At 35.9% G+C, this 141,284-nt stretch overlaps 11 protein-coding genes, 2 long non-coding RNA genes and 1 pseudogene across 24 annotated transcripts; 6 read left to right on the forward strand and 8 right to left on the reverse strand.

The window, feature by feature from the left end:
• Window positions 1–2,480: 2,480 nt before the first annotated feature.
• LOC108979154 (protein PSK SIMULATOR 1-like) lies at window positions 2,481–4,355 on the reverse strand. Its single transcript, XM_018949752.2, has one exon. The coding sequence runs from the start codon at window positions 4,090–4,092 to the stop codon at window positions 2,689–2,691; it is 1,404 nt and encodes a 467-aa protein (XP_018805297.1). The 5' UTR covers window positions 4,093–4,355; the 3' UTR covers window positions 2,481–2,688.
• Window positions 4,356–9,881: 5,526 nt separating this feature from the next.
• Window positions 9,882–36,612, reverse strand: LOC108979156 (cleavage and polyadenylation specificity factor subunit 1-like). Of its 3 annotated transcripts, XM_018949753.2 has the most exons (26): window positions 36,155–36,612; window positions 35,584–35,730; window positions 34,637–34,790; window positions 32,998–33,133; window positions 28,351–28,496; window positions 28,076–28,171; window positions 27,748–27,800; window positions 26,418–26,549; window positions 25,838–25,889; window positions 25,581–25,700; window positions 25,116–25,250; window positions 23,945–24,073; window positions 23,133–23,210; window positions 22,295–22,417; window positions 21,040–21,134; window positions 16,303–16,493; window positions 14,875–15,659; window positions 14,172–14,252; window positions 13,991–14,056; window positions 13,816–13,893; window positions 12,701–12,931; window positions 12,403–12,534; window positions 12,007–12,183; window positions 11,257–11,442; window positions 10,783–11,168; window positions 9,882–10,392 (listed from the first exon to the last, which is right to left on the reverse strand). In XM_018949753.2, exons 1-26 carry the CDS (start codon window positions 36,475–36,477, stop codon window positions 10,278–10,280), a joined length of 4,347 nt encoding a protein of 1,448 aa, XP_018805298.1. In that variant the 5' UTR covers window positions 36,478–36,612; the 3' UTR covers window positions 9,882–10,277. The 3 variants fall into 3 exon arrangements, with proteins under 3 accessions (XP_018805298.1, XP_018805301.1, XP_018805302.1); XM_018949756.2 differs by lacking the exons at window positions 32,998–33,133; window positions 34,637–34,790; window positions 35,584–35,730; window positions 36,155–36,612 and adding an exon at window positions 28,606–30,641; XM_018949757.2 differs by lacking the exons at window positions 32,998–33,133; window positions 34,637–34,790; window positions 35,584–35,730; window positions 36,155–36,612 and adding an exon at window positions 28,577–30,641.
• Window positions 36,613–37,117: 505 nt separating this feature from the next.
• LOC108979153 lies at window positions 37,118–39,393 on the forward strand. The gene is made up of 2 exons (XR_001994166.2): window positions 37,118–37,683; window positions 38,938–39,393. It is a non-coding gene; the product is annotated as an uncharacterized LOC108979153 (long non-coding RNA).
• Window positions 39,394–42,604: 3,211 nt separating this feature from the next.
• LOC108979160 (ATP-dependent Clp protease ATP-binding subunit CLPT1, chloroplastic) lies at window positions 42,605–45,654 on the reverse strand. Its single transcript, XM_018949762.2, has 6 exons — window positions 45,267–45,654; window positions 45,118–45,153; window positions 44,929–45,038; window positions 44,251–44,430; window positions 43,099–43,226; window positions 42,605–43,022 (listed from the first exon to the last, which is right to left on the reverse strand). Exons 1-6 carry the CDS (start codon window positions 45,515–45,517, stop codon window positions 42,990–42,992), a joined length of 738 nt encoding a protein of 245 aa, XP_018805307.1. The 5' UTR covers window positions 45,518–45,654; the 3' UTR covers window positions 42,605–42,989.
• Window positions 45,655–48,440: 2,786 nt separating this feature from the next.
• On the forward strand, window positions 48,441–49,442 carry LOC108979155. The gene is made up of 3 exons (XR_001994167.2): window positions 48,441–48,640; window positions 48,794–48,861; window positions 49,035–49,442. It is a non-coding gene; the product is annotated as an uncharacterized LOC108979155 (long non-coding RNA).
• Window positions 49,443–50,263: 821 nt separating this feature from the next.
• LOC108979152 lies at window positions 50,264–54,212 on the reverse strand (annotated as a pseudogene).
• A 251-nt stretch (window positions 54,213–54,463) lies between these two features.
• Window positions 54,464–59,325, forward strand: LOC108988946 (65-kDa microtubule-associated protein 3-like). Its single transcript, XM_018962369.2, has 13 exons — window positions 54,464–54,627; window positions 54,802–54,888; window positions 55,031–55,237; window positions 55,803–56,054; window positions 56,172–56,381; window positions 56,474–56,629; window positions 56,745–56,904; window positions 56,985–57,136; window positions 57,235–57,322; window positions 57,669–57,742; window positions 57,836–57,910; window positions 57,998–58,289; window positions 58,489–59,325. Exons 1-13 carry the CDS (start codon window positions 54,625–54,627, stop codon window positions 58,965–58,967), a joined length of 2,235 nt encoding a protein of 744 aa, XP_018817914.1. The 5' UTR covers window positions 54,464–54,624; the 3' UTR covers window positions 58,968–59,325.
• A 463-nt stretch (window positions 59,326–59,788) lies between these two features.
• Window positions 59,789–68,421, forward strand: LOC108988947 (AT-hook motif nuclear-localized protein 3-like). Of its 2 annotated transcripts, none has more exons than XM_035695005.1 (5): window positions 59,789–60,560; window positions 62,354–62,436; window positions 62,924–63,055; window positions 66,105–66,266; window positions 67,809–68,421. In XM_035695005.1, exons 1-5 carry the CDS (start codon window positions 60,209–60,211, stop codon window positions 68,022–68,024), a joined length of 945 nt encoding a protein of 314 aa, XP_035550898.1. In that variant the 5' UTR covers window positions 59,789–60,208; the 3' UTR covers window positions 68,025–68,421. The 2 variants fall into 2 exon arrangements, with proteins under 2 accessions (XP_035550898.1, XP_018817915.1); XM_018962370.2 differs by having other exon boundaries at window positions 62,369–62,436.
• Window positions 68,422–75,921: 7,500 nt separating this feature from the next.
• LOC108995369 (probable aminotransferase ACS12) lies at window positions 75,922–79,408 on the reverse strand. Its single transcript, XM_018970937.2, has 4 exons — window positions 78,882–79,408; window positions 78,636–78,770; window positions 77,442–77,602; window positions 75,922–77,302 (listed from the first exon to the last, which is right to left on the reverse strand). The coding sequence occupies exons 1-4, from the start codon at window positions 79,254–79,256 to the stop codon at window positions 76,447–76,449; spliced, it is 1,527 nt and encodes a 508-aa protein (XP_018826482.1). The 5' UTR covers window positions 79,257–79,408; the 3' UTR covers window positions 75,922–76,446.
• Window positions 79,409–87,634: 8,226 nt separating this feature from the next.
• Window positions 87,635–94,356, forward strand: LOC108988840 (protein TPX2-like). 9 transcript variants are annotated; one of them, XM_035694318.1, is made up of 19 exons: window positions 87,635–88,305; window positions 88,535–88,690; window positions 89,565–89,727; window positions 89,926–90,034; window positions 91,015–91,068; window positions 91,247–91,344; window positions 91,427–91,505; window positions 91,589–91,648; window positions 91,726–91,776; window positions 91,854–91,912; window positions 92,088–92,166; window positions 92,255–92,320; window positions 92,411–92,473; window positions 92,651–92,716; window positions 92,814–92,858; window positions 92,985–93,058; window positions 93,227–93,325; window positions 93,424–93,520; window positions 94,270–94,356. In XM_035694318.1, exons 1-16 carry the CDS (start codon window positions 88,131–88,133, stop codon window positions 93,036–93,038), a joined length of 1,377 nt encoding a protein of 458 aa, XP_035550211.1. In that variant the 5' UTR covers window positions 87,635–88,130; the 3' UTR covers window positions 93,039–93,058; window positions 93,227–93,325; window positions 93,424–93,520; window positions 94,270–94,356. The 9 variants fall into 9 exon arrangements, with proteins under 9 accessions (XP_035550211.1, XP_035550213.1, XP_035550216.1 ...); XM_035694320.1 differs by lacking the exon at window positions 94,270–94,356 and adding an exon at window positions 93,696–93,872; XM_035694323.1 differs by lacking the exon at window positions 94,270–94,356 and adding an exon at window positions 93,696–93,872 and having other exon boundaries at window positions 91,018–91,068.
• Window positions 93,929–101,385, reverse strand: LOC108988839 (LRR receptor-like serine/threonine-protein kinase ERL1). The gene is made up of 27 exons (XM_018962215.2): window positions 101,051–101,385; window positions 100,386–100,524; window positions 100,173–100,244; window positions 100,012–100,083; window positions 99,832–99,903; window positions 99,659–99,730; window positions 99,419–99,490; window positions 99,150–99,221; window positions 98,970–99,041; window positions 98,804–98,872; window positions 98,551–98,622; window positions 98,357–98,428; window positions 98,205–98,276; window positions 98,052–98,123; window positions 97,903–97,974; window positions 97,689–97,760; window positions 97,523–97,594; window positions 97,369–97,440; window positions 97,195–97,266; window positions 97,019–97,090; window positions 96,849–96,920; window positions 96,667–96,738; window positions 96,507–96,580; window positions 96,228–96,359; window positions 95,801–96,139; window positions 94,946–95,316; window positions 93,929–94,626 (listed from the first exon to the last, which is right to left on the reverse strand). The coding sequence occupies exons 1-27, from the start codon at window positions 101,157–101,159 to the stop codon at window positions 94,264–94,266; spliced, it is 2,964 nt and encodes a 987-aa protein (XP_018817760.1). The 5' UTR covers window positions 101,160–101,385; the 3' UTR covers window positions 93,929–94,263.
• A 4,806-nt stretch (window positions 101,386–106,191) lies between these two features.
• Window positions 106,192–118,426, reverse strand: LOC108988938 (K(+) efflux antiporter 5-like). Its single transcript, XM_018962356.2, has 20 exons — window positions 117,852–118,426; window positions 115,936–115,979; window positions 115,313–115,380; window positions 115,014–115,098; window positions 114,871–114,932; window positions 114,345–114,420; window positions 114,164–114,238; window positions 113,339–113,410; window positions 113,115–113,198; window positions 112,960–113,028; window positions 112,775–112,852; window positions 112,572–112,660; window positions 112,217–112,313; window positions 112,081–112,134; window positions 109,706–109,801; window positions 109,172–109,360; window positions 109,010–109,087; window positions 107,664–107,708; window positions 107,485–107,580; window positions 106,192–106,651 (listed from the first exon to the last, which is right to left on the reverse strand). Exons 1-20 carry the CDS (start codon window positions 118,081–118,083, stop codon window positions 106,610–106,612), a joined length of 1,731 nt encoding a protein of 576 aa, XP_018817901.1. The 5' UTR covers window positions 118,084–118,426; the 3' UTR covers window positions 106,192–106,609.
• Window positions 118,427–127,471: 9,045 nt separating this feature from the next.
• On the forward strand, window positions 127,472–133,408 carry LOC108988915 (DEAD-box ATP-dependent RNA helicase 7-like). Its single transcript, XM_018962312.2, has 14 exons — window positions 127,472–128,056; window positions 128,652–128,786; window positions 128,872–129,012; window positions 129,121–129,232; window positions 129,540–129,610; window positions 129,778–129,932; window positions 130,044–130,155; window positions 130,822–130,923; window positions 131,017–131,077; window positions 131,163–131,331; window positions 131,415–131,511; window positions 131,647–131,741; window positions 132,528–132,661; window positions 132,879–133,408. Exons 1-14 carry the CDS (start codon window positions 127,604–127,606, stop codon window positions 133,118–133,120), a joined length of 2,079 nt encoding a protein of 692 aa, XP_018817857.1. The 5' UTR covers window positions 127,472–127,603; the 3' UTR covers window positions 133,121–133,408.
• Window positions 133,409–135,394: 1,986 nt separating this feature from the next.
• LOC108988917 (alpha-L-fucosidase 1-like) lies at window positions 135,395–137,519 on the reverse strand. Its single transcript, XM_018962313.2, has 3 exons — window positions 136,769–137,519; window positions 136,407–136,646; window positions 135,395–136,157 (listed from the first exon to the last, which is right to left on the reverse strand). Exons 1-3 carry the CDS (start codon window positions 137,311–137,313, stop codon window positions 135,464–135,466), a joined length of 1,479 nt encoding a protein of 492 aa, XP_018817858.1. The 5' UTR covers window positions 137,314–137,519; the 3' UTR covers window positions 135,395–135,463.
• Window positions 137,520–141,284: the final 3,765 nt, after the last annotated feature.

Genomic DNA, 141,284 nt, shown 5'->3' on the forward strand with positions numbered 1-141,284 from the left:
GGTTTAGGAATGTATATGGTAAGTTTGTAAGATGGAAAGAATCTTTGAGTGAAGAGGGAATTTTGAATTTGAATTAAGATGATAAGTCAATAGTTGACTTAAAGAGATTGTAGGAAGAGTGATTTAAGAAATTGAAGAGGATTTGCAATTCCTTAAATTAAGGAATTTGAATTTGGGATTTAAATTTGAATATGGTAAGAGGATGTCAAGACTCCTAAAAGGAAATAATCACCTTAAGGAGCCTTGAGGTGGACGGCTAGGGCTTATGTGGATGATGGAGCTATTTATGATAAGTGACAAATATGGTAAGATGAGAATACTAGGGTTGGCGCCACTTGAGTTTAGAGTTTAGTGTTGGGAAGATGATGATAGACGGCTATGGTTTATGATTAGAGTTTTAGACTTAGGACAAGAGTGATGGGAGGCTAGGGCAAATTCAAATAAGACAAGGGTTGCCGAAATTTGAATTTGAATTCAAATTGGGAGTGTGTTTCGGCTATGACAAGTTTGATGAAGCAAACCAATTATGGAAAGTGACAAATTTATGGAAAGGATGACAAACAATAGGGTGGTCAAGTATGTGGTATGGAATGGATCAAATGAGCAATGGAATGGATGAACACTATGAAAACTTAAGAACAACTCAAGAACAATGCACATAAAATATAAGATCAAAGATAGAAAATGAAAGACAAGAGATGTAATGGAAAATACTCATAAGATTAATAGATCCTTAGGGATTCACGAATTGCACACCTATTCACGAATTGCAAGGTGTGATCCTCTCTTAGGGGATTCACGTATTGTACTCCAAAAAGTCCAAGTGCCTTAGCACCGAATGATGATCTCATGGACAAAATAGTTTACCCACTAGGGAATTTGCCAAAAGATGTAAATGCAAAGCCTAAGTGTTCTATCTATAAGGATTACAACTTGGAAACTTTCATTAAGTCCCTTGGAAAATAAATAATAAAAAATAACATAGTTGACATGGGTCAAGTTGACCAATGACATGCATGAGCCTATGGGTGGGCTAGGTTGGCCCATAGCATGGGTCATGAGCATGGCTAGCATGGCTGTTGGCATGTGGCTGACATGCCCATGAGGCTGTTTTGGGGCTGTCTAGCATTGTCTCCACATGGCTAGTGGCTTGGCTATGGGCCATAATACATGAGGTCCTACCACATATGCTATAGGGCAAGTACCCGGCTGAGTCGGACCACCCCACGGGTTCAATAAGCCTGGTTGGTTAAAACCACCAGAGAGATGAAGATTTCACCGTCTATTATTCCCAAGCAATTGCGTATAGAAGCAGATCCATTCACAATTAAATTAAAAGCATTAATAATGTAGAGAGGAACATAAGTTGCTACCGGAACTTGGTAAACTCATATCCAGTTCAAATCATTTGAGAGGCTACTGGGCATCATTTTTATCCAATGAGAAGAACAAATCCAAAGAACACGTGTTGTTGCCAAAATCAGAGGAGAAAAAAACAAAGCCGAGATCACAACAAAGCGAAGAGATCGGAGGCAGTACTTGTAACGATACTGAAATTCCAATTACTACAGCAAGTTCATCAAAGCATGTAGAAGAATAATTAAGAGCATAGCAACGACGATTTGTAGATGATCAAGCTACAAATCATGAAAGAACACGTCACATTTTACACTTTCCAGGGGTTTTACGTGCCCTGTGATGCTTTCAATTGATGCAAATAAAAGATTGACTTATATTGTTCAAGTACTTCAAGTTGTTCTAGTACAAAAACTGAAAAAAAAGTATCATTTATCCTGATAAATACTTATAGGAAAGAAAAATTCTTCTCATCAGTTATTATTCACCAACCCACACTTCACACCCTATGAAAAATATTCTCATACCTTATGAAAAATACCCCCACATCCTATGAAAAAACTATAAGTATGAAGTGTGAAAGTAAATAATGACTGATGTATAATAAATCTCTATAGAAAATGATATATATTTTAGATGAATGGAACAAACCCAGGTAGGGCCCTTTGGAACCACGTCAGGGGAGTTAACCATGTATCAAGTGATTCGGAAAAACTGCTAGTCATTCAAACAATGCAAAATGATGGAACTAATACAGAATAATTATTAATTAGTCATGATTCAAATGATAAGCATGAAAGAAAAGCCATTTGCATTTGAGGCATCTTTTGATTTCAATTATATCGATACACATCTTTTAGACAGCTTCATAATGACTGAATAACAATCATATGTCACATACAAATGCTACATATAACATGCTTCAACATTAATGCATAAGATCAGCATATAACATTGACTTTCGGGTTGTTATTTTGAATTATAGCATTCTAAGTTTAATGACTAAGATAGATAAACCATATTTGTTTTCTTTTCCATTTTCCTTTTGTTTTCTCATAAACCAAAAGGATTGTTATGAAGGAAAAGATGACTGAAGAGTAAAAACTCACATTCCTCGGCCTCCGGCTAGAGCTTCTTCTGATGTTGAAAGCCCTTGCGTTGTTTAGATTACACAAAATCATATGGTTTATTATCTTATACAGATCATGGTAAGAAGTAAAACAGACCCTCAAAGATCAAACTGAAACTCAGCTTAAAACTATAATGATCAATCATGCATGACGATCTTCGATTAGATGCACCATAGAAAAAAAAGAAAGCAAAACCATCCCCTTAGCTGGAAATTTTAACATTCAAAATCCCATTGAGGTTGGTACTGCATTGAAACAAGGCCTTGGCAGTCATCTCCCTCTCGAACCTCCAAATGTAATTTAATCCCACTAACAGCTCAGAAATGGCAGCCTCGGTCTTCTCCTTGTTGGCGAAATATAGCGTCTGCAGAAGCAGCACATTCGTTCTGGGCACCAAATTTTGCTGCTCAAAGCTCCTTTCGCTTTGCCATTTTATCATATTATATGCTAATGGTGACAACCACCCCAAAATCCTTCCCAAAGCTTCTCTCCACTCCCCAGCAAGCACCGGATCGCTGGCCGGAAACCCTGCGGATCCCTTCAACCTGGCCCTCAGCAACGATCTTATACTACTTGGTAGCATCGCATAAAGATCATCCCTTGCATCCACGCCGACCAATTGTGGCGACTTGATCATCTTCTCCATCACTATGATCAAATTCGCATAGTGCAGTGCTAATGCTGCAGCGCCTAGAGTAGTTTCTGGGGGTTTTATGAGCTTGGAATTGGACTCAAAAAACCCATCAGCCAAGTCTTTCTTTTCCTCAAGTCTTGAGCTTTTCATGGATTGCCCTGACACGAAGAGACAAGAACTGGGAATGTGATCCGGGTGGACAGCGGCCGAAGCTGAGAGGCTGCGAGTCAGAGACTGTGGACATGGTCCTCCTATGCCAAAAACAAGTTTAATTCTTGCCAGGATCGTGAAAGTAGACCGTGCGAGCATGGAAGCTACGGCATCAAAGCTTCGATTCCAGATTGATCTTTCTTTCAGATACTTAACTTCTTGTCTTTGCCAGAAAATCTTCTGCTGATGCTCGGAAACCGATGATTCATTTTCCTTGCACTTCAACGATTTACTTAGCCCACTTTCCATGACAGAAAGCTCTTCCATTTCTCGATATAGCGTGCACGTGACGGTGACGTATCTGTCCATCTTCTTGATTCTAGCTTCCATTTCTTTCAAGCTCAGAACCCAACCATGGGGGTCGCGACCCGAGTTGGCGAACTCATCGAACAAGCGCTCAAAGCACCAGACACTCGGGTCCTCGCATTTTGTGCATATTCTGGATACTGACTTCGCGACAAGTCTGAGATTCTCGGCCAACTCCGCGCACGCGAGGCCGAGGAGGAAAGCCTCGTCGTCAGAGACAATCTTGTAGACTCCTTCGAGTTCAGAGATAGTCTCGTTGCGGAGGCGGACTATGTTCTTGTCTGAGAGGGATTGCCAAAGGTGGAGTAGCTTGGACATGAGGCCAGCGATCTCGAAGGCTAACACGCCGACATTGGACTTCTTTATCAGTTTTGGGTTCGGGGCGGCGGGTCGCACCACGTCAAAACTGTGAGATATCGCCGTCTTTACCTTAACAAGCCAAGTTTCAAGAGCCATGATTATATTGTATATGTTATATATAGCGAATATTAAGAAGTGAAAAAAAGGAGAAAAATAAAACTTAATTTGCAAAGAAGAATAAGAAGAAAAAGTGGAAGCTGGTGTGGTTTTCTTTTGGCTTCGTGAGGGAGTAGAGAACAGATAATTCAAGAGTACTGAGAGTAGCAGAGCCAAGGATAAAAGAGGAGGTTGAAGATGAAGGTGTCAGGCTCGTGGCCAGGATGTTTTGCAGAGCATTAATACACATAATCTAAAGACTCTAAACTAATAATAAATAATAATAGAAGCCTAGAGATCAGAGAGAGAGAGAGAGAGAGAGAGAGAGAGGGGTGAGCAAGAAGTGCCACACCCACATGTATTGATGATCAGAGCGAGTGAAGAGGTTGTGATTCATATATTTAATGATAATTGTAGTATGTAAGCGTCGTCGCGTGATTACTTTAAAAAAAATTAAAAAATATATAATTCACATAAAAAAAATATTTTTTTAATAATATATTCTACTTTTTTTTAAAATGACTGTATGATACTTATGTATCCCATGACTATAGGTAACATTATTCATATATTTAATTAGGAGCTTTTGTGATTGGGGCTTCAAGCGCGTAAGAAAAGAGTAGAAGTAGAACCTTCAAATTAGCTGATCTATCTATGTCATGCTTTTCGGTAAATTATAATAATCTACTGTTTTTTTCTTCTTATTTTCTAGCAACAAATTAAGATCGCAGTTGGTGGGAGAAACTTTTTCTGGGGTGTTTGGATGTAGAAAAATACTTTTTCTTAGATGCTGTTTTTGTCTAAACGAAGGCGGGCCACATCATGCCCAAAAAAAGGAGGGCCACATCATCATTGGCATTTTCCCTTTTGATCTCATCTCTCTCTCTCTCTCTAAAGGATTGATTTTCTCTCGAAATTTTGTTTCTTTTGTTTGTATTATTAATTGGCATAAGAGTTCTTAACTCAAAGTACTCAAAAAAGAAGCTTTCGATGCAGTAAAAAAAAGTTAGAAACTAATATTGATTTCATAAAACTTCATTAATTTGAGAGATTAGCAGTACTGAATTTCTTAGAATTTAGGTCTGTCTTCATTGGTATGTATAAAGACCCTTCTTCAAAGTTCCATTTGACTTGATCCCTCTTGTGTCAACGATCCTCTTGACTCTCTAGTGAACTTATAAATTGTTCAAGTACGTGAAAATTCTCTCTCCCATGGCATCCTGAAGTTTGTAGAAATTGTAATTATTGCCTTCATTTGTGCAATTTATACAGACAATGAATCTTTGCCCTTTAGAAGCTACAAAAATCGACTCACAGCCTGTTTTTATGAGAATAATCTACTTTAATTCTAATCTCGAGCTAATTTAAGGTCCTGTAAATCCGAAATTGGAAATTAAGCAGATAGCAATTTGCTTGAAGTTGAGCAAAGCTAGCTCAGGGTTGACTATGCAAGACATATAATATATATGGGGGTAGCATGCCATACAGGAGAAGGACGATGCATTGTTTTTGGGTGGTGCATGGCTCTGGAATATAGAGAAAATCCCACTAGCTAGCTTGCTCATTCATACCACATGGTTAGTGGATTTTCGGGTCATGATCATCAATTGGTCAAGGGGATGGGGGGAAGAGAAAGATTAGAGAGATTGAAGACTAGTGATAAGATGTTAGAGAGAGAGAGAGAGAGAGAGAGGGTGAGGTTTTCACACTTTCACTTGATGATCTCCAAAGGTACTTTCTCTTTTTACTTTTGGCTTAGCTTTTGCCTACTAATGGAAGGGCAGCGGCCGATTAACTTGTTTACTTGTCGGAAAATGAATAGGCAGCCATGATCCCATCCTACATTCCCACATCTTGATAAGAGTGCCTAAAAAACAATTGATTTGTAATTGGTATCACCTTAATTATATATATGAAAGAAAATTACACTCAACTACTACTTGTATAAACTCGAGGGCTGAAGTATTTATTATGGTTCCTATGGATTATTCTAACAATATTAATAATTGTCAATAAATATTATAGGACCGCGTAACTACAAAAAAATTATTTATTTGTGATCAGTTATTTCCAGTAAAAATAATTATTTCTTGTTAAAATGAGTCTGTTTTTATCCCAACTAGTCGTTATTGTCACAAATAATTTGTCATAAATACTTATTTTTCTTGTAATGCGCACCTACTGGCCGGCCATTTCATATGCTTAACTCTTTTCTCTCCCTCAAAATTAGAATAAAGAACTAGAGAAAAACTTTATATATATATATATATATATATATTTAGGGAAAACCGGCCATGATAGTCATTAATTTTATTAAATGGAATTATGTATATGCATCATTAGTTTCTCTTGTAGTTGGTTAAATCTCAATAATCGAAACATAATTGAACTTAATTATATATAAAGTAACATCATATCATCACTCTTGATCGATTTTGTTATTGCCTCCGGAGGGGGTGGGATTTGCAGTGATTCTACAAGGAGTTCGACAGCAATATTGCTTTATCCGATGGAGAGAGATCGAGCTAGCTTTTCTTTCAAGAATCGTTGGGAAGGGAAACCTCCCTGCACTTGATGCTAAGTTGCTAACTGTGTTGACAGGCTCTCAAATGTGAACATTTGTCTTACAGTGAATGGCTAGATATCAAAATGAAGATCTGGCCTGCATGCATGCGAACTACTTTTTTTTTAATCAACCAGTTATTAATTTGGGTTAAAACACTGGAGTGGTGGAAAAAAGAACTTAATTATAGTACCTACAAATAATTTGGATATGAGTTAGTCTACATACAGTTTCCACATTTAGGGACTGCTCATGTAAGCCCGTATAGTTATGTTTAAAAAAATTTTAAAATTATAATATTATTTTTAAAATGATGTTTTTTTTTTCCTTTTTCTTTATTCATCAATGAGACTACACACTCAGTCTCTCACTCAAGACTGCAAATAGAATTTCCTCTTGTACTTAGCATGCTTATTCATGCAAATAGAGTTTCAGTTTGCTAACTTAAGTATATATGTATATGTATAGTAGTGTTGAAAAAGCTGCTGATCAAACCAAAAAGACAAATGATTAAAGATATATAATATTGAGTCGAACTGCCTAACTACTGTGGTACTGTTGATTCACATACATATATAGTTAGATACCATGCCACTTTGAATACAAGGTCTAGGGGCTGAGGTCAGCGATCGAGAAAGCTCAGTCAGGGGTTCCAAATTTCATGAAGCTGGGAAGCAAACAATGGGAAAAACAGCTTAGCTATATGTATGGACCAAAATTATAATCATTTGATTCCATAATTTCCATGCATGGGTGGCTAGCTCCCATGCATGCTGCCATGCTTGTTAAAATATCATCACTCGAGAAGGAAGAAATCATGGACAATATTAGGGCTTTGAATCTTTGATATATGGTCAAAGCATAATCAGAGTGACCTGATTACATTAATATTTATATCCAAAGTCTCCATAAAATGGGGCTGCTCGCATCATCCTTGTACGTGGGTGATGATGCCACTACTTTTCTAACACAGTCATCCACACTTTCCTCCACAATAAATGCCACCCTCATAGTGATGCAGTAGTCAGTCACCCTTGAGAAAGTGGTCTATACATAGTTAGAGGATAAGGGGAAGCAATTTAATTTTTTAGTTAGTTATTTACGTGTCACTTCTAATTCGATCTTAGATTTCAGAATCTGAATAGATCTTCAAGTTTGTAATTTGGAAAAGAAGTCACTTCTCTGAGGGAATGAATAGCTAGGATTCAAAGCCTTCACCAAAATATTTCATGGAACAGAGAAAATGAGACGGGGAGTTTTTTGTGGAACCACCAAAAAGATAAATCAAGACCCTCTCATGCATATTTTCTCTGGAATGACAAACGGAATAGTGCATTATGATCGACAATATCACCCTTTTCTTCAACCTCACATATCGTTATTACTGTGCTCTACGTCTCTTCAGAAAAGTTTTACAAGAAAATACATCCATCCACCTGCATGTGGGCTGCATTCGCAAGCGACATCGACCAAACTCCCTCTTCCTCATGCAAAAGACATGAAATCGACAAGACAAAAGATGACGAAAAAAACACTAAAAACTGTGAACTTTCATTTGGTAGGACAAGGCCTGGCTGCCACTTCTCCGAAATGGAATAATCTAGTCGATCCGAGTCACTCGAACATGGGCAAGTACGCCTAGCCGATAGAGTCGTTGACTCGGACCTCCATGGCAACTTCAATTGGGTACCCATATACATGCAAGAGATGCAATGCATTTGGAGAAATGACCAAAAGCTCTGTTTTCATGTCAAATTTGCAGGCACTAACTAGTTTGCATGATCTCTCTGTTCTTGATGGTGACCTGAGTGTGTTAAGTAAGAGTCCCCCGGTTTTGTAGGATTGTATATATAAAGTAGGTTTTTGTAGCAGAAGATATAATTACAAGTTTTAATAAAGAGCATCAAATAGTGAATAGACCAAAAATAAATAAATGAATAGGTTATGCATTTGCGCGCATGAAGGGCATTTTGAAGAAATGTGGAGAGTTGTGTTCCACTTTTGTTAGACATTCCCTAAAGAAAAATGGACCCAAAACGAATCACTTGAGAAACATTCCCCTAATGAAGATCATTGTCCTGTATCAACTTTGCCCTATTGATGAACTGTGCGCACGTGTGTCATCATCATCATTTGTACGTACGTGGTAGACCGAATTATTCTATCTCATGCACGTGCATGAGGCCCCCGGGACACGCAATGTTGGCCTGCAGGGAGGACGTACCATTTTATTCTTCATACAAAAAGCCCTTGATCCCTGCAAAACAAAACAAAATAAACATATTATGTGATAGAGAAAAGTCCATGTAAAAGCTAGGACGAACTTGGTTTGTTTGAGATTTGGAATTTGCAATTTATTATGAATTAACTACAATTTACTTTCACATTCTACACCTATAACTTTTTCATACAGTGTTAAGGTATTTTTCATATAGTGTGGGGTGTGAGATGATGAATAGTAATTGATAAGAAGAATTTTTTTTGAAATTTACGGTGGTGATCATGACAAAGATTAGAAGAATGTGACACGCTAAGAACTCAAGCTTTACATAGCCATTTAAATTGAAGTTGAATTATGCGACTTTTGACTTTGCATTGGATTCATGCAGTACTTGGGGACATGAAATAATTCATCCCTACTAAAAAATGGTAGACATAAAAGGGCAAAGTAATAATTATGGGCTTTCTTTTTGTTTTTTAATGATCTTCTTTTGGGAGGGTAGATAAATAGACGTCACCGTTAACTCAGGCAGTATATTAATTAGTTAACAATTTACTTGTTAATTTATTCATACAGAACCAAATGTTATAAGCCAGAAACTCTAGCACAACTACCATGGTAGCTTTTCTCTATTTGAATTAAGAAAATAGTTTATTTAAAGTATATAGCTCAGAATATTTCATTATTATTTATTATTTTATTATTACTTTTTACATACTTTTTACTATAATTCAATATTCTATCATTATTTTTTTTTATTACATTTTCATTACTATTCAATAAATACTTGAGAATACCTCACTACCCAAACGCAACCGAGACTTGACAAGAGTTTATAATATGCATCCATCAGCCTGGTAAAGTCAGCTAAGAGAAAAAAAAACGGTAATAGATTTTTTTTTTTTTTTTATAAGTGTAAATAGCAACATAAATTAGAAAGAGACCAAACGTGAAAATAGAAAATAAAAACTGGCTATCAAATCCATCAAGTGGGAGCAAAGATCGTGAAATGAAGTTTCAGACTAATGTACAACAATAAAGCAACAACTATCTTTTGCTTCTTTCACGCTTCTCCCTCTACAATGGTACATAACATATATTTAATGTACAGCATGTTTGATAATTTGATGATTCTCATTACATAAAAGAAATGCCCATTCATTGATTGGAGCACCTCTTCAATAGTGCATCACATTTGACCTGCAACAAAGAAGCAACAGCCTTTTCGGCTTCCTTCTGCCCACCTTTTTCTGTTGTTAGCTCATACAGATGATGGCTGATTCAACTGAGTCTTAAAACGCAACATCTTCGGCAGATTGCTCGATTCAGGCAGCCCATGCATTCAGCACCTCTCTATTGTGCTTTCCTCAACTCCTGTGACCTGCTATAGATTGGCTGAAATCACAAGAAGCTCGTTCCTAAAGAGAGGTCAGTCAAATTTGAGAGAATATGTGAACGAGTTGTTCCAATCTGATTGGCGATTTCAAGCTGTTCCTCCAATGGAAGCATCTCGTAACTGGCAAAAAAGAAAATATCACAAAGTTGCTAGGGCTTTCAATACAGTATCTGGATAACAAAACAGTATACTTTTATTTTTTTTTAATAAGTAATAAGGTATTTATTTATATACTTTTATTTTTTTTTAATAAGTAATAAGGTATTTATTTATCAAAAGGGTTAAGAGGATCTACAAAGAGAGCATGTGGGAGATTTGCAGAAATACAAACAAGGTTATAAGATTACGAATATATATTGCCATTTCACAAGACTTCTGATGTCTTCTGAAATTGAGAAGAGACTCAGATTTTCAGCGCCACTCAAGGGAAGATCTGAGCATGATCCTCATAACCAACATCAGATGATCCCACTCAAGACATCAAAACATTTAGCGGAAGATGAAACTTACTTGCATAGCAGCTCACAATCAACTATGCTGTCAGGGCCAGATCGATGGGCCTTTCCATTTGTGCGGAACTGGCGGAAAGATCTTGGATTTAGGCCAGCAACATGGGGAACAGCATCAACAAGCTTTCTTTGTAATGACTGCAGTCTACGAAATGTGAGTTCATCAAGAGGTGCAATGCAACCAATGCTGCCGTCCAAGGTACCAAACAACAAAGCAAATCGATTGATTTTATCAGAGCCTGGAGCTGCACCACTCCGGTCCGATGAAGTGGAAAGCATCTGCAACCTCAAGAACTTAGTCACATGGGCACCAACATGAAACTCAGCCCTCGAAAGAAGCTTCTGTCCCTTCCAACTCTCGGACATCTTTGGCGCATAATAAAATATCTGTTTCGGCACAAAATATTCAAACTGAGTCGATACTTTCAAACTAGCCGAGTATAAGCAAAAATGTAGACATCATGAAGGTGCTAACCTGAATGTTCTTTTGATCATCTGAAACTATGAGGCTGAGGGTACTTCCATCAATTAAAAACTCTGTTGCAAAACAATCAAGGGAGCCAAAATCCTTTGCTAATAAGCTAAGTTGAGATCCCTGCTCCTTCCAGCTAAGAAAGTAAATGCTTTTGTGAACGTCCCCAAGGAGGATAAAATTCTTGACCTGCAACAAGATTATAGCACAGAGAGAAAGAATAAGCTAAGTTGAGATCCCTGCTCCTTCCAGCTAAGAAAGTAAATGCTTTTGTGAACGTCACCAAGGAGGATAAAGAAATAACATATTAACGAGAACTTATATTGCTCGGGAAGAGAGCTGCAATAACCTAAGTTAAGATTCAGGGGGTGGGGGGCTTGTGTTCCCTTAACCGTTGATCTAATACACTTCATTCTCTTTTATTCTGATATATCTAGGTGGTTCTCTTTTGTACTTCCTATCTATGGTGATGATGCCTCTTTTTTGGGATCTTCATCTCAACGAATGTTTTAAGTTTAGGAATATGTATATGTATTTTTATTTGGTTCTTTTTTTCCTTGGGCACCATCAGATTTCTCTCTTCTTTTTTTTTCTTGTTTTCTTCTCACCAAAAGGTAATTCTCAAACATATGGGGAATATCTAAATAATACCAGTCTCGTACCATATCACCAACTCAAGCCATTAAAAATACTAAAATCAAGGATTGATATCCATGTACGATATGGATGTTGAGAAAAAAAAAGAACCCGTACGATATTTAAGCTCACGACGTATAATGGAGGAGCATCGAAAAATGCAATGCCATTCAACTCAGTACCAGTCCAGTTGTGTAAAATTATTTTAGGACCAGAAGCTATCAACAAATGGCCTTGAAGAGAGGCTAAAGCAGATATAGCACCCTTCAATTCCTTTGAGTAAACCTCTGAAACCTGAAAAGAAATGATGAAATTAACAAATAAGATATTTTTTGGAAGGTAATATTAACACGATACAATAGCAGGAATACAATAAAGGCCAAATGAAATGAAAGCTTAACACAGGTTGGATAATCTGGGGTAAAAATTGTAACATCACATAGAATTGAAGTCAATCAAATTCCAAAGAATATAGTCAACCAATCAAAGGTCTATAGCATCCAAACAAAATACCAAATTTTGGGGATTATCGGTGTTTTTTCCAACAGCAAATAAAAGCACACGTCCTCTTGCAGCAACATCTTCCCCTTGCACATAAGCAGTCCCAATAGCCAAAAGTGTTTCATTCTCTTTGGTAATGGTATTCTGCAATGAGGAGCTGAGTAAGTAAAAATCATACTCTAGGCCAAAAGAAAAGAGAAACGATTAAGGAGACACCAGTTAGTTTTTTCTAAATTCATATAATATCCTATCCACATCTTTCCCCCCAAAAAAAGGCAAAAAAATTCAGATGAAAAAGCAACAAACTAACCAACAATGTAACCACTCGCACAGTTAGAGCATTTTCAGAACTCTGCATTGGAATTGTAGCCATAGTTTGCCAAGGGCCACCAGACTTTTCTGGTTCCAAAATGCGGACCTCATATTCATCTACTGTATAAGTCCGATGCTGCTCATCGGAACCCAAATTATGATTTTCAACCTGATGGCCAACTTCTTGATCAACCAGAGATGAAAGAACTTGATTCAATGGCTTATGAACCTGATCAAATTAAATAGAAATTGCATAGATGCTTCAAGTAAGCTCCAGAAAAACAAACTCTTACAATTATATTAAGCAAAATATGCTCTGGAAATAATAAATCAACGCAATTGAATAAAGCTTCATAACAATGAACATAAGATTCTAGTTAGCCATGACTTTAAGAGGAAGACAGATCTAGCACACTATTATCCAGATGTCTCAGATAAACAAACTTCTCTACCTTTTTTTTGACAAGTAAAATTTTATTGATATAAAAGGCATCACCTAAGTAAGTACACGGGTAACAAACTTCTTTATCTTTCCAGTATGCATTATAAAAAATAAAATAAAAAACAGAAGACAAACTCAGCATCTAAATGGAACCTAAGAAACTCAAAAGACGTCAGATTTGACAGATGAGTACAATTACTTGGTAAATAAAATGAAAGAATAAGAAAGTAAAGGAAATGCTACTGTCTGTGGATCTCTAGATGCAATATATTCGGCGTGTCTGACATGATGCTTCTCTTCTCCCTTTTTCTTTCCAGTAAGTAATAGAATACATTTTTGTTTACTGATCATAAAAAAAGTAATATAACGCATTACCATTGGCAAACCAACAGAAGAAATCAAGAACACCACCTATCAATTTCTTAATCAAGCCATGAGCTGTGAGGGCAAAATAACTTTTCAGCAACTCATGGTATGAATAGGCAACAAAACACTTTATGGTGACAGCCAAGCTGATGGATCACGGGGGAAAAAGGACATGCTAATTGATAATGGAATACCAGAATCTAAAAAATTTAATCAAAGAATTTTTATGATAAGTATCACATAAAGAAATATAAAAGATAATCATGCACACACAGACACATATGAAAGGTGTAAAATGTACTCACAGGAACTGAAACTATAAGGGGGTATAAATTCTTCTCAGCAAAGTAGGTGACTTGATGTGGGGTGCCTTTCAGTGGAATCTAACCAAAAGATGAAAATTGTCAATTGCAAAATTATTGATGTTAATAAATGTGGCTTTGTATATGACAAATAAAATGAAAGAAAACATAAGCACACTTTTTGTACTGGCCAATAGTTGTCATAGCTTGATACAGATGGCAGTTGGCAAATTTTCAAAATGCCCTATAAAGATGAAACACAAACATAAAACATAAGAATGTGTCGAGCTGATTTTCAAAGAAGAAAGAAAAGGAAATAGAAAAATAATCTACAGCAGGGACCCATATTGTTCCCAAACCTGTGATGTAACATATATGAGCCCATGATTGCAATTAACATTGTGGAGAACAGTGAAGGCAACAATACATCCGTCGCATAGCTGCCAAAGAAAAAGTGGAGCTTAATAAAAGTAGCACAATAAACAACATACAAAATTTGCGAAACCAAAAATGAGAGATCCATTTTCTTTTAGGTCTGAAATCTAGGCAATGACCAAGGAGACATATACAAGCTACTTTTTTCGCGGTGTATAATCTTATAACAAAAATTAGACAAAATAGACTCAGAAAACATCAACTGCTAACAACTTTCTTTTCATATGTAATAAATGCTGAAAATTCTTAAATGCATTCTGTAATAAGGAGAGAGTACCATGTCATACTGCTTTCTACTTCTGAAATTCAGGTTTCATATTTGAAGTGATCAAAGTTTAACCCAAAGGCAAATAACAAACTTAAAATTGATGATTTCTATTGATATCAAAAAAATCTATAGACTTGCCCTAATCCTGATCTTGAAGTACCAAAGAATATCCAAAGGAGAACTTTTCAGATGGACCACATTGTGGACCATCTGAAAACTTCTGGATGCTTCTAATTAACAAGTCCAAACACTGAGTAGATAAAAACAAGGTCAAATACTGACCAACTATGATGAGTATAATACTTTAAGCTGGCCTCAACTATTCCCTCTCTAAGGATAAATAGAGCCAGATATCTGACCTGTGGATGAACTCGAAGCCGCTCCCTGAATACCATAAACCATGCTGGTCTTGATCCAGAAAGGAACAAGCCTTGGTGGCCACCAATATTCTTGAAAATGGTAATTCTTTGGCATGGCGACCCACTTGGTGTCTCCTCCCTTGCATACGTGTCCAAGGGGACACGGACAAATCTCAAATTTCTAAGTCTAGAAGCACTGATGCTACTTAAACCACCAGAATTCTGTACAGAAGCTGAATCTTCAACTCTAGAGTTACTCTCAGCACCTTCATATAAATATGCGTGGTAGCAAAGAATTGTTCCATCACTCAATATCCCAAAAAGGAAAGGGCGGCTATGCTGTCCTGCCCATCTCTGCATGGCCAACTCAACAACCTTCATGTTCTGTGTACTTTCTTTCCTGCCTTGGCCAGTAACTTCTTCGGAACTTCTCTTCGTCACTTCAATATCTTTGGCTGGTTCTGGCATAAATGCATCAACAAGGAGGGGATTCCCAGACATGAACTTTTCCGCAGAAAAAACACAATTGAAGTTAGGCACATCTAATATTTCGAGTGCACCACTTTCATAACAAACAACACAATATATATCACCCTGATCATGTGGTGCACCATCGGCACCATCAATTGCCTCACTTATTCCTGTAGAAAGCCATGCATCAGTACTTGTCTTCCGGAGCCATGGCTCAGGTCCTTTATCATGATACAGCGTACAGGCAGATACGAATTTCTTTGAGGTCTCAAAAGAAGATGGAGTGTACATGGAAACAGTGCAAGTTAAAGGATCTGCACGTACAGAAAAAAAAAAAATAGGTTAGCAGCAAAAGGAATGGGAAAAATATTGCACATGTATATCATCATGAGTAAAGTAGCACCTCCTTGAAGGCCATAGCATGCTTTAGCACATTATATTTCATCGACTGATTCCTACAGATACATACATCAAACTCTGCTATAGTAGACATCATGTCACGGTTACCATAATCATAATTATAAAACTTAGCTCATTGAGATGTTCAACTTTCCTACAGATAAGTCTGATACAGACATCTGATGATATAGATAATTCTCTATATACCAATATAGTCCCCCTAGCAAAGCCAGAACAGAAAGAAAAGAGTATGTTAAACAAAAGGTAGACCCATATCCTAAATTAATCAGGAATTTTAGCTGAGTTAGCTTGACCCAAAACATTCAGTTATTACTTTGATCTACATGAACCCATAATGAATAAAATCGTATCAATAAGCAAATAAAATAATATGACAATTTGAGAAAAAACATTGTCAAACATAACGCAAATGCCATGATAAATACTTTTAATAAATGACTTCATATGTTTCGCTACAAAGATTGAGCTAAACAAAGAATCATTAACATTTAGAAGTATTCATAACTACTGTTACTGAAGAGACATGACAAAGCATACCTCCAACAAGCAGCCGAATGCTTCCATCAGTCATTCTCAGTAACACATATGGATCAGCGATAGAGACAGACAATACAGTGGAACTCTCAGAACCAGATTCAGAGTTTGGTACTCCAACATTTAGATCTTGAGTCATAAAAGAACCATCTAAAATTCGAGCACCACGTTCAAAGACCTGGACAACTCGACGCCTGAAAGAGGAAAGTACTAGATAATTCAGATTTCTCTCTATATCAATCTTCACCTAAGATCATTTCCCTTACTGAAACAGGAAAACAATGCATAATATAATTACTACAGCAGACTACTGATGGAGCCGATAATAATGCATTAAGTTGATGTCAGTAAATTAAGAAAAAAAAGTCAAGCCCCTTGGCACTGGAGATTGATAGAGCAAAGGCTGGCTTGGCATGCCAAGGTTTCATTAACAATAACATCTCATATGCAAAGGCTTGACTGTATGCCATGAATAATATGTAAAGCTGATGGCTTTGTTACTTCAGCACTACAATCTACAATGGTCAGATGAATGGTTCCCACTTCTTGCCAATCTTTGTTTCTTTCCAAATTTCAGATTTTAGACCATTGTACCACCCAAATTTCATTTTTTAATAGTTTCTCTTCCTCTAAATAACTTGTCTTAAATTCCAGATTTGACAGATGGCCAATACTAAATTAAGTCCCAAACTTTAATAATCACAAAAGAGGTAATAAGTTTTATTGTATTCAGCATTATGTTGGCTAACTTGGCCAAGCCAACTCCTAATTTTTTCCACCTTTTTATATAGATCCCATCAAATATCACACGAACAAATTCCTCATACAAAGGACCATGGATACTGCACAGGTTCTCGCTAGTTTAATCATACAACAGAAAAATTATAAGGCCAATAGACAATAATGTGGCATATTGTAGGAAACCTATATATCTTAAGACCATTTTTAAGCCATGACACAATAAGGGGCAATTCAAAAATAATAATTTAAAAATCATGATGGGAGAATAGATTGAAGATTGAAATACAGTATAAATTGGAGATAACTGAACAATCATAAAAATAGAAGGAACTCATTTTTTTTTATAAGTAAAATGGAATTTTATTGAACAAATGTAATAGGTGAAACCCATGTACACAGGAAGTATACAAACGAAACACCTAGTTACATTCTATAAAGCAGAAGAAAAAGAAAACAGAAAATCATTAGCAGAAGCTCCATCAAGTCCTATAGCAGAAAACCATTGTAATAAAGTAAATACAAAGAATCTCCAGATTTCCTCCAAGGTGCACTCCTTATCGTTGAAGCATCGTTCGTTCCTTTTCCACCAAATACACCACATGAGGCACAAAGGAACCATCTTCCACACCGCAACCACTTGTTTAGAACTACGAAGCCACATCCAACACGCAAGCAAATCCACTACTGTCCTTGGCATCATCCAAACCAGATCAACTCTACTAAAAACTCCATCCCATAATGCCTTAGCCACCTCACAGTCCAAAAGTAAATGATCCACTGATTCCCCATGCTTCTTAAACATAAAACACCATTCCATAATCACAAAACCCCTCTTTCCCAAATTATCAATCGTCAAAATATTTCCAAGTGAAGCTGTCCAAATGAAGAATGCAATTTTGGAAGGCACATGAGACTTCCAAATGCACTTCCAAGGAAAAAAATCACACTGTTGAACAGTCATTGCCTTATAATACAACCGAACCGAGAATTTTTTGCAGCCCGAATGCTTCCATATCATTTTATCCCTCTCATCACCCCCAACTCACAGGGAATAAAGGAAGCAGAATAAATCAGACACCTCAACAAGTTCCCAATACTGAACAGCTCTGTAAAACCAACATCCCACTGCAAAATTCCATTCGAAATTACTGACAGATCAGGCAACAGATGCAAGCCGATTAGATGCTATATGAAACAAAGCAGGGAACACACTACAAAGAGCCTTATCACCACACCAAGTATCAAGCCAAAATCGGACCCTTGTACCCTCACCAACAACAAAAAAAGTTCTCCCATCCCTTTCTAATAAATTTCCAAAGACTCACTCCATTGGTCCCCCTAACCTCCTTAGAACACCCCCCCCCCCCAATTCACACCCATATTTCCAATCTAAAACCTCCCTCCATAACGACACCCCTTCCACTTAATACCTACACAATCATTTTCCCAACAAAGCCTTGTTAAAACTACTCAAATTCTGAATCCCCAAACCTCCATGAAATAGGAGAGCAAACTTTTTTCCAACCAACAAGATGAATCTTCGTCTCCTCACCCATACCACTCCACAAAAATGTACGAAATAATTTCTCAATCCGTTTTCCCACCTCTATTGGCAATGGAAATAAAAAAAGATAGTAAGTTGGAAGATCATAAATGGTACTTTTAATGAGAGTGATTCTACCCCCTTTTGTTAAATAAAGCCGCTTCCAACCCACCAACATTTTCTCAATCTTCTCCACAACCCCATCCCAAATAGACTTCGCCTTGAAAGACGCCCCCAATGGAAGACCAAGGTACTTCAAAGGTAAAGCAGCAACTTTACATCCCGACAACTCCTCCAAGCAATTAATGCTCCGCACCTCCCCCACAGGAGCCATCTCCAAATTACTCAAATTTACCTTCAAACCTAATACAACTTCAAAACATAATAAAATAGCCCTTAAGGCTTGAATCTATCCACAATCAGGATCACAAAAAATTATAGTGTCATCTACAAAAAAAGGTGAGAAATAGTAATAAAACCATTCTGGACATCTCCAACCTTAAACCTAGAAAGAAATTCCCCCAAACCCCACCCCACCCCACCCCACCCCAAGCAGCCTCCACCATTCGGCTCAAAGCTGTTGGGGAAAACACAAAACAGCGGAATAAATAAAAGTGGAAATAAAAGAGCACAAACACTCACACAATGACACCAAGAATTTAACGTGGTTTGGCAACTGCCTACATCCATAGAAAAGAGCTTCACTAATAATAGTGGAACGTAGAAAAAAATTACAGATGAGAGGAGGATCAAACTCCACTCAACTCAACTCTCTTATTTTTCTCTCAGAACTCTCCTGGCTCTCTCTCTATTTTCTTTCTTTTTTAATACACAACTGATGCATAAATGAGGCTCTCGCTAGGAGCCTCATTATATAGGACAATCACACTGGCATGAGCCTATGTGAATGCAAGGCAATGATAGCGGATATCAACGTGCTTGGTGCGGGAATGGTACATTGAATTCTTGCTCAAGTCTAGAGCACTTTGATTGTCACAATATACCTTGTAGTCTTCTTGACTAACCCCAGTTCTTGGAGAAAACACTTCATCCACAACATCTCTTTTCCAGCTTCTGCTGCGGCAATGTGCTCTGCCTTTGTTGTAGATAAAGCAATACACTTCTGCAATTTAGACTGCCAAGAGACAGTTCCTCCTGCAAAGGTGAAGAGAAATCCTTAAGTGGATTTCCTACCATCCAGATCTCTTGCCATATATGAATTTGTGTAGCCTTCCAAAACTGGTTCAGCTTCCCCAAAACACAAGCACATCTTCGATGTACCTTTCAGATACTTGATAATCCACTTGACTGCTTCTCAATGATCATTTCCTAGATTTGAAAGGAATCTGCTCACCATGCCTACAGCATGAGCAATATCTGGTCTGATACAAACCATTGCATACATCAGGCTACCTAATACTAAAGAGTAGGGGACTGATTTCATTTCTTCAATCTCTTTCTTTGAAGAAGGACACGAGCTTTTGCTCAATCATGGGGTAGGATGGCGTGCCCAACCCTACTTTTGGGTCAATACAAATTCTCTACAGCCACGCACGACCCTTTGCTAATGAAATCCCCATCCCACAAAACCTATTAAAGCATGAAACGTCTACCCATCTTGGGCACGGAGAAGCTCCCCCCGCAGCATGAATCATCCTTTCTCTTTGCAACTATCCACTGCCCTCAAGTGTGACTCCAGCCCCACCATTGCAACCCCTTCCCAACTCTGCCCCCCATGGCGTCATTACACCTAGCCATCCAAAACACCCCTCCAGCACTGCAAAACTTCACTCTGCCCTTTTTAACCTTCCTGTCACCATGATTTTCTTTTTCTTCCTTGAGAAGTTAGGTGATTCACTATACCCTTGGATGAATGTGTGGTGATGTATGCAAATAATTTTCATGCCAACCCAACACCCAAAAAGGTTTTCGACATCATCTTTCAAGTCTCCACCAAACAATACGAAACATGTGGTTCTCCACAATAATATTTTCAACTAAAATGCGACTACTAACAAATCAAAAGAAGGTACATCCTGAAATTCACCTCTTGCACCTACTTGCAAATTATTAACCAAGTGACTAAACCAATTAATAAGCGCAAAAATTTAATAAAATTAACTAACTTATCAAATATAATTACTACGCCCAAACACCACTACAATTACAAGAAACACACTAAAAATGCATGACACTTTTGTGCATTTTATAATATGTAGATGTATGCAGGTGCACGAGCACACAAATATATAAACAGACTTGAACCTCAAACCAGGAAGATATGAACAGGCTAGGCAAACTGATCAAATTCCAAGGGAAAGAGCAACCTAAAATAATTTTTGGTGGTTCAAGTAACGATCTTACTTGAAAAGAAACACCTAAAACAATTTTTTTAAGGTGATTCAAGGAACGAACTTAGTTGAACAGAACCACCAAAAACAAATTACAACACTTACCTTCCAAATAAATTCCCTGCAGCAAGTGTTCTCCCTTGCACAAAGTAGTCAACACTTTCAGTAACTTCAGTCAGAAGATCAGCCGTTTCAAGTACCTATGCATCGAATATTGCAGCATCATCAACAGCGAAACAAATCGTGACTTGGACAAACTTAACACAGTGCTTAACACACAAAATCACCACCCATTCCCCATAAAAAAGCATATACACACATTGCGAGGGAAAAGTGGTAAAACTGAGTATACACAACACAAGTGGGTCCAAGAAAGACTTCCACCCTCCCTCCCCCGCTGAAAAAAAAAGGGAAAAACACTTTAAGAGGGTTTTCCCATCATCCCATAACAGTTAGGCTTGTAAGAATAATTGTTCAATATGGTATCTAACCATAGGGTCTCTAGTTAACTCTTTGTGACATCCATTAAGGTAGACTCTTCTGTCCTATACACAGTTCAATATTGTATGTGCATAGACAAACATATGTAAATGCGTGTAGGCATATTTGCCTAATGTTTACAAGTAATGCAAATTTTATCATAAGAACAGTGGGATGTAACCCAAGTACATGGGAAGTATACAAAAGGATATACCCGACTAACGAAGAGAAGAAGTAAGCATATTTACTATATCAATTTATTGATGGTTCCCAAAATGATGAGACAGAAAATCAGTCATTCATATGATTAAATGCTTTCACATGCATTTAAAGATATAATACAGCATACACATGAGAGTTCATTTTTTTTTTTTTTTATAGGTAATCAAGAAGTTTTATTCATAGAAGTAGGCAAAGCCCAAGTACACAGGGAGTATACATGAGAACCACCTAATTAGAGTTTACAATCAAAAGGAGAAAGTCATGGCAATTTAACCCATTACACATGAGACTTTGCCAAGGTTTTTGTGAAAAAGAAACCTCAAAGAACCCACTTCACAACCACAATACAAAACTCATCTCAACAAATTTTTATCCAAACAGCTTCTCACTTTTCCTAACCACTTTCACAAAATCCAATTCAAAACACGTCTCAATTTGTTTTTCAAGAATTCTAAAAAAATCTCAATTTTTTCACAAAACCGAACATGCCCTGGAACTCTTTTATTCTCAAATACCAAGTATTTATGCCTTTGGAAAGAGGGAATTTATTTGGAAATAACAAAAAAATAAAGTAAGACATTTAGTTGGGAAACACGACAAATATATTTTGCAAAAACAGTTCAACTTCTGTTTAGGATGAAAAGGTAACCGGGTTTACCATTGTACGAGCCTCAAGACTTATTATCAGATAGGCATGATACTCATTATCGTCAGTGGCCAGTTGACCACGAGCGTTCTTGTGGTAGACAGTCCAAATTCCTGTGCAACCAGGTAGTTCAACCTGCATACAGGTATTGGGCATGTATCACTAGGTATGGACGTAAAAATGACTACCACAGCTTTTAAGCACATTAAAAATTGACATTTAATATAAGAAAATCTATAGGTGTCTTATGCTTATAAAAGTTAAACATTTTTTAGTAAATAAAGGAATTGTACCAAATTAGGATAGGATCAACTTGTTAACCACAAAAGTAAATTGAGTACTTGTAAAACAAGGTTAAAATATCTTATTAAAGAGAGTGCAGCAAGATTAAAGGTAGCTTTAAGTAAGTTTTGTTTGATTTACTGATGACAGACAACTATTGAAATCAAAATATGAAGTTAACTCATATGGGATCAATGACAACGTGACATCATCAAAAAGGTGCTTAATGCACCAACATCCTGGAAAAGGACACAGCTATATATAATAATCAAGGGATCCTTCCAAAAATGGGCCTACATCATTAATTTACTAAGTCTATGCTGAGTATTATACATTTACAAGGCCTGCTATATTAATGGCTGAGAGAGCTCATAATACATCAAATAATGTACACTTCACATTATCACATTGCAAAATAATAATATTACTCAAATCACTTTATTCTATCGATTTAGCTGGATTATGTTTTAAGGTACACTGATTCGAAGTCGTCTCATAGGGCTCCATAGGAATCATCAATAACAGAGGCAAGTAACACATCCTATCGAAAGTCAGAGAAAAGACAAACCTCAGTAATCATTTCTGGGCGAATCGACTGCCGAAGAACACATAGTGCACCATTCTTTCCATGACCAGAACAACATACCTGAGAAACACTCAAGCAATAAGATCAGGATGGTGCAAGTTTTATCCTTTTCCTATTCTTGTTTTTCTCATTAAGAATTCTACACAGACCTAACCCAACGCCACACTACCCATTACCACTTGAGCTGAAGCCTAACTGGATAAGGAGTTTAGCAAAACATGACAAAGTTGAAGCCTGAAGGCATGATTCTGCTTTTAATTTATATTTTTTAGGTAAAATAAAATTTTATTGAATAATACTGATTTATATTTTAATGAGCTTAATTCTTTCTGTAAGGCAGTGTACCACATAGGAGAGGTTTAAATTCAGAGATGAGTTGAGATGGGTTGAGATGATTTGTGAATAGTAGAATAAAAGTTGAATTATTTATTATATTTTGTATGGGAATTTGGGAAAGTTGTTTTGGGATTTGAAAAAATTGAATTGTTTATTATATTTTGTGTAGAAATTTGAAAAAGTTGAAATGATGAGATGAGTTAAGATGGGTTTTGAATCCAAACCTCTCCATAATCATGCAGAAGGGAACAAGTTGTACACCAAGTTACTAAACTAACCAGTTCATAGTTACTTTGTTTGGAAACTCCAGTTGCATTTGATTTATATTTTTTAGGTAAAATAAAATTTTATTGAATAATACTGATTTATATTTTAATGAGCTTAATGCTTTCTGTAAGGAAGTGTACCACATAATCATGCAGAAGGGAACAAGTTGTACACCAAGTTACCAAACTAACCAGTTCATAGTTACTTTGTTTGGAAACTCCAGTTGCATTTGCATCTGCATTTATCCTTAAACCATAAGAGAAGTCCTTCAAAGGACCAACATTAATCAATGAATCCCTCACAGCAAATGAGAAGGTTTTCTGCACAAAAGGACAGCAATATTTTATGTGTGTATATATATATAAATTCTATTATAGATAGAACATCGTAAGAATTAGAAACAATACCGTACATATGGATCACAAGTATGGCAGCCTGGTTAACAATGTAAAACAAAGACTCCAAGAAATAATTGTAATTGAATTATCAAAAGAAGACAGTTGCAAACAATGACTAGCAATTTGTCTAGCACAACAAGACAAACAAACTAGAATACATCAATTATTATTCACCGAATTTCTAAAATTACTTGAAAGTAGCTTAGACAATGTTTGTTTAAAAAATAAAAACATTACACCGTCAATCCAAACATCTTTTAAGCACCTAACAATTTTTCCTCTAAAAAAACCTATCGAATCATTTGCCTTGGTTTCCATGACAAAAACAAACACAAAATCCAACATGACTTTCATAAAAACCCAAAAAATCTTATTGGTGGATCCCACTACTTGTACAAATCCCAATAAATTTTTTTTGATTGGTAAACTACAAATCCCAATAAATATCTCAAAAACTTCTAAACATATTTTCTACAGGCCCAACCACTTCTACAAATGTCAAAACAAAATATCTCAAAATATCCCTCTAAGGATTTTAAAAGTTTTCAGGAAAATATTCAATCCAAACAAGGCCATGTCTATAACATAAACAGAGAACAGTAAATAGAAGTTCTACAACATTCGGATGGTGGCACAGAGTCAGATAGGTATACAAGGAAGTCAAAAGCACACATACATTACTTTATGGATCTGAATGATTGGGAAAAGTAGCACATTTTTCAAAGGTTCTAATTTGAAAGGGTAGGCAAATTATTTAGGAGGTTCCCATGTAGAGATGACCAGATCCTTTGATTGCAATATTCAGCCACCAGTTTTTAGATGCTTAAATAACCATGGAAGTGGGTCTTAAATTTGATGTTTTAGATAACCTTTCCAAACAACAAAGGGATTTGGCTCCCTCTTTGTGTTTTCATAAAAATTCTTCAAATGTAAAAAATTGCACGTTGACATAACGATAGACAACCTGTGTTGAATCTGCATTATTTGGAGCAGAGCCATACAAGGAAATCTCATCACCGCTAACCATATCTTGCAAAGCGTCCGAAGATGATCTTCGCAATCGCTTTACTGGAGGGGCATCACCTTCGATATCTCCAACCTGTAAAGATCATGTTTAAAAAGAAAACTACAATGAAAGCTATTGTACATCAGCACCCAGAAAGACAAAAACAAATCACAAAAAAAAAAAAAAAAGATAACATAGAACTTATTTGAAATTTTCAACGAACCATGACATCTGAAGTTAAAAAGAAAAATACAATGAAAGATATTGTACATCAGCACCCAAAGTATCAGCGTTCACTGGAGATAGGTTAAGACACAAAATTTAGCTAGCACAATCAGATTACGGTGGTCAAAAAATAAAACATCATTAGGTTGAACCTTCTTGCAAAGAGGTAGAAAAGTGAAGTTGATTTCCAATACAAACCTCTTCCTTTTGACCAGATGACAGTATCGCAGAACCCAATCCACAAGTAAATTGCACAAGCAAACTATCTCCCAACCGGCTGCCCAGAAAAAAAAAGGAGTTCCCAATTGTTGTAATCCCCTGTAAAAAAAATTGGTAGATATCCCCAAAACAACAATAATTAAACAGTGAAATTTAGAAAAAACAGAAACAAAATGCTAGATAGTTTAATGCTACTAAGCAATTAGCCTGAAAAGGTCTTAAAATATATAACCAACCGATGTAAGCACCGAAGCTTTAGATTTTGAAAGATCAAGTCTGTACACAACCCTGTGATTCAAAACAGAAACTTACTTCAGAATTATAGGCATAACACCATGTAATCCAAGAAGAAATTATTAATTGGCAGTCCATCTAGTTCACATGGGGAGGAAACTCTGGTTTTATACACATTATTTCAGAGCTGCAATTGCACTTATAACAGCATTAGTCATTTTATTTTTTATAATAAACAACCTAACCTAACAAGAGTGTCAAACACAAATATTATGGGCTGCAGACTAGATCGCATCATGGAAATTTGAGATTCTTTCACTTCAAGGGAAATCAATGCTTCACTTTTCAAGCAGCATATACTAAAATGATACAGATGACTGAAAACAAATTGCAATGATGATAACATGTCCCCTTGATGCAAACTGAAAAAGCTCTCAAAGAAATCAGATGCCGTACCACTTATCAAGACAGAATCTTACACAAGAGAAACAATGTGCTACCACTTGCATCAGGCCAATTGCAAAAGGCCAAAAAAAAAAACAGAAGAAAAAGGAGAGGAACAGAGAGAACGTGATGACCTACCGGCCATCATAAACCAGGGTCAGTAAAAGCAGTTCCCCAGTTTTTGTTGACACCAAGGCCACATCAGTCAATAACCAAGTTGCATTGGCAACATCAAGCTCTACACTAAAACTTGATCTCGGCATCTCCTGACTGAAATAAAATACAAAGAACTTCAAACATGAGAAAAATTCTTGCATCCAACTCAACTACGGGGGATTAAAATCAATGCCTTTTTTACAAGTAATTGCATGCATTTAAATAATCGCCACACAAAGGAAAATACATTTTGCACCCCAAAACTACCATCAGAAAAGCCCATTCACCTAGCAAGAGGTTATGTAATAAAAGACCAGCTAGAGATAATTAGTTAGAATCTATCCTAGCGTGCTCTAAACCTACAGTCAACTAGCTACTTGACTCAGTTGTCTCCTGAGAGAAGCATGTTTTTGGAAATGTACACCCTCAGGATCTAACCATTAAGATCAATAAAAAAACAGTACATGTGGTATAATCTTGACATTCAAATAGCGATTGATGATGCAAATTTCCAAAATGTGGTAGTTTGGGGTGCAAATCGATGGTTTTTGTAGGTTTGAGCACAAGATGAAAAGGCAGTGAAAGTCCGGGGATGCAAATTTTAGTTTCCTCTAGATATTCTAAGCGCACTTTTGGAGGGTCATATGAGAATTTTATGTTTTGTTTTGAAGTTTAAAATATTATGCTTTAATATTATTATTGTTTTGGGATTTGAAAAAGGTGTATTGAGATTTGAAAAAGCTGAATTGTTTATTATATTTTGTACGAGAATTTGAAAAATGTATAATGATAAGATGAGATAAGAATTTTGTGTGTTATCTTGTGCCCCAAACCTGCCATAAGTCTAGGACAAAGAAGAGAGAAGATTCAAAGAAAAGGAAAAATATAATTTATTTCAAAAGGAGAAAATAAATAGATAGATCAAATTTGCTACCAAACATATTCTGCATGTCTCTTAACAAGAGTATACAACACAAAGTATACAACTATCAATATGAACAACTATTATATACTTCCTACGAACTAGGACTGCTCCCTACATGCTTTTTAATATAATTGTACTACTTAAGAAAATAAAAACTCTCATTAGTAGAGGGGATGGAGAAGTAGGAAGAACAAACCGAAACCAACCATATATGAAACAGATAAATTATTCGACCACAACAAACCATTTAAGCATTAGGTCACATATTTCATATAGTTTCAATTTATACAGGAAACTTAAGACATACAAATATTAATGAAACAACAGAAAGACAGTTTCATTTTAAGGAAGTAGGTGGGATTGGGGGAGAGAAAAGAGAAAAGTCACCTGCTGTCAACAGGAACCGCATAATTGTTCAAAGCCAACGCACATGAGGCTGACTGCACAAAAAGGAGACTGATAAATTATTTTACTATTATATGAACGTTTTTATAAGTGAAATATGGATTTTTTAAAGTAATTGATAAGTAATATATGAAGTTATGGATATCAAAGAACTCATAAAACTCTATTAAAACCTTTTCTATCAATACACTCTATTAAAACCTACAAAAGAAATTAGTAGCAATAACAGTGATAATCTCAATGGCAATAGCACAGGTGATGATGGGGATCTCAACGCAGCTGGAAATTAGTTACTTCAGTGAAACAATACCTGACTATGATAGTGAATAGAATTTGCACCAATCACAAGAACACCACCAATAGGAGAAGGGACTGCAAGTAGCTTGTATGCATCATGAGGGAGATTCTAAAAGAAGAGAAAAGGTAAAAAAATAAACATAAGATTAGCTTCCAAATACTTAAAAATGCAGTAATCAGGGTATATATATTTTTATTCAGTTTTCAGCCTTGTCTGAGTGCTACAAATTCATGTCATAAACCATTATATTTGGACCAAAGACCATTGACTACCAAGCAAAAACTTACAACGGCTGACCATATAAGGGGATGCTGCTTCATAGATGTGCTGATACTGAGTGCAGAAATCATGCAAGTATGGTGCTTCCAAGACACACGCCCAGCCCAAGTCGGCTCCCGCTCATGAAGTATGACCATCACAGGCTCAATATAACCTATAAAGTATGTCATACCAAGTTTAGAAATGCATCAAGCTCATTTGAAGTCATTTAAAGGCAGCCAAAATCACTATTACATATCTGATATGACCACAGCGTTCTTTACCACTGCAAGCAAGATTCAGCTGTAAGTTTGGTGATGTATTTGCTGGAGAGAGGAAACCCTACAGAGAGAGAAAACCTGCCACCACCCTTCACCCACCCTAGACCGGCGAGTGACACCTCACAACCAGCACAGACAAGGCCAACGTGCCCCGACGACTTCGCTAAGGGCTGTCCGGCATAGGTCCTAGCTCCGGCGACGTGGATTTTTGCAAGATTCTCTCTGTCTTTCTCGGAGGCGACATTGACCATCGAACTTGTGCCTCCACCACCGCCACTGCCACAGACAAGATTGATGGACTTCCGCAACTCCTTTGAGGGCCCTCTGACGTCGATCCCCCTTCGATAATCGGGATTTTGATTTGCATTTTCGTCGGCACAGATCTGGTGTTTCTGATCTACGTTTTATTTTTGTATAATCCTTGAGATGACGAAGCAAGATTATCCTAGGAGATGATCTTGTGACTTGGGATCAGACGATTACGACACGCGACATGGATTCATCTCTGATGGAAGGTGAGCAGTGGCTGAAGGTGGAACCAAAAACTTTCATTTTTAAGAAAAAAAATGAGGAAATAGCTTTCGCATCTCTGAGTGTAGTAAAAGGATGGCTAAGTTCATGTGTCTAGGTGGGACGGTAGCTTCGTGGGTGGCTAAGGGGATAGAGGATTGTTTAAAACTCAATTGTCATGAAGGATTCTTCATGGAGCTAAGGACGGGTAATGGAGTTCTCATCATTCAACACCATATTAACACAAGGGGCAGCTTTCTGCAACTCTCAGAATTCCATAATGGAAGTAGGAAAGGTTAGTTGGTGATTTTGGAAGGCGAAAATGGCATGATGGAAAGGTTTTCTGCAGTCCATTCGAAGCGTTAATGGGTCAAAAGCCGTTATTCTGAAGCATGCAAACATAGGGGAGTTTGTTGATGGAAAGACAGTAGGAAGGCCTTCCTCGGTCAAAGGTGCCTTATACACTTCGGTGTTGAGGTCACTGGTGGGTAGTATAGCCGAGAATAGCTCCACGGCGAAAGGAAAGGGTAAGACACTTGTAGGAGACAAAGGCTATCAAGTAACGTTGGAGAAGTGGAGGGGGTCTTAAGGGTCATTGGACACCAACATCACTGTTCACACCGATGTCACTCAGGACATCGGTAGCTTGTCGTCTAACTGCCCTCAGTCACCAATTGCAAATAGGGTTGGTACTTTTTTCCAGGGTTCACTTTCAGTTGAAGATGGGGGTACTTCCAGGGTCTTGAGTACTTTGGAAGAAACTGACAAGCCTCTTTTAGAAGATAAAAATAGGGTAACAAAAGGTAGTGCTTTCCCTACCTATTACATGCTTCCTGAGGGAGCAGTAGGGTCTGACAAAGAGGCACAAAAGGATCTTCAGGGGGTGGAGCACATACAAGCAATGTCCTCGTCGATGGAGGGAAGGAACCTTTAATAGTGACAACAACAATGGACAGCAACCATATAGCTGTTGAGGAGGTTTGGGATTCGAATGCAAGATATGGCGGAAAGGAAATTATGGGTTTGTTATTGGTGCCTTGTGAGGAAGAATGTCTAGAGTCAGGAGTGCAGTTAGGTACTATGTCTGGAGATAATGTTGTTCCCCTGGTTTCTCTCTCTCCGATAAACAATATAGCGCGTTCGCCATCGGATTGGGTTCTGCATAAGGTTAACGAGATTCAACATATCGTGGGGCTCTCACAGGGAGGAAGTGAAGACCAATTTAAAGCACCACTCACTACGTTTGAGGCGAGCCACTCGCTTGAAACCAAATCAAGTTTTAAGAAAAGCAGGGAGCTAAAGCGTATTTCTTGGGCAATCAACTACGATGCTAAAGGTGGTAGCTCAAGTTGAGGAAAGATTAAAGGTAGGGCATCGTGAAGACGTTCTCGTAGAGGGAGTTTCAGGCGGAGTATTAGTCTTACAGGAAACAAGGAGTTGAGGTTTGGGAGGTGTGTTTTATTCCAATTTGTGCTTGGTGTATTTTGGGTAGTTTTTCACGGGCTTTTTGGGTCTTTAGGAGCTCTCTAGTATGGGTTAGGTGTTTTCTTATATATGTCTAGTGTACTTGGTTACTCCTATCAATATATATAATATTTTTACTTATAAAAAAAAAATGACCACAACTTTTCATATAAAAATGTAAACTGCACGAGTCAAGAACGTTATCCAACAAACTGATGAAAATCATGAATAAAAGAAATTAAATGTATAGAAAATTTTTTTTTTTTATTGGAACCAAGTTTCCGGTAACAGCGTCCTAACTAATCTAGGGGGTGCACAGGCCCTTGGCAATGAGTTTTCTGCAAGTGCACCTTAGGTAACTCAAGGGGAAAATCTCCCAATACGATGACCCTTAGATATTATTTGCACTCAAGGGGATTTGAACCTTTAGACCTAGGGAGAGCATACCCCCAAGCCCAAGGCTTTTACCACTTGAGCCAACCCTTAGGGGTTACATGTATAGGAAATATTGCAAGCAATCAATTAATGATAATATCTAACAGAGATTGATTTCTTTTTTATAAGTTAATCCTTTTTTCTTTTTGGAGAAGTGATAAGTAAGTTAAATCTTTATTAACGATCAAAGGGAATGTTGTCCAAGTAAATAGGGTGTATACATAAGATCACCTGACCTAACAAAAATAATAAAGAGCAAAACTCCTCGAGACTAGAAACAGAAAAAAAAAAAAAACACCAAAATAAGCCAACATCCAATGTAAAGGGTATAAAAAAATAAAGCTTTAAGTTCCTCCACCATCGTTTTGCCATCCTCAAAACTTCCAAACAAACAAGAAACTCACACTTTTGCCACTTGATGCAATTTAGAAAGCCGTAGATTCTAGACTATAATTGGATTGCTAAATTCCAAACAAACAAGCAGTCAAGAACTTGCTCAGAGATACAGTACTGCTACATTGTTTTTTTGATTGGCAAACAAAATTTTCTTGATCATAAAATAGACAAAGGCCCGAGTATACGGCACATATACAAGAGCATCACCTATGCATGCTAAATTGTGACATGTTGGTATGCAGGACCCACATTTTAAGGATTATATTTCATGTCAAGAAAAAATGTAACATGTACGATCAATTCCACATACACCATAAACCATGTCTGGCTATAATATAAGATATTTTTTCTCCTTCAGATGATAGGTACAAGGGGTTCAACAGTCCCAAGACACTTAAACACTCCATCAATCCTCTGCTATGTGCAATGTTCTCTTCAGAATCAGACCTCTCTATAAATGTGCAGTCAAATAAAACAAAATCAATCACCTTTTTTATACCCAGGCCATTAACTCTAATTTTCCCCTCAATTTCACTCCAAGTGGCACAAGAAAATGGCATTCCTGTTTACCATCACAGATGATTCAGTACAATGTGTTTCAGTTATTATTCTCCTAGTCCGGTATCTTTAACCCAAAATTTTATTGATAGGTAAGATAAATTATATAAAAACAAATGAAATAGGCATTGCCCAAGTACACCAGGCATAAACAAAATAAGACACAACCTAAGCCTACATTAATTTAATGTGTTTCAGGTTCCTAGAATATATTTAGGTGTTTTCTTTTGTATACTTCCTGTGTACATGGGCATCACCTATTTCATTCGTATTAATAAAGTTTCTTTTACTCATCAGGAAAAAGAAATATAGCTTTTTGACCCCCATAGGTACCAACACAGCCAATGACAACTTTTGCCAATTTCAAGATCTGTCTAAGTCACCTATGATTAGACAACCTGCTATGATTATGGATTGGCATACACACTTGCCAAAAAAATAAGGGATTGGCATGCACCCATCCGCATGTATCTAGGAGAACCACATGCAGCATCAGATGTCATTGAATAACACCAATTTGCATAAGATCACTTGTATCAAAACACTTTATTGAACGTGTTTTTTTTTTTTTTTTTTTTTGCGTTAAATAAATCTTATACTCCTGTCATGATAATCGATCAAGTTAAATTTCCCAGATGCAACCTATAAGATTGCCCCATAGCAAGTAGAGGGAGGCATTTTTTATAGATTTACAAGGAATAGAGGATAAACAACAATAATAATAACGATCATAATAATAGTCAGGATTATTAATGTGCATGACAATATACTAATAACATTGAATTGAATGACCAATTTAGCTAAACTAACCAATTAAAAAACAAGAACATTTTTTGATAAGAAAGTAAGGTGGCCAATGAAATTTCTACCAAGCAAATCTAAAAAATACTAATAACATTGAATTGAATGACCAATTTAGCTAAATTAACCAATTAAAAAACAAGAACATTTTTTGATAAGAAAGTAAGGTGGCCACTGAAATTTCTACCAGGCAAATCTAAAACAAAAGCATAGTTGCTCAGTAACACTTACCATGTACAAATATGAAGTCCTTAACATGCTTCATGTCTAAATCTCGTAAATTAATTAGGAAGGATGACTCAACTCGAGCAGAAACAGCAACCCCAGAACCAAAAGCGTCATCATCCCCAACCAAACCAGACCCATCCTGAGAATTTAAATATATCCAAACTTTAGAGAAGTTAAAGCTAGGATAAAATTTGAAAGTGCTTTCCAGAAAAACCATTTTCTTATTTAACAATGTCCATTTTAGATAATCCATCAAAAGGTCAAATGTTATATGTCATTATAGAGGATGTTAGGTTTTTGAATATTTATTGTCTGTCTTAACATTTACATTTTCAAGTAAGAAATCCATTAAAAGGCACCATAGGAGAACAGCCCTTGTCATCCTTACCTTAATTTTACCCAAGTTGTCAATATCAATACAGGGTGCCAACATAAATCAGATTCTATTAGAAGTTACAACACAATCAACAAAGCTGATGACTTATGTTATATCTCAATTCCCTATATCTTGCAAGATTACCTTGCAGTCTTCATAAAAATGTGATATATATATATACATACATATGAAAACAGAAGTTTACTATGTTTCTCTAATCTAGTGCATTTAAAATGCTCAAACAAAAATCACCTTTACTAAGTCGGAACGGTAAGGTACAATCCACTAACCAGAATAGAAGATACCTCAGCCTACTTGGGTGAAACATCTCAAACATTAATGGACCTACAGTCTCAATCGTACAAGCAGAGTATGTGTCATTCTCATGGCTAAGTAATCAGCAGAAAAAGTGATGCACCGCACAGCTACCAATATATCTGGATATTGACAAACTACCATTGCAAATATGCAGACCACAATAATATGCAGAAAACAAAGTGATCTTCTGGACTACGAGTCTCAAGGATCCAATATACCTAAACTTCAGTAGTTATGCCCAGTATCCATAGGATTTTGAAATCCAACCCCACCCAAAACCCAACCCCCTTCCCCAACAAATATATAGATTATGGGAATCCATAGAACTGAAAATGTAACTAATCATTATGGATCTCTCGTATACCAAGTATCACACAAATTGTTCAAAATAATAAACAAAACTCCTGAAGAGATGTGAAAGATAACATTTGTGCCCAGCATAAAGTCTGGCTGTTCCATGGGCCTAATTTCTATACAATGTGAGGACAGAAAAAAGGCAAATAATACGGCATAAGACACAGAAGATCACATTGACACAATGACAATCCAAATAATCTTTTCATCTATAAACCTAATAATATTTTTTAGTTTTATTACATTGTTTGAGTCTGTACGCATGGCTCATCCTCCAGACCAGTACTAGAGGGTCCCATGATACCATGACCAAGTCCAGCACTTGGACCTATGACACTTAAAATCACAAGCTAATGTCCTGTGTACTTGGGCTATGCCTAGTTCTCATTAATAAAATTCTTATATCCTGATCCAAAAACAAATCACAAGCTAATGGTCAGAGCATTTGCTAACTCAATAAGCTTCTCTTCACAAATTTCTTAAACAAAAAATGCAGAAATCAAAATTAATCTATAAATGTAATAAACCAACAAAAAATGATATAAGGATATGACTAAAATTTTTAAGTTACACAGTATAGGAGACAAAAGAGACCTGAGCAGCCTTAAGTATTATCATTTGCAAATCATAAACAAGAACACCGCCACACCTCCCCTGAGGATCAACCTTTACCAACGGGCCTCTAGCAAATGATTCTCTACCTCTTTTCAAATGAAGCCACTCTGGACCCTCAAAGCAGTGCATAGAGCTGAAAGCAGGATCAACATACATTACTTGGTAATTGCTTATTAAAAAAATTGAGTGAGAGAGAGCTGGTATGTGTCCAGCAAAGTAAAACTGACTTTAACTATACATATTAACACTCCAAAGTGTGCCCACATGCACACACACATGATTTATTTAAAGAATGAATCACTAATGTGCAGAAAACCTTTGTTCTTTGACTACAAAAGCATGATGTTCAATTGCGGGTAAGATAATGGACAGAAACTGTTAAGAGTGTCCAAACAAATTCTGGAGAGAATTTTATTTGAGTACGTGTAAACAAAACTAATGACACAAAATTAAGAAGATCAACATTTACAAGAAACTTTAAAAAGTTTTGGGTGGATAAATTAGTTCTAAAAAAATCCAATAGGTCACATCCAGCAAAAAAATTGAGGCATCTATTAACAGATTTGCTACATCATCTAGTGCCCTTGTTCAATGGTAGAACTTGCCCCATATAGCAACAAAATTTTAGTTATATATCCAAAAAAATGCAAATAACTGAATCAAAGCATAGCCCCAAAGGAACAAAATAAGGAAATAGAGATTTTTTCCTTTTTCTTTTTGATAGGTGAAGGCACATGGGATATTATATAAAAAAGACAACATTCAGATGCTCCCACTACTATGCATGTTTGCCTCATTCGTCACAGATATTACTCAATGACAATAGAAATGTTATTTTGTACATAAATTTTCTAATCTAACATAATCCTTTACAGAGAATAATTAACTAAAAGCACTTTGCTTATTTTCGTCAACATCCTTCCCACCTCGTACGAAGTCCATGGATTGAATCATCAAACTCCAGAACAGAAATTTTTGCATCTTGAAAGGTTAAAATAATAGAATCTCTCATCCTAGAACCATCACCAACTCCAAGGGGCAATACTGCCATTGATTCCACATTACCATGCAACCTGTAACAAAGCCCAAACTGAGATACAAAAATATTTAGATTGCAAGTAGGCATCGTACTTATAAAGAAGAGAAGAGAAAGGACAATTAAAATGTACAAGTAATGATATTCATCTACTTGATGAAGCCTACTAAAAATGGATGCTAAATGAGGGTGCATGTTACAGTGCAATGTAGTCAAATTGGATTATCGATTATTCATCTCATACTGTTCAATTGAGATAGCGTGTAAACTAAATGGCTACATGTAATAATGCAAGCTTTTAGTGTTTTAAGCCAACACATATCAAAATCAAACAAAATTGGCCATCTCTCGGAGTAAGTCTTATCACCCGAACAAAGTCAAAACTGCTCAAAAAAATAATAGAACAGAGCTACATTGCCCTCTAAATAAACAATTGCTTGGAGTTTAGATATAAAGGAAACCTATAATGGGAAACCAACTCGAGCGAGGACCCGGAGATTCCATCCATGACGCCACCGCGCTTGGTTTCCGAGGAAGACCTGGACTCTCTGCTGCCCTCTTCTTGTACTCTAACGACGTACAGCTCGAGGATATTAGCAGCAGTGACGACGAGGTTGGGGACCGGACCGATGCCGCGGCGGTGGGTCCAGTCGGACTCAAGGTCATCGGTCTGGATCGGAGGGATTCGGGGGACGAAATCAGCGCGGGAATGGGTGATGAACCCCGAAGCGCAGTTATCGATCCCGGTCGGCCACTGCATCATCTTGTATGCCGCGAAGCTCATCTTCGTCTACACTAGAGGGAGGGAAACGACGACGTAGAGGAAGTAGGAGGTGAATGGGGTATTAGGGTTTCTTTTTTTTCGAAATGGGTGAACGCGTGAGAGCTCTAACGCCTTAAACCCTTGTATAGTGTGATTGGCGGGAGGATAAATTCTTTCTTTTTTTTATCCCCTTGGAGAGTTGGGGCCGAGGGGATGGACCCGTGTTTAATGATTGGACAGAGCAGAAGACAGTTCTGTGTCGTTTTAACAGTAATTATCAAAAAAAAAATGAAAATTAAATAAAATATTATTTTTTAATATTAATCTTATTTAAAAATTACTAAATTATTTATTATATTTTATATAAAAATTTAAAAAAATTATAATGATAAAATGAGATAAAATATTTTCACTATCTAAATATAGCCCAAGTTAAATTCAAGACTCAGGATTTTATATTTTTTTCTCTTTAACCCTTTTTTTTAAGGGCCAATATTTTCTGTTAAATATCATCATACTATTGGCCTAATTGTTTCTTTATAAAGGGCCGAATTAATCTACCCAACCTCCGGTTCCCTAACCACACGCCACACTCCTGACGTGGCGAACCCGGTTCGTTGCCAAGTCACGGTTTATCATTCATCCCTCCCGAGCTCCTTCATTCTCCCTCTTCTCCCTCAGACCTCTCACTCGACGCAGTACTCTCGTATTCTCCCTCTCGAACCTCTCACTCGAAGCAGAACTCTCCATCTTCTCCCTCTCCATTATCTTGACTCTTCTCTCTCACCCTGACGCCCTCACCCCCTTCAATCCCAAACCCTAGAAAAATTCAACAACCTCTCACTCGACGCAGTACTCTCCCTCTCGAACCTCTCACTCGAAGCAGAACTGATCTCCCTCTTGTTCCTCTCCATTACCTCAAACTCTTTTCTCTCACCCCTTCTCTCTCACCCTGACGCCTTCACCTCCTTCAATCCCGAATCCTAGAAAAATTCAGCAAAACCTTTGAAGACCCATCTCCCTCACCCCCTTCAGTAGAAGAAATCGTCCTCAAATGTACGTTTTTTTTTTCCAATTTTTTTTAAATCTCTACCTTCCAAACGGCTCTTCAAATAGGCCCTACTAGTCCTAACTTTTCTTCCTAGAGAAGCATAGTCTTTTGAGAGAGAGAGAGAGAGAGAGGGGGGAGCTTTCTCTTACATCGCTCTATCACTACCAAATCTTCAAGTAAGCAATCTATGATTCTCTTCCTTGTCGTTTCTTTTCGATCATTTTCAGTTGCATGTCTAATGGTATTAGCTTGAAATGGGTTGAAATAATGGTAATAACAAACAATGCAGAAAATCTCTTTTTTCGACTCTCAAGTTTTTCATTCTTAACGCTTTAGGCAGTTGCATAACAAGATGTTACCATCTCTAGTTCTAGCTTTCAGGATTTCTTAGCCCCATTTCCTTTTTCATACTTTAACAGATTCTATGTATATGTCCTGCATACTAATGTATCATCCATTTTAATCATTAACAACATCCATATCTTACCTTTGAAAAACATTTCTCTCAATCTATGTGTCAGCAATGCAATATTCGAACTTTTATCAAGACATTTTTATTTTGTTGTATCCACTGCTCTGTTTGTGAGTCCATTAGTTTCCATTCTAAAGCTTTTTTTGTTCACTTTCTTGAACAAATAATCTGTTGATGTTGAAAAAAATTATTGGTAATTGGAATTCTTTGCTATTTATGCATTCAACGCTTTTTGTAATCACATCAAGCTAGTACATATCTTTAGCAGTTTGTTTGGTTAATAGAGATTGGGAAACAGAGTAGGAAAGGAAAGAAATGGAATGGGAGATTTAAATCTGTTGTTTCCTTTTGCTATGTGTTGTTCTTGGAAAATAAGAATCATTAAATTACTAAAAAGAAATTTATTAAAGACTGAAACTTATTCCGACTCTGGTCTGTCTCCTTTTTTGCTCACCCTTTTTCTTGTAAGTGTTTTTAGCAATGTGTTTTGTTTCCAGGGAATAGGAGGAATTTAAAAAAAAATTGAAAACCTAGGAGTTCTGATTTGTCTTTTTTTTTTTTTTCCTTGAAAACTTATGAAATCTCCATGTTAGTTTTAACAACATATGAGAAAATGGAGGAAGAGAATTAAATAAACTTTGTATAGGTTGCTCTATTTTATTACATCTCAAAGGAGAAACCCTGTTAGTTCTAGACAACTATCTTACTGGACTTTAAAAAACTGAGGGGAATGAGTAATGGTTGAAAATTCTCTTGAACGGTATGCATTTATCACTTTTTACCCTGAACTTCCATGACACCAAAATTATATGCTCACCTTTGCCTTCTGAATGTTTCAAAGTCACAGTTCCTTGAGCCATTGTAAGACTTTTTCACTTTATAGAAAATATTACTAATTTGTTGTTGTCATTTTCTCCTCTTATTAATTTGAACCTTGAAATTCTTGAATTGTATGCAGGGAAAAACAAGATTTCAATTCTTCATTTGGGCAGATATACTTCAATCAATACTACCAAAACAATTTTGACAAGAGAGAATGACCTTCAGAAGAGGGAGGATGCTTTATTGTTGCGTGAGTATGAAGCTCAACAAAAAAAAAAAAAAATGAACAAACTAATAGAGAGAGAATAAGCTTCACAAACAAGAGGACGAACTTCGAAGAAGGATAGCAGAGAATAGGAATGCACGTATATTGTTGTGTCTATATTGGATTGTATCTCTTGTAATAGTTTTTGGTCGGTTCTGAATGTAGATGCATCATGTTAGTTTTAAATGTAAATAGACTGATTGGATCCTAATGTGTATGATATATTCTCTAAGAATATAATTATGACAGCTTATTATGGATATTAAGTTCACTTTTCTGCATTGTAGTTGACATTATTTTTGAAGTAAATTTTGGAGTTGGCATGAATTTTGGAGTTGAAATGTGGCATGGAAATGCTAACATTTTTTTTTTTCCTGTATGCTGATCTAAAAGTTATAATCAACTTTTTATGGAATTGGTTTTCATGAGATGTATAGATAATTATTGAGACTGGGGAGTGTACTAGCTATTTGATATCAATGGTATTGATACAATAATAGATTACAGTTGTCGGTACCAAAGATGCATAATCAGTACAACATATTCTCAACTTCATATACAAATTTATTTACAAATTTCTTAACTAGGTTGTATCTATGGAAAGTTTAAAATTCTCAACAGGAAATACAAATTTCTTCACAAAAATCATTCTCCTTTCAACTTCTAGTGTCATTTTCATGTTGAACATTCCTTTCAACTTCTAATGCATAACAATCTGGGTAATGACCAGTGGCACAATCTGGCTCACTTTGTAGGCTCTACCATAACCTCCAAAATAAAGCCAAAACTTAGACACATTCTAGAGAGTTGATCAGGATCAAAAAAGCACCCATTCGCTTCTGCAAGATGATAAAGAAGATGGTAATTGCAAACAGAAACACGTACAAATTCCTACACATATATAATAATCTTTCACAAATATTAAATAATGACCCTTTGACTGACTCTTTACTAACATGTCTAGATTTTCCCATCAGCATGTTAAAAACAAACAATTCTTATGACTAGATAAATGTTAAATTGTCTCCACGTATCAAAGTAATATTCAACCCGAAACATCTACTCTCTTTCAATATCAGACAACACCATATTTGACAAGAAAATAACACAAATGGGCCATTGAGGAAGCATTTGGCACTGTTTCTACTGCACAATTTAGTTGGTAGTTTATCTACTTAAAATCAACACCATATTTGACATCTTGCAGACACATTGGCCTTTTGTCAATAGTGCTTAAGACATATCTTTTTTTGTCTGTTCTATATATCAAAGTAGAAAATGAAATAAGAGAAAAAGTGCTAAGTTTTAAAAGAAAAAAAAAATTGAAAGAACTTAACAGAGTATCTGTTTAAAGGAGCCCAATTTTCTGGAAAGTGCACAATTATACCAAAACATAAAAGAAAAAGGAGAAGCGTTTGTTTATAACCTTTAAGGCTTGGGGTCTAATACAATAAGAGGAAAAGCGATGAGTTTTTAAGTTCTATAGTGATTGTTTACTAAAAACAAAGCTTATATATGATGTCAAAGCAGTAAGAAAAAGAACCTGCTAACCACACAGACAAAAAAGAGTGCTGAAGATTCGCAAGAAAAAAAGAAGCAAATACTACAATAAATAAATATAATAGGCCCCCTTAAGGGAACAAAGCACAAATCTAAAGTGAGATGATCCCTTTTTGTATTGTGATTTGATTTTTCTGGGGGCCAAATTATTTGGTGCTGCATTCTCTCCATTACTGGAAGGACATGTTCTTGATTTACATAAGGGAGTTCTCTCTTCTCTCCATGATGCATTGGATTCAAGTTTGATAGTGATGGTCATGATCACAAATTATTGTATGCCCAATAAAAGAAAGAAATGGGTACAAAAAGGTAAAAGAATCATCATTGAAGATTAAGCTTCATATTTCATCAGGACAATGAAATTTTTTGGGTTTAGGATTCTGATGAAATTAGAATTAATCTTAGTTGAACAATCAATAATCATGAGAATGAAGTACTTTAGTTGTAATTAATATGCAAGTAATTCACAACTTGCCATTTGCAAAAGCTGCTTCCATCATTTCTAAGATATTTGCCATTTGCAAAAGCAAGATGCTCTCCATTCCCAAGAGAGCAACCTCCAATTTGGAGAATGAAGATGATACAAAGGGCCCAAGAAATGGATCTGCAATTGGTTTGGTGAGAATAACACCATTTTTTCTACCCTGATTTATTATTGCTTTGGTTTGTGTACCTTTAAAGAATTATTTCTTTGATGATGTGATTTTAAGTCATCTTGTCTTACATACTCGCCTATAGTTTTTCTGATTTATAAACTAGTTTTTCATTTATGAATATAGGAAAGAGTTGCAATGTCACCATACCTCTAAATAGTTATGAAAACAGTAGGGTCAAGCCACTTCTAGATCTTTTTGCTATCTTGGATGTATGGTTCTGTTTAGTTCTTCAAGAATTTGAGACCATGCTTATGAACCTTAAACCATGTTGTATATCAAGCCTGTGAAACTCTTTTTGGTATATTTCCTCTATGTTTTCCCCTTCCAACCAGTCCCAGCCAATAAATCTCGCTCATTGCAGATGTTATCAACAACCAAAAAAATCAATGGCATACATACAACATCAACAACCCAAAAACCCCACAAAACACAAATCAAACAAACATCAAATCGCAGATCCATAAACACACAATATGAGTAATACTAGAAATTGAGAGATGAAACGAAAATAGAAAAATAAAAACCCTTTTCTTTAATTTCTTACCCTTATAAGACGACATACGGTGGGTCTCGGTAGCTACAATACCAACGAAGGACTGAAGCCATGTAGCAATGGTGAAGCTGGAAAAGCCGTATGGAAATGGTGAACCTGTAGCGGAAAATATCCAAATGTTCCTTGACGACACAAAACTCCCTACTCACGAATTTGTTTTCTACAAAAAGAATCCAAAAGGCCAAAACACAGTGACATCTCCGTCTCTCACCATTTTTCTTTACAAAAGAACATGAATGGCTAACCTCTCTTTGAATCCACGTTTAAATCTGCACGTCCCAATCCAACGGGAGCTGGCTAATTTTTCTCCCACTGATTTGCTTTCGTTCGTAGTTGTAAGATCCTGGGTTTTTCGAGTTTTGCTTTCGTTAGTAGTATTTTCTCTCTTTTCTAAAGAAGCGAAGAAGAACGCCGAGGGGGAGGGGGGGTTTGGAATTCAAGTGAATGTTCTAGACCAAATAAACAATATCCCACATGTTTTTTTTTTTTTAAATGCCACATAGGCTGGAGTGCGGAAGTTGCGTGAATAGTGAGTGGTTGTGTAGTAGTTCTCAAATATCATCATACTATTGGCCTAATTGTTTCTTTATAAAGTGCAAAAAAACGACTAGAATGTTGGTCAAATTGACCGAAGAATTTGCAAATTGAGACGTGTGCGGCCAATTATACTAGTCTTCTTATGCAACTCTGGCTATGCGCAAACTGAGAGTGGTTTCAGCGAACGCAACAACAGAGTGAAAAAAAAAAAAAAAATCAATACAGAAGAATGTAAGACCATTTCAAAGGTTCTATGAATGTTTTGCCATCCGAAAGAGAAATTTCGTTACAACAGATATTGGAACATCGGTGAAGATTATGCCATTGAGACAGAGATGGGGAGAAAAATTAAACGTCAAGGAAAACATCTATCACTTAAAAGTTAACCAGCCCAAGATTTTGGATTCTACAAAATTCCTTGTTTGAAAATTTGCAAATGTTAAGTTTTAACCACCTTCGGGTAAGTTCAGAAAAACATTGGGTATAATAAAAAAATCCATCACCGGAACAACTTCCTCCATAACAAACTCCGCCTGGAAGCAATGTCTTCAGGAGATGTATGAAAGGTCCAAGCAACAAGCAAGTAGCACTCGGAAAGAAAACCTTTAAACATCCCTCTACTTATGGCTCAAAACAAAATCCTCATTGATCTGCATGAACAAAAATTTCATTAATAGTCGTACGAAGAAGGCTAGCAGCTCATCACCAAAGTTTTACTGCACTTACATTTTTGGCAAGCTCTTTGGCTTTCTCGTCATCAAAACCAAGAGAGGCCATGATCTTGTGACCTGCTGAATCTTTTTCGGACCAAATTCCAAGGAGCAGATATGAAGTTGTTATCTCGCCATCTTCTCCTGCATTCACCGTTAAAGAAAGAAACACAATTGTCACGGGCAGCAAGATACAGATCTCAAGGTGTGCTCCATAGTACAGAGGTTTGGTGTTTGATATAGTATGTGTGCATTACAACTGTAACTTCTATGCCACGCAGGATAGATTAAACGAGCCATTTATATGCCTCATAATGTGAACATATAAAGACCTGTTATTTAAAAACTCTCGACATATGTGACTAAGTATATGGCCCCAGATGGAGTGGGTTGGCAAAAAGGATTCTTGCAATCAAGCACTTTCGAAGAAAATTAAAGCGTGCCACAAAAATGCAGTGTTAATGAGTCAGTAAAACAAGGTTTAATGGGCCACTGCAATTAGGAAAGGTGTAGTGGCTATTGTGCAGTATACGGTCCTAAAAGGAGTGGTTTGGCTAAAGGATTCTTGCAACAAACCCTATGTACAAGTATGCTTTTTTTCTTCGTCCTTTTTATAGGTAACTTTGTTGTTGTTGGGATGGATAGTTTGGATATTTGAACAAAAAAATAATTGGCCTGAATATCACATATGACAATATTTTCTGCAATTACTTGACTATAAACTCTTAGGTTTTATAATCCCTCAACCTTACCAATGGCCCTTGGGCAGTAGTCCCTCAAAGAATTAATCCCTTAACCTTACCTGGTTACAGCTTAGTTGATATAGAAAATTGATGATTCCAACAAAATTAGATGGCAAGCAATAGTCTTGGTAAAACACGAATTAAGTCCATAATGTACACCTTGACTCTCTACTGTGATCATAGCAAGCTTGATTAAAGAACACCAAAAAATGAATGACATTTTTGACAATTCTTGAAATATGTAAACTATACTTGAAATAAAATCTTGAAATAAGCAAGCCATCATCGAACATTATCTGTTCTAAAAGAAAAAAGATCGTAAAAAATTGTAAGATATGTTCAAACTCATATTATCAGAAAAATTTAATACTATATGATCATGATATCCAGTCTATCCCAGCAATAAAAGAGAATCCCAGGACTACCTGACTTCAATTTCTCATCAACAGCCCAATCAAGGGCTCTCTGAGCTGGTTCAGTCAGTGGAGGATGCTCAGGGCTGAAATAGTACATATCAGATTTTCCTAGTAACTTTACTGTTTCTTCTCGCACCTTAAAAAGTGTAATTCCATTAGCCCTCAAAAACTTTGCAGCTATACTTGTTCCTGTGAGAAGATTATAAAAAAATTAGAAAACAAGAGCCAGGTAACGATCATCAAAGAACATTTCTAGTTCAGTAAAGCATACGCTAGCCAATGATAGAGGCACCAGGAAAGTTTATAAATGAAAGTAATCCCTGGATTTTAATTCAAGCTCAACCTCTAGCTTCAGCCCCTTTGACTATGTAGTTAGTACAGAGCTAAAATCAGAACTCTCCACAGCCACTAGCCAACCTCGGTCAACCTTTTCAATGCTAAACTCAGACCCAGCTAAGTGTTCTTCGAGTTAAACAAATCAAACTTGAGTATGGCACTCCTGAAACTACTCATTTATCTTTCATGAATGCAGATTATAAAACTAAGTTTTCCCTCAACTATGGCTACAATTCGACATTTAGCGAAGAAACTCATCCTCTGACCTCAATCCCGAAGCCAGCTAGTATCATAGCTTGAAAGCAAAATAAAAACTGAAAACAACCTTAAGAATAGGCCAAAATCACTAACCCTCGACCAAAATCCCCATTAGAAGCGCTTCCGTCCCAGTACTCGGATACTTGAGCTTTCTTGCCTCCAGTTTCCCCATAGCAAACGACTTTATAGCCCTCGCAGACCATCTAATCATTGGCCGAAGCCCAAACCGTTAAATCACAAACTACAGACACGCACGCAAATACAAATTTGAAGCTCACTCACTTTGGCGTTTTATCAGAAGACGCCCTTTCTGGTTTCCTGGAAAAAAACAGGCAAACAAATCAGTTCCACGTATCACTCCCACAAGGTCTATATGCAATACATCTAAACATACATAAATTTATATACATATTCAGGGCATTCGAACATACAGAGTAGGGAGACTAAGGAGCACCGTGGCGATGGCCGGGCGATGCTTCGAAACGAAACGTTGCGAACTCGAGGACCGAATCGAGAGCTTCCTTCCAGTGAAAGGGGTCGTTAAATTCTCATGTTTGGGACGCCAGAGAAGGGTGGAAGAAGAAGAAGAAGAAGAAGAATCGGTATCGGGAGCATTTCTGTGGCAGGATTGCGAGTTGCAGTATGAGATTATTGGGAGCCCTGAGAGCGTGTGGGAAGCCATTCTGCTTGCCACCCGATGCCAAAACCCTAGCGGATTGGAAGGCCGTTTGTTTCAGAGGAGATTGGGATTTGATTATCAATTATCCTTTGACTATTGGGATTGTTTTATTTGTTTGGAAAATGCTGCGCATCTCCTCAGGCCTGGTTTCTACTCTCGAGCTGATATGAAATTTTAATAAAAATATTATAAAATTAAAATATTATTTTTTAATATTATTTTATTTTAATATCTAAAAAAATTAAATTATTTATTATATTTATTTGAAAGTTTAGAAAAATTATAATAATCAGATGTTATTATATTAATTGAAATGATTTTTGAAAACAAATGAGGCTTTACTGTTCAAGTATATTAATTTTTTTGATTTAATGATCGTAGAAGTGACTATTAATAAAATTGTATAACCTTTTAATTTTTTTTAATGGTTAAAAATGTTTAAAAAATGAAAAAAAAAATATTTTCACTAGCATACACCCAAAGATTACACGCCTAGCTAGGGGTGTAAATTTAAATCGGAAAGTCGGTCCTGACCGGACTGCTTGGATTGGTTTTGAACCGGTCCGATCTGGGACCGATTCTTGTAATGTGCAAACCGGCCGGAACCGATCCCAAAGCATGTTGGCAACAAGCCATGCAATAAGAAATCAAAACTCTTCAAGACAAGTCACACTTCACTTGAGATCTCGTGACTTGTCCCTCTGGTGTCAAACATATTGGTTGTAAATGGGTGTACACAATCAAGTTTTGGTCAGATAGCTCACTGGACAGATATAAGGTCCATCTTATGGCTCTTGGGAACCGTCAGGAGTATGGTATTGATTATAAAGAGACATTTGCACATGTTGCCAAAATGACTACTGTACGGATTATCTTGGCACTTGTTGCGTCACAGGGGTGGTTTCTCCTGTAGATGGACGTGAATAATGTTTTTTCTACATGTCTCCACCTCCCAGCATGTTTGCTACACCTTCCTCAAAGGTTTGTCGGCTATGCCGATCCTTGTATGGACTGAAACAGGCTTCGCGTGCATAGTTTGATAAATTTCGCTCTACTCTGCTTACTTCTCACTTTACCCAAAGTCAGTTTAATTCAGCTCTATTTTTTCGCAAGACTTCTGTAGAAATTATATTGCTTATAGTATATGTTGACGACATTGTGATTACTAGCTTTGATACTGAGTTAATTAAGCAATTACAACAACATCTCAATACTTATTTTCACATGAAATATCTCGGTCTCCAGTAATACTTTCTTGGCCTTGAGATGCAGATTACTTCGACTGGTACATTGTTACACCAGATCAAATACACGCAAGAAGTGATTTCATTAGCTGGTCTCCAATCGGGTAATTATGTTCTTACTTCCTTAAAGGTAAATCTTAAGCTTCGTCAAGAGGAATACGAGTTTCTATCAGATCCATCATTGTATCGGCAACTCGTTGGGAGTCTGAACTACTTGACAATTACTCGTCCTGACATTTATTTTGTTATGCAGCAGATCAGTCAATTTATGTAGGCCCCTTGACATATTCACTTAGCTGCTATCTCCCGCATTATTCGATATCTGAATGTCACCTTTATACACGGGTTGTTCTTTCCTAAGGAATCTTTCTTATAGTTGGTGGGGTATAGTGACGCTAATTGGGCCGGATGTGTAGATACTCGTCACTCTGTTACTGGTTTGTGCATGTTTTTAGGTAATACACTCATTTCTTGGAAGAGTTAGAAACAAGACAGAGTTTTCAAGTTCTCCACTGAGTCTGAATATTGTTATGTCTTCTGCATGCTCTGAGATTATATGGCTTCGTGGGTTATTGAGTGAACTTGATTTTCCTTAGCTTCATTCCACTCATCTTCATGCTGATAATACCAGTGCTATTCAGATCGTCGCTAATTTTGTCTTCCATAAACATAGGAAACATATTGAAGTCGATTGTCATGCCATATGTGAATCCTTTAAGAGAGAGATCGAACTTAGGAAAAGAGAGTTGATCTAGATTTGGATTTGTTTTGATATAATCGCTCCTACCGTAATTATGCTAGGCTATATATGTTTCACCCTGTCATTGAAAGGTGTAAATCTGGTTTGGAGGGCCTCTCTTTATAAAAACACAGAGGTAAGCACCCTTCTTGCTGAATGATGCCCCTCCCTAAGAGAAGGTGAAGGCCTTCGCATCTCGAGAAAGCGGATGAGTTTGTCGTGATCTTTTCTTTATTATAACAATTAATTAAATTATAGCTAGATTATGTTTACAAATCTTAAAGTTTATTTAGAAAAATATAAGAATTTGAATTTTATTGTCACAAGATTTTCATTATTGAAATTGGACCAAATATTAATGGAAAGAAGTTAAAGAACGTCGACATAAAAACTCTTAGAATAGAGAGTAAAAAAAATACACACGTGAGGCAAATTTAATGTTTTCTTTATAAATGATTAAAGATGAGAATTACTAAATATAAGCCGCGCATACTCCACGCGAATTTTAAAAAAGTAATAACGAAACCTATTTAGGCTTCCTTAGCATTCGTAACCCATCTCAATTCATCTTATTTCATTGTTATAATTTTTTTAAATTTGTACATAAAATATAATAAATAATTCAACTTTTTTAAATTTCAAAATAACTTTTCTAAATTTTCACAAAAAATATAATAAATAATTTAACTTTTATTTTACTATTTACAAATCATCTCAACCTATCTCAATTCATCTCTAAATCTAAATCACTTCTTAAAAAATCATATTTTTTCATAATTTTTTTTATAAGGATTGTATAGCGTCCTGAATTTGTATATATTATTTTTTTAAATTTTATTTTTTTTAGTCTTATGTGATTTTGATTGTAACACGTAATTGGATAGCATGGCAAAACAATCAAATTATATCGCAAAAAGTTAACTTGGCTACCATATTGCACAAAACTTGGAACCATTTCGTCCTCTCTCTCTCTCATATCTTCTCTTACTTTCCACAATCGCCCTCTCTATCTCATCTCAAACCTGTAACTCTCTCCCCCCTCAAGCTCGAAACCATTTCGTCGTCGCGAAGCCTCTGGTAAGCCTATTTCGTCGCCTTTCTCTCATCTCAAATCGTGCCCGCAACATTCAAAATAAGTATGTTGTAAGTCTTTTGGATTGACTCTTCTTTCTTTCTATCTTTCATTCATTCTTTCTTATTTTTTTTCTGGTTTCTTTTCATCTTTGATAAATGCAAACAAAAAAATTTTTCGACAATAATGTGCCATGTATATAACTCCTTTTGTTTTATCATTAGAAAGGTCAAGAGAGATCTCATGTCGAATGAGATGCTAAAACTCGGTCAACAACTAGAGTATTTGCAAGGTGAGATTTATGCCTGTTTGGGAGGATATTCTTCTATGGAAGAATGGGTATTTCATAACTTATATATCTCTTTGTCGGTCATTATTACAACAAACTGAACATTTTTTACAAATAAATTCTTGAAGATAAGTTTAGTCATTGATGGAAGTTACTTGATAAAACTAATCATGCAGATTGTTAAGAAAAAGGGTCTCAATTCCAGCTTGAAGAGAGACAGAGAGAGAGAGAGGGGGAAGAAAGAGAGAGAGCGGGGCACAAAGGACTTGGGTTTCGACCTGCAGGAGAGAGAGAGAGGGAGAGAGAGAGACCAGACTAGGAAAATAGAGTTGATCTATATTTATTTTGATATAATCGCTCTGTAATTATGCTAGGCTACATACGTGTCACCCTCTCATTGGAAGTTGTAAATCTTATTTATGCACCGCGTCTGGTTTGTAGGGCCTCTCTTTATAAAAACACGGAGCGAGCGCCCTCTTTGCTGAATGTTGCCCCTTCCTTGGAGGAGGTGAAGGCCCTCTCGCATCTTGACAAAAATGGATGAGTTTATCGTGATCTTTTCTTTATTTTAAAAATTAATTAAATTATAGGTAGATTATGTTGACAAATCTTAAAGTTTATTTAGAAAAATATAAGAATTTGACTTTTTTATCACAAGATTTTCATTTTTGAAATTGGACCAAACATTGATGGAAAGAATGTCACATATAAAGGGCAAAAAGAAAAAAAAAAAACGCACATAAGGCTAATTTAATGGGTTTTTATTTTTTTTTATTTTTATAAATGATAAAAAGATGAGTATTGCTAAATATAGGCTACACATACTCCGAAAGAATCTTTAAAACAAAGAAGTAAAACCTACTTAGAAAAATAACTCTTGGCTACCATATTGCACAAAACTTAAATATGGAAGTTAATTTCCAACCAAAGATTTGATTCATGAAACTTATGAATAAGATTTGTCAATCATGCGTTTCTCCATAGTCTATCACACAATTGGATGACAATTTCTTATAACTTGTCACTCTTAAAAAGAGATATATATCACTCGGACTATATAGCATAAATATCTTAGATAATACAAATTCCAATATCAAATATTGTGGATTAACATATATTTATCTCTTCTAACTGCCCAAAATAGGGGTGGGCAGCAGGATCTCACCCCCGCTATCCTGCCCTTCATAGAGAGGGCCTAGCAAAGGCGAGGGGCGGGATGACCCCCTACTCTGGATCTCACACGTATTCAGAAGAAAAGAGTTTTGTCGGCTCTTCCTTTCTTTTACTGTTTCAGTTTTTCTTTCTTTTCTATAGTGGATCGAGCATATTTGTTAGAAGTCATATGTCCAAGCAGTCGGTTAAAATAGAATATAACCAAAACTATAGTGCTTTATACACGGGACAAGATAGTAACTGTAGAATGGCTTTCACAAACACTGCCGTAATGTCAACAATGAGATCAAAATATACATACTGTAATTTACTCCGTGAAATGCCTTGCAACCTTTCCAAACCAGATGGTCGTATATAACTCTTACAGAAGGAAAACATCTAGGTTGCACTTTCACTTTGAATTAGATGGGCGGATGCTTTTAAAAAGTTCCCTAAAATTTGAACAATTTTTTGTGAACCTTCAATACTAATCGACATGTCAATGAGATTCTGGTGGTAGTTCTATGGATGGTCCGAGGATTGAGTTCTGATTATTTCAACACCTCCCTCGGCGCCTAATTGTGGCTGATCTTCTATAGAATGTTTCAGAGCTTCAAATTCATTTACAGCCTGAAAGCAGAATGCTAGGACACAATCCAAAATGGACATGTCAGTTCATTCAGAAATAAGTTCAAGTTGAATCATAAATTGCATTTGAAAGCAAAATGTTACGTCTGTCTCATGCCATTTCTAATTTGACCGAGTCAAATCCACCCGTATCATAATCTTACCCCAGTATATTGTTGTACTTCACTATCTTTTATTCCGTGCAAGTAATCTGGAACCATTAGCACAATATTTTCAAAGTTTTAGTAATTAGGAAAAGCCCCTAAATAGACACAGGCAAAAGGCAACCAAAAACACTCACCTGAATATGACTCATCCTTGAATATCAGTAAACTGCGAGGCATCAATAGGACAGAAACTATGACGGAAGGACTACAAATTATTATAATTGAACCAAGGATGAAAATAAATTTTGAATGAATACTATAAATGAACTAATAGGGATTCTGTGCCAACCGTAATGCCTTGGTTAGGAAGGTATTCATTGATAAGCGCATGATTAATCGCTGAGGGGAACAGCCCTGATTCTTCATATATCTTTTCTGTAACCTTCGTTAGCCAGGGCGGCACTGCAAGAAAGAGTGAGAGAGAGGGTCATTTTTGCATCTCACTACCTTTATCAGTGATGAGCTTCAATAGTTTTCAACAGACGAAAAGCCAATATTAAGAAGAGTGATATGTGCATCATGTTTCAGTCCTCGCTATAACAATTTATCAAGCTTCTGCTTCTAATTATGCTTCTAGTTTTTTTTTCCTCTCTTTCTTTTCTGCATTCCATGGTATGTTTCTTAGAACAAAGAAAGCCATACACAAATCCACATATCATTTCCTTCATGTAAATTCTACTTTTTCCTAATCTGGTAAATCATGATTCATAAACCTCAGCACATAGTTTCCTTTCATGTGCCCAAGCTTTTATCATTTCTACAAACAAATCTAATAGGCGATAATTTCTTCTTGCCTCAATTGTATGTACTCACCTCAAAATGTGCAAATTATTCGATATTTTCCAAAACAACAGCAGGATTCCCACTCTTCTGTTCCATAAATTACCAACATAATCTTTTACATTTTCCCGAGTTAGTCGTGTAACAATTGGTTAACTAAACTTGGACCAATCAAGCAAAAATAACTACTTAATATAATTCACTACTTTCTAACAAAGTGGCCAGAGAAACATCATATACTTCAAACCAGGAGAAGGAATTTTACAATTACTTTAAACGCACAGGCCAAATGGAATATTTCAGGTTGTTTTGATGTCCCTAGAGGGTTGGAAAAGCAAGTTTGAAAGACGCACATTTGCATTGACACTTCTTAAGCATAAAACACAGATATTCCAAGTGCTACTAGTTATACTTGATGAACAGAACTCAAATCCTATGGAATGTCCAAACAACCCTGCGCATGCCTGAAGCCTCTGTAATGTGCACCATGCACTACAGTTTTTCACACCACACTCGAATTTCAGACAGAAAATATAATTGTCTGATGCAATACAGGCTAAGAAAACGCAATAAATCATAGTATTTTCCAACTTACGTTCTTGTGGCAGAAGACCCTTTTCATGGACAACACCACCTGGCACTGAGCATAGACCAGATAACAAACCTCAATCAATAAGAAAGAAATAAATAAGACGATTTTAATGTATGAAATGCCAACATACCCCAGTTTTGCAGCCTCCTATTCTTCAAAGACTTCCACTTTGACATAGAGGCGCCATAAACCTATGAAGCATTAGGTGAAGCAAGATGCAATAGTGAACTAACAAACCGAAACTAAGCGTTGGGAATGTAGAACATGGCAAATGTAAGATAAAGATGGGATTTTTACATTACTTAGGAGCATGGTTTGCTCCATTACTTAGGAGCATGGTTTGTCTCCATTACTTAGGAGCATGGTTTGTTCCGCCTCGGTGATGAAGTCCGGAATGTACATTATACGCTGGGCAGAGACCCAACTTTAAAGTTTTTCAGAGTCTCTTTTGCGTCCATTGCTCAGTGATTACCCACGTCCCAAATTTTACTGATGTGCAAAGAAACAAAACGAAAGATTAAAAAATCTATTGTGAAAGTTTTTTCTTTTTTCCTTTTAAGAAAAAATGGAGCAAGATCAAGTAAAAGCTGATGAAATATTGAAGGATGCATATCCTCGAAGAATCATGGACAGAAAATACAATGCTAATCAAGTGAGCTAAATCTTACATGGTCGAATGCTAAATCTTATAAAATTCAAGGGTTGGTGTTTCGCTTTCAATATGTAAAACTCCAATATGCAGAAAAGACCCAAATGATTTCAGTAGTAAAGATAATTGCTTTGTCTATGCAGTTCAATGCAGGGAGGCAAACTCAACGCATAAACAAAATCATGGCAAACCCAGCTCTTTTACATTGATACACAATTCTAGAGGGATTGAGGGCTTCGCGTCGAATGACTTAGGGACTGAGGGTGCTTGGGGACTGATTTGCTCGTAAGACCTGACGTGTGGTGGGGAGGGCTCTGATCGGTGGTTTGTTGCTTGGCTTGATTGCGCTGAGATCGAAGACGACGGAGGAGGTGCGAAATGAGAAGACTCTCGAACAAGAATTAGGGATGAGAGGAGAGAAGATTTCATCTACGTGTGAGGGCTGGAGCCTGCGAGCATGCGTGTAACTGAAACCGGTCCAGTGCATTTAGTGAATCCGGTCCACACGTTAGGTGTGTTGCGGCTGCCGCTAACAGTAGGCTGATGTAAAGATTTTTCCGCCCAGTCAAAAACAGCATTGTGATTTTCCTCAAGGATCGTGTAGTATTTAGTTAATTCTTTTTATAACTAATCTTGTTAAAAGCACAGAGGGGCACAACCCCAAGTACACAAGAGTAGAAAACAACCAACGAGAGCGAATATGTTTAGTAGTTAGTTAATTCTTCTTCACTGTATTTATACTGGATGAGTGGATGTGCAGTTTTGTCACCTTATTACAAGTGAATCTTTTATGTTGCTATATCCGTGTGAATCTTTTCCTAGGCTGAGTCCAATATCAAAAGAAAACAAAAATTTAGACTTGAAATCATTGCTACTGCTACTCAAACTGAAAAGAGAAGAAGAAACAAAAGGAAAACGAACAATCAAGAACCAAAAAAAACAGAGAGAGATGTTGTGTGGGTTGATTGCGTGTTGTGTATGGTTCCTGATAAATGTACAGGAGAAAGCGAGATTGTTCATGAATCTAAATCAGGTGCAATTTCAAATCTAAATCAAGTGCTATTTCGAATCTAAAACAATTTCGAAATCTCCCATTAGGGTTAGGGTTTCCAGAAATTCGAAATCAAACCCATACCGATTCGGTGATTTTGGGAACATCGAAATCTTGGGCTGAAAAAACACTACCAATGGGAGATTCGGTTTAGGGCATGCAAACAAGAAGATGAGAACAACCTGTACCTCCCTTCGTGTTTCGTCTTCTTGCACGTCGGTGGGGCAGCTTGTATGAGCAGAAGAAGTTGACCACCCATCATACCTCCCCGCGAGAATCGTCTTCGAGCTGGCTTGGGACGCTTGCTTGGGACGCTTGCTGTGTTCCATGCGAGGAGTTCTGTGGGGTGGGTTTCAAGTTTCAGAAACCAGAAATCAAAAGGGAGCAAACGCACCGTTTCACTGATGCATACGTGGAATCCCGGGTACGCGGGGGTTCCCCACTCCGGGTGAAAGTAGACTTTTTGGTTTCCTTTTATGACCCGGGATGCCAGGTTATATTCGTCATTACGCGAAATCGCCTATAATTTTTCGAAATTCAAATCTTTCTACGTTCCAAAATCTCATCGCATCGTTAAAGAGAAAAACAAAACAAAAAATCCCATTCAACGGTCTCTTTTGCTCAAACGGCTACTTCTCTCTCTCGCTCTGTGAAAAAACTTTCCATTCTCGACACACTTCCCAAGGAAACACGTTTTCTTCTCATCCAAACAATTTGATCATATCTAACGGCCGTTTCAATTGCAGTTATGGTAGGGGATAAAGAATTTATCTCTTTGGGTTTCAGTTTATCATTTAATTTCACTTTCCTTCTCGTTCCCTGGTTTTGTTGCGCGCTTTTCTTCTCCTAGATTGACCATGATGTTTTTATAGTATTTAGAATTGTAATTTCTAAACATTTTTGGGTATGTTACTTTTCTTGGCAGGCGCTGTTGCTTAATATGTCTAATCCTCGAACTGATCCACTTCTGCAAGTGGAAACAACATGTGGATCCCTTCTATATGAACTTCAGGTTCTTTGGGAGTCTTTTCAATATGCAATAAGTTTTTTTTTTCTTCTTTTCCTTCTGTTACAATTACCAACTCGTTTTGAAATTGTCTTGTGCATATAGTTCGCTAAAAATGATTTATCTTTCCCGTTTACTTTAACATCAGATTATTTGGGATGAAGTTGGTGAATCAGTTGCTGATAGGGATAAAATGCTGCTTGAGCTTGAAAAAGAATGTTTAGAAGTATACAGGAGAAAGGTAGATCTTGCAAATCGATCTAGAGCTCAGCTACGCCAGGCAATAGCTGATGCCGAAGCTGAATTGGCTGCCATCTGTTCTGCAACTGGGGAGCGACCTGTACATATTAGGCAGGTCTGCAATGATGAGTATACAATTGGATTCTGGCTCTGCTATTTTGTGAATGACTATATGTGTGGTTACTAGTGTTTGCTTGTTTTCTGACAAAAAATTACAAACTGTTTCTTTTTTTTTCAACTTTGATTAACCAAAAGGTGAAAGCAATGGGCATAAGTAATAAGTTAAATGAACTTCTTTAAAAGTTGTGAGAAACTATGAAAACATAAATTAGAATTGGATTTTAGCATGCTTGTACTCATTAAGATGACTATTACAACTATTGATATTGCAAATATAAGTTCAGAAGATGACAGGTGAAGTTGGTCATTGGGTTTGATAGTTTGGAACGTCACAATTTTTTGTACCAATTAGAAACTTAGAAAGAATAACATGCAAATTATTGTCAAGTATTACAACATGGAGGAAGAAAACTTGTACAATATGTGTGTGTGTGTATATATATATAAATATATATTTAATCTGACCCATTATTGGGAAATATGAATTTTCTTTCTCTACCTTTTCAAGTTGGGATTATAGCTCATCAATTTAATCCTCCCGGAGGGCCTTCTTTTTCCAGTCTGTTCAAAATACTGGAAGCTTGAAGGAAGAGCTCAGTAGAATTCTTCCACAATTGGAGGAGATGCGGAAAAGGAAATCTGAGAGAAGAAATCAATTCCTAGAAGTCCAAGAGCAGATACAGAAGATCTCAAACGAGATTTATGGATCCACAGAGTATATTTCATCCATGTTGGTAGTGGATGAAAGTGATTTGTCTTTGAGAAAGCTTGAGGAGTTGCACAGAGAGCTGCATGAACTTCAAAAGGAGAAGGTTGAATTATATTTCATTAATTTCTCATTCCCATTTCATTTATGTTGCTGCCTATCATTGCGCTAGTGGATGGTGCTCTTTACTTGCTGGCCGTACTTGATCTTTTCCTTTCTGTAGAGTGATCGCCTGAGGCAGGTTCAGGAACATGTGTGTGCCCTGAATTCGCTTTGCTCAGTGCTTGGTGTGGATTCTAAGAAGATACTAACTGAGGTTCATCCAAGTTTACGAGACTCTGAAAGGTCCAAGAATATAAGTAATGGTACGATTGAGCAGTTGGCTGCTGCGATACAAAAATTGCGAGAGGTTAAACTACAGAGAATGCAGAGGGTAAATAATAGTTCAAATTACTATGGAGTATATCTTATTTAAAACATTTATTTTTCCTTGACTGATAGGAGCATCTTTATATGGTTTGGCAGCTCCAAGATCTTGCAACTACCATGTTGGAGCTCTGGAATTTGATGGATACACCAATGGAAGAGCAACAAATGTTTCAGAATGTTACTTGTAACATAGCTGCTTCAGAACATGAAATAACTGAACCAAATTCTCTCTCCATGGACTTCATTAATCACGTGAGTAATATATATTTAAATGGCTTTGTATATGATTTTTGTTCCTCGGTTTGTCTGGTTCGAAAAAGAAGTAGATGAATTTGCTTCAGAATTTATAAACAAGCAAATCATGCAGGTTGAGGCTGAAGTATCTCGGTTGGAAGAATTCAAGTCGAGCAAAATGAAAGAGCTTGTTCTGAAGAAGAGGTCAGAGCTAGAGGAGTTCTGTAGAAAGACGCATATGGTTCCAGAAGTAGATAGCACAATGGAAGATGTCATTGACGCGATAGAATCTGGTATATGTCTTGATGATTGTTTTGATCACACTGATGCTAATACTGAGTATTTAATGTCTGTACCATCTGTCTTGATGCAGGAGTTGTGGACCCTGCTTGTCTCCTTGAGCAAATTGAGCTTCAGATTGCTAATGTTAAAGAGGAAGCTTTTAGCAGGAAAGAACTACTCGAAAAGGTTGAGAAATGGTTGGCTGCATGTGATGAGGAGAGTTGGCTTGAAGAGTATAATAGGGTGAACCACTTGAACTACTTTTACCATCTCTTTAGATTCAATATTCTTTCTCTGCATCTACATCCTTCTGCTTAATGTATCACTTTTTGGTGGTTCAGGATGAGAATCGATACAATGCTGGAAGAGGTGCTCATCTTACTCTCAAGCGTGCTGAGAAGGCTCGCTCTTTGGTTAACAAACTTCCAGGTATACACTGATCATATAGTTTGGCAGCCTTAATTTGGCTCTCTTAAAGAAGCAAACATGACAAGACCAAACCGAATCTTGAGTTCGCATTTGTGTCAGTTCAATTTGGCGGTTTTGATTCCTCAGGTTATTAGTTGGATCAAGAGGCAAAGATATTATATATATATATATATCATAATAGTTATAATCTTTCTGCTCATTTAATTTGTTATTTCTGTTGATTGTCTTGTTCAGCTTCCTTTTTGTGACCACCTATTGCTGCTGTTTCTTTACATACCCAGTTCCCGTTCCCCCAGCATATATTGCTGGTAACTAAAATTTTTTATCTGTCATGGTTTGCATACAGCAATGGTTGATGCGTTGGCTTCAAAAACCCTGGCATGGGAGAAGGAAAGAGGCATTGAGTTCACATATGATGGTGTAAGTACTATCTCTGAAGGTAATGAGTGTTTAATTAGTTAGTCTCACTTGACAACTTATTGAAATGGTTAGCTGTAATATGCTGCTGTCTAGATCCGTCTCTTATCTATGCTTGAAGAGTATACTTTAGTGCGGCAAGAGAAAGAACAAGAACGTCGTAGACAGCGGGTATGGATCTATGTCATCCCCTATCACATGCCTACTGAAATTTTATCTGACTGTTTGACTGTCTGTGGAATTAAATTTCTGTTTCAGGACCAGAAGAAACTTCAGGGACAACTGATCGCAGAACAAGAGGCACTTTATGGGTCAAAACCCAGCCCTTCAAAGACCCAGGGTGTAAAAAAAGCACCCAGGATGTCAACCGGAGGTGCAAGCAGTAAAAGACTTTCACTTGGAGGAACAATGCTTCACACTCCCAAACCTGATCCGCTTCAATCTGCGAAAGCTACTCCTCACTCGCGCCCCATTAGGAAAAATGACCGGATGCACCAAAATCCTGACCAACTCAATCCTCAATATGATGGCATTTCTGTTTTATCTGCAGGTAGGTTCTTATACTTCACTTTATGAGGAATAGATGCATAATTTTATTCTTCCCCAAGAACTTGGTAATGATGCTCTTTGTGTGTACGGATAATTTATGCTTATCCTTTGTTTGGGTATGTTTTATGGTACCATCGAAACTCAGTTAGATTGTTTGTTGGAGTGTTTGTCTTATTTCCTTTTTCATCATTACTGTGCAGGTAGGAGAGGCTTGGATGTTGCCGGTCTCCCTGTAAAAAAACACTCATTTGGAAATGGAAATGTTCGTGAAGGAGAGTCACCCATGATGCGGATACCATTTTCACCCATCATCTCGACAGCACCATCAAAGGCCAACGTGGCAAACTTGTTGGATGATCCAAACAGGACTCGTAGCGAGAAGATGCAGAAGACACTTCCAACCAAGAATCTGCAATTCAATACTCCCTCCAAGACAACTTCAATGGCAGATGAAGAGAACAAAACGCCAAAGTCACTTCCGATTCGTGTCCCCACAACACCTTCAACTGTGTCAGTTCCGATGCAGACAGCCCCGACTCCGGCTCCTGCACCACTGGTCTCTTTTGGAGCCAAGGTAGTCGAACTGATTCCAGAAGAAATTGAATATTCATTCGAGGAAAGGAGAGCTGGTTTTGTGCTTCCTAAAACACACACAAGGCCAATGATACTGCAAGTATGATAAGCTCTTAGGTGGACTTGAATGAATATGTTTTAGCATGCTTTTAGATCAGATGTCTACCATTCTTTTTGGTGTTTTGGGATGGGCCAAGTCAATTGTAATTGGCTTTACGGATTAATGTACATTGTTTACGAGTACTGAATGTTGAACTTGTCCTCTTCTGTTCGACGCGACCGCCGACCAGCTTGTCTGTTCAGGTGGTTTGTTGTGGTCCTGTGGACTTGGTCGCGTCGAGAGAGAGAGATGCATTAACCTCGTCCATGCAGTTCAGTTGTTTTGGGACACTAATATCTGAATTATTTTATAATTGAAAAAAATGAATGATGGGTGCAGGTGATCCTCTTGGAACAAAAATAAATTTCTTTGCTTGAGAAAGAAGAGGAAGGAAAATGAAAGTGAAGATCATGTAGTTACTGTGGCATTAGCAGTAGATTCCTCAAAAGGAGTGGGTATTTAGCTCCAAGTTAAATTTCTTTAGTCAAACTTTAATTTAACTGAAAGACAATGAAGTTGTCAGTAGGTGGAGAAATGCAATGGCTATAACGTTAGCTTTACAGCTTTGAAATATTTCTTTTTTAAGCTTTAAATATATAATTGAGAATTTCATATTTAAAATTAAAAAAAAAATTCTTCCCAAATTATTGAAATCATTCTTTTGTATATATTCAAAACGGACGTGAACCATTTTCTTAACCAAAATTTATACTTTGAATTTTGCAATTAAAATAATAATTATTAATTAAATTCACAGTATTAAATTACATATTTAATTTAATATGTTTAATTTTTCATTTTCAACTTTATTTATTTCTCCTCTTTTTGCCTGCAAAACTCTTAAATTCAACCATCACTTTTCAAGAATTTTTGTTCTTCAAGTTGGGATTTTTCCCTGTAATTCTCGCAATCTTTTTGTGAAATTCGGCGCCACCGTTGAATTCCTCTGCATTCTTTGCAATGGTGGAGAATTAAGCTACAGAGCTGTGTCTTTCACATAGAGCAAACCCAGCAGTGGAAACTGTAGTCTTGGACGTTGATCTCTTTGCACTTGAATGAGGGTTTTACGTTTTTGAGAAGGTTTTTAAAAGACCGAAGTTCATGCATTCGTTTTCCCATTTTTTGTTCTTTAAGTTAGGAAAGTTTGAGTCTTTAATGGGTAGGCTTCGGTGTGTTTAAGGTTTTTAGGGCTTTAAGCTTTTGGGAAGTTTCTGGGTTTGTTTTCTGTTTTTAATTATTATATATCTATGGAGGAGAAAGAGAGCTCTGGTTCTGGGGTTGGCGTGAAAGTTGATGAGGTCCCAGAGAGCTACCGGATAGGCCCAGGGACCGAAAATCCGACCCAATTAGGCGAGGGGCCCACAATGGCGGCTACGGCTGCCTCGCCGGTGAGTGTGGCGACGCCCGGTACGAGAATGAAGAAGAAGAGGGGCAGGCCAAGGAAGTATGGTCCCGACGGTGCCGTATCGCTGGCATTGTCTCCGATGCCGATTTCATCCTCGATACCACTTACCGGGGAGTTCTCAGCTTGGAAACGGGGTAGGGGGAGGCCCATCGAATCCGTCAAGAAGTCGCATAAGCACGAGTATCGCAGCTCAGGTAATTAACGGTTCATGTTCTCGCTATTTGAATGTTATTATTTTCGTTTTTAAGAATCATGAATTTAAAAAAAAAAGCCAATAGAAGGTAAAAAAAAAAGAATCTTGAATTCTAGAAACTGTTGGAGAATCTTGAATTCTAGAAACTGTTGGCTTTGTTTTTACTGTTACATTTGAGATCATGATCTGTTGTGATGGTTACTTGGTAGTTGGTCGGAAAGAGGCATAGCTGTCTGAAATTCCGTGACAAGGTTGTTAGTCACCCTTGATCAACATCAAGTGGAAAATCAACGCCAGTGGTAGCGGTTTGGTTTTGTGGTGAATGATTGATAGTCGGGTTGGAATCGAGTTGAGCTGTGTGGAATTTAGGAGGATATGTTTTAAATTTGGCGTCTGCGAGTGGACCCTCATCTCAGATTCCCCGTCAGATCTGGAATTAATGTTAGCGGTAAGAGGGGTTGGGTTTTGTTGGGGTTGCCGTAAAACAAGGGAAGTTTTATCCTTTGACTATAATATTACAGTTCTTGCCTTTTCTGAGGGGAAGATAGCATAGGTGAGAAAACAAGCTTCCAGGTTGTTGAGTAGGTGAATTCCAGTACTTAGCCAATGTGACCGAGATTGAACTGGTCTTCACTTAGTAATCAAATTTTAATGACCCACTGACTGAATTACAAGATGTATGAAAAATCACACTAACTTGTCTGAAATACGAAGGAAGAGGGGATTGATGAAAATCCCAGACAGATTAAATTTTGGGAAATAATATGGGATTGCCACGTAGCAGTTGGTGGAAAAGATGATGAATGGGAAATATTTATTTTTGAATAATTGCAATATATAATTTGCCTTTTCTGAACCATACTTCAAAGATTGGGTTATAATTCAACTGTAAACAATTAATATAATTTCTGGCCTAGTACTTATCAAAAGGAAAAATCAGTGCGATCTGAAATTAGCTTTTGAAAGGGTTAATTCAAAGTACTAACTTGAGTTTAAAGGTAAAACTGATTTGAAAGCCATAACTAATTGAAATGGAGACTACTATTTGTAAAATGACCAGTATACCCCCACAAAATTAAGTGAACAATTCTAAACTTCTTATTAATCATGAGTTTTATCATGCATATGTTATCTGGACCAGATTCTTCTTAGAAGCTATCATAATATCCTATTGGGTATTTCAACTGGAAACTAGAATTGATGGGACTCTAGGTAGAAAATCTTTGACAAATGACGGTCAATTTCAAAACCATTCTTATTTACCAAAAGAAAATTTTCAAAATTTTTCTGTCATGAAGTATAGAAGTACCAACTATAGCCAGCTGAATGATTAGGAAAGAGAGGTAGGAAATATTAAATCTTTTTTATCTTTATTTTTTCCTAGCTTATTTGTGGCTGGTCTTCTCATTTTCAATTTTTCATTGGATTAGTTTGTGAAACATTTATCCAGGCTTACTTATATCTTATACTGTGTTCCATTCATTAGACTTCTTAAATTGTGATCCTATCATTTTGCCAACTTCATTGGATTGATAACTAAATGAGAGACTCATTTGTTTGTTAATCAAATTGCTTCATCAGATTGATAACTAAATGAGATGCTCATTTGCTTTTTAATCAAATTGGAAATGAAATTGAAGAAGTAATTTTTGATGAGTAAAAATGGAAACATAATTTGGTTAGCTGCTATTTTTGGATTTTTTTTATGTGAATAATGATCCAGATCTGAAGAGCTAAGATCTATATTAATAGTAAAATGAGAGATCCATTGTGGTTTTACTGATTTTTTTTCAGCATTTTGTATTGTAGGTGAGAGAATTGCATACTCTGTTGGTGCAAATTTTACTCCCCATGTGATCACTGTTAATGCTGGTGAGGTATGCCCTGACAAATATATGTGAAATGAAACCTGGTGTTGGTCACTAAATTTCCAATTTCCAATTTCCAATTTCCAATGATTGATTTCATCATTAGGGATTTGTTGGACTGTGGTTCTAACTATTGTTTTGTGCCAGCTAGCATGTTTGAAATGGGAGGTCTTATCAATGGCATAAAGTTTCTTATTCCTAGACACATGAATATATAGCTTATGTAGAAACCGTTGCCAACACTGTTACAAAATACTTACGAAAATTTATGACATCAAGCTTGTGAAATCACTGTTATGTATGTGTGTGTGTGTGTGTGTGTGTGTGTGTGTGTGTATGTGTGTGTGTGTGTGTGTGTGAATGCTAGAAGTAAGATGATTGATAATTCCTTATTTGAAATATTTTTATGGTGACTTCATCTGCTACTTTGCAAGTATTTAGTGTTAATTTATCTTGGACTTCTCTACGTTTCTTATATTCCTTCTGGTTGTTACAGGATGTTACAATGAAGGTTATGTCCTTCTCCCAACAAGAATCCCGTGCTATATGTATTCTTTCTGCAAATGGTACAATTTCTAATGTTACACTTCGGCAACCTACTTCTCTAGGGGGTACCTTAACATATGAGGTATGGTCCCATATCCAACTTCCAAGTGATTTGGTATGAGTTGTATGCAACGTTTATAAGTACTAATGGATGCTTTTATATGCAGCTCCATTCGAGCACCTATTTTGTGAATGCTGATATAGCCTTAGATCTTGAATTTCAGTGTTTTTCCATGACTACTGTATTTTTGTTGATGTGCATGAGCACCACATTATTGATATATTTAAGCCACTAGGAATGACTTTCATAATGTTTGGCACTTACATTGTGAACTGGACGTGTCATTTGTGTGCCATGTGTAATTTGCTTGCCACCATATGCACAAGTCGTGGCTGTGTGATAATCATGACACGTACTGTCTCGTTTAGAACTAAACACAATTAAAAGCCAAACCCCAGACCATCTTATGTATACCTCACTGCTACAGTTTCAATATGTAATTAAAGAGTATCTAGTTGCTAGGGGTCCCCCTGTCCACTCCGCTCCCGAATGGGCGGACAGGTTACCCCGCACCGCCCATGCAGGGGCAGGGGCCCCCACCCCGCAGGGAGAATACCCAGCGGGGGCGGGGGGTGGGCTGACCCCAGCAGGGCCCCGCCCCACCCCCCGCTCTGCCTCCCCTAATATAAAAAATTAAATTTAAATTTTTATATAAAGATTTATTAAATAAATATATTGTATGTAGATATAATTTATTAATATCGAAATAGGCATAGGCTAAGTATACGAGAGAATACTTCTAGTTAGGAACTAGAAAAGGGTACAAGGAAACCAAGAAAATTGAGACCATTAAAATCTATAACAATGGCCCGCATAAATAAAGTCTTCAAGAAAAAAGTTCTTAGATTCTTCTAAAGAGTGCTCCCGATCCTTCAAAACTTCGGTCATTCATTTTCCTCTAAATGCACCAAAGTAGATAGATGAGAGCCTTTTTTTTTTTTTTTAAAAGTAAAAGTAAAATCTTATTGATAGGAAAAGGCATAGCCCAAGTATACAGGGAGTATATATCGAATATGCCTAATTACCACTAAGCACTAGTGAGAGATACAAGCAAATCATGAAAATTGTCCTCATTATAGGTAATGGCCAAAGCCGAAGAGAGTACAGTAATATAAAAAAAATCTCTTCAGCTCATCCAAAGAATGTTCCTTGTCTTCAAAGCACCTTTTGTTTCTCTCCATCCACAAACACCACATAATGCAATGAGGGATCATTCTCCACACAGCAGCAATGTGGACATTTCCCCTAATAATTTTCCAGCACTTAAATATGTCTATATCTCTTCCAGGCATAACCCATGCCACCCCAGTCCGATTAAGGCCTCGTTTGTATTCGTAACCCATCTCAACTCATCTCATCTCATCTCATCATTACAACTTTCTCAAATTTTCACACAAAATATAATAAACAATTCAATTTTTTCAAATCTCAAAACAACTTTCCCAAATTTCCACACAAAATATAATAAATAATTCAACTTTTATTCTACCATTCACAAACCATCTCAACCCATCTCAACTCATCTATGAATCCAAACCACTCCTTGGATCTCATTCCATAAACACCAGGCCACTTCACAATGTAACAAAAGATGATCCACTGATTTCCTATCTTTCTTGCACAAAAAGCACCAATCCACATTGGTAAAACCACGTTTCTTAGACATGTACTTATATCCTCACCTGTAATCTCCTGAAAATTTGATGCAAATTAGGTACTCTCACCCTTGTCTTCTTATGTCATTCAACCATGGGGATGCTCTTCAAGTTATCTCGATCACAGCTCATGGGTCAAATTTTGTTTATTGGTTGGGTTTAAAAATGTACTACTTCAAGACTTGGTTGACATGGATATGGGGAAAGAGTTGCCAAACCTATGCTGCTCTTGTGACTATTATCAACTCAATATAGTCATATTGACCATGCAGTTTGTCTCCATGGGTTTATGGGAAAATTATGAATTGACTTTCTGTAGTAAAGCAAAATCATAGTCTGGAAGGGTTTTCCATGTATATCCCAATCTTGTGAACTATTAATATATGATTGGAAATGGTTTATCTGATGATCCTTTTTGTCTATCGGTGGTTTATCTGATAATCCCCTGATAATCTTTGGTTTAGAATTCTTTTTTTTTTTTTTTTGGATAAGGTTTAGAACTCATTTAAAAGACACTGATCATCCATTGAGCTTGCTTATTTAAAGGCCACAAGCAGGGGGTGGAACTGTTTTGGCTTCCCAAAATTCCAAAAAAACCCTAAAAATTAACTTTTTTAAGATCTTTTTTATAAGATAGGCTTTATGAAAACTAATTTTGCCCCCATAAAAAAGATCGTTTTTATGTCTCTGCCCCCCACCCCAAAGTTATATATTCTAGTTCCACCCCTGGCCACAAGTGCACTGTATATGCCTGCCTGGTTTAATATGGGGGGGCTGCATTCGAAGTTATTAAATTTCTAGACCCAGCTTATAAAGTCTTTCCCGTTCTCTTTCAAAAATGAGAAAATCTCTCTCTCTCTCTCTCCCCAACTTAGCCATTCTCTACTTCTGCTCCAGCTCATTAAGGTCGGATTTGAACAATATCTTTTGTATAAAGAAGATTGCGACTGCCTCAAGGCTTTTCGTTTCATGTAATCTAGGCAATTCACTTGGGATTTATTTTTTTTTGGCAAAATTTTCCGTTTCATGAAGATGGTTGTCATATATATGATATGTGAGAACAATAACAAGGATAAGCTCCACCTGGAGATATTCTTCAACTGAAAGACTTATATATTCCCCCTATTGACTTAAGCTACTGCTATCTCTCGGCGAACTGAGTTGCATGCCTAAGCCTAAGTTTGTTGTCGATCAAAAGACTGGACACAGTACTCAAGTCATTATTCCACCCCCACCCTTCACTTTTTACTTTGGCTAGCTTATCAACAGCAATGTAGCCTAGTGGTATTTCACTGTCCTCCTTTTGAAGGTGGAGGTCTCATGTTCACATGTGATGGGGGCTGGATTAGTCGATTAGAGATTGTTATCGTATCTTATCTCGTCACACCATCAAGCTTTTCTGGTTATTTTTACAGGGTCGATTTGAGATACTTTCTTTGTCTGGATCATTTCTGCCTACCGAGAATGGAGGGACAAAAAGTAGATCTGGTGGGATGAGCGTCTCTTTGGCTGGACCAGATGGTCGAGTGGTTGGGGGAGGACTTGCTGGTTTATTAGTGGCTGCTGGCCCTGTGCAGGTACAATTGTTTCTTTTTTATGTGGCCCTATGACAGCCTATGAATTTGTCACTCATGCATGTGCATGCCTGTACATGCATGTACATAGTACATATGTATGTAGGTAGCTATGTTTACTTTTCCTTTTTTGAGCAAGATAACAGGGTATTAGTAGAAAATAAAACTACAAAAGGAGCAGGTGTGGGATGCTAACAAACACCCGAATCCAGTCAAAACAGTTCAAGAAATAAACACTAAACGGGATTGGATCCAAAATGCTCTAGTGCTATAATTTCTTGATGAAAAGGCCAAGAAGAGTTCCATCTTGATGGCAATTTATGAAGTCGTCTGAAAATTGGACTGCTGATAATTGTCTGCTGCAGATGAGATCTATAGTGAAAGAGGGTGCATTAACAAGGATTGCGATGAGGTGGTCGATAGAAATCATCTTTCCCCCACCCTTGGTTAAAGAAAAGAGAGAACCACTCCAACATTTATTAAGGACGTCAGAATGGACTCTTGAAGGGAGATTTGGACGTATGATGGGGCTGTGAGTGATCCTCTCACATCTGTTGAATGGCTGGTTGGCAGGCAACTCATAGTAGATCAGGTTGGTTGAGGGGCGCATGGGTGGCAGAGAGGGAAGGGCAGTGGTAGATCTACCTTCAAAACTCCCACTGAAAATGAGAAGAATAAAATTTAAGAGAGAGAGAGAGTGGTGAGAAGAGATAGCAGAGTAGAAGAGAAGGGGAAGGAAGGAAGGAAGGTAGGAGCTTCTCCCTCCTTATGTCAGATTCAACATGGAGGATGCTCAGTAGAGAGTTTATTTCAAAGAGTTTCGGGGGAGGGCACATATGAATGTGTTTGTGTGTATGTGAAATACTTTTCCTCCCATACCCCCAACCCCCTTAAAAAAAATTTTAAAAAAAGTATTGAAGGATGCATTTGGATGTTTAGGTGATCTTAGTTGATCTGAGTTGATCTGTGAATATTATTGTTTTGTGAGTTACATTGAGATGTGTTGTAGGAGATGTTTGGTAATAATTATCATATCATCTCATCTCATATCATCTCATTCCCAAATATCACTCAAATACAAATGCTTTCAAACTAATCATTACAACTTTTTCAAACTAATCATCACAACTTTTTCAAACAAAAAATAAAAAACAATTCAAATTTTTAAATCACAAAATAAAAATTATATTAAAAAATTATATTCTGATAATATTTTAACTTTATAATATTTTTTATTTAACTTTTTCTCTCTCATTTTTCAAAATCTAAAAAATATTTAACTCAAACTATCTCACTACTATTTACAAACTATCTTATTACTATTCACAAAATTCTCATCTCATCTCATTTTTCAAGCATCCCCTTAATGTAAATAAGTTAAGATATGTGTTTGAATGTATGAAATAGGTTTAGATGAGTTTAACTTTTTTATGGGAAGTTGAAAAAATATTTGGTCCCATCAATAATTGAGTTGAGATGCCATTGACAACCAAACATAGCTTTGAGTCGTGTTTTTTATTCTTACGTACTGTCTAAATGCATCAGGTTATTGTGGGCAGTTTTCTACCAGGGCACCAGCAAGAACAGAAGCCCAAGAAGCAAAGAATTGAGTCTACATCAACTATGACCCCTATTCATGCCAATCTTCTCTCTACTGAAGAAACAAACGGAGTCTATGGGAGAGAAAGGCCCGTTCTCACGTCTTCTACTGCCTTTCATGGAGACAATTCAGCTTCTCTTAACCCACATTCAGGGCTTTAGGAGCTTGGCTGATGACATGACTTCTACGCCAAAGGCCCCAGCTGAGTGATTTGCAAGGTTTCTTGTTGATCATGTTCACTCCTTGTACCCTAATTGTCTTGATTTTTTTCCTGAACCCTACAACATTTAGGCTCACTCAAATTTGTTTGACACCGGTATAAATTTGATCGCCATTTGCTGAGAACAAAGTACAGACTAGGATTCGATGTAATGTTGGTTTTAACCCCCACAAGTCTACTCTCTCTATAGGTATTAGGTAGAACTTCTAATGATTAGGCCTATCATGTGTCTGTTGTCATGATGTATTTTCTTCATAATGTATTTGCTAGTGTTGTCCACTCATTGGTGTAACATTTATAGATGTATGAAACCTGGTATCTCATTGTATTTTTCTGATTTAGTTCTTTGTATCTGAGATTGAATTTTGTTTTGTTTTGTTTTTCAGCGATCTGTATTATTAAAGTTAATTGTGTTGGGTTGAAATGTTATATCAGTTTTGGGCAAGTTCTGCAGAATTTCCGCTTTAAGGGGTATTCTGCTTTTAACACAAAAACGCATTTGCGCAAAATCCCTGCTGTGATAGAAGTTTCTCCTGCATAGTCATTATAACTTTTTTTTTTTTTTTTATGTCATACTCATCACTCTGATTTCAATCTCTCTCTCCTTAAATTCTCACACTTTTCTACCCCTCTCTCTCTCTCTCTCCTCAAGCGCTCTCTCTCTCTTTTACCTCTCTCTCTCCTCAAGCTCTTTCTCATTGAACCCCCACTCTCTTATCAAGCTCTCTCTTCTCAAGTTCTCCCTCACCGAACCCCCACCCCTTCACTCTCACATTGAGTTCACTTCTCTCTCTCTCATCAAGAGCTCTCTCACACACCAAGTATTCTCTCTCAATCTCTCTCTCTCTCTCTCTCTCTCTCTCTCTCTCTCTCTCTCTCTCTCCTCGATCTCAATTTTGGGTTGGTTTGATTTTCACTTTGATTTTCACCAAGGCCAATGATGTTTCAGTGGATGACTTTATGCACAGAGAGATGAACATTCACAAAGAAGAGGGGAGGAGAGGAGTCTTCGGGTGAGAGATGATTTGGCTGGTAGAATCGGTTTTATTTTTTATTTGTTAGTGAACCGAAATGCCACACAAGGTGTATGGTGTAAAACATTTAAACCGGTTGATGAGAAGATTTTCTCTAAAGGAAAAGAAGAAGGGAAGATAAAAAATAAAATAAAAGGTTCGAAATTGCACACGAACGATAATGACATGACCTAAACATTTATTGCGCTTCTATAAAAAGATGGGAAAGCAAAAGACACGCCCTTAAATTCCAAAACAGCATTGGAAATAAAATTCCAATTTTATGTTCTGATACAAAAAGCAAATAATAATTTGCATCCCATTCGACAGCAAAAGGTAGACTCACGCCATTGATCAATAGAAAGCAAAACTCAGTTGGGAAAGGGTTACCATTGTTACCGGCGATCAGAGTCGACCGACTGTGCTGTAGCCATTAGAAACCCCGGCACAAGCGACGTTCCTTTTGCTTAAAACTACGAAACTCAGTGTAAGGGAATTTTCCCTCCCATCAACCCGTATAGCAAGCCCACGAGCAACCACTAGAAAAGAAAGTCAGAGAGTCCGGCCAAGCTCAACCAAGCCTAACGACCCTCTTCTAAAATGAGCCTCTACAAATTACTCAACCCACGAGCAAAACTCACAACGAAGCAACCCATGCGTGGAGAAAGTAGACGGTAGGGGCAGATAGGGCCCTGACACCTCTACGATGACACCCTACCCTCGAGAATCTGCACAAGTAGGTGGGCAGGAAATATGGGGATTCCTTGATCTCCTAACAGCAAGCATGGATGAGCTTAACAATGAATGTCTACAGGATAAAAACAGTCAGGGAGCCACACCTCATTAATGACGCCACTCTCCAGACTCTATGTCGCATTAATGACGCCGCCCCATAAGTCACGCCGCATTAAATGATTCTGACTAAGCGAACAGTTGAAGGGACATGGGCTTCCCGAAGTCAGGTACGAGCTATCCCCACTCATAAACCTAGTATAAAAGCCGACCTCTAGGTACAAAGAACTCTCTCTGATTCTAAAATTCACACACAAACTACTAAGGAAATTTACTAACTTTAGAATCCGAGACTTCCTGACCTCCACCAAGGCCTTCCACTCTCCGTGTTTTATTAAGTGTGCAGGTGAAAAACTCAAGACCCAAATTACTGGAACCCGACTCAAAGGCATACGAAACACGACATTAACACTCAGGAAAAACAAGAAAAAACCAGAAGAACTACGAAAAATAAAGACATTCCAACAAACAAAAAGATATTGAAGAAGAATAACGTGCAGAAAAATGAGACGTCTCCTACCATAGAATAGATTCGTTGAGGACGTATTAAATGAAAAATGTCACTTTGCCCATTCAACTTGCCCCCTCATTTTGACACCTCATGTATTTTAATTTTTTTTATTTGTTTCTTTACTTAATATTTAATAATTAAGGAAGTGACTATTTGTGTATTGATTTTTTTTTATATTTTTTAAAAATGTTTTAAAATGATAAAAAAATGTGAATAAAAAAATTTAAAAAAAAATGAAAAGGCCAATTTGGCCTAACTGTCACTTGGAGCGGGCTACTCTAAGCGGTAGAGTAGCACCGTTCATAGATAAATATATATATCTACAATATATATAAGTGCGAATGAAGTATGAACAGTGTTTTCGTTTAACAATTTTTCTTTCCATTTTGCCCCTGCTTCTATTCCCAAATTTCCGTTCTGCCTAGCTGTATTTGTACATTTTTTCCCCTAGGCTCCTTTTTCCCGCATGCCAACCCCTCCTCCCCTCTCCCACGTCCATTTCTTCTTCCCCTTCGGTGCGTTGCCGCACGCCGGCGTGGCCAACACCACCCCGCCCATTCTCTTCCCCTCTGGTCGGCGTCCCTCCCCTTCCAATCTCAACCCCTATCGTGCTACCGTTAACCGCCAAGAGGGAATCCAAGGTGCGTCCCTTTTTTGTTCCAGGGCCACTATCTCTTCACCACACCACCATCGGCCCTCCAGCCACCTAAACCACCCAACCTTAGCTTCGATCCGCCACCGTTGAAGCCTCTCTAGCTCATTTTTTGATTTGGGTATTTTGGCCTCCAACCGCCACCCACGCCACCACCCTCAGCCAAACCACCACCATCATTTGTTTCACCAACACCTCTAAGCCCTTCCCTAGCCATCATAAGTCTTAGTTTGTTCATATTCAAAATTTGGCATTTTGAGACCCATAACCATAGTCCAAAATACATTGTTATGTTGTTGTACCGCCACCTCTTGCACCTCATTGATCCTCCGAAAATTATATTTCATCACTGTAAGTAATTTTCCAAAGAACTTTGTGAGATTTGAATATATTTTTGCACTAACAAATTTTATGCAGTCTGGTTGGTTGTGTCAGACTTTGAGTCCGATGAGTATGGGGTCGGTTGGATGTGAGGATGTGTTGTTTATTTAATTGAATTATGCTTGCGTGCATTTACGTTGTGTTTGGCATCATCGCATCATTTCATGCATACTCATGTGTTGTGAATGAAAACTGAGTTTTCATGTGAGAGATGATTTTTGGATATGTTTGAAATGAATGGATTGAAAGGAAAATGAATTGTAGGGATGGTGTTAAGCACTAAGCAGAGAAGGTGGTAGAGTCCAGCTTGTGATCTCCGCTTATGGTGCACGTGGTAGGGATGGTGATAAGTCCTGCCTCTGATTCCCGCCTACATTGTTAGCGGTAGGAATGGTGGTAAGCATGGATGGTGGTAGTCCCGCCTACAGTGATTGATAAATGAATATATTATGCCATTTTTTGGAAAAAATGGCAGTTTGTGATTTAATGGATACGAGTAGGGGTGTAAAACAGTCGGTCCGATCCGGTCCGGCGATTGATCGAATACTTTTGGTCCATCATTTTTCCGGATCAGACCAGACTGAACACCCCCATAGGGACCAGACCGGACCGGTAGTTATCGGTCCGACCTAGTTTTTTTTTTTTAAATCAATTAATAAAAAAAATTTATTTAAAATATTAAATTAAATTAATTGACTTATTAATGTGGATTATGTAACAAACTCAATAAAAAAAATAATTTATATGGTCAATGATAATAAATTAGATGAAAATCACATTATTAATTTATATAATTACTATATAATTAACTAATTGATATTATATATAAGTTAATTCATAGAATATTAACAAGTGTTAATAACATATTTAAAATTTTATATTGTTAATACTGATAGGTTAGATGAAGATATATAAAAAATATTATTAATTTATAGAATATTAACAAGTATTAATAACATATTTAAAATTTTATATTGTTAATTGTACAATTATTATATAAATAATATATATAAAATATTTTTTTATTTATTTTTAATTCGGTCGGTCCGGTCCGGTCCGGTCCAGTCCGAGAAATCTCCACCCCGAGACCGGACCGAAGACCAAAATTCCCCTACTTATTGGACTGAAACCGACCATGCATTTTTTCGATCCGGTCCAGTCCGGACCGAACCGATCGGTCTGGTCAGTTTCTCCAGTCCAGACCAACTATTTTACACCCTTAGATATGAGTACCATTTTCTGGGAAAATTATCAGTTTTTGCTTGGGTCGTTTTCTGGGAAAATGGCGAATGGTATTTAATGCATGTTTTGGGTCAAATGAGATTTTTGGCGTGCATTGGAAAATGGTCATTTTCGGGAAAATGATGGTTTTGGCCTCATGCATGTTTCATCATGTAAACGCATACCTGTTGGTTGTATTAATATATTTTTATCTCTTGGGGTTTTTGGTTGATTACTTACTGAGATTCGTATCTCACGTGGTATTCAACATCCTGCAGTTCTATTTTATGGAACCGTAGATTTTGATTTTGATGCAAATGAAGATGTTGAGCCTGAGAGATCGGCTCCACCCAAGGAGTGACATGTGGTCACTTTTTGGATCATGGGATTTGTTTCCCTTTTGTCTATGTATTTGGCTTTTTACTTTATTTTCATGGATAACTATATAATTTTCGGTAATATTTTTATTTTGGTAGTCTTGTATTTAACATTATGGTACTTAGTTGATTTATTTAATTTATTTGCTGTGGTTTTATTGTACACTTTCTGCATGTACACACACTTAGCACTTATCGTTAGGATGCGTGATCCGTGTTGTCACCATCTCGACATTAAGATTCTCGCATTTCCTTATGTTTCCGTCAAGGCGTCACATGTGGTATTTTTTATTTTTTTTAAAAAATGAAATATCTGCTCCAAATCTTATATTCTTCACTTTGATTTTAATTCAACCTAAATAATGCATGCCCACATTAATTATTTCCTGCACTTAATTCATTTCAACGCATAGTAGAAACTATTGTGATTTTGACCCCCACCAAGTGACGAAACAGTTAACTTAAATAACATCCTAACAAATTGAGGGAAAGTATTTCCAAATAATTTATAAATAATATATTTTTTATTTTTTATTTTAAAATAATAAATTTAACTTATTATATAAATTTATAAATTTATTTAAAAAAAACATTTATGTGGTTGTTCTTCTTCTCAAGAGCTATCATTTATATGGCATAATTCCACCTACTTTAAGCGATTATTTATTGCAAAAAATAAAAAATATACCAAATAATACAATAAATACCCTAAAATAAATTTGACGTATTAAAATATCCAATTAAAATCTGTAAAAATAATGAAATGTTATTTTCAATTTTTCAATACGTAGACATTGAAGAGAGAGGGACAAAATATCAATAGCAATTCATTTCTTTATTGAATTCTCTGATTTTTGAGTGATGGCGATAATTTTTTTTTAGCAATGAGCAGGATAGTGATAATTGATAAATTTACTTGTGTAAGTAAATAAATAAATAAAGTACGCAGGATTTAGGAGGGAGTGGAGCTTTGATATAAAAGCGATAACTCACAGGATCACCCACATCTGAAATTTACTATACACAATGAGCCACCGATGCATGCAGTTAATCTCAAGGGACGCCGGAGGCCTCCCGCAGCCTAGATCAGCAACATCTCCTTCACCTTGAAGTTCCACTACATGTCCCGTGCAAATTGTAACTACAACGAAAAATTTGTGTGCTATAATTGCAAAAACATGAGCATCTCATAGTCATAGCCACGGTAAATCATTTTATCTCATCATTTTAAATAATATTTCCTTACATGATAAATATAACATAATAATTGTTAAAATTACGTAATTACTAATATTCTCATTAATTCTAGCTGACGAGTCTATCTAGAAGTAGAGGAAGATACTAGATGTATAGCAGTTGTTATCTTTGGACTGATAACAAAAGAAATATTGAATTGTACAACTGTTAATCTCTTCGAACAAACAGACGAGGTAGAATATTTAATGCATTATGTCTTTATAATTTTTCATTATTACAGGAGCACTACCATATTTAGCAAATATTACAACTACAGTTCAGAAAATGAATGGATTATGTACTTGTGCGCATAAATGAATCAACATGAATGACTGGGCTAGAATAAATTTAACGTACTCTCTGCGCATCCTATAAATCAAACTACGTTATAAACACTCAAAATCTAATCTTCTTAAACTTCTCACTGTTGTAATTATATACTTAAATAATTAAGACACTAAATTATATATAAAGTCTATACTTCTTTCTTCACTTTATATGTTTTGTTCAATTTTTGTTTAAATTTCTTTTTTCACCTTCTCATTTACTATTTTGTACTTTTTCTTTTAGTTTTTCTTTATATTCTTTATCAACTGGTACGTTGCCCTTACTAGTGTGTGTATATAGATAGATATATATATATATATATATATATATATATCTTAGTTTAGAATATCCAAATCCAACTAGGAAAGTAAGCATTGCACGTCTTAGTTTGAATTCTGCATGTGTTGACAAGAAGAGGAGAGATGGAGAAGACGGATTTGCCGCTTTTGGATAAGTCGGGTGTTGGACATACGTGATCAGGAGGGTCGTGATGATCATCGATGTGCCATTTTCTGCAACTTCGATGTATTGGCCGTTGAGGTCTTTCGTGCGTTGCCATAGCTCAGACGCTGTGTAGGTTTCATGCTATTTATACGGCAACCTCCCCATCTTTATTTATTTTCTCATCCCCGTTTCCATAGCTATTAGCTTCGCTTTCTGCCATCGTTTTTAGCCTGTGCTCAAATAGCGGCGTCAAAGTCAAAGACGGACTTTTAAAAAAATAATCAAGCTTAGGAAAAAAAGCCTATCAGGAAGCCCAAGACTCTGGCTGAGAAATTAAGAGCTGTATAAGTCCATCTTTAACGCCGCTATTTGTGCACAGACCAGAAACAGTGGCAGAAACCGAAGCTAAAGAGACGAGGATGCTGTCAAGATTGAGAGATCGGGGAGCCAAAAAGGAAGGACAGCCAAGTTGAGTATGGGAAAAGCGCTTTAATTAATTCTCGTTGCAGAGAAAACCCGAAGCCGAAGAAGAACGTGATGGAAGGTCGATCCATGTATACTGGCCAGTGGCCACCCAACTTGCATCAATAGTTCAATGATGGATTCCATGCGGTACTGGTGATGGCAAAATCTCTATATCCGACAGGCTTTGCCATAAATTAGATCTAGCGGATTAATTCCAACTCTTGCTTCCATTCATGTGATTATCAATACTTACTTGAAACAATATCTGGGCATTAGCTCACTAATTGTCATCACTTCCTGAAACTACATCCGGGCATTAGCAAATTTATAGAACAACATTGGTCAGGAAGTTTTACCAATGACTGTCTAGCATTAATACTTGCATATCAAAAAAACATTAATTAAAATGCAGAAAAATGAGAGCAAAACTACACATGTAGCTGATTTCATTTGGCCCCACAATATACAAAATGTCAAAAACAAATATTCTTTATCTCTAGTTGCATAAGGAATGTGAAGACAAACTTCTATTCTCGTCTGAATACAACCAAGACAGGAATTGACGAAGAACAGTGCTTTCAGATGCTGCATTTTCAAATCTGGCAAGTTGATTTGAAGGATTGTATAAGAAAAGGAAGCACTTGCCAAGACTGAAACTGATATAGACAATAATTCAATCTGCCTCGTGGCCCAACATCTCTGCAGTTAGTTCCCTCCATTCAGTTTCTCTTCCAATTCATCATAGTTCCCATTTCTGGGACTAGACAGTATGAAAAAATTTACTAAATCTGCAATGTATTAAATTCTCAAACTCAATGAGAACTCGAAGGCAGCTGAACTCAAACTTGTAACCGACTTTGGTAAGAAGCTATCCATGTAAGAACTATTGAAAAAGCGATTTCTACCACGGCAGTCAGAATGAATATAAAATAATCTACAGCACATCAGCTTGAAGATTTACAAGTTTCAGCAACTTTCCGGATCCTTTCTATAACTATAGGAATATCCTCTTCAGATAAAGTAGTAAAACAACATCTGAACCATCCTGGTTCTATGCAGTGAAAAGCAGACCCAGGAGTTACATTGATCTTACCAATATTCAACAGCATTTCCCATAACTCAAGTTCCCCTTTCTCACTATAGGAGGGAATTAATTTACTCATGTTAGCCCAACAATAGAAACCAGCACTACTCATTGCACACTCGATCCCTAATTGTTTCAAACCTGCAACAAACAGATCGTGCATTTTCTGTATCCTCTTTTTGCTGGTATTAATATATGTCAGGGTGAATCTGGTATCTGAAAGCATTGAAGTAAGTAGCCTCTGGGTTGGAGCAGAAATTGAAGAAAACCTTGCTAACCTTTTAGCAGCAACCAAAACAGTGTCATTAAAAGAATAGATCACCCCAACTCTAAATCCAGGAAGAGAGAGATCTTTCGACAGACCATATACTATATGAATTCTTGTTTTATCAATATCATCTGAGTCGAGAAGTTCAGCCATGCTTATGTGCTCCTCAGTTCCATACACAGACCCAGCATATATTTCATCCGATATAATATGGATGTTCTTCTCTTGGGAAAAGTATAAAATATCGTCAAGTGTTTCCCGAGGTAGCAAGTTGCCAACAGGATTGCCAGGATTGGAGAGGAGAATCCCACGAACTTTTACTCCTCGTTTTCTTGCCTGATTATATGCTTGATCAAGAGATGTGATACTTATAATGAAGTTGTCAGTGTTGCGACAGTGAACTGGTATTAATTCCACTCCAGTGCGCCATCTTATATCCCTGTCAAAGCTGTAGATTATTTATTAATTAGCTTCCACAGTAGATTTGAGCATAGAAAACTCAGAGCAGGGGGGAGGGGTTTGGTTTATTTATTGATTCAAGAGTAGGTCTTATTCACCGATATCTGTTTTCATGAATGTGATATTACCCAGAATAATAAGGCGTGGGTACAAGAAATGCATTTCCCGGGTCTGCCAGACAGAAACAAAGTATCTCAATAGCAGGAGTAGCCCCACAGGTCAACACCATCTGCGAAGGGTCAAATGAGACTGCTGGTCCCATGACCTGAGACATGAAACCTGCCATTGCCTGCAACATACAGAAAAAATCATATTAATAAAAATAGCAACATCACAAACTTCAGAGAATTCATAAGATTAATTAAATATATTAATCACACCAGAAGCCATTATAAACAAGAAACTGGTTCTTTACTATTCAAAGCTACCTGGACTAAGATTCTAACTCTAAAATAAAACTTCACTCCTGGAGATGCCAGCTAGCTCGGTGGAAAGTCTTCCAGTGCTATTACCAGAGACCTGTGATCCAATCCCCCACTTTCACCTGTGGGGTTTAGGTTTATCGTAGGGAAAGGGTTTACCTCGTGCAGCACCGGCATTGGACCAAAACAAAATCACTCTCGTCTCAACCAGAATAATGGACTTCAATTTTCCGTTTCTTTCTTCCCTTTATTTTTTTTTTCTTTTGGCATGTGAAGGGCATAGGAATGGCTAAATCAGCAAAACAGGGAAATGATTTTCCATCCAAATACAAAACATGGATATTAATGGAGTGTCAAACCCATCTCAATCTATGTTTGGGTGTCAAACCCATCTCAATCTATCTCAAACCAATCATTAATGGACTCGCTACCTTTTCAACTTCCCATAAAAAGTTAAACATATATCAACCTACGTCATACATTCAAACACATCTCAATGGACCCACAAAACACTGTTATTCACCAATCAACTTAGATAATCCGAGATCACCTCAGCACCCAAACGCAAACTCAAATTCAATTCTGTAGGATCTACTCGTTTCTTTTTAAATCTTCTGTTACAAAATTCTAAACAGCTTTTAATCTTAGATTCAAACAAGACACTGGAGATGATAACGAGTGTACTACAAATTTAAAGAAAAAAAGGAATAGATAAAATGGCTTAAATTCACAATGAGCAAATCCAAGCTAATTAAATGCACCAATCATCACTTACAAAGAACACTTGAATGTCTCACACTCATTTACTACTGAAGCCAAAATAGCATCAGTTACAACAATCCCAAAAAGTAAAATCTTCACTTTTCTTTGTTTGAAATGAATAGAGGTATAAAATTTTACCACTTTTAACTCCATTAATCCATCGAAAGGTTGGTACGCCGCGATTCCACTAATACTCAAATCACCGCCGTCACTTCCTATTACTGAATCCTTCACGTTCTCCGAAAACCATTTCTCAATTAAATCAAAACAGAGCTACAATCATCCAAAAAAGGAAAAACACGTAATTAACATAAACCCAAACCACCAAGATATTAAAGTAGAAGGAGTTTTTTAAAAAATCAACTAAACGAGCAAAAAGCTCACTCTGTTTTCCGACAACCCTAACTGGATAACCCCATCCGGATTATCGAACCTGTTATAAGCATCCTCCGAAACCTTATCCAAACCGATATAATATGGCGAGTCGTTCGGTTTCGCAATCGAGCTCGCTCTAGATGAGACCTGGACCCGGCCTATGGACCCGCGGCTCGACAAATTGGACCTCGAAGAAGAGCGTTGGAGCTCAGCGAGGTTAGGAGAAGACTGAGACGGCGAAATATGGTTCGAACCGGACTTAGGAGAACGGTGCCGTTTAACGTAGAGCTGGAAGAAGTAGAACAGCGCGCAGGGGATAAGAGAGCCCAAGATAAGGCCGCCTCGGCCTTGAACTACGCCTTGTAAAGGCACTATGAGGCGCATGGCGGTGGACCCGGCGGATTCTGGATTCGTGGTCTGGTCGGCCCGCCGGAAATGGATGCTGTCTCGGGTGGTCCGTCGGAGTGGAAAGTTTGGTTGTATTTGGTAGATGAAACGTCGATGAGAGAGGTGTTTTAACGTTTAGACCGTATAATGGAATGAGATTGGATGAGGTGTTTTTAAATTAAAATTAAAAATTTAATAAAATATTTTTTTTAATATTATTATTATTTTAAAATTTAAAAAAATTATAATAATAAAATAAGATGTGATAAGATATAAAGAGATAAAATCATTTATGTATCTAAACAGGAACTTAAAGCATTGGTAATAGTCTAAGAAAAAGTCTATACTTAGTCCGGTTCTTTCACCAACACCACACACCGTGATATGGCGAATCCGGTTTGACCGCCATGTCACGGTTTTGCAACGAAACGGCTCGAATCCAAATCCACCCACGCCCTTCTCCTTAGCACAGAAACCAAACCCACCCACGCCCTTCGTCTTCTCCATCGTCTTCTCTTTTCTTCTCCTTTAGAGCATAAACCAAACCCACGACGAAGTTTCGTCTTCTCCTTTAGCGCAGAAACCAAAACCAAACCCAAATCCACGCCCTTCGTCTTCTCCATCGTCTTCTCCTTCAGCGCAGAAACCAAACCCACGACGAAAGTTCGTCTTCTCCTTTAGCGCAAAAACCAAACCCAAACCCACACCTTTCGTCTTCTCCTTTTGCGCAGAAACCAAACCCACGTCCTTCGTCTTCTCCTTAGCACAAAAACCCTAAACACCACGCAGAAACCCATGAGTCTTCCGAGTCCTCTCCGAAGCTCCGAATCATCTCAGACGGCACGGCAGTGAATCATTTCAGGTTGTGTAGATTTTTTAATGGCTTGTATTTTTTTTTCTGAGGGTATACAAAGTGGAGGAACTTGAGGTAATGGGGAAAGAGAACCCTGGCAATGGATGATTTGAATGAACAAAGTTGCAGAATTCGGTGACGGATGGACAGTTAATCTGGGGAATTTGATTAGCTGATTTAGATCTCTAATTAGTAGGGTGGATGATACTTTTGGACATTAGATCATCTGATAATTAGGGTGTAAAATGTTTTTGAAGATGAGTGTAATTGTTTTTCTTGTACAAATAGTAGTCAAATGATACGAACTCTGTTAAAAAAGTTGATTTTGCTGGAGTTTTATATCCTCCAATGGACATTTGCAAATGCTCATCTTCTCTTTTAGCTACACTCTGTTCAGCCACGCCATCCACTACAATGTTCAGTTAGTATTGGTAAAGAAACGGCGGAAGGGCGAATCCGAAGGGAAGATTTGGGCGAGAAGGTTGAAAACGTGAGGAGAAGGTCGAAAACGTGAAGTAGTCTTCCAAAACGAATCGTTTTGAAAAAAAAAAAACCAGCTCAGCTGGTGTGTGGTGTTGGAGATTTAAGTGGGCCTATGAGTAGAATTACTCATAGTCTAATCATTCACAAATCTAAAATTTGGTTAAAAGTTTAGGTTTTAGCTTAAGTCAAACCCATTGAAGATATTAATGTATATTAGATTATTTATTTTAAAATTAAAATAATAATATAATATAATATAATATTTTTAATAATAATATTTTTAAATAAATTCTTTTTATATTTTATAAATGCATTTTATATATTAATTAATAATTTAATTTTTATTTAAAATTATTATTTTTTAACTATTTTTTATATCAACCTAATTATCCAATATAATATAATCTCGTTTACATAAAATATTTCCTGAAAAATCTAGAAATAATATAGCATTGTTTACTAATAAAAGTTTTAAAAAAAATTTAATAAAGTCTTGTTGATTATTTGTGAGTAAAATATGGGTTTGATGGATAAATAGTGACTCTCCAACTTTAGAAATTCCTTTAGAGTTATTGTAAATCAAAGTCTAAGCTAAAGGTTTTTAGTTAGTCCAATGCAAGTTATTTATACAAAATTTAGCTATATTTTAAATTTCACTGACATTTGATTAGTCAAATGCCAGTGCTCTTAACCCCGTTTGAAATTTTCAATTACAACATTCTATCGTATATCTCATTTCAACGTTCAAATATTATAAATACAAATCATTTTTAATTTCAGATTTTTAATTTTTTTCATTTAATTATTATAATTTTTCCAAATCCTTAAATAAAACACAAAAAATAATTTAATTTTTTCAAATTTTAAAACAAAAATTATATTAAAAAAATTATATTCTAACAATATTTTAATTTTATAATTTTTTTATTCAACTTTTTCTCACTCATTTCCCAAATCTTATAAAATATCTTAACTCAAATAATTCATTACTATTCACAAATTTATCATCTCATCTCATCTTAACGTCCAAACGATGCCTAATAGTACCCACTTAGGGGTGTAATCGGTCCAGTCCAGTCTGGTCTGAGGTCAAGGATCAAAAATTCTGGTCCATTCATTACCCAGACCGGACCGTTAGCTATCAATCCAATCAGTCTGATTTGGTCCATATGAACTATGAAATTTTTTTTTTCTCTTTTCTTTTTTTGATAGATAATTTAATACAAAAAAATTAATTAAATTAATAAACTCAAAATTAAGTAAGTTCTGTAATGTGGATTATGTAACTAACTCATTAAAAAATAATTATTTATATTAATATTTATAATATAAATAGTTACTGACTTAGTACTTTAGTAAAATATGTATTTACATATAATAACATATATTATCATATAATTTATCGTATAATATATTAGTTAATTGATAACATATATTATTTTACATTTTATATTGTCAATGATGATAGATTAGAGAAAATTACATAATTAACTTATACAATTACTATATAAATAATATATTATATATAAAAAAAGATATTTAAAAAATTATATGTAAGTGATTCAGTCGATTTCAGTCCGATTCGGTCCAAAAAAACACACCCCGTGGTCGGACCGAAAATAAATTTTTTGAGGCACCATGGACTAGGGGTGATACCCATATGGTGCGAGGTGAAGTGGACCCTTCCCCACACCCCACCTTGCACCATGCAGCAGCAAGCTTTTCCACCCCACCCTTGGGAGGCTTGGGCGAGGCCCCCCGCCCTGGTGCCGAGGGGTGGGGTCAAAAACCTCATCCACCCCGCCCTCCACCCAAGCCAATATTATCCATGCCCCATTCGGTCTAAAAGTTATTTCTAGGTCCAAAAATATTTTTTAGACCCAAATTATAAGATAATTAAAATTTATAAATACAAAAAAATTAAAAACTAATAAAATAGTTTTTAAACTCATTAAAGTTGTATTTTAGATTGTCTTGGCCTCCTAAGCCAACTTTTATATAGGAGGCAAAGACGATACAATAGTCATACTTAAGTAATGTCGACTTGAATACAAATTCAAGTCTTCAACACATTGCATATATTTATATACAATATATTTATATAAATATTTCTATAAATATATTTAATTTTTTTTATATATATAACGGGGTAGAGCCATGTTGGGGTCAGCCCACCCCCATCCCCTGCTGAGCTTTCTCCCTGTAGGGCGGGGAGGACTGGGGCGGGGTAGCGGGCCCCCACTACCCACCTAGAATGGACTGAGATCGAGTAGGGGTAAATTCAGTCCGGTCCGAAAAAAATTTCACCCCTAAATACATTTACAATTCTTTTATAACTATTTTATTACCCACTTCAAATTAATTAATGTAATTATGCCATTTCTTTCAAAAGTATTTTCAATTTTACATAAATACCTTTCATTTTAAATAGAGTTATAAATAATTGTAAATTAGTTGTAGGTTTATCATTAGGATAGTTGGTTGTTGGTTTCTCTGGATCTTCTCCATTAATTTTTTTTTTTGTTGATTTTTAAATTGAGTTTTATCTATCTCTCATAAAATAGCAAGTTTAAACCTTATCTCTTACTTATTCATGTGATGTCTTAGATAAAAAGGTTCCCCGTTCATATTCATATGTCATGAAGGACTGAAAAGTTCTTACTATAGATGGTGATCCGACCAAGGACCAAGGTCTCCTTACAAGAGACCGAGGTTAGGTTAAAATGCCATTGCCATATATCCAAATGACTTAAATACCCCTAAAACAAATCAAATCAGACAAAAGCATCCCTAATCCAAACCAAACCAGCCGATGATAACTATAAATCTCCAAAATCAATTTCATCTTCATCTTCTTTTGTACTCCCCACTCTCCATTTACCTATTCTTGTTCTTTATTTTTTCTCTTCTCTTTCTACTTTAGTCTTATTCTCTAGAGAAATTGTAGAGCATGTTTGTTCGTCAACTATGGTGCAAACCATTGCAGAGATGGACAACTGCATCGACATGACTGAATTTGACTAGGGGTGTAAAAAAAACTAAAAAATCAGTTTAGATTGATCCGGACTGAACCGGTAGATTCAGTCCGGTTTGTAAGCAATCCGATGCAGTACCGGTTTTCATATTTTAAAAACCGGTTTAAAACGAACCAAACCAGTATATACATTTATAGTTTTTTTATATTATATTATATGCTAAATTATTGATTAATGTAACATTAAATTTTAATCTTATTATTCAAGTCTATTAATCTTAAATATAAAATTAATATAACATGTGATATAATATAAAATTAATCTTATAATTTTTAATACAACATTCAATATAACATATAAATTTTAGTCTTAAACATAAACATTAATACTTTTGATATATATATATACACACAAAGGATAAATACATTTTTAGCATAATAAATTATAATATATATTCTGTTTGTAAATATATTTTTACATATTTGATCATATATAGACTACAGTTAAATTCAATACTATGCTAGTATGTATTAATTATTATAAAATAATACATTTATACTATAATATAAATAGACTAATAGTTTAGTATATATAAATATTATATTATTACTAACATAAATAATTCGTAAAACTGGACCGGTATCAGTTCTTAGATTTTTAAAACCAGTATATACCGGTTCGGTTCTAAAAAATTAACAAAATCAGACCGGTTATACCTCTAAATTTGACCATGACACGACCTTAAGCTACGACAAAGATGAAAATATAGAGAAACGACCAGAAATATCTTCACTTTCGCACTAAAGACCCACAATATTTCTGTTGTCATGGGTCTGAGATGAAGATTTATGGTGGATATCTCTAATGTCAGTTTGATGGTTATGAGATGGAGACTTTTTTTTTTCTTGGTATTTTTGTCATCGGCTTGCTGGTTCTAATATGGAGATTTCTATCGTGGGTTTGATCACATACTATTGACGATCTGGTATGCTTTTCATGCTCGGGATTCGATCTCTTATGTAATCCGACCAACTTAATTGAAGGCTAGATATTTGTAGAGATCTGGTAAGCTTTACATGCTTGGGAATTGGGAGTCAAGCTCCCACGCAATCCGAGCTCCCATGTAGGCATTAGATCTAGTGGAGCTGGTACGATTTGCGGGAGCTCCCAAGGCCATCGTGAACTATTTGTGCTCGCCCTAGGGTTAGAGCAAATTTTGTTGAACAACAATGCTACAGCTCCCGCTGGAGCTCTAGTACGTGTTTTCATGTGTTTTTTTTAAATTATTTTTTATATAGATTTTTTTAATAATTTTAAAAGATAAAATAAATTTAGAACATCATTAAAAACACTTGCTTAATTAGAAAGTAAAAAATATATTTTAAAAAATACTTCCTTAATCATAAAGTAAAATAAAAAATTATAAAAAAAATTATTTTATTTTGTAATTAAGAAAATATTATTTAATAATATTATAATTTTTTTTAAATATTTAAAATTTTTAAAAAACTTATATAAAAAAAAAAATTATAATAAAATATATGCTAGAGCTCGACAGGAGCTCCAAGCGAGAGCCCCCAGCATTATTCATTTTTGTTTGCCAATGTACAGAGTCACAGACTCTTTGCTTTGCTCGTGTCAGTGTTTGGGAACTTCTTGGTCGCCTCTGGACTTGGGCATGGTTTACGTGCCCAAAGTGCGAACACACCCGTGCAAGCACTCCTTGCTGTCCTCGGGGTGTGAGCATTCTTCGATCCGAGCATTTACCTTCCATTGTATTTTAAAAACATTTCTTGTTTTGTTTTGCTTGAGACTTCAAATAATTTTTATAGAAAGGGACGGACGGGTGCCTTGTCCTGCTAGTAACTCATAAAAAATTGGAGTTTAATAGTTTATTATTTTATTAAATAGTACACAAATTGTTGCCTATTAAATAATGATGCTTCTATATTCATAATGCAAAATGTATATGAGTTATTTGTGTCTCTTTCAATATTTTAATGTAACTTCGCCAAAGGCACTTGTTGGCATAACTCTCAGTTCTAAAATAGAGGTAAGAGTTCGATCCCCCCCCCACCAAAAATTTAAAAAAAAAAAAAAAAACTTCACTTTCTTGAATAATTTTGAATATTTTATGCTGTACTTGTCAAATAACTTTAAGTTTATACAAGCTAAAGAGAAATGAGAATAAACTCATGATACCATTATTTTCTCATAAGTTTAAAAGCAGTTACAAAATCATTCGGATGGACTATGCAGAAGATCCAAAGAACCGACACATCTGTCCAAACATGCTAGTTATTTAGTCTGGTTGGCTGATGCTTGAATTGGCATCTTTCTATCTGCAGAAGTGTTAAAACTACTTGAATTTGAAACCCAATATGTCCAATTAATGTTACTTTTTTAGGAAGGAGGGAGGGGATCATGTACCCCATGTATTTATTATTTACCTTATTATTCAACCCAAAATCTACAGAAAAGTCCATGTAGTTTTGGACCAACTCTTTAAAAAAAACAACCACATATATTTTCCTCGTACTGGAGTGGCGCTTTTGTGAGAGGTTGTAGCTAGTCACCTTCCTCGGATTTTGAATTTGCAGGAGCGTATCCCCTTTCACGTCATTTACAAGAAGACAAACACGTCCTCCGGCTGTAACTTGGAAAGATTCGTTCACGGAGTCGTAAAGAAGATGGAACACCACGAAATAACTCACGTAGGCCCAATTTTCCCGAGAAAGAGAAAAAGAAAGACAAACAAGTTGGCTTTCTGGCCAAACTAGTCATCTCGTCTCTGTCTTTATAGTATTATATACTCTCCACTTTTGAATTTCAAAAAGCTTGAATTGCTGTGCTGTGTCATCTTCATGTTTACAATCACGCCAAGCTGGCAAACAAACGTAAAAACAAGCGTAAAAGCCAAATTGGATAAGATGTTGGATGATATTACGTGGTACCTTGGACCATCGGTGCACGAAATCCATCTGTTCTTGTGCTCCTGCTGGGACGATGGGAAACATTCAAACATCATAGGACGCAGTTCATAACGCATTATGACTTAATTAGCTTGGAAGCTCATAAGAGTGTAATAATTAGCTTAAAATATTCCAATTGACGTTAGTCCTGCTTAAAAATCTTATACAATAAATTTACATATCGAGGTATCTTAATATCAAATTTATTTTATTATAAAAATAACTTTACAATCTAATAAATCATATTAAATCATATCAATTTATAAACTCATTATATACATTTCTCGGGTAATGAATAGAGGAAGAATACAAATTTATAGCTCCAAAAAATAATAATCTTTACTTTTAAGATCACTACCTCTTCTTTTTCTTAAATTAGTTTATTGATCATGTGAATGATAAATTTAACTATTTAAAACGATTCACCCAAGTAGATGGTGTTACCCAAGGATTGTCTAGAGGATATAGTAGACCCAACAAGCTATTTCTCTTGCACTACAAAAACTAATAATTAGAAGGTTTTAATTTATAAAAGTCTCCGATTGAGTCCCGACATATAATTTGGAGAGAAATATTAGACATATTATTTAAATTAAATTATATTCAAAATATTAATTAGAGAGAACTAATACAACCACAAAGAAATATCATAAAAATGAATTTACAAATTTATATGGTTTCATATAATATATTAGATCATTTTTATAATAAAAATAATTTTACAAGCTAACGTGTTACATTTATTTTTTTGCAAAATTTCTTTGTGCATTTGTCTCATATAATCATAAAGAATATACAAAAGAATTCAAAGTGACTTGATTGTGGTTTGCCTCTAAAACTAAAGAAAGAAAACATAGCAATTAATCTACCGTCTAAATTATGTTTATAAATTCACATTTCTATTATTCAGTGAGTTTGTGTTGGTGCACAACTTTGTAGCGTGATGCATCTCAAGTCGATATTGACCCGTGGATTATTCAAACAGTCGGCGTCGGACCCCCGATAGTTTAAAATTCGGACCCATTCTCAAATTTGGGCGCTATAAAAAGCCCGCTCCGTCATCTTCCTCTGGTTCTCATCCGTTCACTTGCATGCCTCCTTAACGCCACCCGAAATTATCGCCGCTCACTCCGACACTGATTTTCCCTTCGAATATTAAGGGTTTTTCCTTATCAGAACGTTCCTCGAATAACTCTCTCTCTCCATCTCTATGTAGAAATTATTTCCCGGATAATAATACTCATGGCAGAGAGATTTGCCGGGAAAAGAGGGAGAGAAAGGCTTTGATGAAGGTTTGAAGGGAATGACACGGTACTTTCTTTGTCATTCTCTGGTAAAGAGGATAGACTGAAGGAAAATCGTTGAATCAATGTTGTTTGTTTGGTTCGTTCTCCTGAAGTTGTAACGCCAGACCTTTCTTTCTCATTTTTGGTGACGGTTACCGAGGAAAAGAGAAAAGAGAAAAATACAGGAGAAATCATCTACATTAGAAATCGAGTGTAATTTTACAGTATCAACGGCGTTCCTTGGCTGCTTTGCCTGACACGTAGTTCTGAGAGTGTGGAATTGTAGCGAAAGCGATAGAGAAATGGACGACGACATGGAGGGGTTTGTTATGGAACAGCTTGTGTCTTCTGCATTAATCGATCTTGATTACGAGTTCGATGCGTCCCGGTTTTATGATTTCACTCTGCCGGAGACTGATACGGAGGCCAGAGAAGCCGAGCGCTGGTTCGAATCAGCAAAAAGTTATCCGCCTTCGCGTAAGCATTTCCACAGCATTTCCATTGTTTATGGATGGTTATACTCCTTACACGTGATGTGGTTGATTTTCTTTTTTTATATAAATGATAAAGATATCTGATATCTCATTGCAATTTATATTTGTAGAACTTAGTACAAATTTTGCAAATTCAATGTCAGTTGTGTATCTGAATATCTCATACGGTCTAACTCCATTCGTTTCTAACCGTCTCAATGATTAATTTCCAGCTTTCGTTCTAAAGTTGAAGTGGGGAAAAGACCTTGCTGTAGAAAGTACAAACACCTCTGCTCAATTCAGAAATGACGAAAACATGAATTCCGCTGGAAATGGCTTTGATGGCTACATGGGTTCCGAAGTCTCTGCAACAGATGAGGTTAACAGAGGTAACATTTTACTGAATTATTTGACATTGTTTTTTCCTGCACTTATTTTTCGTTATAAATGAATCAATGATGGTATTAGTTTCATCCACTCATTTTCCGTCTTGGAGAGAAATTTGAGCAGTTTCTTGCTGAGCGTGGTTCTGAAATTCTGGGCTGCAATCATATGATAAATAAATGGACTATTTTGATATGTGTCTATTTGGTAATTATTTTTTTTATCTTGTCCCTTTGAATTGCCAATAATCTGAAAATATGTTTGATAAATAATTAGTGCTACAGAAAAATGCCGATAGGGGACTGCCGATAGTAACTGATAATGACGACTAATGGAGATTGGGTGCTATTAAGCCTCTGACACTGTCATACTTTTTTTGTATGAGCTTGACAAGGCAGCTATCAGTTAAGTAATAAAATAATAGTTGGCCGTATAAGGATAAACTTCCTCTCTGTTTCACCATTCCGAAATTTAGTCCTGATTTGGTCCCGGCATGTATATTTGTTTGGTTCATTTGTACGAGGTAGGACAATCAGCCGAGTGTTTTTCCTCCCGCACTGATAGCAATGACGATAACCAAATGGATCCCTTCGGTCTATCTGTCTCATTTGTTCAATTTTTTTATTATAGAATTTGTGCATTGTAATGAGTAAGCTTTTGTCGACAAATGATTGCAGAAATATATAATTAATTGATTCACCTTATATTTAACATTAACAGTATTGGCATTTCTGAATCTGGTTTGCCCTTGATGCTTTGCATAGACCAATATTTCCTGTTCTTCATTCATTTGTTGTGTTAACAACCCTTTCATGTTTCTTATTGTTGTTCCATATGTTTCTCCTTGTTGTGCAACTAATGACAAATTCATATCCTTAGGTTTTGTATTTTATCAGATGGCAGAAGCAGGTCCAAGAGCCAAAACAAAGTCCCCAGTCAAGTCAACTTTAGTAAGGAGTTCAACGCTAATGAAACCAACAGCAAGTCACTTGGCCAAGCAGAATACATCTCGAGAAGTTCATTCCACACAATTCTTGAGAAGGTACTAGTAATTTCTCAAATACCTTTTTGACTGGTGGTGTTTTTTCACTAGTTGGCAGCGTTACCCAATTGAACCTTTCACCAAAGATTAGTAAATCAGATTGTGTATATTCAATGTTATAGAAGACGTCAAAGTACTTATTCTCATGGTTTTAGCACTTTTAATATTTTGCATTTTTGTGAAATTATGACTGTATAGGTTCCAGAAGAAGTTAGAACACATTGATGGAAAGAGTTCGGGGACTTCTTGGGTAATTGACAGCCAAGCAACCAAAAGACAAAAGTTGGAAGCTGGTTACTTACAGAAGGTGCAGTAGAGTTTGTTAACTTGGTATTTGATGCCTTCTGATCTGTTTGTTACAGTTGTCATAGTCATGACTTCTGGAACGTTTGTATATATAAACTACGTCTTTCAACCTGAAAAGAAGGAACTCTTATTTTAGATGTCCTTTTTTCAGTCCAGAAAAGAAGAAACTAAATGTTGATAGTTATTAATATCGATACTGTTAAAACATACCAATCACAAGTTGATACTTCAGTTTGGATCGAGCTTGGGAGATTTGTCCACCTATCACTTCATAAAAGCAGGTCCTTTTCAAAATAAAAAATGTAAACAGTCTGTTTCAAGTGTATATTGAGAGTTACCCGCCAGGTGCAGCCTAGTGGTCAAACGGCAGACTTGGGATGGGCTGTGAGATCGTATATTTAGAGCTTACTCCCCAAAGGTGTGAGTCCGAAGTGTCCTGCCTAGGTGAGGTTTCATGTTATCCAAGAAAGTGTATATTGAGAATTGCTTTAGATGGTTTTCCATTGTAAGTTGTAGTCACAAAAATACAAAGAGTGGTAAGAATATGAGCATGGGGATTATCTGAATCACCACCTAGAACATGATAAGAGTCCGAAGGGTCTTGCCAGGTGAGGTTCCAAAAAAAAGTATGTTGGCAGTTATTTCAGATAGTTTTCCATGGTAAGTTGTAGTTACAAAAATACTAGGAGTGGTAAGAATTTGTGCATGGGGATTATATGAATCACCACCTAGAACATGCATATGTGAGGACTGGGGAGATACGTTTTTTTCTCGTTTCTCACCATTTTCTTCACTATACAGCATACATAGCATCTTGTTGTGCCTCTTGAACTACTTTATTGCTTGTACTAAACTTTTTGTTTTTCCGTACATCTTAAGCTTGCTAAAATACTATAATATAATTAGAATGTGGTTGTGTTGTATACAATTTTCAATTGTTAGCGTCTCTGAAAGATACTCTCATTTCTTAATATTTCAAAGCAGGTCGCTCACCTGAAGCATCAACCTCCTTTGCTACACAAGTTACGTAAAAAGGTATGCAACGCCTGTGGGAGAGTGATCTTCATGCTTGGATTACTAAGATCCTTTCACTAACCATGTGCTGTTTTAAACATAATAATTATGTCTAGATAAAATATTTTTCCTTAATATTTGAAATTGTCTTTATATATCGTCTGTTCATAAACCAAGGGATTTCGAGTTGTTTTTGCAGGTTGGAACCATTGATGTTAACTCGGTGCATACTAGACCTCAAGTTACTATTCCTAGAGAACCCAATCTGGCGACAGCACGTAGGGCACAAAGACATAGGTATAGTTATTTTTCTGAGATTATGATGGTTTTTGGGGTTGACATACCAAAATCTGATGCCATGTTGGATGCTCAATGGCAGGTCTAAGACGAGCACAGAGTCAGATGGGCATGTAAAGTCAAATAGCCACACCTTTAAAGCACGCCCCTTAAACAGAAAAGTCGGTGCTTTTTCTTAATGAAAAACTCGTGAGGATATGTAAGGCATTAACACATTGTAACACATAACTCTTGCGATTTGCAGATTCTTGAGACTCCCTTGCCCCTTTCTAAGAGGAGCATACCACAGCTGCGAGACTTTAAAGTAACTAGTAAATATGTTTCTGTTGTCCTTTTATAGTTGGTGCTTCTGAACATCTTGACGAATTTCAATTTTTTTAGGTGTTTCACCTGAAGACCTCAGAGAGGGCAATGCAACACAAATCTAACAATGTGGGGCAATAGATAATCATTTCCTACAGACGTTCATATGCTGTCATTATCGGAATCTAATAATCTCTTTATTGCAGGCAGGGAATTTATATAATTCTAACTCCCTTTCACATGGTGAAATCACAGACGGTAAAAGGTAAAAAGGTTTAAAATTTTAGCTTATGTCATTGGAAAGTTGAACATGAAACAATAGCATCTCTTGAGTGTGAAGTGTTGGTAACGGTACTAAATAGTTAAAGTTTATGCGTGTTCAGTGTGCCATTTTGTCCATATTTCTGAGCTAATAGTTTACATGGTTAACTTTCTTGCAGTCTGAATTCTACTGAAGCTCTAAAGCAGGAGAGCTGCAAAACAGTTAACAAATTCGAAGCTTGCCCTCTTTTTAGAAAGGTGATATAATTGTTAACATTTGGAAGCCGCTTATTGGCATTTATTTATAGTGATAACTATTTTCAGAACAGTATTGCATCTGAAACAGATACTTTCAAGTAAAGGAGAATTTGATGTCTTCCAAAATTTCAAACAAGAAGTTGCCTTCTCAAGGGTAACTCAGATATCCTTCACGCACAATATATATTTCTGGTTCGGTATTTAGTCATTGCTTTTTTTAATATTCGGCTAATACTTATCTTAGGAATTCAACTTTTCAACTCATAAGATGCTTCCGGACAAGCCACCAATCGAACTATTTAGTAAGGTAGGTATGATATAGGTTGGTGTATCAGGGGATTTTTCTCAACTTTTCTTTCAAGTAGATTTATGCCAATAGGATTGTCAATAAGTTTTTGCTCCAATTAATATCATGAATTCATATTCAATTTACAAGTTGTTTAAATATAATGTGGATATGCCTTCTAATACCAGTAATTGCCAGCTCTCCCTTTCTTCGGACACCCAGCATAATGGGAAATCCCAGTCGAAAATGCATCTGCCTACTAAGGTCTGTTTTCTTCAAACGACTGTTGGAAGTCAGATATTCATACTGTTTATGTTGTATTCTTACTAATACGTGAGTAATTTTAATTGCTTTAATGAAGGGCTCAAAAGAGAATACGCCTGGTCCTTGCTATCAAGCACATGAGGTGTGAGTTTGGTTACCTACAATACTAGCATTTTGAGTTCAATCTTTGTTTGCTGCTCTGCGTTATTCCTCATGGTCTCAGAGCATTCAAGTTGAAGATGAATAATTTGGTTGAATAAATTTGCAGATAATGGGTGGGAAGGAAATAGTATCAACGTGGGAGTTACAGGAGTGTTCCTGAAATTGGACCAATGTTAACAGGTAGCATTGGATATTAATGCGGTTTGATTTGAAGTTTTGTCTCGCTTTATTTTCAGCCTCATAATGTCTAGTACGTCAGATGCTTATTTTTTTTGTTTAATCTTTTATTCCTTTAAAAACGTGACTTTAAGCAACTGGAAATATGATCTCCACCTTAACACTGCACAGATTGTTATCCTCCGAGGTCTTTGGAAATTTTTTGTTGCTGTTTGCTGTCATATAATGCTATAGATCACTACCATCTGTTGACCTTTTGTCATATGCAAGGTATATTTGATACGTATTTATGACCTAAATATGACAAGCGTGGACAGTCGCAGAGTAAAAGAACATCAACTCATTTTGTAATGTTTGTGCTTTCTCAGGCCAACATAAAAGGGGAATAAGAGTTTGCTTATGCTTTACCGATGCATCGCCCAACAATGGGAGGAGCACAAGAGTTTTGTAACCAACAGGCAACAGGTTAGGTCTATGATAAATAGCAATTTTTTTTTTCCGCTTTCCCAGTTGTAGTCAAAAGGAAATAATAATACTTTTTTTTTTTTCTTTGCTATTGTAATTTTCTCGCTACAAAATATAGAGATTTTTTACACCACTTTACAGAGTTAAAGTAAATCTTTCTTATGTTTCCTTGTAGCAAATGTAGTGCTCCTTGTCCATGGAAGATTGATTTTCAATTTTTTAGGGAACGTTGTATGTACGTACTCCACAATGACTGCTTGTACAGCGGCCTGTTAAAAAACCTTCCCCTATATAGCTCCAAACCTCCTCAGACATACGTTTTTAACTTTAGGTTCAAAGGTTATCATTTAGCCTAATTCTGATCAAGTCCATTGTTATCTTGCCTCTAGCAGAATCTTAACAGTACCAAATAAGAAGTATAATTATATTTGAATGGCAAAGCTGGAAACAAATAAAAGCTTGGACTAGTGCAAATTATATCGACTATATCCTAACATGGACAACTTGTCAGCACATATTAGAACAAAATAAGCAGAACAAACTAAGGACGGCTTATATGCAAGGTCGGTAGATTCAGCTGCACAAAAATGTACTATCATGACTTCGGGAGTAAAATTAGTCAATAAATGTCTCAGATATTCATCTGTATAGGCCAACTCGGGATTGATTTTCTTCATCTTCCATCCATTCTTTCCTCTTTCTGTTTCTGATATTGTGCATGCCAAAATGACCAACTGGATACTTCATAGGGTGTTCTTAGATATAACTTCACCAAACCGAACAAACCACTGAGCATCAGAAGAATTTTTATCCTGCTGAACCGGCAGCTGCTGCATTTTCAATTGTTGTTGCCCCTTGTCAATCATGAATTGAGCATAGTCAATGGTATCTGGTGGTTCAACACAAGGTTTCCCAAGATGAGTTGGAAGCAGGGAGACCAGAACCCTAGCTACCTCATGCATGGCTGGCCTCTCAGAAGGGTTCCGCTTCGTGCATAGCAAAGCAAGTTGGAAGGTCTTTCTGACATGGGCTAAATCTATGCATGTCACAGAAACCTCGGGATCAACAGCCTCCATTACTGTATTATCATCTGCCTTGGACATTATCTGGGAATAAATACAATCATGTGAGAGACAAGAAAATAAACTAAAATCAGCAAACTTAAGAAATAAGTCTTAGATCTGCTCAAGACGTTAATTTGGCACACAAGTTGGAAATCCTCATATTGAACGAATGCTCCCAACTTTTGCAAAAGTTGGGATTGATAGTCCCAATACCCAGAAAAGACATCATCCCAAATTAGACGTCAAAAAGGCCATACAAGCCAGATTATCCAACCAAGTTTGACCTCACCTTGAACTTCATCTATAGCCAAGAGTCTTTAATAGTTCATAAAGAAAGAATTTCCCGATATTGAAGACATACCAGTTGGTGTAAGTTTGATTCATTGTCCACTGCCTTCTTCCCAGTAAGTAGCTCCAGGAGAACAATGCCATAGCTATAAACATCTGATTTTTCATTGAGTCGGGAGGTTCGGGCATACTCTGGGTCAATGTAGCCAATTGTTCCAAGAACGTAAGTGGATGCGTGAGTTTTTGTAGTTGAGATGCATTTGGCAATCCCAAAATCAGAGAGATGAGCCTCAAAATTCTCGTCCAGCAGGATATTTGAGGACTTAACATCCCTGTGTATAATTCGGGGGTTGCAATCATGATGAAGATAAGAAAGTCCCTGAGCAACCCCAACAGCTATATTCAGTCGCGCCTCCCAATCAAGTTTAACTTTCTTTGATGGTCCTGTTGTACAAGTCACAACGATACAAGGGAGAGATGAGATGCATATAGTAATTGAAAATGTAAATCAAACAAGTCAGGCAAAATGGTACTTATCCTAGACTAAAAAACATATCCAAAAATTTATTGTTAAATATACAAACTCTCCAAATTCCCGAAGTTGTAAAAGATATAAATCTTAAACCAGTTCAAAATGATTCAGTATTGTCATAGATATCATTACCCAAAGTAAATATGCAAGTTCGTTTATTTGCACAATCCGTTACCCAACTTCAGTTATGCGCATGATTCTACATTCAAAAGGACCAAAACAAAACAGCAGCTTTCTTCCAGAGTTTAAAACAGATTTAGTTTCAGAATTTAAAAAAGATAACAGCCTACCTTTTTAATCATACCCCCCCATCCATAATCGCCAAAAATGACTCATGACTCATCATATTAAAATTCACCAAAATTAACAAATGAAACCACAATTTAGGTAGCTAACCATGAAGGAGATCCCATAGAGAACCGTTTTCCATGTAGTCATAGAAGAGGAGGTTTCCATAGGGAGACAGGGCATATCCATGTAGGCTGACCAGGTTTCTGTGTCGGATGCTACCAATGGTTTGAAGTTCAGTCTCAAATTCTCGCACATTGTTTGGATATTGGTTGTAAATTCGCTTAATTGCAATTGGTCGGGAATTCTTCAAGACGCACTTGTAAACCGTGCTAGAAGCACCATATCCTATAACATACTTCTCACTCAGATTCTCCGTGATTCTCATTATATCATCAAAGGTGTGAATAGCCATATCCATGTGAAGAATGACAAGCGTGGGATGACCTAAAAAGAAAAGAAATGCATCTCAGGACACGGAGTTAAAAAAGATTGTAATATTTTACAAGTAGACCGTCAAGAATAATGCACATACCATGTCTGGTCCCTTTAGATCCCTTTGTCAATTGCTTTGGTTGGTTGGATTTGTAGATAGCAACTATCACCGTGGACAATAATGTAATGAAGCCCAGTGTCATACAAATAACCGCAGCTCTAGAGAAAAGCACTGTAATAAAAGAAAATAACTTAAGCTATATTAAGATACAAATAACCACAAACATGCACTCGCACCTATCTTCCTGACAAATATATAGAATTGGAATGTGAAAGGCCAAGGCTCCAACAAAATGACTCAAAACAGTCAGATTAGTACCTCTGGATTTTGGCACATAAGGTCCACTTATTGATCCCAACCAGTTGCCACATAATAATGGATTCCCTATGAAGCTGACATAAAAATACCCAAAATCATCCTAGGAGCCACTAGAAAAATAATAATAATAATAATAATAATAATCATTCTTTTGCCATACCTGTCAGGTGAAAACCGTGAGAAGTTCCTCAAAGGAGGTACAACTCCCGATAAATTATTGTAAGAGACATTCCTAAAATATCAAGGAATAAAGTTTTTAAGAGGCTTCAAAAACTGCATGAATGAATTTTTAAATTTAAAAGTTAATTTATTTTTAGAAGAGGAAAAGGGAAGTAAACTTACAGAGTAGCCAGGCTGAAACAATTTGTTAGTTGATCAGGAATTTTTCCATTCAAGTTGTTGTTGTTAAGAATCCTACCAAAACATTTTAACAAGGAAATGGCTTTAGCCAAAAATGTGACTCCCACAAAACCATCATCGTTTTAAGAAAGGAAAAGCAGCCGATTACTCACAGAGAGACAATATTCTGCAGCTGACCGAACTCTGGAGGGATGTTACCAGAGAAATTATTGAATGACATGTCACTATCATTACAGACAAATATCATTACCAATAGGAAAAGATCAAAAGGTGATGGCTCAAGATTACACCAACAAAGACCACAACATATATAAGCTTAAAAACTCACATAATCTGTATACTTCTGAGGTTGCCAAATTCAGCTGGCAGAGACCCATCAAGATGATTGTTACTCAAATTCCTGCATGTGCACATATTGATCATGAATATTAACACCAAACATTAATGTAAGTCAAAAATAGAAGAAAAAGTAGGAAAGAATAAGCTTTGACTGCAGACTTACAGGGTGAGAAGGTGCTCCAAGTCACCAACTGAAGCTGGAACAGGTCCAGAGAAGTTGTTGCCAGAGAGATCACTGAAACAGAAAAGGAATTTTCACAGATCCTACCCAGCCAAGATGGATATTAAGCAGCAAAAAAACATGTTATGAAACTTACAGTGTATCAAGATTAATGATGTGTCCAAGCTCTAGCGGAATCCTGCCTTTGAAATTGTTAGCCGATAGATTTCTGCGGTCCAGAAATTTTTCTATCAACGTACAGGAAGGGAATTCAACATAATCATAACTGCTAAATAATTCAAACCCAGTGAGTCGAAACTTACAGATAAGTCAAGCTCTCTAGATTGCGCAAACCCAAAGGGATTGATCCATTTAGGTGATTACCATGCACATTGCTTCAGGAAGTGGGCAAGAAAAGCAAACGTAAAAGTCAAAATGCAAAAAAAAATTTACATTGCATAAGATCACATGAAAAGGATAAAACTTATGACATACTTCAAAAACAGAACAAAAAGGTACAGAATAGGACTATCTTACAATTTATTCAATGCTATACAGAAGCTTATGTTGGGTGGAATCAGTCCTTCAAGCTCATTGTTGGCAAGATTCCTGAGGCATAGAAGGACATGAAAATCAACGGAACATTGTTGTCAAAAAGAACCCAACATATAGAAACAAAGACTCACAATTCAAACAACTGGTCCAGCTTCCCAAGTTCAGCAGGAATCTGCCCAACCAGTTTGTTGTCGTTCAGTTGCCTGCGAAAACTTTTAGCTCAGAAAATTATCGATAATAGAACATTACATCCAAAAGATATATACTTCGGGGAAAAATCTCACAGGTAGCTAAGTTTTAACATATTGCCAAGCTCTGGAGGAATTGGACCAGTGAGGTTGTTACCATGGAGGTACCTGGAGCAACATGTGTCAAATGCAAATAATGATATATATCTATAGTATGTCAATTCATTTTTCAAGCAACAGAAGCTCACAGTTTGCCCGTGTACGACAAGTTGCCAAGTATTGGTGGTATTGGCCCAACGAGTTCATTCTCACTCAAATCCCTGTCAGTCAAAGATGGAGAGCGTAACTTATAACCAACCAACCAACCTCACCACATACACTTTTATATGCATCAATAAAAATAAAAATAAAAAGTAAAATAAGCAAGAATGCCAATACATACAGAACGGCAAGGGCCTGCATCAGACCAATCACCTCTGGGATCTTCCCCGTTAGTCTATTTCCTTGCAGGGACCTAAAAGAAAGGACAGTAATAGATGGAATGTTGTCTCATATCAATGAGAATCAAGAATGAATATGAAATTTTCATAAATAGCAAACTCCTCAACTCTTCCTCACAAATTGAGTTCCCAAAGAGATTCGGAGTTGACGGGTAAAAAAAAAAAAAAAAAACTCAAGTCTGCCAGGAAACTAACAGAGTGGCCACTTGTAAGAATCCAATATTGTATGGAATCTCCCCGGTTATCTGATTGTAGGATATATCCCTGAGATCCAAATGATGAAAGTTACAATCTTCTATGCATTAAAATATGTAGATAATTAAACAATCAAATCAACAGTAGCCAAAGGAAGGAAACATACAAGATTTCAAAACTTGTGCAGTTCCCAATACTTTCTGGGATTGTACCAGTGAGATTATTGCCTCTAACATCACTGGAAAAAACATATGAAAACTTCCATTTGTTAAAAGATAATGCAAGTCTAAAGAAACAATGCATGGGGAATAAAAGATTAGAAATCTATAAATACACAAATACTCACAAATACCACAGGCCAGTTAATTGACACATATCAGGTGAAAGTGTTCCAGTTAAAGAATTTCCACGTAGCCCCCTGTAAAAACAATTACAACCAGATGATTTAAATGTTGGAGGCTTTGCAAGACTGGATTCTTAGATAAACGTTTAGCCATGGGAGGAATAAGACATTTCAACATAGTGACAAGTTAACCATGACATCAAATTATAAGCATGCCACTTTTGCCGACGATATATTCATATGAGCCCCGTGGTAAGTTCCCAATTACTTACAGGTATTGTAGTACTTCATTCCAATACAGAAGTCTTGGTATCTCCCCAGTAATCTGGTTCCGGGCAAGGTCGCTAAAAAATAAAACCAAGTAAACAAGACATTTTTTATGAAATAAATATACATCAATGCTGATGAATACCATGATAGACAATGAGGACACCAGCATCGTAGAAATGACTCCAAAAGAAACTATATTTGCAAGTGAAAGCAAACATGATCCAGAGAAAAGGAAAGCTTACAGAGTTTTGAGATTTGGAATCTGGGTTAGAGTTGACGGGATGGGACCAGTCAGTTGATTGTTCTTAAAATTCCTGTATTCACGAATATAAATTCTTAGTCAAACCGAACCAAAAACATTACAATACGAAACATTACATACATTCTAAAAGACAACGAAGAACTCAGGACTTACAAAAGCTCAAGCTGCTTAAGCTTAGATATCGAAAAGGGTATGTCCCCAAACATCAAATTCTCAGATAAATCCCTGCATTTAGAATAATACGTGACATTAGAAAAGCAACATGGAACATAAGTTTAAAATGATGCACAAATGGGCATAAAGGGAAAAATAAAGGAAAATTGGAAATGGTACAGATGCACAAGAGAAGCACAGTTCCCAAGTTCGTCCGGTATTTGACCAGTAAGCTTATTCCCCTGCAAGTCTCTGCCATATTTTCATAAAACAACGTCAGACTTTACTAAAATTGCAACTCTAAAATTTCAAGTAAAGTATAAAAATAAACAGAAGCGTACATGTATTGCAAGTTTCTCAAATCACCAATTGCCGGCGAAATCACTCCACCCAGGTTCAAATTAGATAGATTCCTGCAAAAATGTACCGGAAACATTGGAACTAAATAGAAATCCATGTCACTTCGGAAGAAGAAAAGGCCATACCATAGCGCTTCAGAACAATAGTGCAAGAAAACATAAAACAGAGAAAGTGAAAATTAGAGAGTAGCATACAGAGTAAGCACAGAGAGGCTGGTGTTGTCACAAAAGACGCCGCGCCAGGAACAGAAATCGTCGTCGTGCACGTCGTCCCAGTCAAGCAAAACGTTCGCTACGTTGCTAAACGAGGCCTTGATCAACATTAGCGCTTTTCCTACAAATATCACCCTCCGTTAGTAGATTAAAGAAAGTTAGCTTGTAACCAAATAAAACAATGCAAGTGCCTTAATCGGTACCATGTTATAATCAAGAGACAACGCCGGCGTAAATACTGTGTTATAATCACAAGTACACTAACATAGTATTTTAATCTTACGCTCGCTAACTGGTAAAAAACAAAATGGCCGTCCCTTAACAACATTAAGAACTGGAACGAAAAGAATAAAACTTTCCATGTTTGGATGCTGAGAGAAAGTGTAGAAGCAAGACCAAGAAGAACAAGAATAGGGAGCGATTGACTTGGGTCAAAATGAGTAGACGATATTTGAGAAAGGCTGCGGCAGAAGCTCACAAAATATTTGTAATTGTTTTTTATTTTAATCCTGAACATATTGTATTTTTTTAAAGACTTCCGGCCGATAATCGCAAGCTCGCACATTAGGGAAGGGACGAGTCTAGCCATTGAAAAGCAAACAAGAAAAGAACCCAAGAGAAAACATAGCTCAAAACACAGACAGCACCTTCGTCGTTGAGTCCATAAACAATGGGAGAGAGAAGAACCAGAACCGCCATTATCAAACACAATGAGAACTTCTTGCTCCTCCATTTCAAGAACACCACCTCTCCCATGGTGCAATAATATCAAAGAATTCCCACACAAATGCAAGCAGAAGCAGAATGAGAAGATGGGGCACTATAGAAACTCGAAAGAAAGCAGATTTGAGCCCCGGTTTGTGCTGTCTCACTTGTGTGTGTGTGTGTGTGTGAGAGAGAGAGAGAGAGCAGGCTTTTGGCGTGAACAGTAAGGAACACAGAGAGTGTGTTAATTGAGAGAGAGCGAGAGAGTCAGAGAATAGGACAGTAGCTAGAGAGAGAAACCTGGTGTGTGTTAGTTTGAGAGAAAGACAGAGAGGGAGATGTAAACGGCGGTGAAGCGACGTTAATGACTGACCGAGAAAGTGAGAGAGGTAGAGTCAAACACTTGCACTAGCAGCGGCCGTCGTCATTCGTAGGCTTCGTTTGGTTAGTTAATTCAACTCATTTTAACTCATCATTATAATTTTTTAAAATTTTAATATAAAATTTAATAAACAATTCAACTTTTTTAAATTTTAAAATAATAATAATATTAAAAAATAATATTCTAACAATATTTTATCATCTCAACTCAATTTAATTCAACTCATTTTAACATCCAAACACAACCGTAATCTCCGTTTCCCAAAATTTCTCTAACGGCTAATGTTCGGAATTGGAATACTGTTATTTATTATTTTATTATTATTATTATTTATTTATTTTATCTATTATTTTTATTATTTATGAGGGTAGGGTAATGGAACGTAGGTACCAAAAAGCAAAAGAAACAGAAGGATCTTTAATTTACTAGCATCTACGTAATAATAGAAACAATGATGTAAAATTATGCATAAGCTATATAATCTATCCTATATTGATTATTATCTCACCTCCATCATCATTCAACCTTTTTAACTCTCAATAAAAACAAAGCTTTAAATCTCGGTATTTATATTATTTTATTCGTTATAATTTTAAAATAATAATAATATTTTATTTAATTTATTTAAAATTAACTTAACTAATTTTTAACCCAAACACATCCTTAAAAAAGCATTTTCAAATAGAAACAAGTGGACACAAAAGAAATTTGGGGTTCAGTGCAGAAAACAGAGTCTGCAAATCTGCAGCCATATTTCAGTAGTAAGCAGAATTTGGTTCGTATAAAGCTGGCCTCTGTCTGTCTGTCTCCCTAGATTAGATTAGTTTTTCCTTTTTTAAGCTGCTGCTTCTTCTTGATTTTGGCTTTACAACAACATGGTATTATAATGGTCCGGTCTATGACACAACTCTGTCTGGGACCCACGACATCTTATCGGGATTTTCAGTCTCATCTTTCTTCTGTTTCGACAGCCAATATGCTTCCCCAGCCGTTGGATCCCGTTCTCTTTGGTTCCTATAAACAAAACAAGTGTTGTCCTTTCTTTCACAATTACGTTGGGAAACGTCGCAAACTCTTTTTTTAAAAAATTTATTATTAAGACATTAATTATTTTATACAAATCATATTTTTTTTTAATATAAGCAATACTCAAATATTTTAACACTGTAAATATTATTTTTCTATTTTTTTTAGCTAAAATAAACCATTTTTACTTGAGAAAAAATACCATTTTCCATTTCTAAATCCACTATGAATCTTCAGAACAGACGAGACATAAAATAAATAAAAATATATAAATGCGGCAACCATCTTCTTTAAAGCACGATATTAGATGTTCTGCAAGTGGCATGATCTGAGAGCGCCTACAAGTCTATAGGGCATGCCCATGATGGCAACTGTTATCACAGAAAGTGACAGCAGAGCGACCGGAGCAAGGAAGTGCACCTCTAGTTTAGTGTCGACAACGACATGGACGGCGAATTTCCCGCCGGTAACTGGCTTTCGCAGCTGTCCTGTCGGCGTCACCCTCCATAAAGGATGGGCCCAACGACAGGGCATTTAAGATTTAAGTCTTCCAAAAGCTTGGGTTGATGGTAATGTCCCTTTTTTTTTTAACGTGGGAGTGGATTTGATATTTTGTACACAAAAGTGGTCATTATCATATGATAACTTCTGAGTTTACAGATTACTGGTTTTTAATTTTATTTTATTTTTCCTGATAAAAAGCTGGTTCTCAGTAATGATTGAGTGAGATTCTAGTTCCATATTTGCCATCGGTTACCCCTCCAAATGTTTCCAAGTTCCAAGGCATTTCCTTTAAAGAATTTGAAATTTAATATATATTAATTATTAATTATTTTCATGTTTTATATTTATAATTCTTTTATAAAATATGAATGTATTTTTTATAAAAATATTTTTCATAATGTATGAAATATGGAATGATAAATAATAACCGATAAAAAAAAATTTTGTAAACTTATATATTTTTTTATCAAATATTATTTCTAAAAAATACTAAAAAAATTTACTTTTTTACTTACCTTTTGTAGAAAAAAAAATAATTAACAAAGAGTTATTTCAACTGTTCTTTTTAAATGAAATTAATGAATAAGATGTGGGAAATACTTTTTTTCCTTTGTTTCATATTTACGAAGTTATATCTATATTTTTTTATCAAATATTATCTCTAAAAAATTACTTTTTTTTACTTATCCTTTGTAGAAAAAAAAAAGGCCAGTAATTAATAAAGATTTATTTCAACGGAAAAATCTAATAATAAATGATTTTATACATTAATATGTGTACTAGTATATTTTATTAAACATAATGTTCATTTGAATTTAAAATATAAAGATAATAATATTAATATATAAATTGTAAATTGTAAATTTGTTTGTAGATAAAAAAAATTATATTTCAACTGTTTAAAAAAAAGAAATTAATGAATAAGATGTCAGAGTCACGTACATGTTAAAGTTAGAAGGAGTAAGTACGAGAGGGAAAAAAACTGGAGAAAAAGCGGCATGGGAAAGGAGAGAGCAGTGGGGCCGTAGATATGGTTGGGAAAATAAAGAAGGGGATTGATTATACCCATCTTACGACTCGTGACGGCTATGACACTATAATGTTTACTGTTTTGCTCTTTTTTATATCATTAATACTGTTGATGTGAAGTTTGGGAAATACATTATTATTATTATTATTATTATTATTTTTTTTTTTTTTTTTTTTAACTATATTCTATATCTTTTAATGTTGAAGTGAGTTGAATTGAGTTGAGTTTAGTTGATAAAATATTATTAGAATATTATTTTTTAATATTATTATTATTTTAAAATTTGAAAAAGTTAAATTATTTATTATATTTTATATTAAATTTTGAAAAAATTATAATGATGAGTTGAGATGAGTTTAAGATCCAAACTCACCCTAAGCCTTTTCAATTTTCATATAACATAATTTTTTTTTTTTTACTTTTATTTTCAGTTTATTCTTTTTAAATTAATTCAATTATTTTATTCATTATTCATATATTTAATATTTGATAAAAGAAAAAATTATAAAAATTAAAAAAAAATATAGTGTGTATAAATTATGTGAATAACAGAAAGTTGTGCAGATTTTTTTTAGATATATATATATATATATTTTGAGTAATGATATTCACGTAATATATTTCACAACATATGTTTATAAGTAAATATATTTTTGTAAAATAATACAACTTTTATAAATTATTTTACTAAATTATTTTTTATTTTAAAATATAATTATGTAATATGTTGTGAAAAAGATGTGTTTATCATTTTTCAAAGTGAAATGAGTAGAATCTTTGTTTGTGTTCATATTTTCACCGTGTGGATAGAAGAATCCAAGTTCTTAGAAACAATACATTCTCCGCATCTCAACCATAGGGAAAGAGAAAAATAAAACTTCACATCAAAGTTTAAAAAGATTTTATAAAAATAAATTTATAAATTAACTTCAAATTATTCATTAAATTAACTTTTATTATTATAATATGGCGTATTATATAAAATTATGTTAGTATGTGAAAAATATTTTTATAATTAAAATATTTTTGAAATAACAATTGAAGTTTTAGAAGCTCATAATTGAAATTTTTTAGAATATTATTTTGTCTGTCTTGTTATTTTTTGAATATACGTTGCATTATTCCTCCATATAGGAATTCTTCGACTGCATCATCTTTTATACTCTGTTTTTTAACAACTGAAACCCCATTTTAGTCCTTTCTGTGCATTTTCAAATGGGCTGCATATAAGCAAGATGGGCTTTGAGATCTCTTTTAGAGAACAGTTGATTTCTCCAAGATAACTACAAACACATCTTTAAAATAAATAAAAAATAAAATAAAAACTACAAACACATCATATGTAATACCCCATATGATAAAGATAAGAGTAAATGGCGAATGAGATCCCATATTATTTGGAAAGAAAAAGTTATTTTGCTCTTTATAAAGTTCTAATGAGATTCCAATTGTATATTGACTAGTTATTTTGGAATATATGCCATGTGGTTTGGGTTTTCCATCAGGGCATTACAAATAGTATCAGAGCCTATCGCAACCAGAAATGTGGAACTTGAGCCGTGCCACCTACAACGGATATGTTTGACGAGGACGACGTGAATTTAAGGGAGATAGATTGTGATATCCCATATGATAAGGATAAGGATACGTGGTGTATGAGATCTCACATTGTTTGGGAAAGAGAAATTATTACTTTTTATAAGGTTCTAATGAGACTCCAATTGTGTATAGGTCATGTAGTTTGAATCTTTCATCGGAGCATTACACCATAAGCCTAACCTTGGTAAGAATGGTAATATGTGACACGAACACAAAATTAACGGATTTGGATTTGATATAAATGAATTCGAATGAAAACAAATAGATCTGTTAATACACAATTAATAAACAAATCAATAACAAGTCAACTCACTTAATTAGAAATCAACTTGCAATAACCCGTTTAATTTATTTCAACAAATCTATTTTACAATTTTACTTGGAAAATGACATTTATAACTTTCTTTTTTTTTTAATGGTGTTTGATAGTCAGATATTATTTAATAACAAAACATGAATCCGTCTTCTGGACAGACTTTATATCATAGGCCAAGCCACAACTCAGATGGTACAACTTCAGCTTTGCCAGTACTAATTCTAAGTTACAAACAACTTGCTATATGGTACAAATCATTGTTACATTAAGAAGCTAAAAAATGAATTTCAGATCATCCTTTTCATTTTCATATGCCCTGCACTATCTTATACAGTCGAAATCATAGTTTCTGCTGTTCTGAATGTGTCGCACACTAATTAGGTCCTAGACTAGCACGAAAATGTGAGTGATTCCTAAAAGATTTTCCACCTATGATCCTCTAAGCATACAGAATATCTGTACCTATGTACATGAGAACTGTGAGCTGAGTTTCAACGGAATGAATATCCTGAACTGTCATCTACTACTTGTCAACAAAAAATCCTGGCGTGTAAGCTGAAACCTCACAAATAACATTAGCAGTGGAAGCAAGTCCTGATGTGCTAAAATCACTGATATTTAAGTTGGCCCCTTGATATTTGAGATTACAATGACCTGTTATACGCCTCAATAATGGATGCTTTCTCCTGTAAAAAAAAAAAAAAGAAAAGGTAATCACCCGTTAAATTTCCCACGTATAGACAGTCCGCAGAGAGGAAAAAATTGTGAAAAGTGCTCCATACTGGGATGATGCACCATGCTGAAGTTTAACAATTTTCTATTACTTTATATGTTATTTCCATTTGAGTTTTTCAACATTAAAAAAAGAAAAAAAGACCACTGAATGTTTCCAAGTTTCTGCATCTAGGAAAATAACGACTGAGTATGACCTATTTGATGGGTTCTGTATCTTTACCAAAAAAAGAAAAAATCCTTTGATCTTCAAACATATTTCTGAGGTAATATGAGTTCTTCTACATGCAAGTCGGTATAAAGGACACACCATCCCCTTCGTTGATTGGCAAGATTTAAACTTTTAAATTTCTCTTATCAATCAAATTATGTAATGCCAACAGTGTGATAGGTGTGTCCTCCACACTGGCTTGCAATAAGAATTTTTCATACCTCTTTATCTTTTATAAACAAGATGACACCCAAATAATGGCTCTCCCACAGCTTCTAATTTCTTTACTAACAGAATAGAATTCACCATGCACCAAAAGTTACTCTTGATATGCAGTAAAAACGTGTAGGGTACTCAATTTATAGAACGAGGAGATGGGTCATGAGAAATTTAGGTTTTAAATTAACAGACATTTTTATCTTCCTGGTCAACATTCTTTTACTGGGCAGTCCACAATGCACAGGAGAAGCATATAGAGTAGTATTCATCATGTTTGTGATGTGTATGTGCTTGTATTGTATGTCTATCTTCTATCTGTGTTATGAGGGAGGGATGGAGAGGGTGGGAGAGAGAGACCTCATTCTGTGTGCTGCTCTCTGAGGGGAACCAGTGCATGAGAACACCCAAGTTTATTACAGCAGGTATCAGTTTAAACAGGAGAGGCGTCGTTACCTGTACATAATCTCTTATTAAGATGATATCCCAAAGGAAGGCACAAAAGATCAAGTCCAAGTTTCAGTAAAAAAGAAACTTACAAGACTAAAAGCTGTTGTTCCTAGAAGAAGTAGATACATCTTCCCCTATAGTGCAATATTTAATTAAACAATTAAAACGAAAAGGAAAACGAGTCAGTGGTATATTGTGTTATTGCATATTGACAGCAAAAACTTGAAAGCTGCATGACTGAAGAATCTTACAGTCTGAGAAAAAAATATACTAGGATACTTTAAGGGAATGGACATCCAGAAACAAAAAAGTCATGTTAATTTCTTGATGAAAAATGCTATATATTACACGTTCATCCTGTCATGCTTAAGTGGCACTACCCATAACCATTAAATCAACTCTTTTTAAAAAAAAAAAAAAAATCAACTCACTTTTTTCAAAAAATAAAAAAAACAATGTAGGACAAACAGTTATCAACATAGTGGGATGAGAATGAGATAGGAGTATGGTATATAGCATAACTCTTTCTTGAATGATGTAGGACAAACAGTCATCAACTTAAACATAATCACCCAAATGAGCATGAATTGTGATGCAACATCCCACTTATCATTAAGGTATATGACAACTTGATAAATTCCGTTTGTGCCCCTTTTCAAGTAGAAATGACAGTGCAAAGCAGTGTTAAACCAACTTCAAGTCATACAAGCTTCGGCAATCGAACAAATTTCTATCAAATGGTCACAAATTTTTTGCTGGTTCATACAGGACCGGAAGGAGAGGAAAGATGAGTTTCAAACAGCTAATTTCACACATGCTGAGACCCTCAAGTTTCTCCACCAATTCATTAAATATGTAGGGAACTTGAATTGCTGCACTTTCTAATGTCTATAAATATGCTTTCCTTGTCCTTACACCTTTTTCGTTTCTAAAATTGTATTCCCTTTAAAAATTACTCAAAACTTAATGTACCGCACCACATGGCCAATGAAAGACCATCTTTATGCTTCAGTTAAAGGTCAAGAATATGAAGAAAAAGGGGGGTTTACCTAACAAGGATATAAATATGTTCTTCCTGCTCAACCCACAGCAAACAGACGGTACCAAGGCATTACTTTTTAAACTTTTTTATAATAAGCATTAATTCTCTACATCTCCTTTTCTTTTTTCCTTTTTTTTTTTTTGGGGGGGGGGGGGTCAAGTTCTTCCTTTTTTTTAATATGGACCTGAAATTTCTATACGTTACTAACAAAATAAGAGCTCTGATGAGGATATAAAACAAGACCCATACATGAGAAACATATTCCATCAGATAGCAATCATAAGAGACCAGCCATCACCAATGCAAGCATCATGCATCATGCATCATGCATCAAGCAAGAAAAATATTCAACCCACAGAGAGAGAGAGAGAGAGAGAGAGAGAGAGAGGTCACCCCAACAAGATGAAGATTTGAGGCACGACTCAGGAGAACAAAAGCAAATTCTCCAATTTGAGCAAGCGAGACTCCAACCTATAAAAGAACAATCAGTTAAGCAAATTATGCATTTCATTTTAGATCTGAAATCAACTCAACAAGCTGAGCAAGACAACTCACAATGAATGATGTCCTGATGCTATATCCAAAGGCCTTAGTAACAATAGTGATAACAGTTGTCTTCACGGTTATGACCAGAATAACAGATGCTAGCAATATATCCACGTGGTTCCATAGGAAATGTATGTGTATGAGCATTCCAATACTTGAAAGGAAAAGAGCTGCAAACAAGTTGCGAATTGGTTCCACCTACGGTATAGAAAAGCATCAAATCAGTAATGTTTCCAATATTATCGTGACATTAGATACAGACTCAATCAAATTTTCCATGTGATATCCAGGATGAAGCAGCATCTTCAATCTAAATCCCTCTTCATGCAGCAATTGGATTTTTCATAATTACAGCCATCTAACCTTCATACTACTGCGCATTTGCTTTCCCCAGTTTAAATACTACTTTGTTTCCCCAGTTCAAAAGCTAAAATAGCATAAGAGAATATAACAAGAAGAAATAGCAGTAGAAATCGTTTCAGACAAAAGTCAAATGTAGAAACATGAAACATAACTTAAACTTTAAGCAACAAAAAGGAGTACCTGGTCCAAAGTATGTTGTGCAAAGTCAGTAGTAGATATCATAACACCAGCCACAAATGAACCCAACTCAAGACTAAGGCCCAGCTTATCACTGCACTGAAAATGTTATAAAAATTTAAACATATTAAAAAGGGGCAGACACTTTGAAGATATGCAGTAATTTCTGGCACTTCTGTCAAATAATCTAGCAACTCGTCATCTTTTAAATTAAAATTTTGATAATCAGTGAAGGAAGAACTAATATGCAATAGGAAGCTCATATATCTTCATTTCTTTCACTTATTTATTTTTAGATAGAAATGCTTTTTTTTCCCTTCTCAACATTTTAATCTACTGCTGCATATTCAACAAAATTAAATTGTCTCTGCAAGAAGTAATCCCTAATGCACAAAACTTTTCATATGACAAATCCCATCATCATGAGGATCAAACAGAGAGGGATAGGCTTACAATTTAGATAAAATTCTTTATTTAGGTTTCAACTAACTTTGCTCTGATATAAATAAACACGTATGCCAAAGAAAACCATGGCCATGGTACTGCACTCTGAAGCACCTTTTAGTTCCAAAGTACATTGAAATAAAAGAATAGAGGAACAATGCTTTGATCTAGTAAAATTTTTGAGAAATCAGAAAGAATCTATGTCCAGATTTCACATAATGATTCTATAAAGAAGTTTCCTACCTAGACAATGAATGATGATACCTATACCCCCTGAAGGAGATTGAAATATATTCCTTAACACAAAAGGTCCCTTTGTGTGTGTGTGTGGAAACCTCTGCGTGCCTTCCCACGTTGGAAATCTCACCAACTGGTGACTCCTCAGTCTTAAACCAATCATCACATTAATATTTATTAAATCAAATCTTCATAAGCCAATTTTATTTTATCCTATACTCACTAGTTTTTTTAAGACTTGAGAAATGTGGTTGGGAAGGATGTATGCTAGGCTAAGTAGCAAGTACTAATCATGTCAGAGATGGGGGCGGCTTTACAATATGAGGTGCAGCTCCTTCATGTCAACTCCCTCCCAAATATGTACATGAGTGTGTAATGTGACCGAACTTCTAGATTGACCAGAGCAAATAACAAATAAATTTATTTTTATGATCCAGACTGTACTTAGTCATTTGCCGTACAAGACATTTTCCATCTATGTGATTTCAAAATCAGCTCTGCTACCGGCAACCGGGGTGGGGAACCCTCGGGGAATCGGCTGACCACGTCAGCCGAGATAAAATAAAAATAAAAAAATCGACTGAAACATGAGAAAAACAAATGGAAGGCACCCCTCCCAGACCATTCTAATTCTCTCACGCAATCCCCAAACTCCGATGACAAAATGGATGGTCTAATTTCTCTTAGTTGTGCAGGCAACGTCGCCAACACCAGCCCCTTCTTCACAAGCCAAACCCGCCCTCATTTGTTGTTCTCATGCACTCGAGGATGAAGAACAACCACAACTGTTTCATTCATCACTAGGGAAAAGGGTAATAGATTCATTGGTTTCGCTTCTAAAGATGGAGATCCTCCCAAGCTCAACCAATGGGATCAGATGGAGCTCAAATTTGGTCACTTGCTTGGCAAGAACCCCAAACTGACCCAGATGCTTCATCTTGAAATTGAGAAAAACTTTTTCGATAATGGGCATAAAAGTGAACCCAGATGCTTCGTATCTTGAAATTGAGAAAAACTTTTATAAGAGAAAAGGTAAGTTAGTGGAAATAATTGAGGTTCCTTTTGATGGGTCGAAGGAAGTGCAGTCATCAAGTTCGTTGGATGGTTTGAACTTGATTCGACCTGTGCCCAAGAAAGGATTCCCTCTGAAAGCTGATGATGAGCCACCAAAGATAAAGAAACCAAGCCAACGTTATCCTGAGGAAACCGAATTTGTTCAATAACGATGATGGTGGAGAAAAGCCGTCGACATTGAGGATTAAACCAAATTTATCATTAAAAATGGGGAATGGGCGAGCGAAGGATACATTGACTCTGTGAAGGAAGCCAGAACCAATGAGTATCAATAAAGTTACCGAGAAGAGACAAGAGACTTACAGCAATGTGAATGTGAAAGTTGAAAACACAGGAAAGAAAAAATGCAGAGGAAAGAAAAAACGGCCCCGTTTCATTTTCCATGGGGGCAACGGTTCCCCGCGGTTTCCATCTCGGTTGCATATAGTATTTCTCTTTCAAAATAAACTCATCATTCTTCAACTTGCATGCTTTAATCACTTACATTAATGTTCTTCAATGATTACCTTCCCTTATACCTCAATGAAAAAGATTCATTCCCTATTTCGCTAAAAGTAAGCAGGATGCATAATCAAAATACAGCATGAGCCTTAATATGAAAGATTGCCATGTCTGGAACTTACCCAGGCAGATAATAGGCAAAAAGCCACCATAGCTAGCTGATAAAGTTCATTTGTCTGGATCACAAAGAAAGGGGAAATCACTTATACAAGAATTACTAGTCAATCCAAAGATGGAGCAAATGTTTTTATAACTCACTTGGGACGATAGCTGTATCATCAGTTTTAGAAAGCGAGGAACAAAAGACCAAGACAATACAGATGCAGCGGTGAGATACATTGACAACACCAGTAGCCTGATGTCAATAAAAGAAGCAGGCAAACAGCCCCAGTAAGATCCTTTTTTTTTTTTTTTTTTATATAAGTACAGCCCCAGTAAGATCCTTTACATGATGCTGTTGGCACAATTATCATTTTGGTGATGCAAAAGCATAACGTAGAAAAATCTTGAGTGAAGAAAGAAAATTCAAAATCATTAAACTTTGAGTAAAATGAAATGGGGAAAATTTAGAAAGGGAAAATGTCCAAGGAAAACTGTTCATGAACAAACTTACAGCTTTCCCATAGAAATCATTCCCTGCAAAAGGCCACTGTGACCCCCCAAAAAAGGGAGCAAGGCAAATAGTAAGCCAACGGCACAGTCCTGAAATAATCCAAGGTGCAGGGATGAATGGATAAATAAAATCGAGCTTTCCAACTCAATATAAGTTAAGTATTGATAGATGTACCATCTGCTTAAAACTAGTTTATAAGTTACCTGAAAAATAAGAGTACCTATGGTAACTTGACCATGGAGAGCGTTACTATTATTACGTTCTACAAGAAACTTTACCACCTGTTGAAAAGGTAATAAGAAAGGCATGAAAGAACTAAAAATTTGGCAAGCAAAAATCAAGGGAAAAAGATAAACTCTAGTGTTTAAAACATAATCTAAAAAAATACCACTGCTGTTGATGACATTGATAAGAACGCACCAACAAATACACCCTCAGATAAGTTTGCTCCACATAACTGCAATATTAACCGATGTTCAAGATTAGGATCTCTTTAGACAGGAGTTGGGAATAAAACCAGATTAGACAATCCTGGAACTATACCATGGCAGTTATACAGCACAAGAACATAAATATGATGATCTGAAGTATCCCTCCAAAAACAGCAACAGGCCCCACAACTTTTAGCTGCACCAAGGACAAGTTAAACTAGACTCTCTAAAGAAACTAAAAATAAAAATGAAAAAGAAGACATTACTGCAAAACTTCCAAAATAAGACTGAATGATGTCTGATAGACAAATATTGCCCAAGCTGAGAACAATATACCTTTGTCAAAGAAAACTCCAGCCCTAAAGCAAAAAGAAGAAAGACAACACCAAACTGTGCAAAAGTTTCAACCTGATATCAAATAAAATTAAAACTTGTCAGTATAGACAGTTGGTTGCAGGACCAGATCATTGCACACAAATCCCAGAATATAACTTCAACCAACTCGACTGGCCTATCTTCACACTCCAGGCTAGTGAACATGAAGATAGGGTATTTGCACTTGGTTTCTTTCCAGACTGTGTTGCACATAGGTGAAGTACTAAAGCATGCGCACCATGTCCATGCTTCTCATCTAGGTCACATCATTTCTAATTTTCTATTCAGTTCACTATTGTCATCTAGGTAGTCATCGTGGTTACAGGCAGCGGAGTGTCATAATTAATACCACTGGATAAGACGGCAAATATAATGCACATGTGATCAGCAAGGCTAGAAGATGATGCAAGAAAAATATCTTTGGAGAGTTTGGTAAGTTAGCACTTTCTAAATTCTATCAAAGTTAGTGTCCTAGCCTGGTAGTTTAATACTTTTTGTATAAATGTTAAGGGCCTAAAGAGAGGGAGGACAGCCAATTAAAGTGCATTTTTCTGAAAACACCATGAACAAGTAAACATTTTTGTAGCCAAAGTTATCATCATGATAGTAGTCAGAGCTCGAGAAAAATTCATTCTCTCTCTTCACCCTTTGAGCAACATGTAGCAAAAGGAAAATCCATGACAAGACCCCATTGTCTTTACCCAATAGGAACTATAAGTATGTAAAAATAGGATGAAGCACTCTGACTTCAAGAAACTATGTTTTAAGCTATCCACAACAACATACCTGTACCATTTCGCTAATGAATTTCAAGCCCCCCGGTCCAATAATTGAACCAGCAAGAAGATAGCCCACAATAACCTGCAATATTTATCCAAAAGAAAATATAAATCACTTGACACAGTTGGACATAAATGTACAGCGATTATTGAGAAAAAGAATACAACTAAGATCTACAAATACATACCGGTTGACCCAAACAGGAAAAAACAATTCCACCAATAGCGGCGGAAACAATGACCACCACCAAGTCTGAGATCAATCTGCCAGAAGTTAAAACAGCACTAATAAGGTATAATCCAAGGAAATATATAACATTAAAAATAAACAGCTTCAATCACAGTTTTCTGGACATAGATACCAAGGCAATAAACAGATTATCATTCTGACATTTATATTCAGCTAGGGGGAAAATCATGTTGGAGAATTTCTATTATCTAGAGAGCAAAATTTGAGCAAGCATGGACAAATTAAAATGCTAAGGTCCATCTGCAACAGCCTACTCCGCACTTACGGCATTTTCCTGTCCCTAAAATGCAGAAACCAGAGGAGTTTGGTGGGGATGGTTTCTAAAACACGGCCAATTGACAAGCAAACAAACCTAAAAACAGAACTTTTCCCAACTTTAAATTCATTTATTATTAGTTGTAAACCAGATAGACCCAAAATTAATCATGTAGTACAATCACAACAAAAATATGAAAGATATTGACCTCAAATCTACTTGAAGTACTGGATACTTGGATTTCTTGTTTGACATTACAAACACATTGTCCTACCATCAAGTAAGAGCAGCAAGTTAGTGCAGATGAAATCCAGAGCATGAATAACTTTGACTCCGAAAGTTCCATCTTACCTTTTTGTCAATCAAGGTTGTCATGTCATCAGAATCTTCACTCTCCCTAGAAAACACATCTTGGAACTGGAATGATCTTGTCCCACTGACCAAAAAAACAAGTTTTTTAAGTGAAAAAGTATGTTGTTTCAGTAGTAACAATAATCATAACAACAATGAATACACTTATAAAAAAAATAACAACAATGAATACTTGGTATTATTATTATTATATGATGATGATAAAAGATATATATACAGTCAACCTAAGTTCACCATGCAATCACATTAACCCAACAAATATTTTTACAGTCCCGTACTTTGCCTCTTGTGTATCATTTCTCTTGGTCTTCTCATGAGTGATTATAGCCACGGTCTCCAGTTCAGCCTGTGAAAAAATAAAAAACCTCATTTTTAACATCAATAACGTGTGTGTATATACATAGTGTGAGCCAACAGTGGCAACTGGGAAATAAGCTTGCATTAAATATCAGCCAAGTTCTGCTCTATCATATATGATGTAACAACCTTGACAAAGCATATGAAGAAGCCCAAATGTCTCACTAGAGTTAGACAAAGCAATGATAAGCTACATTGCAAACAAGCTATTAGGGAAGCATGACCTAAGATGCAGACAAAAGCCAGAGCTCGTTTATTTGTTCATTTATTGATTTATTTAAGTTAGTAGCACGCTGCATCATATGGGAACATATGCTGCAGCCTTTATTTGCTAGCTGAAGCCTTTATTTGCCAGCTGAAAACAAAACTAATCAGAAACAAAAAATCCCAAAACATAAAAAGGTCTGAGTCTGAGTTTTCTTTTTTATATATATACACATATGCATAACAAAGAAAATATTTCACTACCCTATTACATTAGTGGAAAATCATGTCCATTATTACACTGCATCCCCATAAATTCAAAAAAGAAAATCAAACCTACTTGTCGATCAGCCACACTGCTGTTGAAGCTGCTTTTGTCAGATCCTAGAAAAGTGGAAAGCTAAGTGAGATATCAACAACACAGCATTAAACGAATCAAATTCCTACTTATATAAATTGAAAAAAAAATAATCCAATAACTCACACCCATAGAAAACTTTTTATGACTTTGAAAAAATTGTTTACCATTTTTCTCTTTTATTTGTTAACTATCAATATGCGAATACCTTGTTATTTTTGGATCTATCATCTCAATCGCTGAAGTCTGAAATATTAAGATGTAATGGAATCTAATTGTTGAAAGAAAATACATACTTGTGCTTATGGCAAAGCAGACAGCCACCAAAGAAACACATATTTGACCTACCAAGGCACCTCCCCGAAAAGTAAAACTACCAATTTTCCAAAAAAATCCATATCAAACAAAAGGCAAGTTTTCCAGACCAGGTGCCCCCCTCTCTCTCGGAAATAGGGAAAAGCAATGATCCCGTACAGGAGTGTATGCAAAACCCTTACCATAGAAAAAAGCCAATTATATGGAGGAAGAACATTAAGGAAATTAAAAAAAGGACAAAGAAAAATAAAAAATCGGTTGAACCGACTAACAAAAATCGAAGGATCTGCTATGTTCAATATTAAGATTGTGAACAGAAAGCTCAGTGCCCCCACAAAAGCTTCCCATCAATACACCAAATCACACATAATGGCATTGCCTTCCAAAGTTCCAAGTGATAGCACACCATTCTTTGCTAACTGCCCCTCTCCAACATTCCAAAACCTTCATAGCAGATCAACTCCCATGTTAACTCCTCTAGGATCGAACAGATCCAAACAAATAGCAAGGAGCTCAAAAATAAGACATGAAATTGCCTGGCTACCAGAATGTTGTCCACTGATTCCCCATCTCTTTTTATACAGCACCTTTAGGGAATGAATTTACCTCGTGATACATTGTTAGCCATCAAAATTTTTAAAGTGGTGCTTCCAAAACACAAGATGCAAGCTGGACAGAGCTGAAGTATAACAGTATTTCCTTCCAACTTCCAAGTAAAACCACACCCTCCGTGCCCCCTATATGACTCAACGTTAAACTTCGTCCTACAGTCCTACTATAGGTGCCATCCCATGATAGTCCAGACTGGACTATATGATTCGACACTACAGTTTCCTATCTTTAGTTGTATCAAGGTAACCTCGGAAAATAAGTCTTAGGTTCTCCTCCCCACATCTAACATCACATCAGAAAAGGATGATTCACCTAGCCACAGTACAAGTAAGATATGCCTGGCAAAATCCCCCAATCTAGCCTAATTCCTTTGCACTAGCCCACTCCATACGAACTATTAACCATAGCAGGGCACCAGGACCCTCTCCAAACTCCATAGGGTGTACTCAGTTACCATCTTCAAAGATAATCTCTGGTGGGAATGACCTTCCGCAACTGCTATCCTCACAATGCTGCAAGCGAATGACTTTGAAATTGTCATCTGTTACTAATGAATATTCGGATATATCCATCTCTTATTAATTTCTTTGGAGCTATACTGCTTGCATTTTCAGTGCCTCTTTTGAAGCCATTCTGTAAAAAGTTATATCAGCTATTGAGCTAGAAGTTTTCTATAGACGGAGGATTTTCGGTGTCAATCTGTCTAACCAATGCGGCCGCAATAAACCGTTTTAAAAACGTTGTGCTGCCTATATCGTGTATGGTTCCCGAGGAAAATAAAAAAAAATAGAAACGAGATTTTTTTAAAAGGGATGTCTTTTTTTAAAACCCTTTGACTTTCACTTTAATTAAAAAATTAGTCCAAATACAAAAAATTTTACCCTCAATTTTCTTGGCAACCAAGCAGAACACAAAAACGTAGCAGCTAAAAAATACGGGAAACAATACTTGAGAGCTCAAAAGCCTCTAACCTTCGGGCTGATCATTCTCGGAAAACTCCTTCTCGAGGACCCGATCGAACATTTTAGCAATGCTGCCGTCGTTGGAAGCAGGGGCGGACGAGTTCAACAAGTTCCCGTAAAACCTCTCCCTCGTTTCCTTGTCAGATCTCGTGGAATCGCAATTCCTCGCGCAAAAGAAGATCACCAAGAGGCAGCAGCAGAATCCAAGCGCCCCCCGCTTCTTTGCATGATGAATCTCCATAATCGAGGGATTGAAAACAACTGAATTGACGGGGAAGAGACAAAGAGAGCTCCGGTAAAGAATTCGATTCAATCAACGGGAAGCAATGCAAGGCAAGGAAGCTGGTCGAGGAGATTATAAGGAGTTTTTGTGCCTTTTTGCAGTTTTGTTTGTTGATTGGGGGATTAAACTGTGCAGGGGCGGGATCGGATCGCACGTTTCAAGAAAACTACGTTGGCTTGGGAAAGAATGATATTCTGTGACTGGTGTTTGTGTTTCGGGATGAAGTGTCGTACTGACCACTGGGATACTTCTTGGGTTACCGTCTGCGGTCGAGGATCGGATGATAATCGACAGTTGCGATTTCGATTATGTCATCGTTTTTTGCCAATATTTTGGCGAGTAACGCATGTGTCAATTTTGAGTATGCTTCTACCGTTCCGCACCATATATTTTTTATATTTTAAAATTATTATTTTATTTTATTGTTATCAAATTAATTGAATTATTTTATTTATTATTCATATATCACATATTTATTATAAAAAAAATTAAAATAGATATGATATATAGTGTGTGGAAATAATAAGCAGAATTATTTATCAATTTTAGGCATGTTTTCACATATGAGATGAATTGAAATAAAAAGATGAAATTATATGAGTTGAGGTAAAAGTAGAAAGTTTAATAAAATATTGTTAGAATATATTATTTTAATATTATTTTATTTTGAAAAATGAAAAAGTTGAATTGTTTATTTTATTTTGTGTAAAAATTTAAAAATTATAATGATTAGATGAAATGAAATAAAATAAAAAGTTTTGAAAAAATGAACGAGACTTTAGTATGTACGAGTTGGTCCTTTCTTTTTTAACAAAAAAGTGAGGTTTGTGTCAATTTGTTAACACAACTGAGTAGAGAAATGAGATTTGTACTTGTGAGTGTGCAAGTATCGTTCAGTTTCTTTGAAAAAAATAAGGGAATTTAGGACTCATATAAAAAAAAAATTTAATAATAGATCTCACTCTTTTTCAAAACGATTACATGGCATTTGTACACTTCACGATTATATATAGCATTACTCTTTCAAGTATTTTCATATATTTTTAGATATTTACTTCTCAAATATCACTCAAATACAAAATATTTTCAATTTCAAATATTCAACTTTTTTTTCTCATTTTCAAAAATTTAATAAAACATCGTAACTCAAATAATTTTATTATTATTCACAGATATACTGAGATATTTTAAATATCCAAGTATGTCCATATTATTAAAAAAAATACTTTTATGTGAATTTTAGATTTATCCATTTCTTACAAATTAAATGTGTAGAATTTAGAGTTGATTTGGATAGCGAGATAAGATAAGATGGTTTTAGATGAAAGTTGAAAATTAAATAAAATATTTTTAAAATATTATTTTTTAATATCATTATTATTTTGAGATTTGAAAAAATTGAACTAGAATTTGAAAAAATTAAATTGTTTATTATATTTTATATAAAAATTTAAAAAACTATAATGATAAAATGAGATAAAATAAAATACTCGTCGAATCCAAATGAGCCTTTAGACGCCCTAAAATTGATTTCTCATGTTTCACACATTCCATATTTGCATTGAGAAGTGTGGATTTTAAAGTGTTCAAACTTCGTCCAACTGTTTTGTTTGAATGAATGAATTGGAAAAAAGATTTTAGTATTTATTAATGATCGACTTGATTGGCTACAGTGGATATTCAAACTCGATTAGTTACTCGAATTTTTAATGGAGCACTCGGCTCGATTCTGCGTGATGTTACTAGAAAATAATAAGTATTCCATCTTATTAATTATCAATACAACGACAGTTATATATCAACAACATTCACATTAATTAACATCAATAATTAGTAGTAACTAATACTTTAATACCCATATAGGCATGCGGGGTGTTTCCATGGGCCAGGACCTCCACGGCCCAACAAGACATTTGAGGCCTAAACATTCCCCTTGGCCCAACAGGGTTAGGTTAAATAAGTAAAGAGAATATCTGACAATTATCCCTGCATTATTAAGATATTTATCTATTCAAAACAGATAGATAATTCTGAAGAACGGGATTCAAGTTTTAAATAACAGATGAGACAGTTAATCCGAAGGATTCGAAGAAGGCAAAATTTCTATTTAAAGAGGTCAGGTACGTTAACGAAGTCTGGAATATCTTTAACTTTGAGATTACTCATATCGTCACTAACTTAGGCATCGGAGGGTCTCCTTTACCCCTCTCCAAAGTCCTCTTACTCTTTGGTTGTAGGAAATCAAAAGTGAGCATCGGTGAAACATGTTCTCAACAATTGGCATCGAATTATTTTTAGCATGTTAAGCGAGTAGCATACTAAATTACTAATGTATTTTAGTAATTAGTAACAAAAAAAAAAAAAAACCAATTAGTAACGTGGAGCATATGAAATATATCATTATCATATGAATATAATTATATTACTTTTTATATAACGTATTTTTATCAATATCAATATCACTATCTATTATAAGCATTGTTGGTGTCGGGTTCTCTTACAACAAACTGTCTATTGAGGGCTGTTACCAACTAATATATAAGCTGCCAAGTTGCTAAACACTCAGCCAAATGAATCAAGAAAATGACAAATAAGCAAGCAAGAGTATATACAGTTATTCAAGGGCATTTATGTATTATCATTATTGTATAGAATATTCCATTCCTTCTATAAGTAGAACATTGTACAACATAGCAATATGCATACTTTTTACAGAATTAATCAATTGAAGGAATCATTTCCAATCTCTGTGATGCTCTGTTTTCTTCTTCATTTGTGTTTAGCGCTAACTCTCTTGCCCCATTTGAACCAACTTTAACATGGTATTAGAGAGGTGAAAAATGGCCTCCAACAATCCTCCCCCACCATCTCCCCCTCCTCCTCCTACCAACAAATACACCAATCTTTCAAACCCATAAAACTTGAAACATCTGATAACCCAGGAACCATATTGGGAAGGGTAGCATGGCACACAGACTCTACCACCTCTTACAAGACACAGTTGCTCCCCAAGCTTTAGACATTACTTTATCACATAATTTCCATTCTCAAAATTTCATTTATGCTTTTGTACATCCCTCTGACTGTGCTGTTGATTTATGGCACCATCGGATGGGTCATCCATCCCATTCCCGAATGCAACTCATCCATGATTCCCATGTAATCACTCAAATGAATACAAAGAATACTTTACCATGTTTTGTTTGTCCCCATGCCAAATAGGCTCGCTTACCCTTTTCCTCTGGCACTCATAATACAAATACTTGTTTTGAGATTATACATTGTGATTTATGGATACCTCACTCAATTATTGCAAATGATGGTAGTCGTTTTTTTCTCACCATTGTCGATGACTACTCACGCTGCACTTGGGTTTACCTCTTGAAAAAAATATATATGATGCACATCAATGTCTTAAATAATTTTGTTACTTAGTTGCTACTTAATTTAATTCTTGGGTAAAAGTCTTGCGCAGTGACAATGATGTTGAGTTTTCTATGTCTGATTTTTATTCCGATCAAGGTATTCTCCATAAAAAATCATGTGTCGAAACATCACAACAGAATGGATTAGTTGAGCACAAGCATTGCCATCTTCTCCAAATTGCCCGTGCACTTCGTTTTCAATCTAGCATTCCACTTAATTTTGGGATGGATGTATACTTACAACCACATATTTAATTAACTGAATACCCACCCCCTACTTCACAACAAAACCCCCTTCTTACTCCCACCTCCGAGTCTTCGGTTGCCTTGCCTTTGCCTCCACTGCTTCCCAACATTGCCACAAATTTGATCCTCGTAGTTTTTATTGTGCTTTTCTTGGATATCCATTTGGTGTCAAAGATTATAAATTACTTGACATTGATACTCACACAATTTTTCTTTCTCGTGATGTTATCTTCCATGAATCATTGTTTCCCTTCCACACCCCTTCACTCCTTCCCTCTTCTACAATATCTTCAACTCCACCAGACACAAATCTTCACTTATCCGACCCTAATGCTAATCCCCCATACACACATAATTCTGCCCCTCTTTCCATAGAGACAAACATCCTTATCCCCCCACTTCGCTCCGATCCTCATTCCAGCTTGCAGATCTTTTCACCAAAGCATTGCCCTCAACTAAATTTTCTTTTCTGTTATCCAAGATGGAGATATAAAATATCTATGCTCTATCTTGCGGGGGGATGTTACCAGCTAATATACAAGATACCAAGTTGCTCAACACTCAGCCAAATGAATCAAGAAAATGACAAATAAGCAAGTAGGAGTATATACGGTTATTTAAGGGCATTTAGGTATTATCATTCTTGTATATAATATTCCATTCCTTCTATAAGTAGAACACTGTACAACATAGCAATATACATACTTTTTACAGAATTAATCAATTGAAGGAATCCTCTCCAACCTTTGTGATGCTCTGTTTTCTTCTTCATTTGTGTTTAGCGCTAACTCTTTTGCCCCATTTGAACCAACTTTGACAAGGGCCACAGGCAAAGTAGGAGAGAAACCATTGTCAAGAGCCACTAAGACTCTTTAGCTTTCGACAGTGTGGGTGGCGCGAGGTCTGGGCGAGTGGTGGTGGTGAGAGCGGAGAGTCAAGGTATTAATCCGGAGATAAGGAAGAATGAAGAGAAAGTGGTGGATTTTGTTGTGGTTACAAAACTCTCTAATTAAGGGAGCTTCTCGAGAACCTATTAGGGAGGAGCTATAGTTGGGCATATTCAGAGTATAATAAATTGATACAGTGTCTATAACTGTTGGGGGAGCTTCTCGAAAACCTCTAGGAACCCAAAAATCTATTATTTGTAATAGTTTGTTAAAATTTGGAATGTACATCTAATAAAATATGAATATTATGCGTTAACCACTATTTATTCTCACATCTCACACCTATCATTGTTTTTCTCATAGGGTGTAGGGTTATTTTCATATAATGTAGAATGTGGGATAGTGAATAATAATTGATGAAAATAATTTTTCCTCATAAAAAATCTAAGAAGCTTTGAATTATTAAAGCAGTGTAGAACTCGAAATCCAACCACTTCTTATAGTCTTCTATGCCAATTAAACCACATATTCCAACACTCTAATAACTCAGCCGCAATCTAAGAAGTCACCCATTCAAACCCAAATATGGGAAAAGAACACTAAGTCCTGTTTGAATACAGAAACGATTTTATCTCATCTCATCATTATAAATTTTTAAATTTCTACACAAAATATAATAAAAAATTCAACTTTATCAAATATCAAAATATTAATAATATTAAAAAATAATAGTATAACAATATTTATTCAACTTTTATCTAAAATTATCTCATTTTATCTTACTATTCAAACGGGCCTAAAGGATCATAAGGGGGGGTTGGGGATTTCAAACTCATGATTTGATTCCTGTCTCTTCCACTCGTTTGTTGTAGAAAGAGAAAGAAAGCATCTTTCTTTCTTTCTTGGTCGTGCTGTGAAGTGAAAGTATCAAATGTTAGTTAGAGAGGTTGGCGAATTACTATGGCCTTTAGATTTCCTCTCTCATCACAATAATATTTTGAGTTCATTTGGATAATATGGGAAAAAACACTCACTCTCTTTGATTACCTAACTTGTTTAATTTGAATTATTTTAAAACTTTTTACTGATGTGACCATATGATTTTGTATCGTCCTTAGTAGGGGTGGACAGCGATGGCCCGCCCCCGCATGAAGAACCACTAGCGGGGGAGGGCTAACCCTAGCGGGGCCCCGCCTCGCACTCCACTCTGCACCGTCCCAAATTATAATAAAAATTATTATTTTTTATATTTATATAAATATATATTGTATATAAATATATACAATTTGTTAAAAACTTGAATTCAAGTTAATAAATTGTCTTGGCCAGGACAATCCAAAATATAACTCCAATGAATTTATATTTTTTTGAATAAAATTTATAATTACATTATATTATAAAAAAATTTAGACAAAAAAAAAATTATAGATGCAGTGAATCATTGGATTGAGCGGGGGGCGGTTTCAACCCCACCCCTCGTTATCGGCTCGCTATCCCCGCCCTCGCCTCTTGGGGGCAAGGTTTAAAATCCCTCCCCCCAGCATGGTACGGGGAGGGGGTGCCCCTACCCCGCACCATGCGAGTAGCACCCTTAGTCTTTAGTCACCTATCAAAAAATGATTTTGTATCATCTTTAGTCAGAAATTAAAACTTAAAAATGGCTGGAATATGTTGCTAGTAAAAGTTTTATCAACTGAATAACATATAGTTGCATTCTTGCAAGATATGCTATGTTCTCCTGTAACCAAAATATCCAAAGTTTGATTTTTTTCCCCTTCTTGCAGATGTTAGAGGTTTGGAACTTTTCCTTTGTGTGATGGAAGCCATGTCAAGCACAACAAAGCTACTGGGGACAATGTTGGACCAGCTCTTGAAGAAACACTAACATGAATTATAATGTTGTCTTGGTACTTTATCTTCCATGTTGCTCTAGAATGCTGAAAATTCTACATGTTCATTCAAACTCAAAGGTTTGACAGAATTCGTTTTTACTTATCAAAACAATGATTTGATTTTCCTTTTTCCTATTGCCTATTGAATGACGAAAATTCTACATGTTCATCCGATGGTTTGATTGAGTTCTTACTTTCAGAAAAAATGATTTGATTCTCCTTCATTTGCCTATTGCCTATCAAGTGCTGAGGTCATATATAAAAATAGACTAAGGTCAAAAGAAACTTGCGCATATTGCTACTTGAGACGTATCTAGCTTGTTTTGTCTTGGGTAGGGGTTATTCTTCTTGGTTGAGAAGGGTGGAGTAATTTTAAATAATAATGCTTTATACAGTCGTAGAGTGCGTACTTTGAAAAAGAGTTGGATCTACTATTAAAAAATTATTTTCTTTTCATGTGGGTCCCTTATTTATTCTTTTTTTTTAAATGATTGCATGGTGCTTGCGCACTCACGACTACAACTATCATTTCTCGATTTTAAAAGTGACTCATAACCATAACTAGATGTCAAATTAAGATTTATTTAAAAAAGAAAAAAAGATGTTAGATTAAGAGGATGGATAACAATGAGATGAGATGAGAAATCTGTAAAGGAAAATGATTTATACACTTTTCACAACACATTTCACAACAATGTGTTAAATGAGGGTAATTTTGTAAAACACTTTATAAAATTAACATTACTTTATACAAATATCTTTATCTTACAATATTGTTGTGAAATGTGTTGTGAAAATGTATTGTATGTATATCAATACTCATTTGTAAATAGTAATGAAATAATTTGAGTTAAAATGCTTTATTGGATTTTGAAAAATGAGAGAGAAAATGTTGAATAAAATATTATAAAGTTAAAATATTGTTAGAATATAATTTTTATTTTGAGATTTGAGAAAATTGAATTATTTTTTATATTTTATTTTTAAAGTTTGGGAGGGTTGTAATGATTAGATGAAAAATTAAAAATTAAAAAAATAATTTGTGTTTAAGTGATGTTTGAGAAAAAAATAAGATCAAAAATTTTGAAATGAGATAGATAAAACTTATCTATAACAATTAAGATTAATAAAAAAAAATCCAAATTGTTTGGAGGAAAGTGGCGATTTTGCAAAAATCACAGTGCGTGATCCTCACATGCACCCATTCCGGCAACTCTTCTTACCACACAGATCACAAGATTCGCTACCATCAGATCGTTCAGATCTGACATTTGTAGCTGAAAAGAAACAATCATATTGCCTTCACATGCCGTTATAGATTCTGAAGTCTACTGGAGTTGGTCCTAACTATAATCTGTCATTTTTGACATCTATCTTATTGTTTTTCCTTTTGGTTTCGTTATTGTTAATTAAAATAAAAAAAGAGTTCGTCTCTTAGACGTTTATCTGTATAGGTTAAGTACTCACTTTCTATGAAGGGTGATGTTGAGTCTCTGTTTAAGGAGAGTGTTGTATTTTGAACGTTTGTCTGTAGAGAATATCAACAATATTGAAAACCAAACCAATCACAAAAGAAAATAGTATACTAGTAGAGCTCCAAATGTATTATTTTGATTTATAATATCATGTTTAATATGTGGACATCCTAGAATGTATCCAATCATAGATGTAAGTTTCTCTAATGAATAAAAGATGATAGTTTTCCTTAAAAAAAATTAATAAAAAAATAAAAAAATATGACATACTAAAATATTTCCTCCTTTAATATCAGTTATCAAGTTAGATTTTATGTCTATTTTCTTTTAAATTAATCTTAATTGAATTTTAATATCACAAACTAGGGCTGCAAACGGGCCGGTCCGGTCCGGCGATGGACCGAAAATTTTCGGTCCATTATTTTTTCGGACCGGACCGGACCGAACACCCAAAGGGACCGGACCGGTCCGGTCCAGTCGGTCTGCCCTTTTTTTTTTTTTTTTAATAATTAATAAAAAAATTTATTTAAAATACTAAATTAAATTAAGTGACTTATTAATGTGGATTATGTAACAAACTCAATAAAAAAATATTTTATATGGTCAATGATAATAAATTAGATGAAAATTATATTATTAATTTATATAATTACTATATAATTAACTAATTGATATTATATATTTATTAATTCATAGAATATTAACAAGTGTTAATAGTATATTTAAAATTTTATATTGTTAATAGTGATAGGTTAAATGAAGATATATATAAAATATTGTTAATTTATAGAATATTAACAAGTATTAATAATATATTTAAAAATTTATATTGTTAATTGTACAATTATTATATATAAAATATATATAAAAAATATATATTTTTTTTAATTTTTCATTCGGTCCGGTCCGGTCCGAAAAAACTGTGGACCGTGGACCGGACCGAATGATTTCGGTCCTCTAAAATATGGACCGGACCGGACCGGTCTAAGTCTCGGTCCGGACCGAAACGGTCGGTCCGGTCCGACCGGACCGTTAATCACCCCTATCACAAACGTTATAATTTAGGAAAAAAGTTTTTGAAAAAAGAAAAAAGGAAAAATCAAATTGAATAGCAGCCCGCAGCTCAATGCTCAAGTCAGCAAGTGCCGAATCCTACGGTCTGGTACACGTACTCGTTCCGCTCAAAGATAAATAACTCTCTCCCGCTTAGTGTAGATCTGGGTACATTAAGAAGTGTTGAGAAAGTAAAAAATAACAAATAAAAAAAAATAGATAAAAAATACATCCGTGTTTAACTAGACGGAAATACTCAAATACCAATCAAAATTCTAATCCAACGTACAGAATCCAGATTCCATAGGGTTTCACCATCCAACGGTCCTAAATAAATCTACCTCTAAAGTCTAAACCATAACGCCATAAACCCTAACTGCCCTTCTTCCTCTCCCGCTTTATGCAACTCCTGCAGCAGCAGGGGAAGATCAAGAACCTCCTCTCTCTCTCTCTCTCTTTACACACACACCCTTTTTTTTCTTGTACGAAACTAGAAAGCCATGCCTTCACTAGCCCTAGCTGATCCTCTTCTATCCGATACCCCCAAGGACAAGAAGGAGAAGAAGAACAAGAAGATGAAGAGTATGGAAACAGTAAACAAAACTGTAGAAGCTGATTCTCCGATTAGCGATAAGAAGAAGAAGAAGAAGCGAAAGGCTTTGGAGATCGAGGAGGCGGAAGAGAGGAGCGAGACGAGCTCGGAGCTATTTGATCCTGTGAACTGGAAGGCCGAGGAGTCGGAGAAGAATAAAAAAAACAAGAAGCAGAAAAAGGCGAAGGTTGAGGAGGAGGATGAGGAGGGTCCGAATGCGGTGTCCAGGTTTCGGATTTCGGAGCCGTTGAAGGCCAAGTTGAAGGAGAAGGGAATCGAGTCGTTGTTTCCGATTCAGGCAATGACCTTCGATACCATTCTAGACGGTTCGGATTTGGTCGGTCGCGCGCGCACGGGTCAGGTATATTTTCTTCGTAAGTTTTATTATTGTTTGAATTTTGCATCTATCTCTGTACGTTGGCATTCCCATCAGTTATGTTGGCTCAGATTGAACTCCATGTTGCATTATTTTAATTTATTTTCAATTTGTTTAATTGGAAAGAAACTTGATAATTCATCTTCAAGTTCACAATTTTTCAGTGGTACTATGAGTTAATCTAACCTGTTCCAGTGAAATTTTGAACTTAGTTATGATGGTCTTAACAATTCTACTCAATTATTGAATGATTTATATAACGAATATGGTTTTGAATCGTGTATTTTTGGAGAGCATTTTGGATCGCGCTCACTTTGTTTGAATTGGATGAAAGGTAGCAGTGATGCTTGGCGAGTTTGCATAAACTTTGGTCATTCTTTTGAGTCGATTGGTTGTTTAAAATTGCAGTGGTTGCCATGCTAATTTAGTGTAATGAATCTGAGTTTTTCGGTTGTTATCAATGCCTTTTAAACTTGTTAATAGCCAGTGAGCTAGCAAGATGGAACAAAAAGAATGTTGTTTAGCTGGTGCTAAAACTTTTCTTGTTTGCATAATGAGCTTGGCTTTGTTTGTGATGTAGGGTAAAACGCTTGCCTTTGTGTTGCCCATATTGGAGTCACTCACAAATGGACTGACTAAAGCTTTGCGAAAAACTGGTTATGGGAGGGCACCAAGTGTTTTGGTACTGTTACCTACTAGAGAACTGGCCAAACAGGTAATATATGAAGGGCATTCAAGGAATTTATGCTTCTGTGAAAGTAACCTCTCTGTTGTCTAATTCTCATTTGAATTACTTCCAGGTGCATGCTGAGTTTGAAGTTTATGGCGGAGCATTGGGGTTGGTTTCATGCTGTCTATATGGCGGAGCTCCATACCAAAGTCAAGAGATTAAACTCAAGAGAGGGGTTGATATAGTCATTGGAACACCTGGTCGAATTAAGGTAACCTTTATAATCATTTCATTTAGTGTTTATCTATGGAATGTGAAATGCATAAATTTGTACTTACGTATTTACGGTCCTAATAGATTCCTGCAAATTTTTTTGTAGGATCACATAGAGAGGGGGAATATTGACTTTAGCTCTCTGAAGTTCCGGGTCCTTGATGAGGCTGATGAAATGCTGAGGATGGGTTTTGTTGAAGATGTTGAACTAATTCTAGGTGTGTGGTTGCATAAATTGCTTGGGGCTTTTCATTTATGACTGGATTCTCTTTTAGTCTGTTAAAGACACTTTCAACTATTTATGTTCAAATTTCGTAACTGAACAATTTTTTTAATCTTATAAAAAAATATTTTCCTAACTGAACTAGAAATCTATATAACCTGGTAATATTTTTAAATGAAACACTACCTTTGAGACTGAGATTATTCCAAGTGTTACTACTGGAATGTGCCCGTTGCTGTTTAGTTGCTGTTTATTTTCAGTTGTGGTTACATGGATTTAACAATTTTCTTTGGACTTTACAGGCAAGGTAGAAGATACAAGTAAAGTTCAAACACTGCTCTTCAGTGCCACCCTGCCTGGCTGGGTTAAGCAGGTTAGTATGTTACTTATTCCAGTTATAATCTCTTTCTGAATTCCACTCTCAGATCTGTGAGGTCACCTCTTTTATGATATATAATTGTTCTGTTAAATACTCAAATTATAGATTTTGTATCCATTTTATTATCTAATCCTACTCAAAGTTCTGTTTTCTATTTCTAGATCGCTTCTAGGTTTCTTAATCCAAGCAAGAAAACTGCTGACCTTGTTGGAAACGAGAAAATGAAAGCTAGTACAAATGTTAGGCATATTGTCCTTCCCTGTTCTAGCTCTGCAAGATCCCAGCTTATTCCAGACGTCATTCGCTGTTATAGCAGGTGCATCTTTTCTCTTGTCCAATTATAATTTATAGATGATGTGCTTTCATGTCCTCAACTGGTTGAATTGTGTTTCTCATTCTTTTCCTGGTGGGATTGTGTCTGATTTAGTGGAGGCCGGACTATTATTTTTACCGAAACAAAGGATTCTGCTTCTTCACTTGCTGAGTTGTTGCCTGGGGCACGACCGTTGCATGGGGATATACAGCAGGCTCAACGTGAGGTTAGCTGCTTCTGGTGTTCTACTTTTTTTCCCGTTTCCAAGAAACAGAAAGGAGCTACTATATATATATTCCTTGATAAATGAGAAGGCTATGTTTCAAAGAATCCATAGTCAATGTTGTGGTCTTTATTGAGGCTCCTCTCCTTTAACTAGTAATAAAAGAATTGATTATTTGTACTCATCCACCGCCCTCCCTTTCTCCCCAAAAAAAAAAAAAAAAATCTTATTTTTCATTTTTTTATTAGTAACAAAAAGTTTTATTAAGACAAGTAAATAGGCATAGCCCCAAGTACACAGGAAGTATACAAGCAGAAACACCTAAATACAAGCTAGACACCTAAATAAAAGATGAAGGTTCATCTGTTTGACTGTCCAATGGTTGCCATAGACAATGGGTTTTTTGCGGGCTCTCAGAGGGTCTAGCCTTTTTAAAATTACATACTGTCCATTCTTTTGCTGAAAACTGTTAAGAGTCGTCTATGTTTTACTTATTGAACATTAAAAGAAGCATGGTAACCAATGATATCTATATTTAACAAACTGTGCTTCTATCATCTTAACTTTGGAAGCCGGAGGATTACTATTTTCACTAAATCATTCCAAGTAGGAATAAGGGTGTAATGATTTTTTTTTTTCTCTCACATGTGATCTGTTTGGCATTCGCAGGTCACGCTTGCTGGCTTCAGGTCTGGAAAGTTCATGACATTAGTTGCCACAAATGTGGCGGCGCGGGGATTGGACATCAATGATGTGCAATTAATTATCCAGGTTTGTGTTTATGTGTGCAAGATAGGTGTATATGTAGAATCTCTACAATGCTTATTATCTTAAGGTATTCTGAAATTGGTGCTTGTGCTTCAGTGTGAACCTCCTCGTGATGTTGAAGACTATATCCACCGATCTGGACGCACAGGAAGAGCTGGTAATGGTCGAGACTTGAAACTTTTGTTTTGAATCACTTGGAGTTATGTTGTACTGAGAGGTCTTATTTTTTATTTTCCTTTAAGGTAATACTGGAGTTGCAGTAATGCTCTATGATCCCAGAAAGTCCAATATATCTAAGATAGAAAGAGAATCTGGTGTGAAGTTTGAGCACATATCTGCTCCTCAGCAAGCTGATATTGCCAAAGCTGCTGGTGGAGAAGCTGCGGAGATGATAACCCAAGTCTCTGACAAGTATGCCTGCTCCTTTGTGGTATTATCTAGTGGATAATTTTGTGTGTGTTGGCTATTGGTGTTAATATACTTTGAAATTTCAGTGTAATTCCTGCTTTCAAATCTGCTGCTGAGGAGTTGCTGAACACCTCTGGTCTGTCAGCTGTTGAATTACTTGCAAAAGCTCTTGCCAAGGCTGCTGTGAGTCTCTCTTCCCATTCTGCCCTCCCAAATTATTCATGTCCTATTTTTTATGTATATGTTTTTGTGTTCATCTTTCAAATTTGTTTACCTGCTTTTGGTTTTAATTTGATGAAGTTATTGTATCTTGTGCAGGGTTATACAGAGATAAAGAAAAGATCACTTCTCGCTTCAATGGAGAATTACGTCACAGTACTTGTTGAGGCTGGAAGTCCAATCTATACACCATCGTGAGCACTTGAACTCTCACTTCTTCTTCTTTTTCAATAGTTTCCTCTGGCACAAGGTAGATATTGGAATCTACTCTTAATGATGATAATCCTTTGTGTCACAAGTAGAATGAGTAAATGTGATAGATATTGACATTGTATGTGTTACGATCCCACATCGACTAAGTATGGGATTACTTGATGGTTTATAAGCCCCTAGGCACCCTTCTCTTGTAAGCTAGTTTTCAAGGGTGAGTTCTACCTAGTGGGTTCATAACAAATGGTATCAGAGCCACCCCACATCTAAGGCCATGTTGCGACGGTTGCAATCGTGCGGCACGGGAGGTGATGCCGGCATGGCAGTGTTCGCCCGGAGCTAGGAAAAGATCTAGCGCACAGCCAGCCCGTGTGAGCGCCGGGACCGCTGTGGATGTCGGTTGCAGGGCATGGTGGTTGTTACGATCCCACATCGACTAAGTATGAGATTGGTTGATGGTTTATAAGCCCCTAAACACCCTTCCCTTGTAAGCTAGTTTTCAAGGGTGAGTTCTACCTAGTGGGTTCATAACAGTATGTCACCAGCTAAATTGTGCTAAAGCAAAATGAACTACGGATTTGGTGTCTCTGGAATAGTTTTGGACATGCTTACATTTTCTCTGGAATTTCGTATGTAGTATTAGGTTCCACTGGAATAGTGCTTATCAAAACACTAATTAAGGTTTCACCAGAATATTAATTTTTAGGTATCTATCTTCCTATTATAGGTTAACTTCTGCCTGACTTCAAGTTTCTATGACTGTCTCTCAGATTTGCTTATAGAGTCCTGAGGAGATTCTTGCCTGAGGAGAAGGTTGAGGCGGTGAAGGGTCTTGCTCTCACAGCCGATGGAAAGGGTGCAGTGTTTGATGTTCCTGCTGAAGACTTGGATACATTTCTTGCTGGTATTTTCAACTTCATAGTTATTAGTTTGTAATGAACAGGAGTGTCTGTACTATAGGTTAATTTCAAATGCATCCTGAAAATTTGGTCCAACATCATTATCGATTTAAGGATTGCTCCTTGGATCATTGCATATACTGGATATTTCCCAACTTTTGAATCTAAGTTCATTGATCATATGTTCAACTGCATTTTTATTTTAATTTTTTTGGATTGCAGGTCAGGAGAATGCAGCTAATGTGAGCTTAGAAGTGTTGGAAGCATTGCCACGCTTGCAGGAAAGAGACCAGTCAAGAGGGGGAAGATTTGGTAGTGGTGGTCGGGGTGGTTTTGGTGATAGAAGTGGGGGCAGGTTTTCTGGTGGAAGAGGTGGTGGTGGTGGTGGTGGTGGTGGTTTTTCCGGCCGAGGAAATAATAGGTTTAACAATGGCTCTGGTGGGAGGGGTTACAAAAAATGGTGAAGTGCTTCTAAGCTGTTAGTATCAAGTAACCATCGGTGAGCATTGGTCGAGGCAGAGTTATGTGTGATAACGAAAGAAAATATTCGGTACAGGGACTTAAGTGTAGACTGGCTCGGTATAGAATTTTTCTTTTGCCTTTTTTTTTTTTTGTTTTGCCTTAATTATCGGGGCTAAGTTATAGAGGTCTTGGGGATTTTTCCGTCTCTCCCCATTTGCTTCTCATTTTTGCGGCAAATGTAAGATGTGTTCGAATCTCTATTATTATTGAATGACCCACGAGAAAATAAACAAATGTCCTCACCCATTAGGTTTATACTTCATGTATTTCGGTAAACAAAAATAAATAATAACAACAATAATAATAATAATCAAATCATACCTTGTCGTTCCAATTGATACTTTTGGATTCATTGGCTTTTATGAATGCTTTATCTTGTCCGTGCTTCATGGTTCATATTCTGTGATGTTGGGGGGTACTGATCTACTCTACTCCACTCATCTTTTCAAATAATAATAATAATAATAATAATAAATGCGGTGCATCAGATTATGTGATGGTGAATAGAATGTATTTCTCGAGACAAACGTCAATGTACATCCATGGACTCTAATGAGCCATCCCTTTCGGATATTAGCGAGAAACTAATGAGCACCCCTTTAGATATTAGTTTTCACAATTTTTTTTCAATTTATCTTATTTAATTATTATAATTTTTTAAATTTTCATACAAAATAAAATAAATAATTTAATTTTTTCAAATTTTAAAATGAAAATAATATTAAAAAATATATTTTAACAATATTTTATTTCATTTTTAACTTTAATCTCATCCAATCTCATCTTATCTGTAAAAATAAACGAGACATAAATCATGTCATTTAATCCTTTGATTACACTCATTATTATTGGAAACCAAAAGTGATAAACGAAATGAAAATAAATAAATACAGGAAGATGGAAATAAAAGAGATGAGAAATTATATACAATTATTTTTTTAACAGAAGATCCTATATTTTTCAAATAGAATATGCAGAGATTGTATACTCTAAAACTGTATTTAACATTATCCAAAATAGAATAAAACTTTTTAAGGCTCTGTTTGGATTCAGAATTGATCTCAACTCATCTAATCATTATAATTTTTTCAAATTTATAAATAAAATATAATAAACAATTCAATTTTTTCAAATTCTAAAATAATAATAATATTAAAAAATAATATTCTAATAATATTTTATTTAACTTTCAACTTTCATCTTAACTTATCACATCTTAACTCACTATCTAAATAGTACCTTATTTAGACAAAGCCCAAAGAGACACATAATAGTAGTGATATATTTATGAACCGGATTGGATTTAAAAAAAAAAAAAACGCCTAAATAAAATATAGATTCATTTAATTAATTAATTATATTCATTCCATTTCATTCATTTAGTTTCTTTTATTTTCATTATTTTAAAAACTTCTATAAGAAGCCTTAGGAAAAGTAGAGGAGAAATTAGAGAAGGAAAAGAAAGCCTTGTAAATTTTCATTCATTCAGGTTTGACTGTCAAAAAAAAAAAAAAAAGTAAAATATTATGATTTTGATGATCATATTCCTAAGTCGAACGAGAATGATTGGTGATAGAAAATATAAAACAGGTGAAACATACCAAAAGAAGTGGCAGAATTTTCAAGATGAGATGAATATGTCAATATTAGTTCTCTAGTTACGATGGATCTTACACTGATCCCTCATTGGTCATGGCGGTCGTTGAAGATTTGGGATCTGTAATTTCTGTACTAGATTTGGGGTTTTGGCAGTATAACATCCCATGTGATTGAACTCACTTTGAAATTTCCTTTGAAGTAGAGAACACGTACGTGTAGTAATTCCACAAAACTTTTAAAGCAGATGGGTTCGACATACCCACCAAAAAGTGATGAAATTATTAAATGTGGGACACATCAAAGTTGATCCATTTTTCTTTTGTTCTTTTTACCAAATTCAAGTTCTGATTAATGAATGTGACACAACACCATCTTGCAACTCCCACCATTTCTGCATATTAAATAAACTGGAAACATCAATATAAGACCTGATATCAAGGCCATGAGAATTTCAGAACTTTTATGCTACCTTTTAAATAAGAATAATGCTACATACAGTCGTGGAGTGTGCAAGAGATTGTGCTGGGTCGCTTGCACACTCACGACTGAAAGAATTATTTCTCTTTAAAGATAAGACAATACAACTCAAACAATAGGGCATGGGCACTAAGAAAAGATGGCCTTGAAGAAAGTAGGGCTGGGATACCTTATTATTCTTTTTTGGGGTGCTTTTATGTACACCTTTTTCATTTAGGGCCCTGCCTTTTTGGGTGCCAAAAGGGATCAAAATGCAGACCTATAGAAGAGATCAAAGGCACTCCCTTTGATTCCCTAATCCTTATCCTCACATCCCTCCCATGAACAACTCCTCCTTCAAGCCTGTGAAGCCTCTTGTACCCTACTGTGGTCCCTCTAGCCACCATCTTCCCATCCAAATAAATGTCATGTTTTTTTATTCTCTGGCCAAGCCCTATTGCTTCTTGAATCCTGATCACATTAAATCTCAGCCCTTCATCTCCTGCTCTAACTTCAATCCAATGGTCCCCTTCACCATGATTATCCTCCCTAGGCGCCCAATATGTCCATAAATGGTCATCATCCAGCACATTTTCAGGTCCAAAACCTCCCTCTTTTCCACCTCTTTGGCTACTAGCTTTTACCAAGCATTCCTTAGCCAAATTGGTAGAAAAAATGGTGTCAATTGCTTTTCTAAATTCTCTTAATCTGTGAACATCCTTTTCGGATATAAGACCAGTTGAATTAGGGGGCACGTTTAGCAGTAGAAGACAGTTTCTTCCTACTGATGCATAGTAAATCTGCAGTAGTTGGCTTAGCTTCTTTGGTGACTCTGATTTGTGCCAAAACCATCCCTGGCGGATCGAAACGTCACATTCCGGTGGCACCCAGTCTGTGCCTTTCGGATCACCAGTGTTAAGATAGCTGCAATATTGTCAAAAAGGAAAGTTCATTGCATCTTGCTCAGAGACCTCGCATCATTGTTAACATGAAAAGTACAATTGCTTTTTCGCATATGAATCTAAAAAATGGGGTACAGCTAATGATTCATTGGGAATTCGATAGCCAGCATATCCTCCTGTGCCAAGTTCACGTGCACGTTATGGCCAAATATGGAGTGCAAACAAGGAAGGAAAGAAAGTGATCACGGATTGCTTAGGTAATGCCACTTACTCAACAATGCTTGCATTCCCGATTGATAGCGAGGTCCGATTAACGGTGGACCAGCACGTGCTCCCGGCAGACCCCTTCTCATCTCCGACCCACCTGACGTCCGGACCGGCGTCGGAGAATATGTTAATGGAACTCTGCAACTCTCTAACCATGGAGAACCAATCCGTGAAGTAATATGTCATGTTTGTCTCGTTAGAACCCTTTGCTCCATCGAACCAAATTTCTCTCACACCACCATACCTAGCATGCATTGAATGGAAATTGACTTTATATAGAATTCAAATGCACCTAGTTTCTTGCTAATTCTGTTTAGTTTTTCATTTCATCCAAACAAAGATTAGCACAAAATTAAGAAACTTTACCTTTTGAGAAGCTCTTGGAGTTGGGCCAAGTAGTATTCATTGTAGGGTAAATCATGCCCGTATCTTGGATCATGTCGATCCCAAGGCGAGAGGTAGAGCCCCACATCAATTCCACGGGCTTTTGCCGCGTCGACAAGCTCCTGAACGACGTCTCCATTCCCATTTTTCCAAGGACTTCTGATGACAGAATGATCAGTGTACTTGGAAGGCCAAAGGCAAAAGCCGTCATGGTGTTTTGCAGTGAGGATTACAAGAGAGATTCCTGCATCCACAGCCGTGTTTACCCATTGATTTGCGTCGAGTCCGACGGGGTTGAAAATAGCAGGGCTTTCGTGCCCCGTGCCCCATTCAGAGTCAGTGAACGTGTTAACTCCGAAGTGCAGGAACATTATGAGCTCCCTTTGCTGCCATTTCAACTGGGAAAATGATGGAAGTGGAAGAATTGGCAGTGGTGGGGGTGGTACTTGTTCAAGTCTTGTAACAGCAAGTTCAAAATACAGTAAAAAAAGTGTTGTTATGCACAAAGAGCAACGCATCTTAGGCATAATAATGGATTGGTGGTGGTTGTTTTTTCTTCGTCCTTCTGTTTTCTCTATAAATATGTGGAAGAGAGGGAGGGGGGTGGTTTAAAAGCTGATATCCCGTGGATCAAGCCAAAAGAAAAGGGTCCAAGATTCTTTAAAATTTTAAATGGTGCAAACTTCAAAGCCGAATGGGGGATAGTTACTTTTTGAATGGAACTTTGCGTGGTTTTCTGGATTTTGAGCACATAGGCCTTCTTATATATTGCTGTATCATGTGTGCCAAGCACTCACGAGTCACGGGTTGGTTGGCTTTTTCTTTTTGATCTGAGTCTGTAACATGTGAGAACCATAAAGCTGCGTGGGAAAGAGATCTAGTGAACCCGAAAGTGAGTGTACGTTGTGTTAGCATATATTTACCAACTTTAATATCTTGTCTACGTTGGTCAATCATGTATATTGTCAATACACATCAAATTTTAGAGTTTTCTACGTACAATTTTTTACAGAGAGAACACCATACGACTGGCCTCGTTTGTTTTGAGAAAATATCTTATCTTATCTCATTTTATCTAATGATTACAATTTTATTAATTTTTAATACAAAATAAAATAAATAATTTAATTTTTTTAAATTTTAAAATAAAAATAATATTAAAAAATATACTCTAATAATATTTTTTTTAATTTTTTAATTTTAATCTCATATCATTTTTAAAAACAAACGAGTTATGTTGCCGATGATTTTGTAAGAAAAATCGTACAACTGTAACGTGTCCACACGAGCTTCCTAAGTCTGTTGATTAGCACATCCGTACACCCACAACAAGCCCCAAATGGTTTGCTACAGTTTAGTTTATCTTTTAGCCTACTTCCAATAACATGTACAAGAATAAAGTTTTCTTCTTGTAAAACAGTCACGAAATAATGAGAAAAAGGAATAGGGTAGAGGGATGAAGAAGTGAAGAAGTTTTCTTCATGGATGGTTTTGAAACTTCTTAGTCCTAAAATTTTCTATTATTTTAGGCATCAGTTCATTTTTATAAAATTTTTAATCTAATTTCATCTGATTATTATAATTTTTTTAAATTTTTACACAAAATAAAATAAATAATTCAACTTTTTTAAATCTCAAATTAAAAATAATATTAAAAAAAGTTAATTCTAATAATATTTTATTTAATTTTCAATTTTTATCTCTCATTTTATCTCATCTACGAAAACAAACGATGTCTTAATTTCAACGTGGACCCTAACATTTAAAAAGAATCTAAATTATAAAAATAAATATTAAATACAATATTAAAATGTTCAAATCTTATCACATTTTCTAGAATTGTAAATATTATTAATTAATTATGTTAAAATGTCCCTTTCGCATTTACACAGGTTGGCCCCATGGTAGGGCGGCCAGTTACCTCGTGTCGGTGGTGGGTATGCCTTTAGAAGACGGCCGACACGGTGTCGCTTTCTAAAAGAAGTTAGAATAGTAGTGCATGTGGAATGAGATTGAGAAGCGGTTGGATCCTCGTGATCTCCCAAGGCAAGTCCTTGACTCCTAATTCCCAAGATCATCGTAATTAAGTATTAAATAATGAAGATACGTCATTTTCTATATGCGTTTCGAGATTTGAGGAGGATTCGAATGGTGATCATGTGATTCATGTTGCATGATGCTTCTTCTCACACCATACCACAAAGGAAACAACCATAGAGAAAGATAAAACAGAATAATGAGACGTTGATTTTTCCTCGTGACTTGCTTGCACATAGTCTCGAAGGTTTGAGGTGTCATTTGGCTTCAAGTACCTTGGCAACGGAATATCATTAAAAAATCATGTTAGCATAAGTACTTATGCTATTTTCTATTCTTAGTTATATACATATACATATATAAATATATATTAAGTGATATAATGGATTCGATGGTTTAAATGAAAATTCATTTCAAATATAATATGTCGATTGATGTGATTTGAAATGATATAATTCAAAATTTTAAAAAAAATGCAACGTTTTTTGATGGAATGTGCAACTCATTTCAAGAAAATTCATCGATAAGTGTTAAAGTATTTTTGTGTATTTTTTTTTTATAAAAAAATATTAAAAAAATACACAAATGCTTAAAAAAATACATTTCGTTACAAATAATCGGTATAATTTCTCAGTGGCTATATCAATTTCATTTTTTGATCACACACGTGACTTGTTTTGCAACTCTTAACCTCTAATAGAATCCTCAATGGATTAGTAAAACCTAAATGACACTTTTGATGAATGTGAAATGAATTTAACTTTTGGCTATTCCATTCATATAAGTCCTCATATTGGAATAACTATTTTTTCTTTATATAACAATAAAATAATATAAGATGAATTTGACTTTGGCTATTCACATCAAATCCCCACATTGAATGATCTATTTATTCATTATTTTATTTTATCATTCTACCTATTTAATATTAATTAGTAATCATATTCCAATTAAATTATATTAATTAGTAATCACATTTTAAACAAAAAAGAGAAAGTCTAATACCATGCGAGGCCGCCCAGCTAGGGTTGTGCAAACCTCCTAAAATTCTAACTTTGTCCTCCGCTTTGATTCTGACTTCGAAGGAGTCGGAGTGGTAAAAAATCAGAGTCAAAATTGGAGTGGCTCCAAATAAGTAGACGGAGTCGGAGTCGGAGTTGGAGTTCGGAGCTTCAAGGAACTCCGACTCCAATTTATTAAAAAAAAAATCCATATGTAAAACGACGCCGTTTTACATCTGGATTTAAAAAAAAAAACTAAACATCACACGGGTGGTCCAAAACGTAGGACCCCCTTCCATTCTTCCTTCTTCTCTGAACCTCTCAGATCCCCTCTGTGACTTGCTGCCTCCGTTCCCTTTCTATTGTTGTCGTTGCCTCTTTGCACCTCCATAGTGCGTTGACTTTGTTCTCCTTCACTTCTCATGCCAGCCTCCATTCAACTTCAGCCTCTGGAAAGTTGTCCGACTCTAAGCCCTAAATCAAGGAAATTTAATTTTATAGTTCCTTTTTTTCCACGTTGTTGGGTTGCCCAGAATTAATTGTTTTGGATCTAATTGTTGTGATTCTTGTGAAGTTGTGTTGTAGTAAGGAAATGTGATAGAATTGAATATGGTTGATGCGTAACCCGTTGGACTGTGCAAACCAGTATGCATGCAATGTGTTTGATAAAATGTGTAAGAGATGTTATTGCTTCAAAAATCAAAACCAAATGACCCAACAGAACAAAGTTAGTAATATAAATTGTAGAATAGTAAACTAATAAACTAATATAATTAAAATTCAATACTTTTTAATTTCATTCTTCATTGCCGTATATAAGTCAGTGTATAAATATATTGATTTGATCTTTAAATTACTTCGATTGATATAGTATTTCTCATATTCCTATATAAGAAATATTATTTTAATATTAAACAAATAAAATTCTCCCGAAAAAGCACCTCCTGTTATTCTATGATCTATTTGATCTCTTGAAAAAAAATAAAAAGCATATAAGGTAATATAAGATGCTGCTTTAATGATTTAAAAATGATTCATACATTTTTAGAGTATGCCAACGTCATTAGGTAGCATGGTTACAAAAAAAAAAACAAAGAAAAACAAAAAACCATGAGAGGTCAAAATGGTTTATGAAAAATTCAACATTAAATTATTAGGTAGTGGAAAATTGAAATGTTGCATTCAGTTCTTCATCATTCTATTTTGGCCTAATTTGAACTCAGAAGTCAAGGCCATGCATGCTTCTCTTGACCCCTTTCAAACTGTCCAAATTAGTTAACCCAATACTTAATGCTTTTCTTGGTCACCTTATTATCTTTGCTTATCAGTACTGTGGTGGTCACAAGACACTCCATCAGTTCATTTTAAATGAGTTGATGTCTTTTAATGAATTGATATCTCTTTTCATGTATGTTTGTTTATATTTAGCTTCTAATTTATTTTTCTCCATCTTAAATGAG

This window comes from Juglans regia, chromosome 10 (genome assembly GCF_001411555.2).
Source record: "Juglans regia cultivar Chandler chromosome 10, Walnut 2.0, whole genome shotgun sequence".
In the NCBI taxonomy this organism is placed as follows: domain Eukaryota; kingdom Viridiplantae; phylum Streptophyta; class Magnoliopsida; order Fagales; family Juglandaceae; genus Juglans; species Juglans regia.

What these genes read in the sequence shown, in the direction of transcription:
- LOC108988946 (XM_018962369.2), top strand. An exon ending in GACCTGTACATATTAGGCAG is followed by an intron (nt 55,238 to 55,802) that starts GTCTGCAATGAT and finishes TTCTTTTTCCAG; the next exon opens with TCTGTTCAAAATACTGGAAG. An exon ending in AAGAACGTCGTAGACAGCGG is followed by an intron (nt 57,911 to 57,997) that starts GTATGGATCTAT and finishes TTTCTGTTTCAG; the next exon opens with GACCAGAAGAAACTTCAGGG.
- LOC108979160 (XM_018949762.2), bottom strand. Translation starts at nt 45,517, where the DNA reads ATGGCTTCCCACACGCTCTCAGGGCTCCCAATAATCTCATACTGCAAC. An exon ending in TCTTCTGATAAAACGCCAAA is followed by an intron (nt 45,039 to 45,117) that starts GTGAGTGAGCTT and finishes GCCAATGATTAG; the next exon opens with ATGGTCTGCGAGGGCTATAA. An exon ending in TGATGAGAAATTGAAGTCAG is followed by an intron (nt 43,227 to 44,250) that starts GTAGTCCTGGGA and finishes CGGTGAATGCAG; the next exon opens with GAGAAGATGGCGAGATAACA.
- LOC108988947 (XM_035695005.1), top strand. Translation starts at nt 60,209, where the DNA reads ATGGAGGAGAAAGAGAGCTCTGGTTCTGGGGTTGGCGTGAAAGTTGAT. An exon ending in GGGGTACCTTAACATATGAG is followed by an intron (nt 63,056 to 66,104) that starts GTATGGTCCCAT and finishes TTATTTTTACAG; the next exon opens with GGTCGATTTGAGATACTTTC. An exon ending in TGGCTGCTGGCCCTGTGCAG is followed by an intron (nt 66,267 to 67,808) that starts GTACAATTGTTT and finishes TAAATGCATCAG; the next exon opens with GTTATTGTGGGCAGTTTTCT.
- LOC108988915 (XM_018962312.2), top strand. Translation starts at nt 127,604, where the DNA reads ATGCCTTCACTAGCCCTAGCTGATCCTCTTCTATCCGATACCCCCAAG. An exon ending in GTCGCGCGCGCACGGGTCAG is followed by an intron (nt 128,057 to 128,651) that starts GTATATTTTCTT and finishes TTTGTGATGTAG; the next exon opens with GGTAAAACGCTTGCCTTTGT. An exon ending in GTCATTCGCTGTTATAGCAG is followed by an intron (nt 129,933 to 130,043) that starts GTGCATCTTTTC and finishes TGTCTGATTTAG; the next exon opens with TGGAGGCCGGACTATTATTT.
- LOC108988938 (XM_018962356.2), bottom strand. Translation starts at nt 118,083, where the DNA reads ATGGAGATTCATCATGCAAAGAAGCGGGGGGCGCTTGGATTCTGCTGC. An exon ending in CAACCTTGATTGACAAAAAG is followed by an intron (nt 114,933 to 115,013) that starts GTAAGATGGAAC and finishes ACTTGATGGTAG; the next exon opens with GACAATGTGTTTGTAATGTC. An exon ending in TGTGCTGTATAACTGCCATG is followed by an intron (nt 113,029 to 113,114) that starts GTATAGTTCCAG and finishes TTAATATTGCAG; the next exon opens with TTATGTGGAGCAAACTTATC.
- LOC108988840 (XM_035694318.1), top strand. Translation starts at nt 88,131, where the DNA reads ATGGACGACGACATGGAGGGGTTTGTTATGGAACAGCTTGTGTCTTCT. An exon ending in TCCACACAATTCTTGAGAAG is followed by an intron (nt 89,728 to 89,925) that starts GTACTAGTAATT and finishes ATGACTGTATAG; the next exon opens with GTTCCAGAAGAAGTTAGAAC. An exon ending in CTTGCCCTCTTTTTAGAAAG is followed by an intron (nt 92,167 to 92,254) that starts GTGATATAATTG and finishes CATCTGAAACAG; the next exon opens with ATACTTTCAAGTAAAGGAGA.
- LOC108988917 (XM_018962313.2), bottom strand. Translation starts at nt 137,313, where the DNA reads ATGCCTAAGATGCGTTGCTCTTTGTGCATAACAACACTTTTTTTACTG. An exon ending in CTCCAAGAGCTTCTCAAAAG is followed by an intron (nt 136,647 to 136,768) that starts GTAAAGTTTCTT and finishes AATGCATGCTAG; the next exon opens with GTATGGTGGTGTGAGAGAAA. An exon ending in GGGAATGCAAGCATTGTTGA is followed by an intron (nt 136,158 to 136,406) that starts GTAAGTGGCATT and finishes ACAATATTGCAG; the next exon opens with CTATCTTAACACTGGTGATC.
- LOC108979154 (XM_018949752.2), bottom strand. Translation starts at nt 4,092, where the DNA reads ATGGCTCTTGAAACTTGGCTTGTTAAGGTAAAGACGGCGATATCTCAC.
- LOC108979156 (XM_018949753.2), bottom strand. Translation starts at nt 36,477, where the DNA reads ATGAGCTTCGCGGCATACAAGATGATGCAGTGGCCGACCGGGATCGAT. An exon ending in GGACTTCATATTTGTACATG is followed by an intron (nt 28,497 to 32,997) that starts GTAAGTGTTACT and finishes CATACTTTATAG; the next exon opens with GTTATATTGAGCCTGTGATG. An exon ending in TGCGAGTGGTTACATTGTTG is followed by an intron (nt 12,535 to 12,700) that starts GTTAGTTTGTTG and finishes TCCTCATTGCAG; the next exon opens with AATACCATTACCAAAGAGAA.
- LOC108995369 (XM_018970937.2), bottom strand. Translation starts at nt 79,256, where the DNA reads ATGCGCCTCATAGTGCCTTTACAAGGCGTAGTTCAAGGCCGAGGCGGC. An exon ending in TAGGGTTGTCGGAAAACAGA is followed by an intron (nt 78,771 to 78,881) that starts GTGAGCTTTTTG and finishes GGATGATTGTAG; the next exon opens with CTCTGTTTTGATTTAATTGA. An exon ending in GATTAATGGAGTTAAAAGTG is followed by an intron (nt 77,603 to 78,635) that starts GTAAAATTTTAT and finishes TGTATGTTGCAG; the next exon opens with GCAATGGCAGGTTTCATGTC.
- LOC108988839 (XM_018962215.2), bottom strand. Translation starts at nt 101,159, where the DNA reads ATGGGAGAGGTGGTGTTCTTGAAATGGAGGAGCAAGAAGTTCTCATTG. An exon ending in CTTAAGCAGCTTGAGCTTTT is followed by an intron (nt 99,731 to 99,831) that starts GTAAGTCCTGAG and finishes TCGTGAATACAG; the next exon opens with GAATTTTAAGAACAATCAAC. An exon ending in AATGAAGTACTACAATACCT is followed by an intron (nt 99,222 to 99,418) that starts GTAAGTAATTGG and finishes TTGTTTTTACAG; the next exon opens with GGGGCTACGTGGAAATTCTT.